This window comes from Lonchura striata, chromosome 3 (genome assembly GCF_050655825.1).
Source record: "Lonchura striata isolate lonStrDom1 chromosome 3, ASM5065582v1, whole genome shotgun sequence".
NCBI classification, from domain to species: Eukaryota; Metazoa; Chordata; class Aves; order Passeriformes; family Estrildidae; genus Lonchura; species Lonchura striata.
In genome coordinates this window covers 97483251-97599392 of record NC_140705.1, presented here as the reverse complement: position 1 = coordinate 97599392, position 116142 = coordinate 97483251, and the positions used below count along the sequence as shown (strand labels likewise).

The 116142-nt window shown below is 41.4% G+C and overlaps 3 protein-coding genes across 17 annotated transcripts; 2 read left to right on the top strand and 1 right to left on the bottom strand.

Moving 5' to 3' along the window:
• Nucleotides 1–33441: 33441 nt before the first annotated feature.
• Nucleotides 33442–39770, top strand: SRP9 (signal recognition particle 9). 4 transcript variants are annotated; one of them, XR_014953979.1, is made up of 4 exons: nucleotides 33442–33544; nucleotides 33934–34299; nucleotides 36141–36209; nucleotides 37460–39770. XR_014953979.1 is itself a non-coding variant. In XM_021543310.4 (3 exons), exons 1-3 carry the CDS (start codon nucleotides 33473–33475, stop codon nucleotides 37577–37579), a joined length of 261 nt encoding a protein of 86 aa, XP_021398985.1. In that variant the 5' UTR covers nucleotides 33442–33472; the 3' UTR covers nucleotides 37580–39770. The 4 variants fall into 4 exon arrangements, 1 of the variants encoding a protein (XP_021398985.1); XR_014953978.1 differs by having other exon boundaries at nucleotides 33934–34381; XR_014953977.1 differs by having other exon boundaries at nucleotides 33934–34405.
• Nucleotides 39771–41117: 1347 nt separating this feature from the next.
• On the top strand, nucleotides 41118–71311 carry EPHX1 (epoxide hydrolase 1). 7 transcript variants are annotated; one of them, XM_085575905.1, is made up of 9 exons: nucleotides 41118–43048; nucleotides 59221–59405; nucleotides 61173–61353; nucleotides 63534–63761; nucleotides 64555–64684; nucleotides 65330–65544; nucleotides 67600–67708; nucleotides 68658–68783; nucleotides 70269–71311. In XM_085575905.1, exons 2-9 carry the CDS (start codon nucleotides 59226–59228, stop codon nucleotides 70492–70494), a joined length of 1395 nt encoding a protein of 464 aa, XP_085432031.1. In that variant the 5' UTR covers nucleotides 41118–43048; nucleotides 59221–59225; the 3' UTR covers nucleotides 70495–71311. The 7 variants fall into 7 exon arrangements, with proteins under 7 accessions (XP_085432031.1, XP_085432030.1, XP_085432028.1 ...); XM_085575904.1 differs by having other exon boundaries at nucleotides 41118–43957; XM_085575902.1 differs by having other exon boundaries at nucleotides 41118–45605.
• A 4267-nt stretch (nucleotides 71312–75578) lies between these two features.
• On the bottom strand, nucleotides 75579–108955 carry TMEM63A (transmembrane protein 63A). 6 transcript variants are annotated; one of them, XR_014953975.1, is made up of 25 exons: nucleotides 108745–108872; nucleotides 107722–107989; nucleotides 106897–107093; nucleotides 104944–105023; nucleotides 103464–103527; nucleotides 102315–102352; nucleotides 101027–101169; nucleotides 98543–98594; nucleotides 97284–97392; nucleotides 96844–96914; nucleotides 96068–96148; nucleotides 95315–95438; nucleotides 94831–94964; nucleotides 92551–92688; nucleotides 91283–91436; nucleotides 90423–90529; nucleotides 88749–88835; nucleotides 88059–88121; nucleotides 87006–87168; nucleotides 86072–86177; nucleotides 84956–85123; nucleotides 81531–81646; nucleotides 80538–80600; nucleotides 77647–79952; nucleotides 75579–77092 (listed from the first exon to the last, which is right to left on the bottom strand). XR_014953975.1 is itself a non-coding variant. In XM_085575898.1 (24 exons), the coding sequence occupies exons 3-24, from the start codon at nucleotides 107080–107082 to the stop codon at nucleotides 79782–79784; spliced, it is 2418 nt and encodes an 805-aa protein (XP_085432024.1). In that variant the 5' UTR covers nucleotides 107083–107093; nucleotides 107722–107989; nucleotides 108806–108955; the 3' UTR covers nucleotides 75579–79781. The 6 variants fall into 6 exon arrangements, 3 of the variants coding, with proteins under 3 accessions (XP_085432024.1, XP_085432025.1, XP_021398986.3); XR_014953976.1 differs by having other exon boundaries at nucleotides 75579–76374; XR_014953974.1 differs by having other exon boundaries at nucleotides 75579–77786; nucleotides 78372–79952.
• Nucleotides 108956–116142: the final 7187 nt, after the last annotated feature.

The following is a 116142-nucleotide window of genomic DNA, read 5'->3' as shown; positions in this document are numbered from 1 at the left end:
GGAGCCAGTGGCCTGAGCCTTTTTCAGGAATACAGGAATGTTATTTCTGCATCTTTCGGTAGCCCCGCGCCTGTCCTAAATGCAGATTTGCGTTCCGCTTTCGGTGCCCGCAGCGGACTGCACAAGTTTCTTTAACCCAGCTCGTGTTCGGCTCTTTTCTGTCAGCTAGCGAGTGAATACTCGTTCTCTCCCGTCTTAGTTAAAAGACGCGATGAGCAAATGTCTTTGCAATTCCCAATGTTGTTAAGCCATCTTGGTGCTTTTGCACCTCCAATTTCATTTCTCCCTAATGAATACCAATGGTTTCTAGGGTCTAGTCGTAAAAATATACAGGAGAAACAAAGGTGTAAACATCTTCTTTATAAGTGTCTAGACTTCTAGATATATTAAAAAAAAATTAAATATATATATGTATTTCTGATGTAGGTTCCACACATGTAAGGGGATATTACCATGAATCTCAGCTATTTGACACCACCTCTTCCTTGATCAGTGAGACACTCTGTCAATTAATGGTGTCAGTAGCACAGTAAGAGATGAACTAATCAATGAAAAAAAATGGCCAGTTGTTAGTAGAAAACACTAACTTGGGAACAAGGACAGGCTCTGAAACTGAAGCTAATGAAGAATAGTTTGGTAAGAAAACATGTTTTTACTGGCATAGGGATGATGTCAATGAAAATGTTGCAGTAAAGGTGAATCACAAAATGCAGATGAGTAATCAGAAGACAAGCGACATCGTGATCTTAAAAAGTGTGTACCTTTGTTAACAATGTAAAGACAGTCTGAAAAAGGGACACAATTGGATCTGGTAAATAAAATTACCGTAATTGCTTTCAGCAAATGCTGAGGACTCTAGTGACTGGCAGTGGACCTCAGTTCTTAAGGCATAATGAATTTTCTAAGATCTGGGCTTCCTATTACCCGAACATCCTCCAAATAAAAGGTTTGGAAAGAAAGCCATTCTGGCAGTGAAAAAGCTCTTGAAGGCAGCCAAGCAGAACTGTTAAAGTCTGTATCTATATAGATGCATCTAAGATGTATGTCTAATGGGCTTCAGCAGGTATATCAGTAGAAGGAATGGCAGAGACAGGAGAAGAAGGATTTTGTTCAAAGATACCAGTTATTCTATAACAGAAAAAATCAGAATCATAATGTGACTGTCCTGATGCAACTGTCTGGTCTTATTAGTCAAACCTAAAAGAATTTTGACTGTGACAGGTATATAAAATCCACTAAAAGTATGCCTGGGCTCCAGGTCTGCCTGAGAGGGAATGAAAATAGCCAGAAGCTTTTACTCCTGCAAAATAACTATTATCGCTATTTGTGTTATATTACAAGGTGTTCTTAGCCAAATCAGATATGGTCATAGCTGGATTTCTCAAGACCTACTCAGTGGTACAATAGAATTTGTAAAAATGCCAGAAGAATCATTTTGCATGCTGGCATCGCAGATGTCACCAAGTGCAAAGTCATTTTGGATGCTAGCTTAGTCAAAAATCCCATTGAATTAATCTGTAACAAAATACTAAATCTGCAATAACTCATATTAGCAGCTACATGAGAAGGAGAGGAGCCAAAATTATATAGGGCAGAAATCAAATTATAAACGTTGAATACCTCTTTCTTTCCAGGTCAATTTAGTGAGGTTATTGTTGAGAAATTAAAGTAGTCTAGCAGAAGAAGGAGTTAGTGTCGTGTACCTGTTTATGGTACTGAATTATGCTTTGAGAAATCTGCCTGCTCTCGTAGCAGACCACATGCTCCCAAGCCGTAATAGCTCAGTGTGTCCTGTGTCCAAGTCACTTGGCATGACTCTGCTGTCACCTTTCTCACTGACAGGATCCTCCAGCAGCACAGCACGGGTGTCAATGCCCTCTGCATCCTCTCCCACTGCTCTCCCTTCTTCTGGCAATGACAAAACCAAAGTGGCAGAAAGCCTTCTTAGCTGATGGTGTCACACTAATAACCTGAGGCCCGTGACAACCTACAAGGCAGAGCCACATAATGGTTCTTCTAATCAGTGTCCAAGGATTGTGTTCATGCCCTTCTTCCTCTGGATCCAAACAGCTCAGAATACCCCAAAACCACTTTGCATTCTTCCCTCCTGCATTTTCTGCTGCTCAGCTGCAAGTGGGGACTGGAATTCAGGTGCTTCCAAAAGCTAAGCCAGCTCTGGCTGAGCAGTACGGTGTGCCTGCTCTCCCAACAACCTGAGTAGTGAAGGCTTTCTGAATGCTACAGAAATGGCTCACCCATGCATAAACCAGAAGAGGATGTGTTCCTGTTTCATATCACCCAAATGCAAGAGTGGGGACAGCTTGGCAGGCTACTCCCAAGCAAACCCAGCAGATCCCATCGCATCTCACCAGTCTGGATAACCCTTAATACAGGCTCATGAGGAAGATGCATGATGTTCTAATGTTCTGGAGACATTCAGGGAATCCAAAAGCTTCAAAAAGCAGAGTAATTATTTCTCTCACAGTGTGATTTCCCCTGTCTTCTCTGAAACAATCTCCCACTTTCCAGTCTTTGTTTCTTTAGAAAGCAAAAAGTAGCTGAGATCTTCATATGTCTTACAAAGGTCAGTGTCCTAGGACAGCAGCTCATATGCAAGATTACTTTGGCCTTCTTCAATGACTGTAAATAACATAATGCAGGATATAGTCAAAGAAGTTTCTGGAACAGGGGAAAGTATTATTTTTTCTGGTGGTTTTGGCTTTTTGAGGGTTATTGTTCTTTTCACTTAATACATCCAAAGTTTGGTTTTTGAATACATAAGAAGAGATACTTTATTTCACTTGTTTGGATTATTTTCTATAGAACTAGTATAGAAAGAAAACACAATTTGTTATATAATAGAAGTGAGAGAGTTGCAACAACAAAGCATGAGCTTTCTCTCCAGAGATAGTGAAAGGCTTTCCAAAAATGGTGGACTAAAAGAAAATAGCTCTTACAGTGTGCTTCTGGTAGCATTGAAGTTTATCAAAACAGAAGTGAATTAAGTAATTGAACATATTATTCTCATCAGTGATTATGTTAATCTAATTTATAAATATATTTTTTGCTTTGGATCACAGAGCTGATGCCTGAACCAATTCTCTGAGGTCATGGTTAGTTGAACAAAATGAAGATCCAGCTATTATATAGATAGTTAAAGTATACTGGCTAGCATAACTCTTCCTGTCCTCTTCTGGCTTTCCCTCAACCCCAAATCATTTTCAATTTCAGGTTACCATGAGTCAGCCAACTGCTGAACTGTTGCATAGCAGACCATGAAAGGAAATGCTTTCAACTAAAAACTCCTTAGTTTTATTTTATTTATGAAATTACACAGTTTTTCCTAACTGCCTTCTGGGGAAGGGGGAGTAAACTATCTCTAAAATTCTCTAGGAATGCTAAAATAAACAAATATTGGCATGACTCAGGAGATAACAACAATAATAGCCAAGAAGGTCTTTTCTTAAAGGAATAATATTTTTATTTTGTTGTAAAAAAGGCAAAACAACATCACCAGCAAAGGAAGCAAATATTTTGCTATCAAACACAGTCCTTTGACTCCCAAAGGTGAAACTTGGTCTTCCTACCAGCATACTCCGCTCCTCGTTGTACAAGTAAACAACTCCTAGATCTTCCATCAGGCACCTCCAAAGAGGAATGAAAACAGCAGCTGTAGCTTTCTGCCATGCTTCTTTCCCCCAAGGTTCCTAAAAGTGCCCCCCACACTGTCAAACAGCATCAGCACATCGAACCACAAGCCTGTGTAGATGTGAGTGGTATGTGTCTTTCAGGCTGTTCCCAGTAGACTCAAATACTTAAGTGAAAATTCCTTGTATAAAAAGGGATTGTTTCTCCCCCCCTAGGTTTACCATGAAAAGAATTTGTATTGTGCTGCAGGCTATTCAGTGAGGGTTGAAGTCTCTTTTTGTGTAAGTACTGTCTATCAAGTGTAAATCGATGTGTTGTGTACTTAGTGTAAAAATGCTTTTCTGACACTAAGATAAATTATGATTGTTGTTTTGACCCTAGTCTTTCATTTGCCTCCACTCAGCTGCTGACTTTTGTGGTTTCTGAGATGAAATGTTGATTTAGGACTAGTGGAATTGACCAATCTCATCTCTTCCTTTCCATCTAATTTTATACTCTTATCCCCTAATAGTCTTGTTTGCCACCACTTCTTATGCATTACCAATCAAATGTATTCATTATGTCCTTCTCTCTCTCTTGCTAATGTCTTAGAACAAATTGTACTCTGCTGCTTTATCTTTTGCTGGAGCAAAGTCAAGGCACAAAGCTGGCCCAGGATTTAGTTAAGATTGTTTTGAGCTATCTTTTCTTACAACTCTAGATGAGTTATTCTCTGAGGTACTCGATCACAGCCAAAGATTCGGAGCGTTATTAATTAGTTATTATTAATAATTGTTAGGTACCTACAGTGCTCTTGTAGCATAAAAAAGGGCAGGCTTCTTGCCCAGAAGAGCTATGTATGGGATGTCTACACTGCAGTCCCCCATGTCTATGGTAGCTTTAAATACTCAGGTATTACTTATTTACAGGTATTACTTACTTACTCTACCTTAAAGTGCACTGAGCTCTGCAAGCAGCTTCTACAACCCCAGCTGAGGTTTGAATTCACCAGAGCACATTTACTGCACTGTACCCCTTTATCCTGTGTGAGATTAGGCAGGCAGATGCCAAAGGAAATGGTGTAGCCTTTCAGTTGGAAGCCTGCACTGAATTTCACCAACTTAGCATTACTTTGCACTACCGTGGGGTTATTTTACTCATACTCCATTGCAGATACATTCTGCATTTTGTCCATCTTTCTCCTTTCTCCTCCCTTCTATTTTAGTTGAATGACAACACACTTACTATTGCTGGTAAGTTTTCATTCACTACAAAGTTGGAATAACTTACAATGGAAATACTGTCCCAGTTATAGATGAATGACAACACTTTTACTATAGCTGGTTAGTTTCCATTGACTGCAAAGTCAGAATAACTTGCAGTAAAAATAATGTCCTGATTATAGATGAATTACAACACTTTTGCTATTGTGAGTGAGCACCTGTGGATTGCAAAGCGGTTAGTAACCTACAATACAAATATTGTTCCAAGAAAGGTTGCAGCTTAGTCAGATGATAACCTTTTTAGTCCTTTTCCAGCACTGCAGATTCTGCTTTCTGGCAATAGCTATAGCCAGTTCCATAATTTGGATTTCAAATTTAGTAAGTGATAAATCATGCATGAGACCCAAAATATACAAAGCAGCAGTTGCAAAAATATTCTTCCTCAGTATTTTAGAAAGAACATCACAAAATTTTTTTGCCAAAAGAATTAATGTTTCTATAAAAAGACATATGAGCTCTTAAGAGATTACAATGCTAACACATGCCATTATTATTACTATAACTAGCTAGAAATTATTTCAGAATGTAGATATACTCTATAAAATAATCAATGAGAAGGAATTCCTTGCAACTGGCCCTAAGTCACGCTTCCAGGACTAGGGATCTGCATTTTAACCATAATCACTCTCTCCGCTGAGTATTTATTTATTCTCCACTTCCTCTGTTAGTTCAGCTCCCATGTGTCACAAATACAACCACATAAACAGTGATGGATTTTCTCCAGCTCCTTCCACCCTCAGACAGCACAGAACCACCTCGTACCCTATTTCCTGTGTCACAGGTTTATTTCTAAACAACTTATCCCAAGTGTTTGACACTGACTGGTGTGCTGCAGTCACGGATTCAGCTACTACGGTCAACTGACTGCTTTCCAAGAATACCACTCATTAAAATGTACTGCTGGAGACTCTACTTTCAAATCCTTGCTGAATGCTGGGCTTTCTTACTGGTTAATAAGAAAGGATTCATTTTCTGGGGCGTGTAAATAAGTAGACGTAGGAAAAGACCAATAAAAATTCCCCACCAGGCTTTTTTCAGAGTTTTCAAAAAACAACCTTCTACTATCTGGAATACATTTTACTGTCAGATCTTCTTTGTAAAACTTGCCTTGTTTCTCTTAGGCTTACTGTGTCTGGATAAATTCTATCTTTCCTGGGTTTTTTCCTCTTCTAAATAGCTGTAAATTTTATCATAGACTTCTTCAGACATCAACTATCCCAAAAATATCAACTGCTCTCTGATACTAACCAAAAATTTTCATTGTTCCCATAGCTCAGTTTCTCAAAAGCTTCCACTTACATTTTTGTGGTTTTGTTCTAAGCTTCCTCCCATGTCTCTAGTCCTGGAAACAAAGCTAATATCTTTATTCAAGGTACAAACAACTGCTCTTTGCTTCTGAACATGGGAAGAGAAATCATATTTCAAGAGACTGTTTCCATTAGAGTTGTTGTCCGTCTTAAAGATTCTGTGGATTTATAATAAAGGACAGGTAGCACCAGCTAGAGAGAGAATGATTTGTAACCCCAAGAGATGCTCAGACAATCATTTTATTTAAATGTCATGACTGGTTGAACATTTCTAACCTTACAATTGTGAATAGAGGTTGCTTTGTGCAGGGAAATGACTCTTCTAACAATGATCCATTCATTCTGCTGTGACTACACCAGTGGATGAAGGGGAAATGCCAGCTTTGCAATGTTTAAAATTATTATTATTAAAACAACTGTACTAGGGTATTGGCATATCTGCAAAGAAATAAAACCTTTCCACTGCTTACCTGTTCATGGTTTAGAATCATCCTAAACTGGTAACAGCCCTAACTATTAGCATCTGGTAGGGTTGGTATATTCATAAAATCATCAGTAAAAGCCTCCAAGAGCTCCTGGACAAAATCAAACAGAAAAAGGAAGCCTACAGTGGGTGGAAGCAGGAACAGGTAGCCTGGAAGGAATATAGACAGAATTGTAGCCAGGAGTCAGATTATGAAAGCCAAACCCTGATGGAAATAAACTTGGCCAGGGACATCAAAGAGAATAAAAAAGGCTTCTATAGGTACATTGATGATTAAAGAAAAACCAAGGAAATTGTGGGCCATCTTCAGAAGGAAATGGAAGACCTGATTACCCAGGTTAGGACATGGAGAAAGGTGAAGTCTCAATGATTTTTTTGCCTCCATTTTCACTAGCAGGGGCTCCAGCCATACCAACCAAGTCACAGAAGGCAAATGGAATGAAGAACCACACAGTGTAAGGGAAGAACAGGTCCAGAGCATCTAAGGATTGTGAAGGTGTACAAATCCATGGAACCTCATGAGATGCATCCATGGGCATGCCTGAGGGCATCAGTGGATGAAGTGGCTAAGCCACTATCCATCGTATTTGAGGAATTGTGGCAGTCTGGTGAAGTTGGCAGTTGGTGTATAAGGAACTGGCTGGATGGTCACTCTGCAGGAGCTGTGGTCAGTAGCTCAATGTCCAAGTGGAAACCAGTGATGAGTGGTGCTCCTCAGGGGTCAGTATGGGGATTGATGCTGTCTAACACCTCTGTCAGAGACAGGAACCGTGGATTCAGTGCACCCTCAGCACGTTTGCTGGGGACACGGGCTGAGTGGTGCTGTCAACGTGTGGAGGGAAGGGATGCCACAAGAACCTTGACAGGATTGGGCTGGCCCACGTGAACTTTATGAAGCTCAACAAGGCCAAGTGTAAGGTCCTGCACCTGGATCTTGGCATCCATCCCTGGAAGTGTCCTAGGCCAATTTAGGCAGACCTTTGAGCAACCTGCTGTAGTGGAAGGTGTCCCTGCCTAAGGCACGGGGTTGGAACTAGATGGTCTTTAAGGTCTCTTCCAACCCAAACCATCCTAGGGTTCTGTGATTCTACAAATAGGAGCCAATGTGTTGGTAAAAACATGTTCAGATAAAAATGCTAGGAAGGTAAGATGCCCATCTCTTTCCACAAGAAGTGATGGATAAGGTGAAAAATGCACAACTGAATGGGAATCTGCAAGATTGCCAGCCCATTCCTAAAACCCAGCAGCAGGGGCAATCCTTGTGTGCTCCTCTGGAGCAATGGCTGAGAACAAGAGCAGGAAATGAAACAGGGCTTCAGCAAGAAGGTGGTGATGTTACAATGCTAAAAAATTGATAAAACCTTGTATGAATTCATCAGTATTTGTCCTGAGAAAAGAACAAGTCATTGATCTAAAAAGGCAGGGAATTAATTTTTTTTTTTAAGGAATTACCATATAATCATGTTTCATAGACATTACTCTAAACATAACAACATTACTCTAAACCAAATCCAGAGAAAATATAATGCCAAAGTCAGTCTGCCATTGTAGAGGTGGGCTTTGCATTTAGCAGTTTAATTTTGGCTTTAAAACCAAAGGAGGCCTGTTACTTACTCTGATAAATCTGCTGTGCATTGCCCTCCATCTCTTAACCTCATCAGAAAAAACTCAAAAGGAGTTTTAAAACAGACACATTATAAGATTCATTTGACAAAAACCATCATCAACTTCACATTATTCTCCATAGCCTGGAACAGTTGGAGTGTCCAGAGGACAGCTGAAAGCAGATATGCTCCTCCTGTCCCACAAAGCACAGGGATTCCTGCCTCATAATGGTCTTTTGGGGCTGACCACACTTGTGGTAACTCAGAGCAGGCTGGAAGGGACCCCTCTCCCTTTTCCAGGCTTTGCTTAGGAAGGGAGAGGAGCTGGTAAAGCTCAGAAGATGAACTAGCCCAGGGAACTACAGGGGGATTTCATGCATGAATCAGATGATGTTAGGCCAAAGCACACCACAAGAAGTGATGCCTTTGAAGCTGAACAAAATGGGACTAAAAGCATCACTTTGGAATCCTGGTCTGTGACTTGTACAGAGATGTAGGAAATTTCACCCTAATAAACAAATTCTGGTTGCATTCATATGTTAACTAAGAAAGAGGTGCTCCTGCCTCCACTTACATTCAGATCACTGAGGAAAGCCCAAAGCTGTTAATTTTTTTGGGAAGATCAGCCTGGTATAGGCTGCAGGAAGGTCTTGGACACAGGAGTCCTTCTTGAGCACAGCTAAATCCATGAGCTTTCTCTACAAAGCTCTTAATTTGTAGCATTTTCAGGCAATTTATTTTTGGAATTAATCTTCTAAGTCACAGAAATAAGCAAGTTACCCTCCTTAGTACTGCATTATAGCCTCACCAGGACAGCAGTGCTGGTTCATCTGCTACACAAGTACCTGAGCATGTTCTCTCTGTGTGAGTTAACCTTTAACATAAATCAGCTGAGACTTCGACCCACATAAACTGTGACCTTACAACAGGGCATTTCTTCTTCCCTTCAGTTTCAAACACAGCAGCTCATCTTTTCATTTACATGAAGATCTTTTACATCAATTACATCTGAATTTTACACTATAATTAGGATCCCTTTGCACCAAAAAAGTGGTTCAAAATGCATTAATTAATAACATTAAATTAGAACACAAGAGACTGCCTTGCATTTTTTGTTTCTCATCTAAGAATTCTGTGAAGCCAACTGCAATTCACAAAATTGCTCAGCTTCACAAGCATTTCTCCCTCAAATTCTTAGACCTTTTGGACAGCTTATTTGTTTCTGTGAGGGCTCTCAAGCAGTCAAAAATGTGTTTCTCTTCCTATATCCTGCTGTGTGTACCTTTGCTTAGTCCTTCACAACAGGTTTTCCTCAAAAGCTGAGAATTTTCTATAGCTGATGTTTTACCTACAAAGTTCTGCAGACAGACTCTCCTGAGATGCTGACCTCACTTGTTTAATTATTTCTCTCCAGCTACTGCATTCTTACAGCAACTGTACCGAGGAGTTCTGGCTGGTTGTAAGAACCAGGAAAAGGCTTGTCCAAGTGTATTCAGGGGACTTAAATGTAACAGCAGAGACAATCCTGTTAATCCACAAAGCAATTAAAAAAATTATTCTTAAGCATCCAAGATTTTATCTTCGTTGTCTCTTCTCCTTTATTCTGTAAAGAAAAATTTTGTTTAATGTTAAATTCATTACTATGGCTGTGACAGATGGGTATAGATACTTTGGAGTAATTGCTGAAAGGGGGGTCATTAGTAGGGAAACACAGAAATGCCTAGTTGGAAACTGTGGTCTTCCATAATCCATCAAAATGCCAAGATTGCTGACAAAAGGCAGATTCTTAGCTGCTATTTCACTTTACAGTGGGTTTGTCCAAATGGGAGTATTGTGCAGAATTCTGTTTTGCTGGTTTCTAGTGGAAATAAATGATGAAGAATCCCCAAGCATTTGCAAAGCTTACTGAGAATCTTTGTGCAAGAAAAGGGAAGGGTTGGAAGCTATGACCACGTGAAACAGAAATCATAGTCCATGTTCAGAATACCCGGCTGGAAGCACCCAAAAGGCTGGAGGGATGGATCTGCTAATGCCATGTAGCATGTTCTCCCTCTGCACTGCCTGCTTAGCTCCTCTGGGATGGAAGGAGAGGTAATGGCAGCCTTTGGCCTCGTGCCTGTCATTGCCATGACATTTCCATACATTCCCTTCAGCACTGTGTATGTCTCCCTTTACCTCTCAGCAGCAGCAGCATCAGTTACTCAACAGGAAACATCTTGAAATAAGCCTTTCATTTGAGGAGTCTGCCAAAATGAAAACACTTTTAGAAAGAGAAAACTGATCTGCTAAACAGAAATAAATCTGAAATTAACTGAAACCAAAATCACATGTTTGCCCCCCTATGCCCCCACCCAGGTCTCTGGATGTTGGGAACCTTAAGCTCCCTTCTGAAACTAGACTCCCAGTCTGAAAACTGACCTCAGACTCAAACTTTGGTGGAGTGGCTTGAGATTATATGTTCTCTACTTAGATATAATGCACAACTTTAGATCCCCTGTACTCACAAATTGTTTCCTAGAAACAAAATCTTATGATTTTCTGTTCAATTAGATTGTGTATTTTAACTAATTCTCTAGTCTTTCTCTGGAAGCAAATCATCAAATAGAAGAGACATCTGCACTGTTCTAATTGACTTAAATAGAAATAATGACTGCACAACCTTTGGGTTGATTTGACACCTGGATTATTTCTCACTGAGAAAAATAATACATCTATCCACAAGCAAATTTTCAGAAGAGAGAGTGTGATAATTTCATCAAAAAAGCGTTAAGGTAAAAAAGTGGGCTAGAATTACACACATTTACTGAGTGGAAGCTCTACTCCATCCATTGTTAGGGCTTCACTTTGAAGACTGAAGTGAAACAGCAACAATTTATTTCTTTCTGAGATTTCCATAATAGAAGAGAAAGGAAGATCTGGTCCATGTATTTAGCTATAGACTATCTAGGAGTTCTTCTGAGTAAAATACACCAGGATTTGCAGTTGCCACCTTTATTCCCTCTGACAGAAATAATTCCATTGAAATATTTTTTCCAGACATATTGGGTTTGCATTTTATTAAAAAGGATAAAGCTGTTGTTATATCTAGAAAGCAAGTAGCCTTTCCAAAAAAAGAGTACCTTGAACAAATTTTTACAGAATAATTTATCTCACAAAATTAAACTCTTGTACTTGGAATTTCATATACAAAACACAAACCTTGGGAACAATTCCCATAAGGATTCATTTAACAGGCTTCATTATGTGGAAAGGGTATAAAGCAACCAAAAACCTAAAATGGCTGCTCGGCATTATATTGTTGTGTGGCTGCAAGCGTGATTTACAACTATGCATTTTCTGCCCTTGTTTCTTTAGCTTAGTGCTGAATTATAAATGAACAATTGTATCCTGGCATTCTTCTAGTTCAAAAATAAAATTCACCTGTTTGAGGGACACTTTTTTAACACATTCAGTCAATGAATTCTTTATAAGGAAATGCTTTATTTGAAGAAAAAAGACCCCAACCTATCTCAGACCTTTCTGTTTTACTTTTAAACAAAGAGTAAAGACAGCTACATGTAAAACCAGGCCAAACAGTTCCATGTCAGCTTGTTTGATGCAGTTCAAGTAACTGTGGATAACCAATTCACAGAAAAGAGAACTGGTTTGCCCTGGCTTGATTTGAATTTAGATGTGCAGTAAATTTGTCCACTCATAGAAGTATTTGACAACACGTGTAGTCTGCAAAATCCCTTTCAGTCTGCCTGACAACATGAATCTTTTTGTCTGTTCAACATTTGTGGTCCATATCTGTTATTAAATAATGTACACAAATGCTGCAACAAACGAATCATAAATAATTACTGAGTGGGTTTTTTAATAGATGATTCAAGTCCCCGCCTTGAGGGCTTGCTGTCTACCTCAAAAATGGGCTAAAAAGATGGAAAATTATGCACAACACCAGAAATTAGCAGGGGTCTGGCACTGCTCAGTACTAAAGGCTTGAGGGAAGACATTGGTGTGAAGGAAGAGGAGACAGAAGTGTGAAGCTCAAAGCCAAGAGCGCAGTAACACCACAAAGCCATCCAAGTTTTACTTTCATACTGGGTGTGATCTCAAGACCTGCTGGAGGGAGGATCACCAGGTAGCCAGTCCTTGCTGTATTTCCAGATCTGTCCCAGCTAGATGTGAAAGTTTGTTATTAAACAGATGCATATCTAGGAAGGTGTGACCAATCTAAGAGATGCAGTTGTGCTTAGTGTTTGCAGGCCCCCAGCTGGGCACAGAGCTTGTCCTTGTGCCTTTCCAAAAGCCCCATCACAGGGCCATGAGTGGCTCTGTGGGGCATTCCCAGGGGTTTCGGCAGACTGGTGGAGACGACTGTCCCAGCACTTTGCATCCTCTGACCACAGCCACTAAAATAGCTCTCGAGCTGTCAACCACAGCCCTGGGGAACAGGGAAGGTTCTTCAGCTCTCTGCTTGTATTACAGGCCTGGATTAGGCTGATTTAGCCCTTTTTTTTTTCTTTTTTTTTTTTTTTGTAAATATGGCATCGGAATCTGCCAACAACATTCCTCCCATTTTATCTGATCTCATAACAATTATTTTTAGTAAGAACTGGTTTGCCCTGAAAGAAAAAAAAGAAAAAATTCTCTAAAAAAAGCTTTGTACACTTAAGACATATGGGACAGAAGGAAGCCTGCATCTAGCATTACTTTTTTCAGCCACCAGAAAAACCCTGAAATTGCCCTTTTTAGCAAAGAGAAAGATAAATGGGTTCATTCTGAATAAAAAAGAATAGATATGTCTTGTGCCATTCTTGACAACCTTTTCTGAAGTCTCATTAGCTCACAGAACATGTGCACAACTCCCACCTCTAAGAAATTTACACAGGTGTGATTCCACCAAAGTAACAGTTGAATAGATGTAGTAGAATGAGAGCTATTTTTGTCCCTTCTCTGACAAAAATTAATTGAAATAGATACATTAGAGAGGTAGCAGCAGCCAGTCCTCCTTTCTGACGAGCTTACACGCACTGGAGACATTACTTGGGGTCATCATACTCTGTATTTTGGTGCACAGACTTAGTGAATGGCATGCATGTTATGCTTACTAAGCTACTTTGGATAAACATGGAAAAAATCTAGTGGTGTAGTTGTCACAGACCAAAATGGTGCTATGTGATTTGAAGGGAGATTCCTTTGCTGTGTGTCATTTACCTTTTATACATTTCTGCTGAGCAGCATTTCATAACCATTCATTCTTTGGATGCCCACACTGACATTGTTATATACATACAGGCAGAAGAAAATGGGAACTGTGCGTTCTTCCTCAACGTCACATTATAGTCCACAAACAGCTTTATTGCTCATTACCATCTTTGGGAACAAAGGCAAAGGGATGACGTGTGTATGTCTCACAGTAGAGCAATTTCCTTCTCACACTTGGAAAACAGAGCTCCTCTCTTTTACATATGGTTTACGTACACATGCATAGCCTTGGGACATCAGGATTAGAGGAGAAAAACCTCTCATGTTACATAGGTAAATCAGTGACAGCCTTGGTCATGTGCTAAATGATAAATAAGCTGGCATGGTAGAGTTAGCAAAAAGCTGTAATGCTTTAAATTTTAACATAATTTCTCAAGCCATGATCCTACAAGTCATAAGGATTTTTGCGTAAGTTTGGCCCTGTCATGAATTAACTGTTAACATAAATGATACAACAGCAAACGGCTTCCTAGATAATTAACTTCTTTGGGAAAAGAACTGCTTGTGTCTCTCTGGCATACAGCACAAGACCACTTCACTGATTCCTGCCTTTCCTGGCACACCTGGAGTGCACTCACTGTGCTTCAGTCACTGTGAATTCCTTGAATCCACTGACACCATGGGGAGAGAATTATTATATTTAGGATACAACAGGAATTGAAGTTAATGTGAAATCTATTTTTCCCCTCCTGTCCCCTGTGGCACTCTGAAACCACCCTGTGATGCCTCTGTTTCTCCATTTCTGCCTTCATGGTGATAATTTCCCCATCTCAGGAAGTCTGAGAGCCTGTAAATGTGTTTAATGTGAACTGAGGCCATCAGTTGCAATTTTCAAAGCAGATGTAGCTATTCTGTAAAGGAGGTTGGGACATTATGGATAATAAAGATAAGGCTTCCCATAGCTGAGGTTTTAACACTCTCAATTTAATTCACTGTTTTCTTGCTGAATTACAGTATTCCAACATTAACAAGTACTAATGATGACAGCTGAAAGTTACACTGTGGGGTATCCAACTCATCTCAACACTTTGGAATAAATCTAGCCCAAGTAACCCAAACAAAAATGAAGGATACTGTGTTGCCTTACAAACATTCACATCCTTTCCTGTAGTAATCCTAGGCCGTCCTTACCCTGAAGGAGGATCAGATCACAAATGCTGATATAAAGGAGGCAACTTTTACTGTTCCTATCAGAAGCCTCTCAGTTAGACCAAACCTCTGCCAATTGCTTTCCAGTCATTCAGTAAAGAATGGGCAGGCTTGGATTAAACTTGCGTGCTGTGACAGAGAGCAGGGTGGAAATGCAGGTGGAGCAGCCCTGTGACAAGATATATGAGGTACCTGGAGTACCACAGAGCTTGGAAGCAAAGGAGACTAGGATGAGGTCTAGAAGAAGGAGCTGGGATGGAGACAAGGAGAAGTAAGGGTAAAAGGGCTAAGTTGGGAGTGTAAGAAGGAAAAACTAGAGTAACTAGGAATTGAACACTTCAGAGATTTTTTAAGAGATGTGTCTAGGTGGGCTACTCCCAGAATGTGGAATAGAACCCAAAATTTCTGACTTGCATATTTTTCTATTTTTCCTACTGAGATCTACTAAATAAAAATGGATGCCTTTTCTCCTTGCAGCCTGCACAGGGATGATACACTACTGCATAGTAAGAGCTGTCCATGAACCTTTGCTTCAATTTGTGGATCTGGAATTCCTTCCAAAGAAACAAATGGAACTGAAAGTAGTAACATGTGCAAGAAAATCAACTTTCCTTCCTTAAAAACCTAAGAAATTCTTCGATATGCGTGTGTTTGTGTATATATATGCACACACACATAGTGTGAAGGGAACTTGTAATGACACTGCTGTCAGAAAGCAGGAAGTGCAGGAATACAACAATTGGAGCTCAACCATTGCTCATGTGCTCTGAGCACTTCCATTTGTATCCAGTCTATTTCTTACACCTTGTGCAGAGGTTCCTCCAAGTCCTGCGGTGCTCCACAGTTACTTCAGCCTTTTATTCTTGGGAAGTGTTCGGGTAGTGGTAGTCCCTAAGTCAGAGATCCAGTCTGTTCATAGACTGCTTCCCAATATAAAGGATCTGGACTGTAATTCCATAGCTGGAACTTTTCACTGCAGTGCTCAAAGAGAATTCAACCAACCCCCAGCTTATCTCGCTGCTCTTCCTACTCTTCTTCCTTTTATTTTTTTCTTTGCTTCTTGGGCTTTTATATTTTTTCACACTTTTTTCAACAAAAAATGAAAGCATTCTATATTTTTTCATCACTCTTTTCCTTTCCACCTCTTCTGTTTCTGTGCTTCTTTTCCACAATTAGCTCTTTTTTTTTTTTCCCCTTCATTTTTATTTCCCTCTCCTGTCAAGGAATGAAGCTTGAGCCTGGATCTTGTATTATCTTAATAATTATTTGAACCTGTATTACATCTTCAGACCACCACTATAGTCACAAGAGTTAAAATATCTATTCTTTAAAATTATTTTTTCCTATAAAAACTAATCCTAGGCAGCCTTCCAATTATGATATCAGTCTTGTAACATTTTCCTGAATTTGCTGACATCCTGAAAGAATGATCTCAAGAGGTGTATTCTCCTGGCTTGAAAGGGCCAGCAATGACACATCAGTCAGTCTCTGGCCTGCCCACAGCTGATTATTTTGGGCGTTGGAATGGTGCAAGTGGAGAGAATGAAGCCCCCCAAGACGCAAGTTCTGGAAACAGCTGGAATAAAGATGTGCAGGAAGGATGAGGGGTTAGGAAAAGAAAATCTAAGAATAAAAGGGAGGAGCTTAAGAGCCCAGAGGCAGAAGCAGCAGTAGCCTAGAGCAGAGATTTTCTGAGTGTGATGGAGAACAGGAAAATAAGAAGTGATTAACTTTTAGTTGTAACGTAATTTTAATCCCTGAAAAAGCCTCCTGGTGGTATCAGTATGAGAGGCAGTGATAACTGAGGAGATTATAATGACACACCATAACCTGCTTTCTTTTCTCCTCAGCTCTACTCTGTCATCTTCCTTATCCTTCCCTATTTTCCCTGCCTAGACCTGTCCAGCTTCTACAGGAGTTAACAAGAGCTTTGCCATCAACTTCAGGAGGAGCACAGTTGTGAATTATTGTAAATTGAGGCCAGCCATGGCAACAGACTCACAGAAGGGCCAGTTCCACATCAGGAAGCAGAGGATGTTTCACTGACAGTGTTAATGCACTGTCAAGCAATAAAACTTCTGGTTTCTGGCATATTTTGGAGCAACATGACAAAAAATTGCAGAATCCACAATATTATCCTACCCTCAGTTTTCTACTGACCCTAATTACAGTTCTGTTGCTCAAGCTATATAATTTGATTTTCAACAGCACACCAAAAAGGCAGGAGCTCAGCAGTTCCCAGAGCAATTGCAGTTTGCTGGACAAATGTGTTTTGCTTCTGGTCAGGACTTAGGTGAATAATTAATTAGGAAGTTAGATGTCCAAACATGTCTGCAGTAGGTCTACAGAGCAAGAACACTTAGTGCTGGCATGCCTGGATGTTGAAAGTTGCTGGTAGCTCTTTTCTCTAATGGCAGGTGGTAGATCCAGTGGAGGCCACAGTGTTCTTGCACTTTCATTCCAAGTGTAATGTTCATGTTTTCAGAGATAACCAAAGGACTAAGAACCACTGGTGTGGTGGCACTTGGCCCTCATGTGTATGACAACAAAAATATGCACTGGAAAAGGAAGGTATCATTTTACTCACCATATGTATCTTGTTTGGACCTTAAAGCATTTTGCCTTTCTCTTATTTCCATACAGGTACATTTTTGTTTATTTTGCCATTGAAATCTCTAATCCTTTTTTGTCTAATTGTTGTTGACATGCAGTTGATGTACACCTGATTCTGCCAGATGAGCATTGCTGTGGTTCAGTCAAGAGCTGCCACCCTCAGCTAACCTGTCCTTCTGAAGAAGGCTTCCACCTGATGCACCAGGAAGCCTTTGCTTCCTCCCCTGCAGAGACATCAGTGCAAACCCAGTCAAAAATCTAGCTAAGGTGACTGTAAGTACACAATCAGGTTTTCCATGAGCAAACTGAGGTGTGAGAGCTCTCTACACCCAGGGTTGCCTGGGTGGCAATGACCTCCAGCCAAGCAGCAGGTGGGAAGCCAAGGCAGCCACTTCTGTAGCTGCTGCGGTAATATTCACCAGAGCTCATCTCTCAACATGGAGTAATGTTCTTGGCGTCAGTGGGAATCAGGTTTCCTCTGACTGAAGTGAAAAGTAGCAAGGGACATGATTTTAGATTGTTACTGATTCTGTTTCGCTTTCAAAGGCAGCAAGATTAAAATTTGAATTCTAATTATGTGTATATTACAGCCAACTAATTCCAATCAGTGCTTTCCCTAAGATCAGAAGCAAAGTTGCCACTAAAATATATTTTTTCAATTCCAAGCCAGTCATATAAGTACAGTGACTAAGATTAATCAGTTCCATGGTGCTCTCATTCTGTGTTTAATAATAAAATAAAATCAAAAATTATTAATGAAATCCCAAATCCTGCAGGATATTGGAAATGGCAGATTATTGTCTGAGCTTGCACTCTGACCCCATCTTATGTTTGTCTGCTGAAGCACAGTAAGCACATATGATATTATAGAGCAAATAAAATACACAATTAAGCCAACACATTCAGGCAGATAAAACTAATGACAGGTTTAGCTCTTCTCAAAAATAATGTGCTCAGTAGAAGACAATTTCTTGAAGCATGTGGAATGTCTTAATACATTTCCATGCTTAGATTTTCAAAACTGCAAAATACAGACATTTATAGATACGTGTCTCAAATGTAAAATAATCTTTTGGGAAGGAATAGACATAGTATTTTTTTCTGACACACTGAAGGGGAATAATGTTCATTGTTTATGCATTTGCTCAAGCAGTGGAATTTTGCATGGCTAAACCTCACTTCATCAGAAGTATATCAGTTTAAATTAGCTCAAAATCCAACTCAACATTCATTTTTGGATCACAGTCTTCAGAGGAACTGATTTATCAGGATGCCTAAATCCAGATGCACTACAAATAAGCCAGAAAAGACAAATAAGCCTCCTGGCATAAGATAAATGAGACAGGGGGAAAAAAAAGTGAAAAAAGGAACAGCTTAGGGAAAGTAAGGAAAAACCTACCAGTGGGAAGAATGCACAGTTTCAGATTCCAAACACTACCCCACTTGGATTTCCTCATGTTCTACCTTCCCTTCAGCTCATCTTTTTTTTTTTTTTTTTAACTCTTTTTCCTTTTTTTACCCTTGCCTTCTGGACCTCCTTCCCTGCTCACATCCATCAGCTCTCCAGTTTTGCGTTTGCATTCATTTTTAAACCACATCTCTTTAACAAACCTTATAAACCATTTGGAGTGCCTGAATGAGAACAGTTTGGAAGGAGCAAAAAGCTTTGGGCATGGTCTGAGCAATGGTAGCTGCCTGGGTATGCTTTGGGCTCCCAACAAATACAAAACAAATCACCCCAATAATAGGATCTTAAAATGAAAGGCAGTTAACAGCAGACCTTTATCATCCTTCTGTCAGGTATAGCTGTTTGCTGATAGTGGAGCTGTGAAGACATTGTAGAAGAGGAAAGTTTATATGAGAGGAAAAAGTGAAGGAAAGTTGAAATGTTTGTATGATACCAGTTCTGTCAAGAAACAGTGGCCAAGTGTAAGAATAACTACTCTTTGAGAAATTGGGGATTAAACTGGCCAGAGACCAGGCCTCCTTAGCTGGGGAGCAGCCCAACAGAGAGAAATCCTTCTTCCTGCATAAACTTTCCGCTGATGGTGGCTAATTAACCTGGTACTTGGTTAAAAATTTAACATATTTGTCAGGTCTGACTCAGTTCTTATTCATCACATTTAAGAACACAAGAGTGTCTCATTTCCATCCACGTTCATGTAATCTGACTTGTACAGAGAGGGAAATGAACTCAGAGAAGTTAGATCTCAGATCATGCAGCAAAAAAGTTTGATCAGGTAGCCCTGAGTGTAAGACAGTCAGTGCCACATATATTACCATTATACACTGTATTTCATTTTGCTCGTTTTGTCTCCTATCAGACTCTCTCGAGGCCTTAGTTTGTATTCATTCACTCTCTCAAACGTCTTCCCAGATGCTTAAATCCCACTTCTGTTATTGCAGTTTCTTTTAAATTTGTCTGGATCCCTTGTGCAGAGTCAGGATTTTACTGTTGCTTAGCTCAGCATTCTCCTGGCTGGACTCCAGCTCAGGTAATTATATCCAGAGCTCTCTCAGACTTCCCTCTCTAGCTGCCTTTGGAGAAGTTATTCTTCCTTTTCTTTTGCAAGCTGCTTTATAACATTGCAGATCCTGGGAACTGATGGCATGTGTATTTTGGAGAGGCTGTGCATTATGCATTAGGGGTGAACCAACACCTTCCGCAGCAGGACTGAAAGTACTGACAGCTTCCTTTCTTTTTCATTTGAATGCTATTTTAAGTGGGCAGTTGTCACACCAAGCAGAAGCTGAAGGACAAAAATTTGGCCCAGATGAATCTGTTGTTGCTATTTGGATGTGGAGACTTCACCCTCTAATTTCCTATTCTGAATCTAGCCTGGATTTGCTCAATAGCTGCTCAGTGGCTTATGTCACTTGAGCTGGTTGTCACAAGATGCTCACAAAAATAGATTCCTCACTTATTGGGAGAAATATCAATACAGAGGCTAAAGAGAGAGCAAGTACTGCTGGAGTTAATGCTGCTACATCAACCAGGAGGCAAATTACAAAGCAAAAGCAGTAGAAAACTTAATCTTGCAATGTCTCTGTTCAACCCAGCAGTTCTCCCTTTCTTATATTTAACCAGTGCTAGGCCAAAGACAGTTCAAGGTATCCTTTCCAATGAAAAGGATTCATATAGAATCACTAGGAGACTAAAACATTGAGAAAAGTTAACTAAGAAGCATGAACCATCAGGTTAGGCAAATTTCAGAAAGGAAAAGTGATACATAGTAAAAAAAACAAAATAAAGAATTGTAATTTATCTCCTTACTAGACACTGCTCATTTCCTGCAGGATATGGGCATGAGAACTGGCTGCAAGTACTAATGCAAGCTCATGTAACTCCTTACTACAGTGCAGTTCTTCCAAGGCAAAGAAAAGGATCTTCACACATCAAACAAGTAAACTGATCAATTTTCACTCCTTCACCTTGGAGGAATTTGAGTTGTTGCTATCAGCAGAATTTTAAGCTGTTCCCTATTCTGGGCAGAACTGCTGCACTCAGAAAAATCTTGGGAAGACAAATGATTCAGGAGAGGTCAATCTGTGCTCCCGAAAAGCTTAAGAAATGCTTTCCTAATCTAAACTTGAAGGTTTTACTTTCACCATGGGCCACCTCTCAGCGGGAGATCATGAGAGCAGCCTCATCTACGTGGCCTCACTTGGAATGGATTGGACCAAATTAGCTCCAGAGGACCTTTCATGCCCGCTGTGCACCCACAGGGAAATCCTTCACACCACAGAAATTCCTACCAAGGAAAAATAATAAAAGAAGCATCCATCAGATGAAAAAATAATATAGACTATATTCAATATATTTTTGTTTTCTTTTCCTTCCAAATCTACAAGTTTTAAAAGCTGCCAGGTCCAGCTCGGCTTTCACGTTAAAAAATACAATTTATACCCAGTGAGGCCATGATTGAACTTAGATCACTTGCTGAATTAGGTTCTCCAGAGAAGTCACAACCATCACAGCCTTCATGTTACAGTGTCCAGCCAGCTGAGATTGTTTCTGCACTTGTCCCAGAAGCAAACAGAGGAGAAGGGAAGGAGCAGGGTCTGTAGAAGAGTACATCTGGAGGTTTAACTGACCCTGCTGCAGAGTTAAGTTAGCACAGCCTCTGTGCAGTTTTGATGGCAGGACTTGGCCAGTGCAAAAACACCTGGCACCAGGTTCACCTTCCTCCCCCTCTGCTAAACAGCCCTTTCATGCAAAAAGAAATTAACCCCATTGTACTCAGTAACATTTTTTTCCTCCCTCCCCTGCAGTTCAGGGGTAAGTGAGCAGTCATAAATCCATATTTAAAGTGCTGTTGACTGCTTTAGAACTTGGGCAGTAAAGGAAATAAAGTAAGCACATAAGCATGTAGCCCTTGCACTGTTAAACATGGCATCTAGTGCTGGCGATAACTAAAAGCATGGTTGACTAAGGAACTAAATAAAACTGGAAGGCACTACTGTATGATTTATATCACATGGGTTTTTCTATAATTTTTGTAAATGGAAACCAGGATTAAGTGCAGGACATGTTTGCACAAGACAACAGGAACAAACATATTTTAGGATTCTTACTGCAATAAAAGCACTGGGGACAAGGAAAGAGTGAAAGTATACAAATATACTTGAGCACTGGAATTTTTATGAAGGAGAAATATTCACTCTATAATGGTATCCATGTAGAATGGATGCTGTTGGCTTATATTATACCAGATGATTGATGATGGCGAAACATAAATAGCTAATGAACAATGTAATCTGTATTACTTCATGCTTATTTATTTTCAAGAGGTGATGCAAGAATAAACCAAATTCTACAGCTTCATAAACTTCAGCATCTGTTTCTTTTTCTGTTTGAAAACTTTAAACATCAAGCAGGTTTTGGGACCTGCAAGCAAGCAAGTAAAAATTGCTTCCTCATGTCCAACCCAGGATTTTCTTATTAGTCATTATGAGTAAAGATGTCTAATGTAAGAATAGCAACAGTTTAATCTTCCACAGAACCCAAATATTTCAAGTACATTGCTAATATTACCAGGTGAATTTGTATTGAACAGTGATACGGATTTTATCAAAGAGAAGCAAAAGCACTGCTTCTCTTTATGAAAGCTATGGATCAAATTTTCAAGAGTGCTGCCTGTTTTATCAGCTGCAGGGTCTTTACACACAGGGCAAGCTCACCATAGTATAATCCTCACCTTATTTTAGTCCTTTAGTAAAAGAGCCTCAGACTGCTCCTGCACATTTCTACAAATGCAGTGTCAATCTCCTGTTCCCAAAATTTGTTAGGACAGCTATGTATTTTCCTGAAAAAAATGTTGTCAGAGAAACTAAAGGAATGCTTGAACTACTACTTTACCAGAAAGCCCTTTCTGGCTGTATGATTGCAAACGTTTGTAGTTGAGTGAAACTGTTTTGAGTCAAATTTTAAAAAAATGTGGAAATAACCATTAGCAAGCCAGAGGTGTCTGTGAAGATCATAGAGGATATATTGAAGGATATTAAGAGCGTGCTGCGATTCAGCTGGGAAAGATCAAAGAGAGCCAGATAACAGCCAGGGGACATCAGAGTACCATGGAAGTTGCTGAGAATGTAGGAAAAGCCTGTGTAGTGCTGTGGGACGTAAGGGAAGCTGAATAAGAATGTTAAGAAACACCCTAGGGTGATACAGAAAACCAGAGGACACATCCTCATGCCAGAGTTGTCTGAGAAGGCCTTGCAATGGTGTGAGATGCAAGCCTCAGGATGATGAGGAAAACCAGAGAAGGTTGAGAACTGCTGGGGACACAAGAGAGTCGGCGAACAGGAAGGAATGTTACTGAATGCAATCACATCTAGAAGGGCTATAGTTGCTGGGTAGAGCTACAAGGACGTTTGAAATAATAAATTCAGAATGTCCTTGTTTTATGGTGAATAACACGTGATGCTGGACATCAGAGACCAATAAAGTCAAATGAAGAACAATTAAAAATATGCCAAGGAAAATACATCATACCACAAAATAGAAAAAAGATCATTGCTAGAGAGCATAAGGGAGAATCTGGAAAATGCTTTCAGCAAAAAGCTCCTCAGCCTTAGGAACCTTCTTGGAGCAGCTGCTAAGCCTGAAGAAGGCTATAGCATGTTAGGGAATGAGAGAGCAACCGTAAGGTGCCAGAAACAGTGAAGCAGATTGTGAGCTGAACGACAAATGTGTAAGTTGCTGGTTGCTATAAGGGGCCGCAGTGTCAGGAAATGTTGGAGCCTGCTGTACTGCTTCTGGAAGCTTACAGGAAGGATGCAAGTTGAAAGAACACTGTATAGGTTAAATAGCATCAAGAAATGCCAGAGAAGACCATGAATTTAAGCCTGTTCAACAGAGGGATCCAGACTAAGACAGTGAATTATTGGAGTGGCCACATAGAAACCTAGGCAATGCTGTGATTTCTCAAGGGCCCAAGATACCAGGAAAAAGCTCGAGAAAGAATGCAGATTGCCAGGGGGACTGAAGAATCCTGCATATAAACTAGGGACAACTGAAAGCTGTGAGATTGTCAGGAAGCACAGGGTAAGGTCACAGACTTAACTCAATGTCTGGTTTCACCGTTTGACTAATAGAAGAAAGATGTAACCCAAGATAATCCTGCATGCTTCTCTTTTGCAGAGCAGAACAGAACCCCTTTCAGTACTGTCTTAAAGCAACGAATGTTTCCTGCTGAACAACCATACAAGGCCATGTATGGAAAATAGCTATCTATCCTATGTCATTGTATGTGTTTAAACAGGGCCTTGGAAACCACACGAGACCAGGAGAGGAAAATAATCTCTTAGGGACAAGGGAAAATCTTAAAGGACTAAATTGTGCTAGGTCTGTGTGCTGGTGCAAGGAGCCCTTCTGCCCTCCTCAGCACAGGTACAAGCAGGTAAATATCCCCAGTTTTTATCAAGAGTTTATAAAATACTGAGAGAGAGAAAAGCAGCACAGAAAATATGTTTTATTCATGTATTCATCTAACTCCAGAGCATTGGTCCTAAAATAGAGTAATGTGGCCAATGTATTTATAATTCACGGTGCCAACTGGCTCTGGAGCAATGCCTTGCTGGAGCCTGGGCAGAGCGAGGCCCTCAGCCCCCATCTGGCAACCCAGTTTTACAGAGGAAACACTCTGTTTGAAACCTGCTCCTTGCTGCACATCTTCCCTAGGGAATGCCAGGCACCAGGACTTGAGCAGCACAGCTCCTCCCTCCTGTAGCACAGCTCAGCCCCAGGAGAGCCACTCTGCAGCCTGAGTTTGGATGGGGAGGTGCAAGAAGACAAAGAGTTATTTTTTGTCAGATCTGCTGTGGAAGGCTGAAAACAACCAGGTTTCCAACCTCTTTCCTTTGTTTGCCTTAGGTCTCAGTTTCTATATCAGGCTCTGGTTCAGCTTCCATTAGCGCTTCCTCATCAACATCGCTAACAATGCTTTCCTCACTGAGGGTATCACTAGGAATATATTTACTGCCAGAATCCTCTGGCACAAAATCATTGTCTGAGTCAGAGCAGAGAAATAATTAACCCTCATGATACTTCTCTGAAGAATGAGTAGAATACCTAATAAGATTTATGGGACATCAAACTGATGCTGCTCCTAGGGAGAAAAGCATCCACTCACAGAAGTTGTCATTGCCACCAAGGAGTGAGGAGGCTCCTGAGTGGACACAGGAGACATCCTCACCTCACCTTAAGGCAACCTGCATTCCCTTAATTGAGTTAGTTACCTTACATGTCCAAACAGCAAACCACTTGTTTACTGCTCTGGCCCTGGATTAGATCATGGTTTCATTTCCTTAAAAAAAAAGTCTATCAGAGTCAATGGATTCTCAGCTTCTGTGAAACTGGCCAGGCTAGAGGAAAGTAGGGCAAGACTATCTTACCTGAAATTACCAGCATTTGATTTGCAAATGGCCTTCAAATACTCCTGATCATATTCTTGTTATGTAAGATTAGATTTACCATTTAACCTACAATTCCAGAACTGAAATAGAACAGTTGAAAAATTTCCCCCACATATGGAGAAGAGTGTTGCTCCACAGAAGAGAAATAAGCACCAAAATATATACAAATTTGCAGGATTTTGCTGTTTTCAACTCTAGAGACAAGAATTTTCCTTCCCTCCAAAAAGAACTCAGTCACTTCAGTGGCAGACATTTGCAAGCAAAACTAATTAACTTTCTAGGTCCAGAAGGATCACCTCCCAAAAGCTGGTAATATGTCTCAGTGGGGTAGAAAAAGGATAGTACAGTCCTAGCTGGCTGGGAGGGATCTCTAGAGAAGTACATATGATACAGATTTCTGTCTGAAAAAAAAACAGTAGTCTGCTAAGATCTGGAAGCCTCAAAATCCTTTCACTTCTGCTGGGAATTAAGTTCAAAGCAGCTGCATGTAAATGTTGCATAGCAAATGCTACACTGGCAAATCTTCCTCTTGATTCTTGTTTTTAAATCAACAAAAATAAACTATAAGGAAGAGGAGCTTGCTTTAGGGCAGACAGTTTTACCCTGTTTTAAACTAAAAGTGAAAACAACCTTAAGGAAAAAAATGAAAATATTTGAAATATGTATGAGCAACTGCACTGCCCTGCCTCATCTCTTTGTGCTGCACAAAGGGGACACAGATTGACAGAATCTTTTACACAGAGAGATCTGGCCAGAGATGCATCAGAAAGCATGCAGCTACCATTCCCAGTTCCTGTCCCTCCCAGCCAGGAGTGGGTAAGAGGCACCGAGACAAAGCAGGAGGATCAGTAGCAGGCTGGGAATTGCCTGAAGGCTCGTCGTCATTCTTCAGACCCTAAAACAGTGAGAGCAGTGAGTGTTTCCTCCTCATTCACATCCCTTGCATAAGTGCTTCTGGTATCTGTGCGACCTCCATACTTCTGCCTCATCTAAAAGAAAGGGGAACTTTGTCAGTAATTCCTGAAGGAGGAAGATCACTTCAACCTTTGACTTACTACTCATTTAAAAAAAATGAGATCAGTAAAAGTGGCTAATGGAGAGAGAAAAACACCTCAGCACGAATGCAACGGTTAGGGCACATTGTAAATCTTGTTAGGAGCTGTCTCTTCAACATGAAATTACAGTCATGGCATGGAATTTATGCAGATATTCTCCTTGCCCCCACACCTAAACACCACCTAGGTCTCCTTTCATATTTTTAATCTAATCCAAATTTTTTGAAAACACTAACCTTAGAGATTTGAGGTTAAAACTCCTCTGCAGACCCAAGCCAACTAAAGTGCCAGGTAAATCCTAGCAACCTCCATGACAAGGGTCTTAATAGCAGCAGTATGTTGGAAGTAAGGAAGCCCTTCCCAGCACTGATCCCAACTCTTGTGTATGCTTTATGTGGGTCCGTGAGCTCAGTACTACACAAGCTCTGGATCAGACACCTCTTAGAAGAAGCTGCCATACTGCAGACATCCAAGGAATGTGTGTGCTTGCAGTTGTTCCAGGAACTGGCCACACAAATGTCAAGCATCCATTTTGATGCTAATTTGACCATAATTTGGACCTCCACCCTCACCAGTTTGACCAAGGACAAAGACTTGAACAAGGGAGCTTGAGGAGTTTGCAGGGTCTTTACTCTGCTGTGCATTCTTGGCCACAGTTGCTCGGCACAAAGTTCTGCTGCTGCTTTAAATCTGGGAAGGGGTATATGGGGAAAGAGCTCTCCTGCTGCTTTAAATCTGGGAAGGGGTATATGGGGAAAGAGCTCGTCTGCTGCAGCTTCCCGAGCTGTGCCAGCCAGGCTGCCCAGCAGGTCCCTGTGCTGGAGTCCCCCTCTGCCTGCAGCCCAAGGGATGGGAGAAGCTGCTGATTCAGATCCACTCCCCCTGCTCAGCCCATCCTACTTCTTGTAGAAATTACCACCTCTTGAGATCCGCCTGCAGAATAGGCTCATATGGACACACCCTCAGCTACTTCGGTCTACCTGGGCCAGACTTAAATGGATTAAGTAGGAGTTTTTTGCTAGCCCAGTTTGATTGAAGTGGGTTGAGGGGTACTTACACATGCATTTCGGCAAACACAGATCCTGAGAGGGTATTAATTCCTGGGAAAAGGCAATGAACAAGGAGCAGGGACTACCAGCTCTTATACTGCCACAGCTAAATCAAGAGTCCACTCAAATGAGGCTGTGCAGATTCAGGGACAGGCATGAATGTTCTTTGCAAACAGGGAAAGCTACTATTCCCCACCAGCTGCAGGTTGCTGCTCTCACTACAGCACAGGGGGAAGGGGAAGCCTGTTACTCTCACTTGAGCAAGAACTTGGCAGGATTCACCTGCCAGGAAAGTTCAGGCCTTAGCATTACAGCTGCTCCCTTTCTGTAGGCTGAACTGAGGAGGAGGCAATTTCCATCTGATCCAGGCTCAGACATGTAGCTCAGAACTAGAAGTCAACTTAAGTTAAAAAATTCTGAAAGCCCTTCCACCCCAGCTGCAGTTACACAGCTCCAGAGGATTGGGGAAGGTATCCCTGTAAGCATCTAATCTCTCTTGCCTCTTCTGGTGCTTTGTACTGAATTACGTCAGCCGTGGCAGCATGAACAGCACAGGTAAACCAGCCTTAAGTCATGCCTATCAAATAAAAAGCTTTGCTGCTTAAAGATAAACGTAAGAAATCAATGAGCTTGCAGCATGTGCCAGCAGATGATCTAAGCCCATTTTAAGCAGGCTCAGAAACTTCACGTAATGGTGATACAAAATCTATGAGCAGTTAATGCTAAGAGTGTCTGTCTGCTTCCAGAGTGCTTCAGATGCTGGTTCATGAGCTGGCTACCAGATGTGCTTCTCTTTTCCCTGAAGGCCATCACGAGGACTGCTATTTCATTCTCAAATCTCAACAGCCAGTGTGGTGACAGCAGAGAGGCTGCTCTCTGACATATGTCTCCTGCATGACAGCACATCCATTTGAATACCTTGTTATGCTGAAGGAACTGAAGTGACCACTTAACAGGAAGGGATGAATCTTTCCAGCTATCAGAAGTGAGCAGCTTAACAAGAACAATGTCCAAAAATGAAAGGGCAGTTTCTGTTCAGGATAGAACATGGCCATAGGCAGGGGTGACTCTCTTCCCAGAGTAATGGCTGTTGCCATCCACACACATACACTCCCTAACAAAGTGATATTAGACCATATTAAATGACATTGTCTTTTCTGATGTTAAAGCAAATTAGGAAACAATGCTGCTTTGGGCAAGGTCATAGCTCAAGTGTCTGGCAAGTGTAGACCATGGTGTGTCCTGATCAGGACCATGTTTGGAGTGTGCTCCTTTCACAGGAACAGGGGCACTGGGGAAAAGGAATGAGCACAGTGACAGGCATCCAGGTTTTACACTGCCCTGAAGCTGTGACTCGGCTGTCACAGGAACCAGGACAGGGCCCTGGAATCCTGCTGCCCACATGCAGCCTCAACTGCCATGAAATGTCTTTTAGCAACAAAGTGACATCAGTATTTAATTATCCTGTTAGGACAATATGAGCCTGAATCACTGTAAGATGCTTGTGTCCAAAAGAATAGAAAACTGGCGTTGATGTTATTAACTGTGTATGGCTCAACCTGGCAAAACCTTCAGCCAAACTGCATAAAACATAAAACCCCTAAAAAGGAGCCGCGTGCTTTGTGCTCCTTCAGGAGCTGTGGAGTGAAACCTGTGGCTCAGACTGGCGTGTTATAACCCATCCAGGAGCACAAAGTGCTTCTCACTGCAGGCTCGGTTCTCATGGGCAGAGAGACTCAGAAGCCAGTGAGAAGTCAAGACTTCGGATCTCAGTGTATTCGAGAATTATCTGCATCCCTATGCACATAAATTCACTTTCAAAGGAAAAAATAGCCCGTGTGATTACAGTCCGCATCAGTACAAATCCCAGGCTGTTTTAGACCATACACACACAAGAATGGAATGTATAATCACAATGCCTGGGATTCTCCTTAACTTTGCTAAGGGCTGGGTTGAAGCTACTTTGAAAGAAACAACTGTATCTCCTTTAAGCATTAAGCATTCTTGGCAGAAATAATTGCCTTGTAACTAACTCCTCATTAGCACTCTCAGACCTGAATTAGTGCGCTGACTTTATGTTGCTCCCGGTCCAAGAACAGGATTAGCATCCTGGCACCAAAGTCTGCTCTTAATTATACTGTTACAGATTAAAAAAAAAAAATCCAATGAAATAAATGGAATGACTCTGAATTTAGTGCAGCATAACTGAAATCAGTTTGTCCCATTGTTTCCCATCTAATCCACAATTTAGCATGATAAAGCACAGTGTTCTATACAAAGCTTTTTTAGCTGGGAAGACCAGCTTGTTTTACACACCAGTAGTATGTCATGGTGACAGATAACTATTTTCATGAATTTAATACTCTTACCTGAATTCCTTATCCAAGAGAGAAAAATAGTTTTTCAAAAAAAAAAAAAAAACAAAAAACAAAAAAAAAACCACCCCAAAAAAACCCCCCAAAAACCCAAAAATGAATATGGCACCTGCTTTAGATAGAATAAAAGCATTAACATGAAGAACAGGAAACCAAATGTCTGACCCTGAGTGATGCTAATCAGCTGCACTTCCATGAACTTTGCAGGAGTTGTAAGATCTCCATGGATGATACTCTAAGATCTAATGCAATGCTTTCTCTACTATTTCATTTCAGTTTGTCATTAGTACAAAGTAAGACACTAGATAAAATACCTAAAGAAATCACCAAGTACAATCCAGGTGCCTGAACAGAACTTTACGAAGCAGAACTTGCAGTGGCAACGCATGTAGGAGCTTGATCAAAGAGAGATAATTAATCATGTACATACAGGCTGGATGAGGGGAAAAGGCCTGAGGAAAACCCACATGAAAAGTCTTCATCACGCAAGGACTTACATTATTGCTTCATAGCTTTTTATGGCCTTAAATCCAAGCAAAAAAAAGACGTTATCTAAGGTGGTCTAGGGAATACAGCAAGGATATACAGACACAGACTGAGGAAAGGGTAAATGAGGTTTAATAGCATTCCAGATTTCATTTGCAAGTGATGGAATGGGCCGTTAAGACCGTTGGAATGATTTCTTGCATGGCAGAAAGCAGAAACTCAAGAAAAGAAAGCAAGATAAGTATTTATGTTTTAGTAGAATTCTTACTAACTACCAAATTATTATTGGCTGCATACCAAGCACTCCACGCAGTGATAAACAACTGTTCATTTTATTTCGCTAAACAAAAAGCCCATTGAAAGATTTCTACTATTACTGCACTCACTGGAACTCACTTGAAAAATACAGTTTTGGACATACATCAAATACAACTTACAGCTGAATAGCTGCAGTGGTCTGACTTACTTTCCAAACATGTCAAGAAAATGTTCTGTTCTCCAGGCAAAAGGAGAACAACAGAGCGCAGCAGTGCACTAACTACAGGTATCAGACATTCCCTGGGGCTCAGAAATAGCTTCTCTTCTTAATTGTGGAGAGTTCAGCAACTGGCCCTGCTTTCAGGGGAACTGGGGGCAGGGGTGGTTTTATATACAGCCCTTCATTTTTGGTGGCAATCCAGCAAAACCAGTAGGAATTCTCATATTCTGTCTTGCCACCAAAGAAGGTACATTTTCAACAGCTGTGGCAGCACAACAGTACATAAGGCCACACATTAAACTAGAAAACCAATTCATCTCGGTAAAAAAAGTGTTACTAAAAACGGTGCTGCTTTTAATTTCAGCATTGGTTTGATCCCCAGTACAGAGTCACAAACAGCTGTGGCAGCACAGCGTGGGGCCATAGGTGGTGGTGGCAGTGATGACAAAATCCTTAAGCTCTGCAGCCAGGAACAGGCTATGCAGAGTTGTGTACCAGGCTGTACAGAACTGTCATTGTGACACATCCCATTTCCCTCAGAGGCAAGGCCAGTTATGAAATCCCTCTCTCTGTTCTTTGCCCTGGCTGCTGCAGTTTCTCACCGCCAAAATTGTGCCTACAGAACAGTTTTAGAAGCTGCATCCTAAAATGGATCATGGAAATCATCTATGTTATGGGGGGGAAAAAATACTACAATGGGTTTGTTTTCTGATCTTGCTCTGTTGCATTAACTCAACTGCAGGGCTAATGACTGGGCTCCTGAACCACTTCTGTGTCAAAGAACACACAAAAGATCCTGAACATTACAGTTAAAACTAAAATCCTCTCTAAAGTGCTTATGACAGGACAGCCCAAAACTGAGGCTCTTTCAGAAGGTGCACCCATGTCCCACTTGAAAACCTGGACTCACATTTGGTGAACAATAGTTCTGCAAAATGTGTGTTACAGGGTTTGTGCTCTCCACACCTTTCCTTTCCACATGTTTACACATCCCCTACATATCTGTTCAACATTACCAAATGCAATTCCTACTCTGCTGTTATAAATAGCTACCCAAACCCAAGGAGAGTAGAGAAGCATTCTGTTTGGGATGATTGCTTTAGGCTATGTCCATATATCTGTCACCTGATAATCTGTTGATTCTCAGCATCTCTGAAAGACAACTGTCACAGGGACATTCCTATCTCTCTCAGGATTTTTCAGAGCTGCACAGAGAGAAAGAAAGAGAAAACAATTTCTACTTCTGCTCCTTGATTTTCTCATGTGGAATGTGTTTGGAGAATTGTTTACCTGGGGTGATTGCTTGATTGGATTCTGGTGAGAATTGTTTGAGCCTGATGGCAAATCCAATCCACCTGTGTCTGGACTCTCAAGAAAAGGGTCAAAAGTTATTAGTTAGATATGGTAGAGAAAGCAGTTATGTAGTTTCAGTATCTGCCTTGATATAGTATATTAATGTATTGTAGCATAGTTATAATAAAGAAATCATTCAGCCTTCTGAACTGAGTCAGACATCATCATTTCTTCCCACCGGGTTTGCCTGCATTTACAATAGACAACTCTTGTAATTCTGAAGCTGGGTTCTGTGACACATCAACACCTAAACCTTGTGAGCAGGTCTGGAAAGAAAGAAAGAAAGAAAGAAAGAAAGAAAGAAAGAAAAAAATCCTTAAATTTTTCCACCTTCCATAGTCTCTACTCATTGGTGCAAAGCCCTTTACCAGAATTATTTAGACCACATAACACCCACAAAGTCATAATTTATGAAGTTTGTCAGTCTAATCACTGCAGACGTTTTCAGAGTAGATCCCCCTAATAACAATTATTTTCTGCTTTACTGACTCAGGGAATTTAATTCTAGTTTTTCTTCCCTTACCACTCATCCACCCTTTAATTTCTATGCCACATTTCTTCATTCTCTCTTGCACATATTGTGCCTTTTGTGGCCAAAAAAAAAGCCTACAGCTATAGTATTTCCCCTTGTTGCTAGTGGAGACTGCAACAGCCTGCATAATTTGTCCCCTCAAATGCAGATCTGCCCTAAACCTTTTAGTTTATTTGTTTGGTCACGCTGGTGAGTTTCAAGTTGTTCAGTAAAACTTGGAGCTGTGAATCATCATCAGGATCTTTCGGGTTTTTCACAGTGAATCCCTGTGAAATAGAGAATAGAGACTGCAAATTAGGTGCTTATTGTCACTGCAGCAGTTGCACAATCCCTGTGACATGAGCAGAGCTCAGTTCTGTGTCTGGCTACAAGCTTTGCTCTATACAGGCACAAAAATCATTGCAGGCAATGGGATTTTAAAACATAACAGCAGAAATCTCAGATCTTTTTTTATCCTTCCTCATTTCCTTTTTGACAGGAATTTTTAAGTCAGCTTTCTGTAAAAGCTTTACACACGCGCGCACGTCTGAAAAGCAGAGTTCCCCAACATTCCATAATTTTATCTATGCCATTCAGCCTCTTCCCCAGAGAGCAGCTTTACTTTAGCAATGCCTCAGCACCCCTCAGCAAGGCAGGCCAGAGGAGGCAGCGGGGCTCGAACCCGGCACCCTCCAGCCCCACCCCGGGCGCCTCTCGCGGCGCGGCGGGCGGGGAGCGCCTGCCGCCATCCCGCCGCGCCTCCAGGGGTCGCTGCGGCGGGAGCGCGGGCCGCCGGGAGCCCGGAGTTACGCGGCCCGCGATTGGGTGCTGCTGTCCCGCGGACCAATGGCAGGCGCCGTCTCAGCCGCACGCCCGCCCGGCCGCCTCCGGCGCCATCTTGCCGCGGCGGCGGGGAGCGAGCGGCCCGGCCATGCCGCACTTCCAGGCCTGGGAGGAGTTCACCCGCGCCGCCGAGAAGCTGTACCTCGCCGACCCCATGAAGGTGGGACAGCCCGGCCGGGAGGGCGGGATGCGCGGCCCGGCTGCGGCAGCGGCGCTCTGGAGGCAGCTGCAGCTGCGCGCGGCTCGGCGGGGGCGGCGGGCGGTGTCGGGCTGGGGGGGTCGCTGGTGACTGCACGGGGGAGGCAAGAATCGCAGAATTACAGAATCGATTAGGATGGAAAATACCTCCGAGATGGTCGAGTTCAGCCTATGACACAATCGGCTATATTAAGTAGACCATTGATAGTCCTAAGTGCCACGTCTGCTTATTTTTTGAACACCTCCAGGGATGCTGATTCCACCACCTCTCTGGGCAGCCCTTTCCAATGTCTAATCACCTTTTCTAGGAAGAAATTTCTTCTAATGTCCAATCTAAATTTCCCCTAGCAGAGCTTAAGCCTGTGTGGGGGTTGCATGGGAGAAGAGCCGACCCCACCCGGCTACCCCCTCCTGTCAGGAGCAGTGGCGAGCCAGAAGGTCACTCCCGAGCCTCCTCTTCTCCAGGCTGAGCACCCCAGCTCCGCTGCCCCGCTCTGGACCCTCTGCAGCGCCTCCGTGCCCTTCGTGGAATGACAGGCCCGGAACTGGCCGCAGCCCCTGAAGTGTGCTCTCACCAGTGCCGAGTACAGGGGAACAGAACCTGCGAGGAAGGGGATTGATTACTCGTTGGTGTTGCAGCTGAGCATCCTCTTCTGTGGAACGGGAGGGAGCTCTCGTTTGTAGCCCCAACAGCATCCCTGGGGAACAGCGTTTCAGGTGGTGTTACTGGCAGCTGGGATGAACCTCAAGAACTGAACTTCAAAGACATTGAGCTCATGTCTGTGTGTTGGAAACCGAGGTTAAGAGTTCTGCCGAAGTATCTGTAATTAGTTTATTTTATGAGTTTATAGCATTTAAGACCTATAGTATTTGAATTTGTCCTTTCATTAGCTCTTACGTTGCATCGTTGCCTGCAGTCACGTTTCAGAGTGGAAGGTGTTTGCATCCTAAAGACCAATTCCTCAAGGACTTGACTTCTCAGTTTATGACTGTTTCTTGTTTCTGGTCACTTTTTTTGGGAATGTGGTTTATGCAAATATTAAAATTAACCTCAGTCTTCAGAAAAAGCATTATAGTTTGCCTAAAAAGCTGCACAAAAATGTGATGTGAAACTTACACCTGAGAAAACTTCAGTAAAAAAGGCCTTGTGTTCTTCACCAAAAGTAGGGGAACTGGAGAAACCTTCAGAAGATTAAATTATCTGATTATTTAAAGCAGATTAGCTCTGCATTTTAATTAGCACAGAGACACCATATGAGATTGATAATAAAATAGCCCAGTTTTGCCTTCCTAGGCTCTGTGATATTCAGTTAAATGAAGGAAGGAATGTCCCTGCAGCAGGGAGTTGCTCTTCCCCTTTCCTTGAAGCGCCTCCAAAAGCAATCTCTTCCCATCTGTGGCAGTAAATTTGTCTAGTTAGAGAGGGGTTTATATAGGCCCTGTTGTCATAACACAGGTACCCTCCTGTTAATTTGGCAGAGAATTAGCCCCAGCAGTTTCATAACTGGGCTTGCTGGGAAGCTGAAGGAAGAACAAGAGCTGTGGGAGATGGGTGTGTGTTCCCCAGCCAGGTCTTGCCTTTGCAGGAGCAGGTTATTGATACATTGAGTGTGAACCCGCTGCCTGTGGCAGCCTCTCTTGTGCTTTTGGGGCTGCTCAGCAGGGAGATGTGCTGTCACACTGCTGCTGTGGGCAGGAGGTGGCAGTTTGTTAAACAAAAAGGGTCAGTCTGTGATGAGAACCGCTGTGGAACAGGAGTTTCAAGATGTGTTTGCATCGAAGGAGGTTATTGACCATTAGCACAAATCACCGTACAATAAAAACTTTGCAGTGTGAGTTCAGAATGCTGTCAAAGGCCACCTTGCTTTGTTTCTAGTTACTGACTTTAGCTGCAGCTGCAAACTGTGCTCAGGAGAAATCATTTAATGCTCAGCCACTGAGGATGTGGATTTTATCAGTGTGGCTTTGAGAACTTTGGTGACTTGAGGGTCCAGAGGGACTTGGATGGGTTAGAGCTCAGGGGAGTAGCTGTGATAACAGTTCAGGTGCCATAGAAGAAAAAGTGGTGATGTTGAGTCTACCCCACTCAGCTGATCCCATTCAAGCCTTCATGTGGAGCTACTCTTTTTTGAAGTGTTTCAAGCCTACAAACACAGGCTTCCAGTTGGTTTTTCTGGGGTGTGATACACAGCGAGGGGGTGTCTCGTCTCGACACGACTCTCTCATGGTTTGTCCTGCCTGTCTCCAAGGTCTCTGCAACTGTTGTTGCTGTATTTGCAGGGTTTTTGAACATGCCCAAATGTTGACCTTGATGATGCTGCTAGAAAACCAGTCTACACTGTAAGGCAGGGAAATGGGGTGGGTCAACTTCACACCACCTTGGCTGTGGGATTACAGCTCCCACAGCACCAGAGCTGAGGACCGCCACAGAGGTGCTGAAAACATGGAGCAGTACATAATTATGATTAAGAGTAGTCTGAATGTGGGCAGATTCCCTTCAATATATTCTGCAATTTGTTAGCTGTAAGTGCTAATTCCTAAAATGTTTGTCATTTCAGGTGCGTGTTGTCCTCAAATACCGACATTGTGATGGGAACCTCTGTATCAAAGTGACAGATGATGTGGCTGTAAGTACGGAGCACATTCCTCCTACAGAGCTTTTGTACCTCTCACAGACTTGTGTTTTGCTGTCAGTAAACTTGGGAGCTCTTGGACACTGCCTTGAAAGTGCCTGACAATTTTCTAAAAAGTTGTACTCAGCCTTCCCTGTTGCTCTATGATTGACAGTGACCAGTTCAGGAGCCTTTTCAAACAGGTGTTTACTAGTGTGAGCCTTTTTATCTGCTCAGAGTGGTGAAAACTTCCAGCCATGGGTGAAGTTCCTTCTTTGTGATTATGAGACTGAGTGACAGTGATGTTACAGCTAAGGAGTTTGTTTTCCTGCAGTCAAGGGTATTCTGGTATTCTGCAGTCCAGACACAGTATTCTGCCCTACTCTTGTCTTCAGACTTGGAAAAGAGTCAAATTTCTTCTTTCCAGGAAAAGTAGCCTGGCATTGGAATTTCAAGTGCCTGGAATGGATGTGAAACTCCAGTAAAGGCACTTCTTGATAGGGCAGTAGGGCTTAACATGAGTGAGGTGTTGATTGTGGGGCAATGATAAAGGGGAATTTAAGGGTAATTTTGTTGAAATCGCCCATAGGGGAAGTTAGAGTCAGGTGATTCACAAACTGAACTTACTGCCGTACCTGCTTTCAGTCACAGAATGATGTTACACCGGGTGGGGGGAAATGGGGACTGGTTTCAGGGTTTTGGTTGGGTTGTTTTAGTGTTTGGGGTTTCTTGTTTTGTTTGTTTAGGTGGATGCTGTGTTCCCTGTTTAGGGCTGTCTTGGAAAAACAGGTTTTGCTTGGGGTAGGGGATCTCCTTCAATGGGAATTGAACTTTAAGAATTTTATGTCCCTGCAAGTGTAACATTAAGGACTGTGAAAGGCAAAATAAACTTGCTTTCAGAATATAAAGAATTGGAAAGTAACTTCAGGTTTAAAATCTGTTTCTGTGTTTAGACAACACAAAAAAAGGACAGCTTTAAAACCCAAGTTTTAACAGCTTTTTGGAGCTGGAAGAAGCTAGGATAAATTAGGAGTTTCCCTGTTTTCAATATGGGAGACATGAGCATTAAGGAGAAGTTTAAAAGCAAACACAGATATGTTTGTGCTTTGAACCAGGGTAGATGTGTTGGTGCTGCCTCCTGGCAACTAATGAACATTTCAGTGCTCTCCTTGTTTTTTGTGTTCCAAGCACACAAATGCATAGCAGCTACAAACAAGATAAAAGCAGTTGAAGTGAAATCTGATATCAGGAACTTTGCCTTGCAGTGTTTGCTGTACAGAACAGACCAGGCACAAGACGTGAAGAAGATTGAGAAATTCCACAGTCAGCTCATGCGGCTCATGGTGGCCAAGGAATCCCGCAGTGCTGCCATGGAAACGGACTGAAGGGCTGCGAATCAAACCAGTGCTCCGGTCATACTTCACTGCAAGCAAATCTTTTGGATTTGAACGAAAAACTGGGGCAGGAGATGCTTTTATGTACTGAAGTGGACTGATGGCAAGTCTGAAGCATTTTCACCCCTCAGACTCCACTTTGGAAATCTAGGAAAATAAGTGCTTTCAATTGAAAGCTTATATTTATTTTTGGGTATTATGCAACTATTCTTACATGTAGGTATGCTAAAAAGACAAGCAAATATTTTAAATCTACAATATATTAATGCAAATTTGATAGGCCACAGGCATACTTCTGGAAAGTTACTGTAAAATTTCATATAGATTCCATTGTGTTCATACCTTATGCTGGTGTATTCTCAAAATGAGAGGGTTTATTAATCTAATACTGTAGCATGGTGACTGGGTCTAATAAATATTGACATACATTATATACATCTATTGGGTTTAGAATAACATGTTTTCTGAATTGAAATGTTGAAATTGCCAATTTGTATTACCACTGTTACTGGCAGCACTCTAGCTTTTGGTATGGCTCTCAGTCATAAGATGAGCATCCATAATGCAGTTTGTAGAACTCTTATATTGGCTTAGTGATTAAACTTCTGTATTTTAAAAATTAAATTAGAACTTCACTTGAATATTCCCAGAGATCTGTAAGAAACTGGGAGGGTTTTTTTTTTCTGCTTGTGCAAATACTATTACTAAAAAACAGTCAGTGGCTTTTTTACATACTTGAACTATTTTGTACTAGCAGGGGTTTGTTTTCCCATCCTTGCTTCAGGCAGAGTTGAAGTATATCAGCAAGACAAATTCTAGAAGCTCTTGCCTATTATGTTAATAGAAAATATCCAGCTGAACACTATCCAGATTCCTTATTCTAGCAGCTTGTTAACTGCATTTTCAAATGTTACATGTGGCAGGTGGATGTCAGCCAAATGAATAAATGGATGAAAACAGCTTAATAAATACTTAAATACCACTGTCGGAAATAGACCAATACTCCTGCAGCTTAGATGTGATTCTCACAGTAACCTCCGGTAGGCTGATGGAAGCTTTAATTGTCTCTTGTAAAAAAGCTTTTTGTTTGAAAACCCAGTAGCTAAAATTGATACTCCTTTGACTAGGTCTTGCATACTTGAACACAGATGAAGATTTTCATGTAATTAGGCTATTGGTATAACTAGGTGCTTTCAGAACTGATTTTTTTAGGTTAAACCAAGCCACAAAAGTAAAGCAGGACCATACTTGTGGTGGCATTTATATATAACAAAAACAATTATTTAAGTAGTTACCTGCTGTGAGTTACATAAAAATAATGGAGCTACTGGGAAGCAGTGGACTTTCCACATTTGCCAAAAGCTTGGAAAAAACCCACCAGGCTTGAATATTGCATTAGAGTACCCTTTCAGTTGAGCTCAGAATGTTGCACGTTGTTGGAAAATACTGCAGCACTAAATTCCTGGTGACTGCTTAAAATTGTAGTCTGCAGCAGTGACTGGTATGTGTGTAACATTTTTGTATTGGATTTTGAAATATAAATAAAGCCAGAGAGAAGGCTGGGCTTGGTTCATTGTTAAACTGTCATGAGATACTGTAACACTGAAATTTTTCTTTGGTGCTCCAAATAACTTACCTAATATTTGCAATATAGTAGTAGAGAAATTGGGTGTACCAAGTGGCTGAAATGATTCAGCTTTATACTCCAGTAGGTTTTAGAGGAGGAGCAATTACAGCACTGTATATTAGAGGAGCAGTTCTTGGGCAAAACAGGCAAGGGAATACATTTCTACTTTTCTAAATTCAGAAATTATTTCCCTATGACCCTGGGGAAAACCTGTTGCTACTTTTGTAAGGGTTATGTGTTGTTAAGCTTGTTCTCCAAATACTTAGAAAAAATAGAGTGGCTCTGTGCAGTCCAAATGCAAAAGAAAATATTACAAAGCAGTTGCTTAAGAAAATGAAATTGTGTGGAAACTTGTTTAGAAAAATATAGGTGCTTCATAACTTTGTCCTGGAATTTTCATCCATTTCCATACCATGTTCATGGGGCCGTAGAGAAGCTCTGAATTCCAAGCTGTTTCTTTCTTGCCTGTATTCTTGCTGAGAGTATGTGTGCTTATGTACACTGATCACTTCCCTAATAAACATCCACGGAGTTGGTCCATCATGTTGCCAGCTACTTGAGTGTGTCCTCTGGTTTGTGATTAAAAAATCAGTTTATTGTGGCTGCTGCAGCAAAGGAGGTGCTCACAGCTTGCCAGAGACTGCTGCTCTCCAGCCAGGAGCTGGTGCCACTTACAGGCTGCAGTCAGGCAGGAGCACATGGGCAGCCCGTGCAGTGACAGACAGGTGACCTTTGCAGAAGTGGAATGATTGAAAAAAATAGGATGCTTTTCCCTGCTACAGCTAATTTTGTTGCTGCTTGTTAGTTATCTTCAGTAATTGTTCTGTTTGGTGAGAGTAGTTTAATAAAATGATAGGGGCCTTCTTATTGTTCCAAGAATTTGGGTTAGTTTACCCATGGAATTTATTCTGTTTCTCTGGGGTTCTCACCTGCTGGGTTTCCTGAGTGTCTTGATTTCAATTCTTTGTGCAAAGCACTTAGGCTGACTTCACATCCGAGCTCTCTCTTATATGTAACTAATATGCAACCACTTCTGTTTCCAATTTTAGAGGTTTGAACCCTGAGCTGCTCCATATGTAATCCATTGTGGAAGTGTATTCTGGAGTGCAGGAAGATTTTTTAAATTATCTGTAGAGGTGAGAAGTGAGAAGTTTGTTCACAAGTCTTTGTTTTAGAGAGCCTTATGAAAGAGGCCTTCCTATTAAAGTCCTGACCTAACTTCTAGGAGTGACAGGTTTATTCTGGAAAACTGGATGCTTTGGTGCTGGAGTCTGTCAAAATCTGAAAAGGAGCCAAAGCCAAGCAGGTACTTTTAAAAATGTTTTAACTTGTCAAAAGAATTAGGTTTAATCTCAGTAAGTTTCTTCACACAGTATAAAAGTGGGTAATACTCAGCATTTTGCTGGAACAAATGTGAGGAGACTTTCCTGTCAGTAGGACTGGGATGATCACTTGTTACTGTAGGCTGATCTTAAAGGATTAAGTCGTTTTAGATGTTCTCAGGTGTCCATCCTGCTATAGGTAGGATAAATCCCCTCACTTTGATCACCTGGAAGAAGGATGCAAAGATAGTTACCTTACCCACCTGTGCTTTCTTGCTTCTGGCTTGGGGGAGCACAAACCTCTCACAGGAATTACACTGTAACCACCTCTTAAATGAACTTTGGATCTGAAGTGGAAGTACATAGAGACTAAGTGGGTTTTTTTTCTGTAAATTTACCTAGGCTGCAGATTATGCACAAGTCCAGATCTTTGAAGATTCTGTGAGTTAGTTTAGTGGTTGTCCTTAAGGCGTAGGAGCTTCGTTGAAAACTGGTATTCTTTGTACAGTGCTGTGTGCTGAGGGACCTTCCAATTGACTGAAGCAAAGCTGTTTTGATCAAATAAATCCAAGGAGTCCTTTTATTAGATAACTGTCTTAAAGGATCTTCACTTATTTTTATTTTTTTTAGGAGAAACTAGTCTATGAAGAACTACATCTAATTCCTTGTTTATGTTAATAGTAATTTGGTTTTCAAGACATGGTGGTGTCTATTCTGAAATGCTGATATTACTTTAAGGGTAGATGCTGTGTGACTCAACACAACTTTTGTCTATAAAGATATTTTCTGTCGAAAAGAGCTTTGAGAGTTCAAAGACTGGTATTTAAATACAAGCAATGGTTAAATTGTCTTTGTTGCTGGGGATGATATAAAAACATGCCTTTTATCTCTTATTACTTTCACATAAGCAGGTCTTTAGTCTAAGTAGACTCTTCAGGGTGGCTTTCAGATAAACCTCTCCACCCTGATGCTGGGCTGAAGTGTTTGAGTCACTACAGACTGGAGACAGATGTGGGCTTTTTAGTCTGTAGAAATGTTATTTTTGAGATGACAATGATTCTAAATGTATTCTAGCAGCAGATTAGTTACTCAGCAGAATGCAAAGCATGGTAGTTTGTTAACCCCTGCTTATTATGCAAGCCTGTGTGTGTGCCCAGTACCGGCTCCACCAGAGTAAATGCTCCTGGGAGAAGGTGGGCCTGAACTGGACCGTGTAACACTGAAGTCTGTGGGAACTGAGCAAATAAAAACATGGTCATGGCATGACAGCAGAGTTAACTGCCTTCCTGCAAGTCCAGGCCCATGTTGTTGAACATAATCTTTGTTTCTGGTGAAGCTAAGTCCTTCTGGTTTTATACTGTGCCAAGGTGGTTGTAGGGGTGTGTTCTTGGAGTCCTGTGATGGGAAAGCAATTACCTTTTGCCGTTCTAAAAGCATCTTAAGCCCTGAGTGCCATCTCTGAGTGCTCTTGTGTGGAAGTGCCTGGTCTTCTAGCAGGAGCCAGTGTGCTCAACCCATTATGACTCCTCAAACAGACAGTTCCTGGGTGTTGTGAATATTTGGATTACAAAACCAAGAGTATAGAGTTTCTCTTAAACTGTAATGCTGGTGTTTATGAAAGTGTTTTTTCCATTTAAATCAAGACCAGCTCTGAGGATATTTTACTTTTTTTAGCAAGTTTTGGTTTTGTGCTCACATTCTTTTGCTGCCTTTTTGGTGGCAATTCTTAGTAAATGTTTTAAAACTTGAAACATCAGTCATACCGAGAGGTCTGGGATAGATTGATTTTTTAAAAATTTCCATTGAAGCTGTGTGTGCATATTGGGTTCTTTTTCTGTCTAGAAGAAGACATGTTCTTCTGTTCATGAAAGGACTGGTCTGCATTGTCCTGCCTTTACTGAGAACCTTCCTGAGCTGCAGGAGGGTGTTTACAGCAAGAGTCCAAAGACTGGTTCCTTGGAGAGGGGCTTGAGTTTTCTGGACACCTCCTGAATGGCTGTGCTGGCTGATAGTGAGCAAATGAGAGTTCGGGCAGCTGAAATATGCATTTTAACTGGGTTGCTCATGCATGTAAATACAGCCACCTCTACAGCAGCTCTGCTATCATTGTGTGGCTGGGAGATGAAAGGCTCGCCTCGGGGCGCTGACAAATGAGCTCTGGCAAACTGAGCGCGGCTCAAAATGTTACTTTGCGAAGGCATCTGCTCCGCTGAGGAGCCAGCAAGGCAGGGGGATGAACTAATGCCTCAGACACGTCCGTGTGAAACTCGGTGTCTTGCTTTAAGTTGCCTGAAAAGATGGCTTTTAAATTTGGGGGCAGGAGGGAAGCTGACCTTTCAGCGATCGACAGTTCGGGGGTGTTTTCTGTTTTTTTAAACACATTTTCTGCGGCAGTGCTCCCATATAGCTGAGGTCAGGAACCAAAGGAATGAACACATTTCATCAGGGATTGTTGGTTTGTGCCCAGAGGCGAACCTTCTGTGCTCGGTCACACAGCAGAGCCGGGTGACGGTGAGTAAAACCCTGCAGACAAGCAGCCGTGGCTTTAGCAGAGCAAAGAGCAGCTCTGGAGCAGCTCCTGACCCTCCGCTGACGCTGATGGTGGCACGAATGTGCAGGCTGGGATCCCGCAGCAGCCTCGGTCCATAGAGCAGCTGGCTGCTGATCCCCCTTGCCTCTAGCACCGCTTCCAGTGGCTCTCTGTTCCCATTCCCCAGTGCGTCAGAAAACCCCTGGGTGTTCCGGAGAGCTGCCGGTGTGCTGTTCCACCTGGTTAGTGTGCCGAGATGGCTTCACAAAAGGTCAGCTGAGTGCTACAGGGAGTGAAATGGAAGGGTTGGGAGCTCCCCAGAGGAGTGAGGAGAACGATGGGAGTGAAAGAACCAGTTTGATTGGCTTGGGTTGCCATGGAACCACAGCCTAAAAATTTATTATATTGGAATTTCCCTGACTTGCTTGTAAAAACCTCCTGTCTATCACTTTATATACCCTGTAATGTGCATACTACACAATATTTACCTAAAAACTAGACATGTCGGAATTTGTTTCTGCATTGTTCTAGCTCCTATGGACAATACAGAAAGGGTGGAACCAAAACCTGTAAATTATATTCTTCCTAGAAGCCTGTACCACTCTGGTAGTCTCTTAGAGTAGCCAGACCTGAACATATGGTACAAGGTGTAAATTATACCATGGACTTATAAAACTGTGTTGTAATTCCTGACATTCTTGAAGTGCCAATGTTGGGGCAGGGATTTAAGCAGGGATCACAATGTTAAGGGCTTATTCCAGCAGAAATGGTTCAGTGAGCTGTAGCTGCTCCAAACCAATAAATTCTTAAGATGCCTCTAGAATGTATCCAGGTGGCCAATCCTTGAAACACAAATATTGAAATACCTCCTGGACATGATTTTGCTGGTGGTGAGAATGGACTATTTTGATTTTGCAGAAAAGAGTTTTCTCTTCTCATTTTTTTGATTCCTGTATTAAGCTTCCTTCTTTTCTGACTCTTCAGTCCCTTCTTCTTTTTCATTTGTTTTAAACTTATTCTTTCTCTTCAGATCTTTCATGCTTCCCTTATTTTCTTCTTTACAGGTGATCATGGTGATGTTATAGTTGGCTGAGGGGAAGAGGATTGTTATACAGTTACCTTCTACTTGTGGGTGTTGATAAAGGATTTTGTTTGCAAAGTTGAGCTTCACTAGGGGGACATTCTGTATTGTCACACTTGGGAATAACACACGTATAGGTGTCACTGAAACATTAATATTAAACTGCATGGCCACCTTCCTCAGACAATAATAGTATAAGAAAATGGTTTTACTGGATATGAACAAATTACACTAGGACGTCAGCAAATAAAAAGATCCTTCAGCTCATACTCTGTATTGGAATATCTACATAGATTGTAGCAATTAATTTGCTTTCCTATAGTGCAAATTGCAATCTTCTTGGCATTATTTTATTTGGCTGATGACAGCCAGTCTACAAGATGTAAAAGATGAGATATCAGCAATTCTCCATAATAATATTGATCAATACCTGTCTTACAATATAAAGAGTTATTTTTAAAGATAAAAACCATTATTTTATCTGTTGTCAGTTTCTCTGTCCTTATGTGAATCTTTGTTTGAATTCTCTGCAGTTGCCCTCCCACCAGTAGTCCCATAAGTTTCTATCATGGCCACATCCTCTCCTTAATTTCTGTAACAAACTCCAGCTGCTTTGAAGGTGGATATTGTGTGTATTGTTCCTCTACCTCAGCCCAATGCTAAAGCAAAAATTACTTAGAGGAATGCCAGACCATGGAGTTGCTAATGTTTTCCATTTGTCTTACTTAGAATCACAGAATATCTCAAGCTGGAAGGAATCCCCAAGGATCATCAATTCCAGCTCCTTACTCCTCACAGGACTACCTAAAGCTAAACCATATGATGAAGAGCATTGTGCAGATGCTCCTTGAAATCTGACAGTCTGGATGCTATGACTGTCCCTGTAGCCTGGTCCAGTGACTGACCACTCTGTGCAGAACCTTTTCTTAATGTATAATCTGAATTTCCTCTGATGCAGCTTCATTCCATTTTCTTGTGTCCTGCTGCTGACCACCAGAGAAAGGAGATCAGCACCTCCTCTGTCAGGAAACTGTTGGGCTGTGATGAGCTCACCCCTCAGACTTATCCAAGTTCAACAAAGCAAGTGTCCTCAGCTGTTCCTACTGAGACTTCCTCCTGAGACCTTTCACCAGGCTGATCACCCTCCTCTGAGCACAATTTAATTGTTTATTGTCCTTTTTATGTTGTGGTACTTAAAACTGCAAACAGGACTCGAGGTGAGGCTGCACCAGCACAGAGCAGAGTAGGACAATCACCTCCCTGGTGATGCTGTGCCTGATGCACCTCAGGACATGGCTGGCTTCTGCCTTTTGTGGTATTTGCATCTGGGTTGTCCTCTGCTAGGCTGTGGGAGTTGTATGATTTCACAAGAAACAGCCAAACCAGTTCCAGTTAGGAGGGGACCACGTGAAGCACTAAACCTGGTGTAATCTTCCTCTGCCCGGTGTCTGTTTGAGGTACCACTTTGCTCATTGCTCTTTGCTGCTGCTACTGCTGTAAGGAATCATGGAATTGCTTAGGTTGGAAAGAGCCTCTGAGGTCATCAAATCCAACCATTAACCCAGCACTGCCAACCCCACCTCTAAATTGTGTCTCCTAAGGGTTCAGTGCTGCTAGAGCACAGAGGAAAACTACTGTTAAGTGAATTGTAAATTTAAGGAGGTGAACACCCCCAGGAAAACGTCTATGCCACAGGGATACCTCCACAACAGGGACTTTGAACTACCCTGTCCACATCAAAAAAGGAAGGACAGGAGGCCCTCAGTGGTAACAGGGCTTTTCTGCATGCCGGAGCACACGTTTTCAGAACGTGGGACAGCCTGGATGAAGTATGGTACTGCCACTTCAGCAAGTTAGAGAGGCTGGAGTTACTGACTAGAGATTGGAATTGGCATCCTTTTAACAAATAGGGGACAGAAAAAAAAGCAAATTTTCATTAGTTAAAATAGTGAAATAGAGTATTTTGCTGGCTTTAGCTGGGGTAATTTTCTTTACAGTGGCTAGTATGGGCTGTAGTTTGGATTTGTGCTGAAACCAGTGCTGATAACAGAGAGATGTTTTTGTTACAGTTTGGCAGTGCCTGCACACATCAAGGCCTTTTCTGCTCCTCACCCCACCCAGCAGTGAGCGGGCTGGGGGTGCACAAGGAGCTGGGAGGGGACAGAGCCAGGACAGCTGATCCCCACTGGCCAAAGGGACATCCCACACCCCAGGGCATCCTGTTCAGCAGATACAGCTGGGGGAGGAAGGAGGAAAGGGGGTGTTTGGAGTTACTGATTTCCCCAGTGACTGCTCTGTGTGATGGAGCCTCTCTTCCCAGGAGATGGCTGAACACCTGCTTGTCCATGGGAAGCAGGGAATTAATTCCTTGTTTTGCTTTTCTTTCATGTGCATCTTTTTCTTTTCCGCCTAAAGTGTCTTTATTTCTACCCATGAGTTTTCTGACTTCTCTGATTCTCACCCCAATCCTGCTGCTGGGGGAGTGAGTGAGTGACTGTGTGGTACTTTGTTGTCAGCTGGGGTTAAACAGTGCCAAGTGTCTGTGTGGTAGCTGTAATAAAGGGTTATGACCCTGGCACAAAACACAGTTGCATTTTTAACTTTCATCCTGTAGAAGTTCTGTTTACTATGAAATTCAGCATAGTCTTATTTGTATGTAAGTGAAATCCATGTAGTCCTACAGAAGAAAGATGAACTGCTATTAATGCTTTTGGTGTCTTAAGAAAAACAGTACAGAGCAGGTTTTGAACATAGATGCCCCCAAAAGGGGTAGAACTCAGCCAGCACATTTGGTGTGGAAGAAGAAAATAGCAACGAAAAGGCAAAACTTACTTACAGAGACGTTTAGGAACATGTTGCTTTAAACAAGACAAGTTTTTAATTTAGCTACTATTGCTGCTGATAACAAAAGAGAGTGAGAGCTGCACCAAAGGCTCTGGGCAACTGATTGCTTGAGCAGAATGTGATGATTGGGCTGAAAGGGTTGAAAGATGTGAAAGGAATCTTTATCTGTGATCACAAGTCTGTCTGTCGAGACCCCAACAATCCAAGCAGGAGCTGAGATGGTGTGGAGGTGATGAAAAAAAGAAGATTGTATTTTAGGAGTGAAGTAATAGGTGAAAACTGAGACTGAATGGAAAAACCTCAGAGATTAAGAGTTTAATGTTTGCTTGTTACGTTTTTCCTGGTGGTTTGAGTTGCTACAGTTTGACCTTCTGGGGCATGTTTAGATCTCCCTGCCCTGGTTTGGAGAACACGGTTTCAGGGAACGAGCAGCCCTGTCAGGTGCATTTTCGGCCCTTCTGTTGGGCACAGTCTGTCTCTCGAGTTCCGCCGCCGCGCAGCGAGCCGGGCTGGAGCCGCTCGGCCGCTCGCAGGGGTAGCGCAGGGCGGCTGCCCGGCCGTGCCCAGCCCTGCCGGGCACAAACCTGTCCCCGAGCCTCTGTCCCCGGGCAGAACTGCATCTCCCGGCGGGCTGCGGAGCGGGGGCAGGGCTGGGGAGGCCCGGGGGGCTCCGGCCCGGCAGGTGAGAGCGGGCGGCGGGCGCGGCGCCGGGATGGGATGCGGCGGGACGGGCTCGGCTTGGGAAGTCTCCCGGCGGGATGCGAGCGGTGCCCCGGCGGGGAGAGGAGCTTCGGCTCCCCGTGCGGTGAAGGAAAGCGCTTTTCCGAGCCATCCCGTGCGTCCAAGCCCGCGGTCCGTAAATGCCAGGGATTCAAAGAGAGCGCGGTGCTCCGCAGCTGCTGCTCCGCGGATTCCGAACAATGGGAATTGTTCGAGTGTGAATAACGCGCTGGGTCCGCTGGGGAGTTTTTGTTGATTTGGGGAACAGGAAGGCCCTAATCTGCATCCCTGCCAGGGGAGCGTATATGGCATTCCCAGCAGCTGGAGCCAGGGGTGCTTTTCCAGGGTAAGGTCCCTGATAAACGGGACTTAGCAGTGCTTATGGAAACAACAGTTTTATTTAGCGTTCCTCGGGAATGTGGCCAGGTTTCCCTGTTTAGTTAAAGTATGTGGCTTTAACTATTGGCATGCAAATGGTTTCAGTTTGGTTTATTTGCACATTTCTAAATGGGGATATGAAATCGAAGTTTTATTTATTTATGGATAATTTTGCCATTTATTTATGGGTGATTTTTCCAGTTTTAAAGATGGTTTGACTGAGTACTTTATGCATAATTCCCTTTGCTGAACAAGCGTTTTAGGCATGAAAAGAAAACCTTTTAAGTTTAATGCTTATATTTTGTTGCACAACTTTGCCAATCTGCAAAGACTAAGCAAGTTACGTACTCTGCTCAACCTGGGTTTAGTTTGTCAGAATTCAGTTGGGATTTTGATTGCTCAGGAGTTAAAACATACCATTTTCAAATGCATAGCTTAATTTTCCAACACTATTGAATTAGGCTGCTTTCTCTTCCCTTCTTTTCCTAGCCTTGCTTTATCTAAAGTAAGAGAAATTGCCTTGTAATTTTAGGTGAACATACAAGATAGAATCAGCCTTAGAAGCCAATGTCTCAGAGTTACTCAGAGAGCCACAAAAGCAGAGTTCCTATTTTGATTGGCAGTACTCTTTGGAGATGCTGTGCTTCTCCCCTGAAGCGGATATTACTCCTGTTTGAAGTAAGCTAAAGCTGAGCCTTGATTGCTAATGCTTACTGAAAATCGATGGAAGATAGTCCCCAAAAGCAATTAAGCAGCTTTGAAAATCAATCCACTGTTGAAGTTGTCCAAGGACAGGGATTAGATCTTTGTCAGAGCTGAAGTCTTTGTAGGGAAGGTCCTGGCACAGTGGCAAGTTCATGGCTCTTTGTTCTACATCTTTTCCAGTCTGAATTCATTTCCAGCCAAAAAATTAAAAAAAAAAAAAAAAATTGTTCAAACTTGTGTGTGATTTGCTAAACTCCACTGGCTTGTTAATTCCCCAGTGTTCGTTATTTTATTGTGTGTGATCATAGCATTGAAGTCAATAATTTGAAATAGAGCATGGTTGGTAATAACCAGTGCAGCCAGAATCCACATGCTATTTGTCTGTATGAATTACCCAAAATAGGCTTTGGATTACTGGGTGTTTTAAAAGGCTTTTTTGCCCTCTGTTATTTACTGTATTTTAAGTATTTGAGCATTCTGTAGAGCAATACCATTTCTTTCAGCCTGCTTGTTTATCCAGGGTTTCAAAAAAGCTTTCAGGATTTTTAAGTATCAAATGGCAATGTTTTAATCTTGTAAGCACTGTGAAACAAGCTCAGGCTCCTTAGTGGAAGGACCAATTTGTTCTGAGTAATTACAACGGGTAAATTAAACTTAGGGGTTAGGGGTAATAATTCTGGAATGGTAATACTCCCAGAAATTCTTGTTGCTTCAGTAATAGTTTGTCAAGTAATTTGTCAGTGGAGAAGTGGCAAAGCAGAGCTGGGGGTGGTAGATGAAGTACAGCTTGTAGCTCTAGGCAAAGTAAATCGATTATCTTACATGTTCCTATGCACATTTCTTGCATTATATTTGGAGTATTCAAATTCTGTGGCCAGATGAGCAGAGGTAAAGCCTTACCTTTGTGGTAGAGTGTGCACTATTTCATTGAGCCTGAAAGAGTATTTTCTTCATGCCATGCATAATCCCAGAACCAGGGCAGTCTTTTTTAAAGTGCAAGTTCCAAATGTGGCAAATAGATCTCTAATTACTGTGTAAGTCCCTGAAGAAAAGTCACTTGGAAAGTAGAGCATCTTGCTTCTCTCTGAAGAGCTTTGGTCTGCTTGTAATTAATGTTGAAAATACTTTTTTCCCTCCTGAATACTTCTGTTGAAAAAGTCCTGGATTCTTCCTCTGCACACATTATTTTTAATTAAAAACATCATTGTGTGTGTAAATGGGTATTTACATAAATAGTAAAGCACAAAACATCTTCTTCTAAAGTGGCATTTGCTTTAATATCTTGGTCATGCTAGACATGGCAGGATGGCTGACAGTGATTTGAATATACCCTGGGGTTTATGGTTGGTTCTTTTAAGCAGCATTATGAGTTTTTATATCCATTTAAGAACTTGTTATTGATTAAACACTTTCTGATTGGCAGGGCTGGGAATATTTTTGGGAATATTGAATTGTGGTAGTCATGCTCTGTTAGTTGTTTTCTCTGATAGTGCATTTGCCAGAATGAAGAAAATGACCTGTGATCATTTTTATGGAGGGATCCTGCTGGATTAAAGAACAGGAGCCGTTTGCTAGGTTTCATCTCTGAAAAGTGAGCTGTCACCTAACATTCCTCCAGCTTTTATTTTGAAACATCTCTGCAGGAGATTATTAGGTGTAATCCATGGGACAAGAAAGGGCTCAGCAAACTTTTGGAGTTTATTGTTCTTTTTGTCTCAAGCAATTCTCCTCACATTTATTGCACCCAGCAGTCGAATTTTGTTCATCTTGTGAATTCTGTAGTTAGGGCACACAACTCTTGCTCTCCCTGTTTGTTCTGTATCTGCAGCCTGGGTGGGCTTTGCTGTCTGATAGAAGACAAGTCTTTCTCCCAGGCAAAACACCCATGTATGATGAATCAAAACCCAAGCTCTGTTGGAGGACCAAGCCCTCTTGGGTGCTTCATCATGAGTGTTAATTGCTCTCATCTGGTGGGTACAGGTAGTGCACTTTCCTAGGTGAAGGCCATGAATCCAAACAGAACTTAAATATTGTTATTAAGGGAGAGATAAAGTAGCAAGAATTGTTCTTGTTACATGTTTACTCTGGCACATCCTTTTGGTGTTGCAGTTATTTGACAGAAAATGATGGCTACCATCTGTTCCCTTCCTCTGGCATCATTCAAAGTTCCTTTCCTTGTTGGGAATGAAGTTTTCAAAGGGAGACAACAAGTTTTGACCTCTTCCTGTTTCCATAGCCACATTTAATATTCTTTTCTTCTTTTACACTTACAGCTCTAGGCAAAATGAGTTGATTCTCTTATATATTATTTTGTACAGTTCTTGCATTATACTTGGAGTATTCAGGTTTTGTGGCCAGGGAGTCTGGTGTCCTAGGAAAAGAAGGAAATCTGAAATAATATATGAAGTAATGAGTCTCTCATAGAGGTCAGAGGGAGTCAGACATCATCGAAGAAGGAGGAGTGGCATAATGGGAAAAGGAAGAATTGTGGAAAAAATTTGACATCACAGTGGATTGAGGTCATCTCACACTGAGGAAGGAGAAAGTCTCACACACAGGGAAGAGTGAGTCTGGCATCATGAAGGAAGAACAGAGTCTGGCATCAATGAGGAAGGAAGAGAGGGGTCTGACATCACAGAGTTGGACATCATAGAGGTAAGAGGGAATGTGGCGTCCTGTAGGAAGGAGGGAGTCTGGTATCAAAGATTAAGGAGGGAGTCTGATATCACAGAGGAAAGAAATAATCTGATGTCATAGAAAAAAGCAGGAAATCTTCACTAATGGAGAATGGAGTCTCATCCCAAAGGTAAGAGGGAGACTGATGTGACAGAGGTAAGAGGAAGTCTGGCATCACAGAAGATGGAGGTCATCTTGCATCACAGAGGAAGGAGGGAGTTTGGCATCACTGACATTAGAGGGAGTCTCACATCATGGGGGGAAGGAGCACATTCTTGTTCATGCTGCCCTTACTACTTAGAGTCATGATCCTAATTTAAATTCACAATGTGCACCTCATCTGTCTTGCAGTTTGCCAGATAATTCCTCTGGCAGTCTTTACATTCATCATTTCTATCTCCACACCTTCTTTTAACTGAAGGATTGTCATGTACTTTGTTCTTACCTCAAACTGCTTGCACTCTTTTTTTTTTTCCTCTAAAGCACCACATATACATCAATTCTGCATGTTTTAATAATTAAAGGTTTCAGTAACATAGTTTTCTAACAGTGCTAATACAAAAAGCTTGTAAATCTGCTAGCTGAAAAGATCTTTCCTTCCCTGATTCTGTGGAAGAATCTTAAGAGACTCAGACTAATGGAAGATCCTGCAGTAAATAGAAGGGGACATACTGTGATGTACCACCAAGCATTTTGAGATAAAAACAAGTCTTATCTGGAGATCAGGGCAGGCAAAATATTGGCAATAACAACATGGCAGGGAAGGAGGGTAACCTTTCACTCTTTACTGCTGGAGGATTTGGTGAAGCTAAAATTAGAGCCCACATTTGCCTTAAGGCCTGAGCAACAATTACCTCGATCTCATTTCCTTATCTGTAATATCTCACTCTTTTGGTTCATTTCCACCTCCTCAGAAAATGCAGATGCTGGCACAGGATGAAGAGGTGAACCTCATTATTGCTAGAAACTCTAGTTGAAGGCAAAACAGAACCATGTGCTGTTCATAATTTCTTTTCAGGCAGTAGGAATGAAATGTTGAAGTAAAGCTCAAGATGTTACTTGGACTCTCTTGGACTGTGTCACTTAGTTGGCTGGATAGTGGCTAAGAATTGTTAAAAAAACTTGTTACTGGCATGGTATCCTTCCCTCTTTTAACCAGAAGAAGGGATTTGAGAGAGCTTTCAGCTGTGTTCATCCTCCATCGTATGCCAGGCTGTTGTCACTTCTCTGCACCTGTGCAAAAAACCTGTTCTTGGGATTTGAGGGTCATTAAATAGAGTAAAGCTGGATAGGATAAATAGGATAAAATCTTTGCATGCTCTCACCTTAATGCATTATTATGGTAGTTTGAACAGTTCTTTCACCCTTAATTATCATGACTGAACAGTGCTGATTTAAGAGTCCTTTCTTGCCATTTGTCTGCAGAGTCTTAAACAGAAATTATTGCAGATGAAGAGTGCATCTCCTTTCTTCTGAATCATGCACTCAGTCATTAGATCACATTAATGGGCATCACACAGATCCCAAGCTGGATTCTGTCAGGTTGTGTTTATGTAGCCCAACGGCTTTTTTTAGACTCTTGAAAGAGAGTGGGTTTGTTTAATAGAAGCAAAATAAGGAAAATTGAGGTAAACAAATCATTTTTAAGCAGCACAGAATAATGTGTAGGGCATGGCTTTGAAAGAACAAGTAATGTTGCATAGATATGTGTTCTTGTAAATTGAGTTTCTTCTTCTTAAGAAAGTGGTATGAAGTATTTTAAATAATGATTGGGAGATGAGCTTTAACTGGCCAGTTGTTACATACATTCTGCCCCTGGATGAGGCAAAATGGGTAACAGTGAACTTAATCTCATACTACTTTTCTTTTATGCTTAGTTAGACTTGGGTCTCAGTGCCTGTGGACTTTCAGAGTTAACAACAGATTGTAATTGTAGGAAAAATGAGGTGGGAATGTGTTGTGTAAGGTGGTCAAACAGTCCTCTGGAGTAATGTGCCTCAAAGGACAGGTGCTGTAAGTGCAAGCTCTGGGTGTGCAGAGGGGCACCCCCAGAGCTTAAACTGGCCCTGTTGCTTGTTCCTGTTGTCCAAGGGACTAAGAAGATGAAGAGCTGCATGGCAGCAGTGCCTGTGCCATAGGTGTGGGGTGTTCCTCAGCAGGGAACACCCAACCCTGACTGGGAGCAGCGTGCCCCACTCCTGGGGGAGGCCTGAGCGAGTGTGGTTTCACTGCTTTGGGGACACAACCTCACTCCTTGCTTGCAGCCTTCTAATTAAGTTCCTTCTGTACTGGTTAATTTCCGATTGTGAACAGTCTAGGGGAAAAAAAGTAAAATAGGATGATATAATCTCTTCCTGCTGTTTTGGAGATAGCATTGTGTGCCACCTCCCTGTGGCAATAAAAAATGTAAATGCTAAATTTCTTATCGAGACAAGCCAGAAACTCTGTTGGATTTGTATTTCCTGTCTTTGATTTGCCTTCCTGCACAGGACGCTTTATTTCATCTGATGCCTGCTTCTCCTCCTCCCCTACAATGTTAATGCATCATTTCATGTTCACCTGGGAGATGTTATCACTTGTAGGCAAAGCAATTTCTGCGTTGCTAAGCTATTTTCTAGCTTGTCATAATGCTCCATAAACTACAGAAATAGGAAGATTTTCTTCTACGAGTGACTCGGTGGTTTTCTGTCTGTTGCTGGAGCTACATGATGGCAAAAATGTGATGCCTGGAGATGGCAGGACACAGACTGAGGGTGAAGCTGTGAGGGCTGTGCCATGTCTTAGTCCTTTTTAGGCTGTGGCAGTGTTCAGGGGCTTTGTTACAGGTGCCATGAGTTTTTGAAGTGCTTCAGTGGGGTTGTTTTTCCTTCAGGTCTCTTGGGAAGAGTAACCTGCAATTGCTGCTCTTTGGGCAAACCAGCGTGTAAACAAAGTGCAGCAGCAGAGAGCTGCCTTTTTGGTAAAGCCTGATATGGGACTTTATGTAAGGGAACAAAAAGAAACAGAAAAATCACTTAAATTGAGCTGTTATTTCTCCTGCAGGGTAATTATTAATCAATAAACCTTGTATCTCACAGTGTGCCAAGTGCTCTGAGCTCCCTCACAGTGTTCTGGTAAACCATTTTCAGAGAGAAACGTGTTATTAACCCTAAACCATGATTAGCTCTGAAAACAGCAAAGTCTCACAACTCTTGCTTCAGCCATGCAGCAGCAGTTTTGCACTGGCAAGGTTTGGTAGCACCCTCAAGCTGTGGGTGCTGTGCATCATTTGTTGCAGCTGGGTTGTGTTTGGGCCAGAAGGCACTTCCAGCATTAAGTTGAAGGTCTGCACAGTTGTTTATTTCTCCAAAAACATGTTTCAGAAGGATTCTAATGCTGCAAGGCTAAGATGGATGGTTGCTCATAGAAGGAGAGGGGGATTTTACCATGATGTTGTTTCATAGATGACCTCTCTGAAAATGAAGAGCAGGGTTCTCCGGGGCATCTCTTCCTGTGTATTGATGAAGACAAAGCAAGAGACAGGACATAGCTTTGATGTAAATAATAATTGCTCTGTTCCTGTGGACCCCTTAGCTCTGATGTTAATGCACAGATAGGGGACAAATCAAAATGCAGAAAGGTGCTGAAAACCAGGAGTGTTTCCAATAGGGGGCTGTAAGACACTGTAAGGAAGTTTTGGGGTTTTCTTGCAAACATATTTCATGAGATGTGCTTGGCCTTCAAGAGGAACTTGGTTTTGGGCTATTTACTGGGCCATTGCATTTCAACATTTTTCTTTGAAAACATGTTTTTAAAGCAGCAAACCAAAAGCATTCCTCCTTGAAGTCTTTAGGATAAAAGTACTTTCTGAGATATTTAAGTGTTGTCCGTAAACAATATCCACTCTCTGGTACAGCAAAGTCTCGGAATAAATGGAAATATTTCCTTCTCAGGTCTTGCCTTTGGTCACATAAAAAGAGGAAAAAGCCAAACCAAAACATGAACTCCCTTTGAAGCACTCGTTTATAAAGGCAACAGGCCAGCGTGGTTGCATCAATAGACTTTAGACAATAAAACCACCAGCACTTTGTTGTTGACATCTCTGAAAACTGAGGGTAGAAAAGTGTTACTGTACCTGTTTGTCCTTCCACATTCATGGTGCTGTATTGCTGCATCGTGGAACAAGTGCTAAGGAGCTGATAACTTTCATTTCACCACAGATCCCAGCAGTGATTAGTGGAGGAAATTCATGTGCAGATGCCTCACAGCTGAGGCTGCTTTGTGCTGCTCAAACAACACAAGAGAGTTCCAGAGAAGCATCCTGAATAGTGAACTTGGGAAATCAGGGCTCTGAGTGGCTCCTCTGGGCCCGGGCTGGAGCTGCTGGTAGGAACATGCTGCATCCCAGCAGCTCATCCCTCACAAAAATCCCCTTGGGTGAGCTGGTGGGAGTTACAGTATTGCTGATGCACTTGGTCCTTCCCTTCCTGGGCACCCACAGCAAAATGTGACACCCTTGGGGCTCTGGGGCCCGTGTCCATTATCATCAGGAATTTTACAGGCACTTTCAAGGGAACTGGGAGAGATTGCATACAGACAGTCTCTCTGTTAGCAAAAAATAACCCAACAAATATCAGAGGTGGCTTCTTCCAAGTCAGGATGACATCTCATGGAAAACAATTTGTCACCAGCCCCAACTATCTGCAGTGGAAATCAGGATTCCTGTGGGACCTGAAGCTAGTTCTGGCACTTACTGGATTGTAAACAAGCTCATCCTCAAATCTGTTTGGAATTCTCTGCAAAAATGGGTGTCTGTTCACACAGCGAGTTCTTTCCACATATGGTCCCGGGTGAAGGCAAAATATACACATGTGCACTCAATCCCTCCCCAGGTTTTCTGCTGCAAAAATTCTTCTTTCTCAAGTGTTCTTGAGAGGAGATGGGAGTGTTATAAATGAAAATTAGTCCAGCCAAATTAAAAATGAAATAATAAAAAATTGTATTTAGGATCGAATTCTCTCTGAGCCAGCCACAAGGAAAAGGACAGTGCCGAGCCCGGGTTCAGCGCTGGGTGCGGGACAGGAAGGAGCCTCTGGCACACACATTGCCCTCCTGGACCCTGCAGTTCTTATAGGAATTTTTCTGCCCGAGGCCAGGATTTCAGCAATCCACCTTTTCTTTCTAGTCAGAGTCCCACATATTCATAAAGTTATTTTCTCTGGGGGTTGAACAATCCAGGTCCAGGTGTGGACGATTTTTCCTGATGAGATTACAGGAACCGTGGCATTCAGATATATCAGCCCGGAGGACTCCAGAGATCCCAGTCTGGGTCATTACCAGGATGATCAACTCCCAGGTGTTCCAGTATGGCCCTTTGGGACAGCCCCTCTCCGGACTAGCCACATGTATTAGATTGTAAATGAGGCATTGGCCAAGAAAACCCAGCTCTGGGGTAGCCGAATATGTGAGGGGGCAGCTCACACAGGTGGTGTGTGTATTTTGTAATAACTAAATATTATACATGCCAAATCATATTTCCCTTGATTCAATACAACAATATTTCATTGGCGCAAATTATAATCATACATACCAGGAGGGAGCAGAAATGGTTCTGCAGCTCTGGGTGTGGACATGAGGGTTTGTGGCCGAGGTTCAGCTCTGTGCTGGGTGCTGTGCCCGTGTCTGAGCTGGCAGGGGCCGTGGTGCTGTTGCAGCAGAGCCTGGGCACAGAGAGCTCTGCTTTGGGAGGTGGCCCAGCCTGAGCCGCGGGGCTGGCGCTGACCCAAGCTCTTCTCTTTGCTGGGGGGGCTCTGTAAACACGTCGGACTTGGCCAAGAGTTGGGATTTCTCTGTGTGATGTTCACACAGTTATGGTGGTGGTCCTTTCTAGTCCAGACATGGCCCAAGTTGTGGTGTGATTTAGGGGAAGCTGCTGTTTTTCTCCATGAAGGCTTAAGAGTAGAAGTGTTATAAAATGCTGTAGTAGGTATCATTTCTGTGTAAAGTGCTCTGAGGTTTCTAGAAGCCCCTCCAGTTGTGCTTTGCAGTAAAATTTAATTGTGCTCAGGATGCTCCTAAACTGCATTGGTTTGTGTGCTGAGGCAAACTGAAATTGGATAAACTTTTTAATTCTGGGGTGAGTTATGGCCTGGGTGTTGTAAAGGTGGGGAAAGAGCGTTGTCTTGTGCTCCAGATAACATTGTGAAGAAAAACAAGTGGCAGAAATTATGGAAGCACCAGTGAAACAAATAAACAAATCAAGTTTTTTCAGTGCCTATCATTCCCAATGGTTCCAACCTCTGGGGATGCAGGCACTTGCAAGGCTGTAGCACTTGCATGTGTAAAAAATAGATTTTTTTTAATTTTAATTTTTTTTTTCTTTTAGCTTGTTCAATCTGCACAGTGCCCGGACAAATGTTCAATCTGCACATATGTTTCATGGGTGCTTGTCTTGACTTATGTGTTTATTTATTTATGGTCAGCCATTAGAAAATCAAACTCATGAAGTTGACTAAAACCTGTCCTGTCACATAAAGGCACTTAAACAATTCCATTCAGTTTCATTCCTGCTCTAATCCTGTGAACTCCTGTTAACTTGTGCTAAAATTCCTGTTTTGATCCAGGAGTAAATTTGGTGCATTCTGATGACTATTTGAGCCATTCCAGAGCATCAAATTACTCTGCAGCAGCAAAACCAACAAAACCTTCTGGCTCTAGAGGGAATGAAGACGTTCTGGGTCATAAACAATCCTTGCCCTACAGAAGTTTTGAATACTTGATGTCTTAGTAATTCCCCTGCAAATGAGTGTTTGAAGCATGACATTCTTTAAAACAATGCATTAAAATGATGACAGTACTGTTCCCCAAACCACCTTACAAACGTTTCTTACACTTAAAGGCATGCTTGAAAACATTAATTATTAAAGACTAGTCTAAGTGTTTTTTTTACTTGCAGTATGAAACCCCCAAATATATTCAAATTGGGTGTTTTTTTTTTTTTTTTTTTTTTTTTTTTTTTTTTTTTTTTTGTTGAGGTGTTCTGTTTGACTGAAGCACAGCAGCCCTGCAGCTGGGCTATGCAGATGTGTTGTGAAATCAGGTTGCTCAGAACCTTGACAGAATTTTGTCACTTGGCAATGTGATCACATTTTAGAGCATGGGCTTTTCTCTTTAGAAACAGTTTCTCTTTAGAACAGTTCACAGGGAGAAGGAAAGGGAAGGTCTGACTGCCCTTTATACTGCTGTTCAAGGGTTGTGCAAATATATCCCTGCTCCACTTCCTGGATGACTGGGAGGTACAAGGTGGCTGCCCATATGCTGTTCACTTTTTATTCTGTATATATATATTCTGTCTTGCTTTTCTTTTTCTCTGAATCTACAGCAGTAGACTTGTAAGCCTTGCTGAAGAGATGCTCTGCCCTGGCATTTGTGGGGAATCTAGAACTTCAGAGGAAGAGAAAGCATTAAATGTGAATTGTATAATTGTAATTATTATGTTATATTTACATTATAATGACTATTTAATTGCCGCATTATCTCCTTAACTTACTTTGAGCTCTGTTTTTATTATGTCTTTTATTTAAAACAATTCTTCCTCATTTGGGTAGGTTGAAACATTCTATTTCAGAAATTTCACAAAAGTATTGCTATCATGTGAGTGCCAGAACATCCCATAGCTGGAATCCTGTCTGAAAAGGGAAAAGTCTTCACCAAGAATTTATGTCTCTCTGAGCTGACTGGGCTCACCACAGTTCTGTTCTTCTCTTGCAGACATTATGCTGCTCGAGGTGTTCCTGGTCCTGGGGACACTCCTCATCTACTTCTTGTTTTTCAAGAAGAATGAAGAGACACTGCCCTTCAAAGATGGGTGGTGGGGCAGAGGACAAAAGCCTGTGACTAAAGAAGACTCAAATATTCGGCCATTTAAGGTGGAGACTCCAGAGGAAGAGCTGAGTGTAAGCAAATCTCTGGGCTGGGGGGAGGGAAGGAAGAAATGGCCAAACAGATGCAGAAAATGTTTGGAAGTAATTTTTAAATTGAACCAACAGAGTGCCAGTGATGTCCAGGTGTTGGGGGAAGGGATTTTTCAGTCCTTCAGAAAATAGGTATGAATAGACAGATCTCACTATATAATTTTGTTCTCAGCTAGCTCTTGCATGATTGCTGATAAATAAACCTACTCTGCAAAGCCTAACATAAAAATCATATTACAGATTACTTAACTCTGTTTTTCTGTTTATGCATTTTCCTCAGTTTGTGTAGACCAGAATAAGAACAATGTCTTTTTTTTCCCCCTTTCTTTCAGAAGCAATTACAAATACCTCATTTTCTTGACTGCTTTATGTTTGCAGCTGTGTTGGATGCTGATTCTTCTGTAATTAATAGTCTACTTTGGTCAACACTAAATTACTGTGGTAATTACAGTAAACACATACGTTGCAGAATTTGTTGGATAGAAAGATTTTGATTGTGTGTGTTTAAGCCAGGGATTCAACAATTTCATAGATCTTTGTGGAGTCATGGTTCAAACAATACTCATGGGATTGCTCATATTATTAATTTATAATAGATTCCTAATTTCTCAGCAAAGCTTGGGTTTTTTAACACTTTGCTTACCCTTCTTAGTAATATCAAGGGACCTTGGTCTCCATTTTGTTTTCCTCTTACACTGCAGACACTAAGATGGATAATTTCTAATTTAAAAATGAGTGAGCAGGATTAGATTTCCAGACCTACCTTTCAGCTACTCTGTGGTTCTGTTTGCAGTAGGAAGGGGCTCTTGGCTCAGTCCTTCCCTGCAGAGGGACTTTGGAGTGATCTTGCATTGTCACCAGCATCCGCTGCAGCCCTGAAGTGCAGTGGGAACGTGACTGTCACTGTATTCCAGATGGACAAACTTCAATTTCAGTCTGTTCTGTCTATGCAAAATCCTTCTGAATGTTTCCTGGTGAAGACCTCCCACCTCTGGGTTTGGGAAGGGAAGGAAAAGGTTTGGGCCAGATCCATGCCTTGACTGTGAGGGAATCACAGAATCACAGAATAATGAGTTTGGAAGAGACCTCTAAGATAATCAAGTCCAACCTTTGCCCTAACACCACAACTCGAATTTATCACCAGGTGCCAAGTCCAGTCTTTTTATAAACATATCCAGAGATGGTGATTCCACCACCTCCCTAGGAAGACAATTCCAGTATTTTATTACTCTTTCAGTGAATTATTTTTTTCGTAATTTCCAACCTAAACCTTCCCTGACATAGCTTGAGACTGTGTCCTCTTGTTCTGCCAGTTGCTGCCCGGTGGAAGAGATTGACCCCACCTGTCTACAACCTCCCTTCAGGAAGCTGTAGAGAGCAATAAGGTCACCTCTAAGCCTCCTCTTCTCCAGGCTAAACAACCCCAAGAAAGGCAGCAAGACTTACCCCTTGAAGCCACAGGAGTGCCAGCAGAGCATCTTGCCCTTTGTGGTTCCCAGCCTGGCAGCCAGGTTTGGCAGCCCTGCAGAACAAAGGCTGGGAACAGCTGTGAGTGGAAGAGGAAGGAGGACACCTGCAGGAGGAAAAGAACAGGAACAGCTGACGGAGCATCAGCAAAAGGCACAGGGGTCTCATTAGAGATGTTATTTCCATTGTTCTCGTTCCCCGTGGGAATAACTAGAAACCACACGCAGCCCAAGAGAGCAGACACAAGTGCTTTTAATGTCTCTTCTCTCTCCTTCCCTGTAGGATTTATTCAGGAGACTTGACCAGGCTCGATTCACTGAGCCACTGGAGAACAGTTGCTTCCATTATGGGACTAATTCGGTGTATCTCAGGAAGGTTGTGTCCTACTGGAAAAACCAGTTCAATTGGAAAAAACAAGTTGAAGTCCTCAACAAGTACCCACAATTCAAAACAAAGATTCAAGGTGTGTTGCTTTCCCCCTTAAAATATAACCAGCAATAGATAAATATATCTGCAAAGGAACCTGGTAGGAAGAAGGCTCTGGTTGTGTCACAGAGCCTTCCCTCCTGGCTGGATCGTTGGCATCACTGCTGAAGGAGCAGGGAACTCCCTGGTTGTAGCTGAAGGCTTTAGGACAAGGAATGACAAATGGAATTCCCTGTGCATGAGCAGACTGTCAGCTGGTGTTAACAGGAGCCAAGCATGAATGTTTGGAAGCAGAAGTGGATCTTAAGATGTACACATGTTCCCTGCCTTGCATGCAGTCGTGCAAAAAATTCCCACAGATGTCTCCTCATGCTCTGTGGAGCTGCCCAGCTGCTGCTGTCACAGTGAAGCCATCAACCTGGCAGCCCTCCTCAGCTGGCCAGGCTGGCCCTGCCTGGCAGGGCAGATGTGCTCTGCTGCACCTCTTCAGCCATTCCCAGGCCTGGGAGTGCACAGTGCCTCTCCCCTGGGGTTGATGTGCTGCCAGGTGTGAGGGAATGGTTTTTCTTCATTCAGAGCACACTGCACCCTTCCAAAGAGTTCATTCAGCCAAGGTCTGCTGGTGCTGGAGCTTGGTCAGACTGGGTTTTTTAAAATACCTGATTTAGGGTGGTGCTCAAATCAGTTGTAGGTCTAGAGCACAGCAGGCAATTGTCTCACATGATGGCAAAATTTAAGCTTAACAGAGTATTTTGTTCTGTTTTTATTTGCACTCATGATTGTGTCTTATTTCAAAAGGTGCACTTTGCCATAATATTTTAAATGGATTTGGGACAAATCAAATAAATGGTGCTATATAGTGGTTAGTGCTTAAAGCACTTATTTAAATGATGGTTAGTGCTGAAAAGATAAAACCAGAAAGTCTTCCCTTAAAAAAGAAGAAAAAAGCACCATCTGAGACAAGAAAGGGAAAGCAGCTAAGGATGATGCACTATGTATAGCAATGGGAAAGGAAATTTTCGAGTTGGGAAAGATTACAGAGAGGAGATATGAAAAGACAAGGTCAAACATGCTGTGTATCAGATTCCTCCTTTCTGTCATCACTTGAAAGCTTTTCAGAGAATGTAGAGATTCACAGAAGTGTCAAGGATGGGGAAATCTCAAGTCAGTGAAAGATGATGGGATTGCTGGCGAACTGGAGTGGATGTGAGCAAAACATGCTTAAATACATCAAGAACTGAGGCATTCAGGCTCTGCTGGGAACAAATTCCTGTTTCCTGGAAAATATAAAGCCCTGAGTTAGTTTGAGGAAGAGCAACTCACCTGAAGCAGGCAGTGCAATGCAGTGAGAAGCTTTCCTGCTGGAAAGAGTCAAAATGGAAACCACATTGCAGATTTTACCTTTCACTGAACAAGCAGGAGACTGGTACTAGAACACAGGCTTCTGTTTTGGTTTACTCACTTAAAGAGATACTGAAAGCTTTGGGCAAAGGGTAGGAAAGCACTACAAAAATGAACACTAACTCTCTCTCAGCAAGGCATAAAATCATCAATTTAGCATGATTGGTTTATCAGCAGTTAAGATGTGTGACCTGATTACAGGAGGCTTCCACAAACAGAGAATAGTTAGTGAAAGCTTTTAAAATTCCTTTTGTGCAGCATTTAGAGTCAGTGGCTGGGGACAGAAACCAGACATGTTCAAATGGAAAGTAAGGCATGCACAAAATGAGGAAAGTGATTCATGCCCCCAAACAAATAGCTGCACATCGTGATGGATTCCCTATCTCTTGGTGCCTTCAAGCTGCAGTTGTAGGCCTTTCAGGAAGAAAAATCTCTGGCTATCTAAAGCCTATCCAGTGCCATGTAGCAACATTTGGGTAAAATTTAAGGGTAGTTGGACTAAATGATGTAACTGTCTCCTCTGCCTGTAAGCTGTGTGAGTCACTGTGTTACCATTGGTAGATTGCTTCACTTCTATGTCTTAATTTGCCAATTTATTTTAAAACAGAAATAGTCAACCTCATTTGGCTGCTGTGATGCTTAATTGTACATTATCAAGTACTTTAAGGTCCTTGGATAAATGTATCCAGAGAGGTGCAGTGTTTGTATGCTCACCAAAAGAAGACTAGAAAAAAGCTTTATTCATAATCTGTTCTGTGATTAGTTTCAGTGTCATGGTAAATTTGTGTGTGCTAATTAATGATTTTATTTTTACAGGCATTGATATCCATTTTGTTCACGTAAAGCCTCCTTGTTTGCCTGAAGGCCAGGCTGCAAAGCCACTATTAATGGTTCATGGTTGGCCTGGCTCATTCTACGAGTTTTACAAAATTATCCCTCTCCTGACGGATCCTGCAAGCCATGGCCTCAGTGATGAGCACATTTTTGAAGTAATTTGCCCATCTATCCCTGGCTATGGCTTCTCAGAAGCACCCCACAAAAAAGGTATGACACAGAAGAAACTGAACCCCCATAAGCCCAGTCTCACAGTGAGGGAGCCTGTGTTAGCAGAACAGCAACTCCTGTTACACACTTTTTATTTTTCCAGTGAGGAAACAGACCCTGTGTGTCAAGTGGGAGGAGGGAGATAAGGGGGTGACTTCAGGTGACATCACTGGCTAGTTTCTGGAGCAGTGTGTAGATCATTTAAAAGGACCATAAAAAGCTATGAAGTGACAACTCAAGAGTTGTAATTTTGTCCATGAATTGTCTGTGAGTGAGCAGGCAGGGCAAATTTAGTGTTCCTTTTTGGTGTTTTGCATCCATATTCAACAGCATTGTACAGGTAGGTGATAAGGAAGAGTTGAAACAAAGCAGTTCATGTATTCACATGGCAGGTTGCAGCCAAATACCTGCTTGCTCAGCTTGTGCTCTGAGTTATACAATCACAAACTGCAGCAAATTGAGGCAAGGTAGTGTTTAAAGTGATACTTAGTTTAGTATTTAATTGCATGTGCAGGTGTGGAGAAGGTTGGGTTTGCTTTTCTCTGCTTCCCTGGCTATGATTCCTGTGGTTCATTCAGAGAGAGATCTGCAATAAAGGCAGATCCTCCTCATGGTTTCTGCTTGCTCTCTGTGCTTGGATGTGAGCAAGAGTTTGCATACACTCAGGCAAGGAGAAAGGGATTTGTAGCTTTTGAGGAACTTGAACATTGTCTTGATGTAGAGAAACAGTGCTGCAGAGTCAGAAGTGTGGGTGGAATTAATGCAACAAAAGTGTTCTTTTCTTTTAATGCAGGCTTCAACTCCGTGAGTGCTGCGTCTGTGTTTTATGAATTGATGCTCAGACTGGGATTCAGTGAGTTCTACACCCAGGGTGGTGACTCTGGCTGGCTCATCTGCACCAACCTGGCCCAGATAGCTCCCAGGTGAGTACCCCCTCGGTGTAGCTGTTTTACTCTGTGAATAGTTATTTCCTGTGCACTCGGGAGTTCCTGCCCAAGTTCTCACTGTGTAGGTCCTCTCTTTGGTGCTCAGTGTTAAGCAAAGTCCTAAAATTACATACCTTAGTTTTTATTAATTGTTTTTCATTTCAAACAGTTGTGCAGTAGTTTTGTAGTGGCCTCGCTGAGGCCTGGAGTAGGACAAGTAGAGAAAAAAAAGGAGGATTTGTGGCTTAGTGCCCTGGAATGTGTGCTGATTACTGACAGTTGTCCCTTTGACTTGTCATTTTTGTGTGAAAAGCCACACTACAAAGGGCAGCTGAGGTCCTGGTGTAATTAACAGCCTGGAATTCAAGTATGTCCATTTCTGTTAATAACATTTTAAATGTTACAGGCCACAGCACCACGCCTGGCAGAGTTCAAGAAGTGTTTGGGCAACGCTCTCAGGCACATGGTGTGATTTTTGGGGCTGTCTTGTGAAGGGCCAGGAGCTGAACTTTGATGATCTCTGCATGTTTCTTTCACCTCAGGATATTCTGCGATTCTAAATACAACAACTTTGATTTTTTGTTAAGTACTTGTTAAGTTGTGGGTTTTTTTGGCTTTTTTTTTTTTTTTTTTTGTCTGTAGCCATGTGAAAGGTCTCCATTTAAACATGGTCTTAGTTTCGAAGCTGGGACTCTCTCACCTGCTCTCCATCCTGCTGGGCCGGTACTTCCCAGGGCTCTTCGGATTCCAGGATGAAGATGTCAGGAGGATGTTCCCCTTCTTGAAGAAATGGCTCCACAAGATCTTGTCTGAGTTTGGCTATGCTCACATACAGACTACAAAGCCGGACACTGTTGGTAAAACAAACAAAAACAACCCCTCAAAAATAACCTTTTTTGAGCTTGGAATACTTAAGTCTTTTCACTTTAGTTGTACCTTCATAGAAACAAAATGTACTGTATGCAGAAAATAGGGTTGTTTTTTTTTTTTTGCAGTCTATCTGCACATCCAAACTGAGCATGCTCCAAGTGCCACTGACCTCATTTTCCAGTTTTCATAAATAAAATAGATTATTTAATATTTTTCCACTTATGCTATCACTGGGGACTGTAATTCCATTTCAAATGCAGCTCTGCTCAGAGCAAAAGATAATTTCTTCTCCAAGAATGGATCATATTCAAGTAATGTAAACTACAAGAAGCTTTTAGCTGTCTCAGCACACAATGTAGTTTATTAATTATAGCAATAAGTAATACCTGAGAAGTAAAATCAAATTTCACTTTCACTCATGGTTCTGAATCACTTGCAGACTTTCAAGGAAAAAATTGTAGCTATGATTGTTCTTTCTACATGAACTAGTCACTCAGGTGGTTTAACTGCTTTAAGTATCTGAATATTTAAGTGTTTCTATTTTAAAAACATCTTTTGTGACTGAATTGGACAACTGAGTCAAGAATACTGACTACATTTTAGTTTGGTGCAGCAGCAATTCACTGATGGATTTTATTATAAATACAGCTAAGGGAAATGTTTCTTAATGGTGTCCCATAAGCTTACCTACAGAGGCAGGTATGTTCTTAAAATGTGTAGGCAAAAGGATAACTGTATGGATTTAAAATAGTTTTGCTCCTGTCAGGTTTTGGTTTCTAAAAATTGCCAGTCTTTTGTGCTTTATGAAAGAGAGGGAGGCTGATATCTGAAAGATGCCTAAGCCGTGCTCCTTCTCAGTCAGAATTTGGGCTGATTCGTGTCCTTATCAGTCACGTGTGGTCTGTCAGAGCAGACTGTGCAGATTGGGAAACAGCAGCCAGTTCATGCTTTGGGAACTGGAGCATTTCTGCAGTTCTCCAAAGGACAAAGAAGAGAGGAGCAGGGTAGTGGCAAGTTCCTGAAAGGAGAAAAACACTCTGAAGAAATTTCTGACAGAAATGGCTGCATTCCAAGTGCTCTGAGGACCAGTGTCAGTTTTTCTCTAAGTAAACAGATTGCACTCTACTCACAGTGAGTAGATGAGAACAGACTATTGCTTGTTGTGTCCAATACCTCTGGAAAGTGCTCAACAGAACTTTCTCAAACGCTTGCAATTTCAGTTACCAATACTAGTTGCTTAATAATTGAAATCCCACTGTCTTGTTTAAATAGCAACTACTGATGAAATTGTGCCAGCTGCAGCATTAGGCACCTTCCTGGAAGGCTGGGTTGCATGGGTGAAACTTTAAATATGTTTCTGTTCCTTGGGAACAGCTTTTTTACTGTTTTACTGAGAAGCTGTGACAGCTTACAGTCCCTGTATTTCACAGCACTAGGATATGTGATCAAAGTTCCAAGTGCAGGTGTGTTCTTTCTGTCCAAGAAAAGCAAACTATAAAATCTATATGAAGGCTTGTTCTACATGAAGGCAGTTTGCTATTGCTAATTCAGAAGATGGACCATTTAGCAGAGCCTTGCTGTTCCTTAATGACTTTCTAATAATCCTTAAAATGTTTTTGCTGTTAGATAATGCTGCAAATCCTCCTGGTCATGTGTAGGCATGTGGGGTTTGGCTCTGTAATGCTGTTTAATACATGACAACTTCCAGATTAATGGAAGCAAACCCTCCTTGGCACATAGAACTTAATCTTATTAGCTTACCAGAAAAAAAGAAAAGCCAGCAGAAATCCAATACTGTTACATCAGTTCAAAAAATGTTCAGTGTGAGCTAATAGGGAGCCTGCTTGTTTGCAGCTACTTCCAGTTTATGATTTGGCATTAAATGGCTCCAACTCGATGTACTATTTTATTTATTAAAGAAAGCAGCTGATGGAACAGCTTTGTAAATTTACATCCCCTATATTATAACAGGCAGCTTCTCTAACACTCTGAGTTCTGTAGCTGGATATCAGTTATAGTTAAATTTTCCTCCTCCTTTACAGGCTGTGGTTTGAATGACTCTCCTGTGGGACTGGCTGCATACATCTTGGAGAAGTTTTCTTCATGGACTGATATGGAATTCCAGAATCTAGAGGACGGAGGACTAGAGAGGTAAGGCCTTTCTCTCCTGCCATTTTGGATGAGGTGACTGAGCCCAGAGTCACAGCTGAAGAGGTTTGTCTGAAGGGAGCCTCTCGTGACCACAGCTGGTGCAGGGCTGCACTCCAGTACACAGAGAGGCAAACAGGCCATGGAGGCTGATGGACTCCCTTCCCACTTCCATCTCCTAGAACAGAAATACACCTTGCAACTCCTGGATATTAAAAACTGACTTATGGGGAAGAAGCTCATTAGGACACAAAATCCAAAATTTTAACCCACATTAAGATGCTGGCAACTCATGACTTATTGTAATACTAACAATTAACTCTCTGTGAATTTGTTTTGGATTGATTGTTAGAGCTTAATCTACCTGTCATTTGCTAATAAAGGATTATGTTTAGTGTGCGCCAGAAATCAGAGCTGAAATCCCCCTTGAGAACTACCTGGCAGGAATGGAGAGAAGGGGCATGCTAGGGAAAGGCCCAGCTGCAGCAGATTTGCATGGAATGTTTGCCCTGCATACAACTAATAATTTAATATTAAACATGCCCTGTTTACAGCACACATTGGTGTGTGAGGGCTCTGCTGAGGGCTCACAGTAGCATTTCAGATTATCATTAATAAATGGCACAAGCTGTTGCATGTGCTGTTCTGCTCCCACCCTCCCAGTCTGTGGACAGGAGAGAGCCATGCTGGAGCATAAGGTGCTTGTTGGAATCTGCCTTCTGTGTAGGAGTTAAAATGTGACTTCCCAGTTTGTGTCTGAAAGCCTTTAGCATCCTTAATTGGTCACTGGCAGCCAGGGGGGGGAGTAATAACTTCACCTCTCCACTCTTAACCACTATTTATTTCCTATAATTTTTTTCCCCTGAAACCAAACCAAAGTCAAGTCCCTGCTAAAGTGATGCAAGTCAGTTTTCCGTTCTAATGAAATAATCTCTTGGGCTTGCCTCTTCAGAAAGTTCAGCCTGGATGATCTGCTCACCAATATCATGATCTACTGGGTGTCAGGCTGCATTGGCTCCTCCATGCGTTTCTATAAAGAAAACCTGCAGAAGGGGATAGGCACACAGAAACATGATAAGTAAGTGTGGCTTCTTCTCTTGAAATATTTTACTTTGATCTTAATTTTATAGTTACATGCCTTATAGATTCCTGAATGCTGAGGAAAAACACTGCCCTCTCACAGTATTCTTCTGCAAGACAGACCAGGTAGTTGATGTACTGTGCTGTGCTTTTAAAACACGGTGCTTAGGTAGGAACCCTGAGCCATGAGTGAGGAGATCTGACTGGAGGCACTGCTTGAGGGCCTCCCATTCATGGTGTATCCATGTACTTCCTGGTTTTATTTCAGTTACTGTATCAGTCTGTGACTGAGCCACCCAGTCAGTTTTAGCGGTAGTGTCACCCCATCAGTGGTTGTAGTTTTAGTACTTTTCTGGACACACTTTCCCTGTTTCTGCAAAAGGTTCAAGTCCTTCCTTTGGAAGCAACTGCAGCCTGCTGACAAACTGCATCACTGAGGAGTCAGTGAGACTGATGTGCCTGCTGCTGCTCAGACCCTTCAGACAGCAGCTTGGTTGCATGTACTTGTGTCAGCCTCAGTGAAGGCTTAAACCTGCCCCGAGGTATTTGCAGCCACAGCTTAGTGCCATGCTATTTATTTAGCTGTAAAATGATGCTCCCAGGAAGCTGACTCAGTTCCTGAAGCCGTTGTGGCTATGCTGTGGGCAGTATCTTGCTCTGGTTCTGCCTGCATGAGATGAGCTGTATGAGCTTCTAGTGCCTAGAGGACAGAATCTCAGAGTCCTGTGTAAAGTTCTGACCTCAGCCTTCCAGTGGCTACATGCCCAACACTTTTTGCATCTATATTTTAAACTTATGACAATGCAGCTTATGTGTATGGGATATTCAAACCTAGAAAATGTGGCTTTTAAAACAAGCACAGATCATTCAGACCCCTCAAATCCAGTTGCTTCCTTACACTTCCTAATGTGAAGAATGTTTTGTAGTGTGAATTTGTGCCAGTTAAAAGCAAGAGCTATTTTACAAGGTATAGTCTCACATATAGAAATGTTGATTCTAAACAAGTCTAGATTATTAGTATTCCTCTCTCCACTCCCCCTATGAAGTAATTATTTTCCTGCCTATCCTCCAGTTGTCCTGCCAGGCTTAGCATATTTGAGTGGTTATGTTCTCTGTAAATCTTTCTCCAGCTCTTATCAAATTGTGTGCTTGCCCATCAATTTGAGCCCTGTGTGCAGCAAGAGGAAATTTGCTGCCCACCATCTCCTAGGGCTGTCCTCTCCTCTCCCTTTCCATGCTTCTGAGCTTCATGCCCTGGATCCTCTGCAAAATTGCCTTCATGTCACTGTGTACAAAAACAAAAAAAAAAGAGTTTTTTTTCCTCAGGAATTAGAGTGTTGTCTTCAGTTTTAGGATCTGGAAGTCAAATTTTTAATGCCTAACAAAACTGTGCCCAACTGCTCAGGAACATTTCCTTGGGACTTTTGATTTGTTGCAGATTTAAGTGTTTGGAAGATTACAGTGATTCTCTCTCCTCTCTCAGGCTCACAGTACAGGTACCCACTGGTATTGCTGCCTTCCCTAATGAAATCCTGCACATACCCCAGGCTTGGGCCAAGAAGAAATACACCAACATCGTCTCCTTCCACTTCATGCCTCAAGGTGGCCACTTCGCAGCTTTTGAGGAACCTGAACTTCTTGCTAAAGATATTCTGCAATTTGTGAACAAAGTAGAGAAAGAGCAACTCTGGAAAAAGAAAGGGGAATAACTTCCCTAAGAAACAGCAGAGTAATTACTTTTAGCTTAGCACATGTACAGGGCTTACTAAGTCTGCCGTAATCCATGTAATTAGATCTTATTGTTGATCAGATGTGAGCAAGGACAGAAAGAAAAATGCAGTGTATATGCATGAGATACTGCCATGGGGACCAACAGATTTTGGGCTGGGTTATTTTTTGTTCAGCTAGGCTCAGAAAGCATGAAGAATACTTGGGTATCTTCAGAAACATGTTCTGTGGTATTCTTGACTCTTGCTTTGAAATTGAAAAATAGACCTCAGAACTACTAACATACCTAGTAACAGTTAAATTGTTATGAAAGGCTTTTTCTTTCATGGCAGCAGTAAAATTTGAGTTGCTGTGAGTAAGAAGTTCCTCACACAAAAGAATAAGGAGCAGCCTGGCAGACCTAACTTGCATGAGTGCATCAATCAATCAGCACTGATGATCTACAGTATCTTTAAACTGCCTTCTGCTGGCTGCCTTTCTCTTCCAGCCTGGGCTCCAAAGCAGCTCCTGGCTGTGAAGAAGCTGGACTGCCCTGTGCCAGGCTCCTGGGATATGTGAGGAGCAGATGAAAGACACAGGTGCCTGTAGCTCAGTCCAGGAGGTGGGGCTGGGTAGAGTAACTACAGCCCCAGCTACCTCTGCACTGAATTTGTACTCTCAAATCCTAGCCCTAGTAGGCTCAACACACTGTGGCATTGTACTGCTTTGGCAGGGTACTGTAAATACCTCTTACCAAAGAATAAAAATATTATTAATTCAAAATTAAAAGAAAAGTGCATTAAATTTTTTAATAACTCCTGTGTGATTATTTTAATTTTTTAACAACTGAGATTTTGCTTGGTACCAGCTAGGAAAATCATCAGTTCAGAACTTATCAATTCTGTACTTCATCTGTCACAGAGGTCAGATTGAAGGTAAACTGCTCAAAGAAAATTGAAGGTCTGTATGGCTTTACCAGCTCCTGTCCCTAGTGTGTGCAGCTGAGCTTCAAACAGGTCTTAAACCATCTCCAGATGACCGATTTCAGTGTGGTTTTGTTCTCCAGTCACTTCTGATGTCCTTCTCTACTTCTGAAAGCACAGGGAAATACAATCTATCAGTAACACTTGCATGGATTAGTATTATTTCACAATATTAATTGAAATGAAAGCCAAGATCAGAAGCTCAGCAGATGCAAGCTCCATCCCACAAGGTTTTAGACTCAAGCAAACTGCACAGTTTGTTTCACAGGAGGTAAATGTACTCTCCTCCTGGGCACATCCAAATCCCCATGCTGAAAGCCACCACCAGCCCTGACAGAAAATCATTAGGGCAGATGGGCTGCAGAGAAGCCTGGGTCAGTTTTCTGAGCAGAGGTGAGACCTCTTGCTCCCTTTCCTCTGCCTGCTGCACCTGGGTGCCAGTAGAGTAACACAGAGGAGCTTTTAGGTCTCCCTACTAGATTTGATCCTCAAGCTGTTCTTCAGTTAAGACAGCTACTTGCTTCCAGAATAGTAGTGAGCACTAATTCCATGCTCACTTGTAAATGCTTTAATTCAGTCAAAATTTGTCTTCACATTTGCAAAATGTTGTGTGATGCAGGCCAATCTGTTTTGCACACTCAGGAAGAAAACCCAGAGTCATTCCCTTTTAAATGGGCTCTCCATGGAGAAGACCCTCCCCAAACTTGTTTCAGGAGCAGTATGGTGAAAGAGGGTTCCTTATTCAGGAAGACTTGGCTCACCTCTGACAAGAACAGCTGCTACACCCAGCACTGCACACCCTCCTGCACAAGCCTGTCCTGCTCTGCACACCAGGTGAGTGCTCTTCAGGGTTTGATAAGCTGCTGTCTGAGAGAGAGACAAATCAGGACCTAAAAGGTCTGGATTTTAGGAGCTTAAAAACTATAATTAAATGCATGATTTTTAGCAGAATTTTTTCTGAATTTTGATGTCACACTTCTCAAACCTTAACCCCACAGCTATCAGCAGCAGTTACTCATTATCTACTTACCTAGAGTTAGATAAAAATGCAGTGAAATACTATGACAAAGTGAAAAAGTATGATATTAGCTATACAGCAGCTGTAAAACCTGCTCTCAGTTCCTCTTCCCTTTTCAAAATAACCCTCTGGTTTTAGCAAAACACAGCCAATCCCACAACTTCTAGTGCAAGGTTAACACTAATGAACTGTCTGTGAGCCAGTGGTAGCATCTCCATCTCATCCTGAAGTGAACAACTCTTCCAGCAGCCTGAAATCTGGATTTGACAAGTACCTTGAGAGAATTCAGATTCACTTCTGATACCCTCTGGTACTAGCTACAGGCAATTATTTGGTACAGATAACCAGAAATAGTTTGAACATTTCTGTTAGCAAGTAACTGCATATCAAACTATTGCAATAATAATAAGCAGTACAAAAGGAGTCCCTGCTCTGTTACAATTGTTCTTATTGGCCAGGTTCTTATTGCCATTCAGCCAGGGAATTCTCTCTAAAAAGGCTAAGTGTGATGCGCCTGGGCTGGCTGAGCTGTTTTTTGGGAATAAGTCTCTAAAACAGCAGCTACATCCTACAGCATAACACAGATTATAGTGACACTCTGATGCTCAAAACATTGTGTTTTGCTCCAGGGCCATTTCTTAGTGAAGCTCCAATTTCTGGCCCAAAGTTGCCCCAAAGTCACTGCTCAAATAAATTGCTGTCCTAAAAGCCCTGCCACATTAAGTTGCTCCAAAACATGCATTTATCCCACGCTGAAACCAGAAGTAGCTGACCTAAACCCTGCTTTTTAATTATCCAGTTATAGCTCATTAAGAGTCTCGATAAGGGGTTTGGAACCATGGAGATGCCACTGAAAATAAACAACTTGTACTCTTCCTACCCAGCTGAAGTGCTTTGGAAAGTGTCTGCTTCTGGTATGGAAAAATACAAGTAAGGTCATATTCTTCTCATACAGCTCCAGATAAACTCCCACTACAACCAAATTTGACTTCTGATTTTTAAACTGCAAACTGAAAAATCCAAGTCACCATATGCAGCCTTTGGACATCTTACACAACAAGACAGGACTTCATATACATTAAACAAAAATGTCAGGCATTACTCAGATTGTGAATGGAAAAAATATGAATAGAAATCACACTTTCATAAGAGAAAGGAAGTTAAACAATCATTTAATGGAAAATAGGATTTGTTAAGCCTAACATCAGAGTTAGCTCTAAATCCATGAAGGGTACCAGTCATCACCACTGAGTCAGCTGCAATTGCTCAGGGGCAGGACTGAAGTTCAAGGCAGTCAATCAAATGCACAGTTCTGTTTTACAGCAAGTGCAATACATAATATGCACTAAATGAAGATACATTTTTGTCTGAAAAGGGAGTGGAAAGCTCCTCCTGGGTGCTGTGCAAAAAGACAAGGAATAAATCCATATTGAATTCAGTGTAGCATATTTTAAAACACTGAGAAATGATGCTGCTTGTTTTACTTGCTGTAATAGCACTTCAAGGAACATAAGTCACACTAAAACTGTCTTGCTCAGGATTAGTTTTCTTTCATGGAAGAAATACCCTGTGCAGTGCCAGACAGCCCTGATGGTGTTTGCCAGTGCTGCTAGAAGAATTAGCCCCATTACAATTGTCAGCTGTCTTCTGGGGAGCAGATATTTATAAACAGGTCTGTGCTGAGTGGTGACAGCTCCTTCCCCTGGCTAGGTGTAGTCCAAACCTCAGGCTTCCAAATACCTTCCTGACTGGGTTTGAAGATGCTGAGGATGATCATGCTCTCCCTGTGTTCAATAACTGAATGTCTGTGGTTTTGAGGATATGATTAACAATAAAAGATTGAAATTATGAGTTTCATCACCTTCTTAAATGAAAGATAATCCTTGCAGCAGTTGTTCAAACCACTGCAGGTGATCAGAGGGAGTGCAGCACAGGGAAGAGGTGAGCAGAAACACCAAGGGACAAACTCCAGTCAAGCACCAAGTCAAAGAACCAACAATTCTGAGCTCTTTTTTAGCCAAGCCTGCTTTGCTGGGTGGTTTTCTGTGCAAACACAATTGTACCTCGTGAGTTCCAGGAATTCTTGCAAAGGTTTCAGGAAACTAAGGTCCAGCCCTGCATTTTTGCCTCAGTGGAAGTTTTTTTATCACCCCAAGTCTTTTGTATGGCTCAAAGATTTTTGCAGTGATCAGAAGGCAATTCTTAATATTTCAGAGAAACCAGAGGCAGAGATTTTAAGTAATATCTCACACAAACTGAGCAGAAGAATCCACTGCAGAACACAGATGATGTCATTCTCCTATTTTCTCCACTCTTTTTTCTTTTTGAAAATAAGTAATTTAAATTATTCCTCTGAAAGGTACTAGATTTATTTCTTTATTTTTGCCCTTTTCTTCCCAGCAGATTCTGATTCCTCATCTCAAAAGGGAATTAATTCTTCCTATTTTAGGGACATTTTTGAAGTTACAGATTTAAAATAAAAAAGAACAAGAAAACCCTACTTCAATCTCTAAATCTAGAATCCTAACATAAAGAATTTCAATGTCTGAAACCAAATCATGGTACCTAGCAATTCTTTAAATCACTTGTTTTTTCAATTTTCACCTGTGGGGAGAGCTGCTGGTTTTATTTCTCTGTCTATGTAGATGGAGGGGAAAAAAATACTGATAATTTGCCTTAGGGAAAAAAACCTATTTAGAATTCCAAATAATTTTTGACATGGAACATCTTCACTTGAAAGAAGCAACTTAGTGCTTTACATTTCAGGAGAGCAGGCTATAAAAAAGCCAGTCAATCTGAAAATCCAAGCATAAACCAGCACGAAATGCATGAAGGATTTTCATACATAAGGAAGGAAGGCCAGCTGTGTACAAGAATACATCTCTTACATTTCCTCAGCTCTCAGTCTTCCTCCTGTACTGCAACTTGTTTGGTTGTTTTTTTTTTTTTTTTTTTATTTCAATGAACATCTAATAAGCACAACAGATAGGTAACTTTCAAAACCAGCCCCTAACTTCTGTCACAAACTTTCACCCTTTTGGGAGGTTCACAACCACACAGCAGCAATGATGAGACAGCAACAAAATCTGGCTCCTGTTTTATTTAGAAGCATCTTATGACATACCATACATTGGACTTCTAGAATTCTATCTTCAACATCACTTTCGAGAAGAGTGCTTTCATTAATTATTAACCAGCACTTAGTTAACCACTGAGTCTGGGAGCAGATACAAAAATTTCCCTCTCTCCTTCTTGGCTATTTACAGTCCCACCCATTTCCACTCGAAGTTGTATTGGCTGCAGCTGAGATGCTCCATTCTAACCAACAGGATGTGGGATACAGAGCAAATGCCAGGACTTCACCCAAGAACCAAAAAATATAAGGAAGAATGTTCCATTATAATGACCCAATCTTCAGTCTCTCCACTTTTAGTTGTTTCCTTTCTGTTTTTATCCTTCAGACAGCTGTCCTCAGAAAGAAAAAAACAACTTCTGTACTTCTGAAATATCTGAAACAGGCACTTGCAGCTGTTACAGACAGGTGACAAGCAGAATCCTTCAAGAAGTCTTGTCCAGATATGACAGAGGAGGAATTTGCAAGACCACTTTCAGATAAGACACATGACCATGGCCATAATTAGAAATTAAAAGTGTGCATTTCCTTATATTGTTGCAGGTTTGAGACAATAAAGGGTGACTTTTCTTTGTAGTCAATAGACTTGGGATAAAGCTCCCTTCTCCCCAAATCTTCTGCCTCTCACCTCACTTTTGCTAGAAGCCAGGTGAAAACTCTGGCATCTGTTGCTTCTGGGACAAGCCCACCTTCTTGAAGAGAAAGCTTCCAAAAGCAGAAGGCTTCCAAACACTCATAACCCGATTATCTGTAGAACAGACACAAGAAAGCTTCAGTTGTGCTGCCAGCATGTGTGGGCAAGCAGAGCTGGGAACTGGACCTCTGTAAAAAGACAGAAAGAACATGGCCTACTGCTACACTGGAGCACTTGGAAACTTAGCCAGCACAAAGATCTGCTTTTGGCACAGGATATGGGAAAAGCCCAGAGGAAAACAAAGCATGAACATGTGCACCTCATGCAAATGAGAAGTTGCAAAAATTTGGGTGTTGAGGATGTGTTGTAAGAGGGCTGGAGGTGAGCCAGATGGGCCTGGCACACAGAATCCTGGCACAGAGCTCTGTGTATGCAAGCAAGCCAAGGTTGCTGAGCCTCAGCAAACCATGTAGCATTTTCCTCACTCTGGAAGAAATTCATCTGCCCTGAAGTCTTTGCAGAAGTGTACCCTGATGTACAGTATCAAATGAGCTCCATTCTTCAAAGTGTCAGAGGCTGCCCCCTCAGCTGTGTCACAGAGAATCCCATCACACACCACACTCTGGGGCTTCCTCCTGTGGAGGGAGAGTGTCAGCTTGTCCGGGATTCCTGCCCCCAGGAGCTGCTGCAGTGTCGGGAAGGACTCAGTGTGGGGGAGGCGCTGCTCCAACTGAGCAATGCAAGGCAAGCAGCAGGCACTGGATCCCAACAAATATGGGAGCTTCTGGGAGCCACAGTCAGCAACTCCAGCTGGGCCATTTGCTTAGGCTGCCTGCCAAAAGGTTTATAAAAAGAACAGTAAAGAATGTGCCATGGCTTTAAATATGAATTTCAAATACAGTGCAGCCAATATCCGCATTTGTTGAGGCTTCCAACCCTCAGCTTTTCTCTAAGGCTCAGTCAGGAATGCAAGGAGTTTCTCCTGCTGATCTAATTTTATCCCCTTGCAGATATCCACCAGCATGAAGGAATGAAGTAGAGCCAGGGCAGTTTCCTAATTACTTCCAGCTCTCAGAGAGGGACCCAAAAGATAATAATGAAGCAAACAACACAGCAAAGATGCTAAACCAGCCTATAATTTGTGTGTTGCTGTACACAGCTCTTGTGATAATTTACTAATAGGTGACCCCAGCCTTTTCTCCAACTGGTGCCTGTCCTAATACCATAGACATTTCTACGAGTTTAACTGCAACAGAGCACAGTGGCAAACAGGAATAGCTGCTACACAGTAAGTGAAACAAGTATGGGTGATTTCCCCATTAGACACATGAACTGGTTCCTCAAATGCCAATAAAGACTTTTTAGCAAGATGTAACTTTCCATTACCTCAGAGGTTTTCCATATTCTATATCTGAAGCACCTTAGCATGACTGGAGGTGGGTTTATTCAAGTCCACAGGAGAGATGGCCCTGCCTGTGCTGAACTTGTGCCAGCCAAAAGGAGTGTCAACAGCAAGATTCAGCAACCTTCCAGGCACAAAAAGGAAATCAAATCATTAAAGCAGTTTTTGTCCTCAATGACACATAGAACCTCACAGTGAGTATCAAAAGTCATCTGTTCAAAAAAGTGAGGTATATCACAGAGCATAGAACCCCCTCGGCACTAGCATAGTAAACAGGTCAAGTGTGATAGCTGAATGAATAATTTGATTCTTCAATAAGCTCACTCAAAAGCATCCACTGCTGCTGCAGACACCTGGATGAGATGGGGTAGTGCAGCTAGAAAGGAGTAAGAACAATCACAGGCTTCTGATCTAGTTAACACAACAAGCTGCCTCCTCCTTGTGACCTCGTGTCTGTATGAGAGATTCACAGATGAGTAAAAATTGGGAGTCTGTTGGGGGTTTTTCCTTCTTGGTTTGAGCACCAACCTGGAATGGCAGTGTGTGCACAAGGTACACCCCACCTCATAATGCCATGATTGCTAAAAATCAAAATGCACACACACGAACCCCTGACTAAATTGCAGCACTGAAGTGAGAACTGTCCTGGGTTGTGAACATAAAATAGACTGACAAATTCATGCCCCCCTCACTAGCCAAGGTACCTCACCTGCCTTTTAAGAACCAGGAGGTGAATCTTCAGCTAGGATGGGTTTGTAATCAAAGGGCTCAGAGCTCCACACAGTCCTTCCTGCAGCAGGCAGGTCTCATGCTCAGCACTTGTCCGAGTGCTGTTCTTGGGAAGCTGGAGGCAACTCTGCAAGACACTGAACATCTGCACACATTTATAGCACAAAATCTCCTTCAATCTCAAGATGCTGCTTTACAGACATGCTAGAAAAGGTCAAATTCAGGAAATCACAGTTTAACAACAAGCAAGGAAACAGAAGGCCAGAAGTTTCTTCTACCCACAGGTCACCCCTAGAGAAATCCAAAAGTATTCAAATTCCTCATGGGACATACTGTCATTCTAAGGCTTGTGGCAGTGCTCTTATGAAGAGTTCATGACCACGCTGTGAGGCCACAGCCTCACAACAAGGACTGTTACAACATACCGAGGAAAGAATAAATAAATCAAGACAGCTTGAAACTTTTCTAAACTCAGTGTTTTATTGCTCGTGATTATTAGTTACACTTTGACACATTGCACTTTGGAATAGATTAGCACCTACTACATAATTTAAAAACTTAGTATCTTACAACTCATATAATTTGCACTATAGAGAAAACCCTGTCATCTTAACCCAAGACTAAAAGAGATAAAATGTTTACATCCTTTATTGTTAGCAGGTGAGCTTTCATTGTGGAAGGCCCTTAAAAATAGTGAACAGAAACTAACAACCTAAATGCCCTCCAAAAATACATAAAAACAGTATCAGATAAGTCACTCCCTTCTTTACACCAGTCTTTTTGCTTTGGTACTTTTAGTACCCAAGTGCACAGTAATTCCCTCATCTCTTTTAAGGAAAAAAAAAGTAGCATGATCAAAACTATGCTGACTACTTTGGGTGAAAAGAGGAGAGACTCCCACACACCATTCTCAGCACCCACACAAACAGCATTTTCATCAAAAGTGGCATTGTCTCAGGATTTAACACATCCCAAGAGGTTTATAAATAACAAATGTTGGGTTTTTTTAAAAAGGGAAGAATTATTTTGAATAAATAAATGACAGCTCTAATAGCTGCATTGGCTTTGGTGACCACTTATCTATATGCAGCATAAGTTATCTTCATAAGGCAAGTGATGAGCTAGCAGAAGTGAAGTCCCTGAGGATCAGCATCTCCGCCTTCAACTTATTTCACAATGTGTGTAGACAGCCTGGAAAACAATCAGTCCCAAGGCATCTGCTTTTTAATCTCCCAGCACAGCTGCAGACCACACAATGAATTATTTCTGTACCTTTTCTGCAGGCAGGAATACATAAATAACGCCGAATACTTAGGAGGAGGAGACAGGGAATTAGTTCTGCTAAACCTGGGCCAAGTGCTCCACCTTGTGTTCGTGCTCCCAACACAAGTCAGAGCGAAGCTCCCGAGGCCTGCCCCACACCCGCAGGTCCTGTGGCATGGCTTCCGATTCCTTCTGCCTGGGAACAAGTGTTGTCCATGGTGCCGTATGACTGCTGCTCCGTGGGGGCCAGCACCGTCCTTTCGGTAGGATGAGGACGCAAAACCTGGGGGACGTACATCTGAAATCACAAGTGAAGGCTTTTAGTGGTCTCTCAAAGAACAGTGCTGGGGTAACTCACCCAGGAGAAATTTTCCCCTTGTCTCTTCTCGTCATCCTTTTCCCATTCTTCACCTTACCACCTTTTGCACCCTGCTGGAGGCTTCCTGGTGCAACACTTGTCTGCATCTCTTGCTTGTGGCACCAAGGCCTTTCCTTCTACCTCAGTCCTACGTCCTTCTCAGTGACATGGCAAGCAAGACCTGCTACATGTCACAACATTCAGAATCAAAGCAGTGGCAACTGACTGCATTTGGCAGCTGTCCAGATGTGAGGCTCTGTCTAGAGCAGGGCACAGAACACAGCACACAGAGCTGCTGGAAGCAGTGTGTCTCAGCTACTCTTAAAATGGCAGCCAAAGGTACTTCCGGAACACCACTTGGGAGCATCAGGGAGCCAGCTGCAGAACTTTCTGGTCCCACATGCACATGGGAAATCCCAGTCCATGCAAACTAATATGTGCTACACAAGCTCTTTGGTAAGCAGGGCGAGAAATTAGGTTTTTCTAGGAAACATAAGGGAATATTAGTAACTCTTAGCTTCTTACAGAAGATGTTGGGACTGTTGGTACATCTGTGTCTTTTCCTCTTTCACCTTGTGTGTCTTCAATCTGTAACCAGCAATAGGTGGGGAAAGAAAGAGACACAACATCAAACTGATGAGTGAAACAATACTCACAGATCACGAGCACCCAAAACCTGCACAGACAGATCTCTGTGCAGATCTAGCACTCTCTCCACCAGTCTTTCTACACAGAATCACAGAAATGTTTGGTTTAGAAGGGACCTTAGAGATCATCTAGCTTCAAGCCCCTACCATGGCCAGGGACACTTTCCACTAGACCAGGTTGCTCCAAGTTCCATCCACCCTGGCCTTGAACACTTTCAGGGATGGGCATCCACAACATCACTGAGCTGTGCTAAGTGCCTCAGCAACCTCACAGCAAAGAATTTCTCACTATTACCTAATCTAAACCTACTGTCAGTTTAAAGCAATTCCCCCTTGTCCTCTCACTACATGCTCTTGTAAAAAGTCTACCTCTACCTTTTTTTGTAGGCTCCTTTCAGGTACTGGAAGGCTGCAATTAGGTCAGCCCAAAGCCTTCTCTTTGGCTGAACACCCCCAATACTCTCAGCCTGGCCTCAGAGCAGCAGTGCTCCATCATCTTGGTTGTATTCTCTGGAGTCACTCCAAGAGGTCCATGTCCTTCCTTGTGCTGGGACCCCAGAGCTGGATGCAGCACTGCAGGGGGGTCTCTCTAGAGCAGAGACACAGAATCCCCTCCCTCAACCTGCTGGCCACACTGATGGGGATGCAGTCCAGGATACTTTTCCCATACTATTCTTTTCCCTCAAATTCAGTTCCTGCAGACACTGACTTTCCTCTCTGCCAAGCAGCCTACCTGTACTACAGGCCCTCTTCAGCCATCTTGCCATGAACAGACACTGACAGCAGGAAGGCAGGGACAGCACAGCAGCAATAGCTGGTGCTCCATTAAGCACACAGGTAGGTGCTGAAAGGTCAGGTATCCATCACTTACCCTATAATTCAGTGGGCTCAGGTACTTGAAACAGCCAAAACAAGTGTAAGCCAAGCAAATAACAATAGTGATGTTGACAACCAGCAAGGTAAACATTGTTGTAGGTGCTTTAAAACCTAGAAAAATATCCAGAAAATACAATATTAAAATGCATAGAAAGAATGCAGAAAAACCCAACAAAACCAAAAGAAACCTTTATTTATCCTTCTCATTTTCAGAAGCCTCATGGATTTTTTTTTTTTCTTTAGAGGAGTGGACAACCTACTTCCAGCCACAAACAGCAGAATGTCATTATACACTAAGTTCTCCCTAGAGAACTTTTCCTAGAGGCCAAGAAATGTTGCTGTAATGCTTAAATGATAGACAAGACTCAGAATGATTCTACTCCTCCATCATTCATCCATTCTGGACCCACTTCTTAAACACTTTCAATAATGATCTATGAAATATAATATTAATTACATTGATTAATTATGATGATGGCACCAAATTGGATGGTTTGCCATCAGCTTAAAGGGATGGAGGTAGGTGTAGAGGAGAATCAAAATGGTCTTGGTAGATAAAACCACCCCAACTGCTTTAAAGGATCAAAACGAAAAAACACCAAAAATAACAAAAAAAAAACCCACCAAAACAAACCAACAGCAAGATAAAACAGTATGTAGAAAACAGCAAGTAAGTACAATTTTGAAGGAAAAATAAAATGTAGATATGAGGGATAACAATAACACTTCAGCATACAACTGCTGGAAAGCAGTAAATAGTGGGATGGTATCAAAGGACATGGTGAAAAAAAGTCAAGTCTCTGGCACCTACACAAAATAATTCAGTGCTACCAAGCCTTCAGCCTTGTCTACAATAAAATATAGACAGAGCTGGGAAGAATCCAAGAAAAAAGATCAAGAGAAGAAACAATAACTATGAACTAGGCTGACAGGTAAGTTTGAGTTCAGAGAGTGCAATAAACCATAGGAAAGGACGTGGTTGCCTAGTATGGAAACAGTATTAAAGATTACAGTGACTTCTTTTTTTCCAGATTCACTAGGGAAATATTCTGAAGAAATTAATCTCATTTTGCAGTAGAGATGACTTGAATAGAATATTAGGAAAATGTAAACATCACTGCAAGCCCTAGCTGTTTCCAGGCTTCTTCAGACAAAAGCGGCAACACCAACTCTCAGACATTTCTGTGGTAACCCCAGCATATGCAGTGGCACAGAATAGACAAGTTTTACACTTTGACAAGTTATAGAAACCCTGCACAGGCCTGGTCACAAGGGGAAAACCACCACACACATGCAAAAAACAAAACCAAAAAATATCTACAAACACATTATTATTCAAACCAAAAAAGGAAGTGAAAAAATGTTCCTAGGGGTATTCTGGAATGTCCTTCAGAGGCGGTTGTTTTTATAAGCACAGGTTGCATGAATATTTACCAGATGGTAAGGAGTGCCTACACCAAAGCCAATGTATGGTGCAAACCACAAGGTAAACAGCAGAAATTAAGGAAGGAAAAGTCTCCTATATCAGTTTTCCCTGCATGGCATCCTCAGAACTCCTGCCTGCCAACAGCTCTGGAGAACAGGGGATTCAAGTGACTGTCCCAGGAGATGGGGCCTGAACTGCAGATAGGACCTCACCTCCTCTGTGGTGAGAGGCCCAGTGTTGATGGATGGGTGGGTGAATGAGTGGGTGGATGGATGGATGGCAGGCATAAGAGCTAAGAAAGAATACAGGCACTGAGAAGGAAAAAATGAGTACAGCCTCTAACCTTCTGTATACAGTCAGGTGGTTTTTGATCCTGACTGAGACTTGGGGGAGAGGTCTTTCCAGGCCTTACATTAATATATGAGGAGTGAGAAACCAGAGTATTGTCACTGGACTCTGCAACCAGACTGAAACACCCATATCAAGCCAACAACACAAGTCAATGATGAAGCAATCAAGCTTTACACCATAAATTGATCTATTTTGCAGATAAGGAAACAGAGTTCTCTTATCCATCCTTCCTTCCTTCTTTTTAGCACAAGAAGCAGCAATGAAATCAATGGCAATGAAATAAAAGTATCAAATTCCTACCTCTCAGACTGCCCTGTGCATTGACAAACCACTGAAAAACATCCTGTAAACAGGATACTCTACACTGACCAAGTCAAACATGGCAATCCAGCCTGTGTTTTCCATTATTAAGGTCCCTGACAAATGATGGTTTTACCATGCAGAACTAGAAAACATTATAATAAAGATTTATTTTTTACTTCACCAGGATTTCCTTACTAACAATTAAAGAGGTGCATCAGATGCTGAGTGCTTGAGTTGATTTATCTAAAGCATGCTCTAGAAATTCTCCTGTTAATTTAGAGGACCCAGACTTGTTGGTCTTCGTGGTTGCAAAAGCAGGTCTCAAAACATGGGAAAAAACAAGCTCTTAAAAACACAAGTAATGCAGGAACATCTATTCACATCCAAGGACAGCCTGAAGGAATAGTTCCAAGTGCCTCTTGCATCCACAGGGAGCTTTCTCGATAGCTTTACCTCTCCCTAAAGTGAGATGACAGCCTGCCAACAATACCTTTCTGACTGCTGGTATGCTAAAAAACACAATACAGATGTGATCATTTGTCATGAGGGCACAATACAGTTAGCTATCAGGAGCTTCCTTCCAAAGAAGGGGAACTCAACCCTTCCAGCAACACTGACATCCCCATTCCATGACAAATGCTTTCTCCTATATCATGAATAAAATCACATAAGCTGTTGCCTACCTTTTTCTGACATCAAAACTGTTGGTACAGCACAGCCAATACTATGAATGCCAGGTATTTGCAATATACAGAAGATTTCATTTTAAAGATAAATTACATACAAAACATGAGGTTTTAAACTACAATGTGAGGAAGAGGGTCACTGCAGTTTTCCATGTAAAATTTGATGGATGAAGTGGAACACATGGGCACCAGCATTAGCCAACATTTTAGCATTTTTTCCTAAGTGATGGCTGTATAACCAAGGCAGCAGCCAACTCACCTAGGTAAATTAAACTAATGCCCAGGGCACAAATGCAGGTAGTGAAGCCAGTCATCATCTTACTATAAAGAGCTAATTCTGATAGATTTTTGTTCAATGTAATGATTTTTACTGTCTATCACTTCACAGCCCAACTGGCCAATTCCAGGTATACTGATTTAAGGAATAATGATCTCCTGTGAAATGAAGGAACATGGATCCATGCTAACAGTTTAATACATCAGCCATCTCCTTCAAAGGCTCTTGTGCAAATCTTGTGCAGTTCAGGGCCAAAGGCAACCACCATGGGAAGGAAAAAGAAAAGTCCACAAAAGCTTATGAAACTTCACATCTAATTCAGGGATGCTGGCAAGAGAGCTGGGAGCAGCTTCCAGGTGGAGACAGGTAACACTTACCCAGCCTCACAAATGAGTAAAAATAGAGCCAGAAAAGGCAGAGGATGGGAGCTGCCAGGGCCTGATTGACAGCTGCAAAGTGCATTTTCTTCTCCAGCTTGGCAGGGAGATAGGCGTAGTAGAGGTTGTGACGGTCAACCATGTGCTTCAGGAGGATGTAGATCAAACCTGGCAGGGAAAACACGAGAGCCAAGCAGAGGTTATCAGAGGTTTGATAAAAAGCAACACCTCTGAGGAGATCTGCACTAACCAAATGAGTGGATGCAGCCCAGGCACGAGGGGGGTACAGCTGCAGGACAGCACCTGCTCCTAAAGCTTAGGAGCTTAGCTTGTTGCATCTCCATCCCTCCCCTCACCACACACTTCTCTGTGGTGCCTCTTGTGCTCCCAGGGAGAGACCAGAGCTCCTTCTAGGTGCTGGCATATGAGGTCAAGCCAGTAGGGAAAACTTCCCAACTCCCCTTCCACTGTTGCTGTTAAGGAAGGCATGACAGTGGCTTATCATCTCCCTCTCAGTCTTCACCAGATTCACGACTGGATTCAAGTCTGCTATTCCATATCCAAACAAACAGCCATCAACTGCTGTGGCAACTATGAATTGCAACAGCTCTGGGATTCAGTGGCACATTCAGATATTTACAACCGCATACAAAATGGAATGTAAGTAAATATCAATTACATTGTTATATAAAAATTGGCTACATTCTCCCAATAATAAGGTTGTTGATTAAACCAGTTCCGAACAATATCTAATTTAGATAATTATCTCGTATCTAGCTCTGTAAAGTTTTGGATCAGAAAATGAAAATAATAACTATATAAAATTATTTAGTACTAATTATGTCTGATCTAAACCCCTCACCATAAAAGTCAGTACACTCAAATTTGAGAAATAAACATATAATAGACATTAAATGTACTTTCAACATTTAAAGGTAGTACAAGAGCTAAGTAATTAATCATCTCTTTCACTGTTCTTCCACAAGAAGGGAAGTAAACTTGAATCCAAGTCCTAAGGATTGTCAGCATTTGAATGGGAATAAGAATGCAGAGCTGAGCCTTCCAAGCTTCCCACATGCCCCATCACACTCCCACAGTGCTCCCTGGAAAACTTACCAAAAGGGACAATGATGGGACATGTGATGCTGTAGGCCATGATGACAGTGAACACACACAGCATCCAGGCATACATTGCTCCAAATTCATATTCAAATGCCTGTTGCTAGGAACAAAAACAAAACACCCAAAACTCTCAAGTCATCCATCAATGTGTCAGGAGTTAAGAATAGAATCCCTAAAGCAACAATTCACCTTATCTTACTCGCTCCCCCTGACAGATCAGTTATTTCCCTAAGAGGCAGAAATGATGTAAATAGATGAAGTATTTTGTGTTTTTATTACCTGGACATACAGAAAAGATGCTGTTTCTTTCCTAGCCTTAAAGTAATTTCTCAGGCAATCTCCATATAGAAAAAGCAGCTCCTTAAAATCACAAGGCAGAAAATAATTGTGCCAGACTCAGAACCTTCACCTCACTGTGGTAGCTACATACAGGCTTAAGTTCCCATTGTGACACCTGGAATTTCTAGCTATAGGATGAAACTTCACCTGGAAGTGGAAGTCCACCTCATAAAATGGAATATAGGCAAAAACATATATTTTGCTAGGTGTATGTTCTTTAAAGCAAGTTGTACACACCTGATGGCTGACAGAAGAAACTAACTCTAGACAGATTTGAATTAAAAAATGCCTGAATTTCAGACTATAAGATAAAATCAGAACTATTATATAAAATTCAAATCATAAAACTCTGACTTAGAGCTATGAAGAGATTGATACCTGAAGCTCAGAGCTTGGCTTTTGATTTTTGACCATCTCTGACTGGAATAAATCCCTCCCTGTTATCTGTGCTGTGAATGAAGGGAATATGAACCTGTCGTGGACAAGCGAAACAAACAGGGAGATGATAGTTAATGGTATGAAGGATGGGTGCTCCCACTGTTTCTGACAAGGATCAGTCACTGAAATGCCTGACTGATGTTTCCAATACCTGTTTGATGTTTTTCCTCTCTGCTGTGGACTTGGCCATGATCATGCGTATGGTGTACAGGATGAGGCCCGGCAGGCGCAGCAGCTCCATCCCATTGCCCACAAAAGCTGAGGCGATCACATAGTTCACAAAAAAGGCTCCCTGGTCAGGCAGGAAGACACATCTGCCCGAAAAGACACCAGATACTGATTAGGAGGAAGGCAAGCAAACACTGGAGGTATACAATGTATCCCTCTTACCATAAAAACAAGCACTATATATGTTAGGAAGTGGCCAGTAGAACTTCTGATAACCTTGTTGTAAAAGAATACTTCACAGCTACAAATGCAGCCAGGGTAGTATGTAAGAGCCTGGCTGAGTTGCAGTTCAGGTAAGGAATAAACTGTTCACAAAAAGGTGCAGCAGCCTGATGGGTGGCTGACAGCAGCAGACAAGAGCATCATCTGATGTCTGCAACAGCAACCTGACACAAGATGAGATAAGACTCCAATAGAATAATCACCTCTCCTAACTTAGTAACTCCTAATTGTCTTCCTGTTACTGATTTTGAAACTGCATTTGGAAATTATGTCCTAATAATTGCATTCTATTCTTTCCTCCAGGAACAGGAGCTTAAAATAACCAATATATACAAATTTGCAATGTAATGTGTGTAAAAACATACATTTTTCTTAAAATCAAGATTCACTGGATTACAGAAAGAACTGCTGCAGCTCTTTGATCTCACTGTAATCCTTGAGGAGATCCCCTGTCAATGATATGCAACAATCCTCATCCAACTCCAACATCTTATAATCCTTTCTGTGAAGAAGTTCTTTCTAATGTCCAATCTTATTGTCTCCTCCACTTATTCAGAAGCTCAGCATTATCCCGAAGTAGCAACCCTGAGCAAATTTTAATAAACACTAACCAAGGACAGCAAACAAAAACAAACAAACAAAAAAGCAAAACCAAACAAAAAAAACACAAACCCCAAAAAAACCCAAGAACTTAAATCCTAAGTATTTCTTTACAAAGGAATAGCAAAGAGAATATTATTTAGCTAATACTTACTCCAGCCTAACTGCAGAATCAGATGATTCTCTGTCAAACAGCCAGCGGAAAAAAAAATCAAGACTGAAAGAAAGATGGTGAATGTAATTCAGTCTCCCACACCTTACTGTCTAAAAATGCTTCTTTTTAAGCAGCTTAAGTCAAAATACTGCATAGAAGGAATTTAATCACAAATCTAAACATTATTTCAGCTTTATCATAGTTACTGATATCTAGAAATTAGAAAAAAGGTACAAGATTAAACAGAACAAAAACATCTACTTCATATTAAAGTTTTATTACTCATTTTTAGCTATTGTTATACAGATAGGACAAATATATGCCATCCAGAGAAACAGTCAAAAACTGTAAAGGTGGGAAAAAAAGGACAATTCCAACTGAAGTATAAGACACAAGTCAGGAAACTTGGTTCTCAGCTATAATGGTGATTATGGGCAACTTTTAATTAGCCATTGATCTTATAAGGTCTTAAATATCTTTGTTAAAAGAAAAGCCAGGCTTTGGAAATTTTAAGGGCTCTAAAGATCCCAGATGTAAGATGAATATTGAAACCTAAGGTGTAATGATAACATAACCACACACTGAAGGGACTGGGGGTACATTGACTATACCTCACAATTAGAAAACACAAGTAATATGTCTCATTATAAAAATACTCAGCCATTATCTCATTAAACTATGATTCTTTACCTGGTTAGACCAAGGGAAGGCAGAATCAATACCATGAAGATCAAAAATATGTAGACTTTATGCATCATTATTCTGTTCTCTGCAGATCTATCAAAATTAAAAGGCAGAGTGAGAAACTCATACAAAAAGCTGCCACATATGAAGGATCTTCCTTGGACAATGCCAGCACTTGTCAGACTCCCAGTTTCCCCTACCATATCACATTGCTACCAAATGAAAACCAAACATCTTTGACATATTCACCAATGTGGACCAAACAGACTTTCAGTATCTTCGTGGGCAACAAAAATATTGCTGAATGCTAATCCAGACTCTGGATGAGCACCACTACAGGTCTGCACCACATACACAGGGATGTGCCACAAGCACAGCTGGTCTCTCACCCAAAGACACTCAACCTTGCAACAGCTTGTAAACAAACAGCTCTTCAAGTGCCATGCCGGGAGGGATTAAGCAGTTCAGAAAAGGGCACTACTGCCAAGAAACCAGAGACTTCGACAACCTCCCTGTCAGGTGTCAAGTCTTGGGGAACATGACACTACTAATGCTATACCCCCACTACAGCAGCAGGAACATGGATCCAGTGACACCCTGTTTCCAGAAAAGGGCAGCACTATGAACACTTCAGACTCCCAGAGCTGGTATCTGGTAAGGGCTGTAAAACCACAAGGGTTTTATTACAGGAACACTTGGGCACCATGAGACCTATCAGTGTACCTACACTAAGGCTTGAAATCAGACCTGTGGTCTCTAGTGACTTCAGAAAAATATTTTAACTGATTGAGAGGGGCCCAAAGCTCATGTGTGTAGCACAGCTACCAAAACAAAGTCAATAAAAAGCATACAGCTGTGACAAAGAAACAATAGACTCTAGACATGGTGTCTCAGAAAGGAATTGTATAAAAATTCAAAAGGAAATCCACCAAATTTACCTTAGAATATAAAAACTACATGTTTTATATAAATGACTACAAGCTTTATGGATAGACTTAGTGATGTTAAGTGAAGATGGGATTGAAGCACCATGCTTTTATCTTTGTGTAAGTAAACAGGGCATCAAATCTGGTACCCCATACCAAGCTGTGCTGTGCTCCAAGTCAGCAGCTCATTAGTGGGCTTGACATCTCTGGGGTGCACCAGCTTAATGTGAAAACCTTGCATCAACACATCTGTTGGGCCTTTGGCCCCATAAATCTTCTCAGATCACCATGATATCCAACAGATCTGAGCTGTGCACCAGGAGTTACACCCAGACCATTTTGTCATGTCAAGCTACAAAAAGATGGATGCCCTTTTTACAAGCCTGGAGGGGATCCAAGCCACATGGCCTATCCTAGAGAGCAAGTTAATCATGGGATTAGAGGCACTTCCCCTGCTCCTGTTGAAGCTACACCTCCTGAGCCTGCTCATACAATTTTTTCTTGATTAAACTCAATGAGAAGTGAGGTGGGGAGCAGGGGAAAGCATAAACAAATCATGTGGTCATATTACACTTGCTGTGGGGGTTACAAATTACCCAAACCCTAAAGTGTGGTTTAAACACTAGAAAGACAAGAACAGGAAATTCCCTACTATAAGAGGTGTGCAGATTTGAGAGCTCTGTCAAAGATCAGCACTTTCATTTATCTTAGGAGCTCAGCTGATAAGGTGAAAACAGAGGAAAAGATTGCTTACTTTGTCCAGTGGGACTCCAGCAAAGTTGAGTAATAGACAATTGTTGGTAACAAAGCTGAGAAGGACCAGAGCAAGAGCGTTGGGAAAAACTGACTGATGACAGGATTCTAGTAGGGGAGAAAATAAGGATAAGTATTAAAACCACTTTAATGCAGTTGTGGTGGAACAGAGATGCTAATATTCTACTTTTTGTAAATTATAGCAGGATGAACTGAAGAAATTATATTCAGATAGATTTAAACTGAGTAATGAATGCTCAGCACTGGCATGCAAGGCAAAGTGAGATCGGGAATTAAATTCCATGAGAGTGCAGTCTCATAAGTAGTTTTTATGTAGCTTACACTAGCTTGGGAAAATATTTAAAAATAACAGCTTGCAAGTTGCTTTAGCTGCAGTCAAACTAGGATCAGATATATATGCTTTGAACCCTATAAGCAAAATTTAAAAAAACCATTTTAACTCAGAGTTAAAAATCTGACTTTCCCCCTTTTTATCATAAAAATCAAAATACAAGTTGGATTTGAAATTCTATTTTTTGCAAAGATTTTTTTATTACAACATTTATTTAAGAGTTATTTAAGTTTGAACTGAAAATTTTTATCACAAATACATAAACATGTTATAATAATAAAAAGCCTCAGATAAAAATTACTTCAGACTATTATCTAGGAACAAAAGAGAGCTAAAGACCTGATTCTGGACATATGCTTTTAAACAGCAGCTACATAAAACTGTCCTGAGAATTTCAACTGAAGCCATAAGGTAGGAGCTTTAACTGAAGGTGAGACAATGAAACCCTATCACTTAACCAAAATTTTGGCCTGATCCACAGCTATATCCAAACATATGGCAATACTCACATTAAGGTAGTGAATAGGTTTAGTGACATTGAACTTGTCCATGGTTGAGATGATTATGGAAGGAGTAGTAAGAAAAAACAGCACAATAAAAAGAAGCAAATTAATGCAAGCCCATCTAAACCACCATTTCAATCCATGCACTGAAAGATTTTTCCTGGAGAAAGAAGTAAAAAAAAAAAAGACATTAAAACAAGCAACAAGAATTTGTTGTTAGAAAAAGATATATACACTATCTGTCAAGTAACAGGTGGCAATGCTTTTTCTAAACTGAGCTTTCAAAGTTACATAACAAAGCACTACTCAAGTTCCAGTTGCTACTAGAAATAAAGAGAACTGTGCAACCTCTCTTGAATGATACCATAAGTTGTGTTTGCAGAAGAACATATCTAATCTTTCATTACACAAACATAATGTCCAATCTAGTTAAGGTCTGGGATGAAACACTTCCATTGTTCAATAATACAGAAATGAAACAAGAAGAGATAGAGCTGAAAGACAGAATTTCTGCAAGGAGAATACCTATCAGAGGCAGAATCTACCCAAAAAAAAAGTGATTTGAAATAAAATTTCAAATTTGGAAACACTGCAACCCTTTCTGCCATATTAAAACAGCAAGTATAGATTTTATCAAGTTCTTAAATGTTATTTGAGATGGTTGCCAAAAGGACTGGAATGATTTAAATGCCAGGTGAAGACAAATATTCAGAACAAACAAAACAGGGATCAGAGGCCCAGCAACATCCCTGATCATGACAAAGCTTTTTGTGAACTTGGCATATCCCTGTGGTCCCTCTTCTTCAAGTTGGGGGGTGAGAAAAGAAAAAGAACAAGAAGAAGACAGACCAGAGTTTACAGAGTGGACTCTGTAAAGCTACTCTCATCACATGGCAACTCATAAAAATATATACGTATTTTGAAGATAGTTAGCACTAAAACCAAATTGCTTCCCTGAGATCTCAACAGTAGATATGCACTAGCCTCAAAAAACTGAAAGATTGTGGGATAGATATAAACAGGACTAAATTTTTTTTAAATTTTGGGGTGTAAAAACTCTAGTCCATTACCCCAGGTAATGTCCACAGACCCCAAGGTCAATGAAGAACAATGAAAATAAAAGTAATGAAAATTAAGAAGCAGAACAGCCACATTCCAACACTACAAAAAGTTTTAGTTCAGGGGTAAAGAAAAACACACTCATCCCAGTCTGTCCTGTGCCCATTCCAAATCTACACTATCACCAACAAATGGATGTAAGACAGGAATCTTACCAACAAATATTCTCAGGATAAGGAGCATATGTAACCTTCCAGTTGGATACACCCAGCTCCCTGCTGTAGGGTGATGGCTGGGGTTCTCCTTTACACTTAATGCTCTGACATTTGCAAGCATTGAAGTCCTTAAGGATGCTGTAAGGAAGAAGAGGAAGATTTTTCCAATTTTTTGCACCTGAAAATGCTAAATAAGTAATGAGAAAGTCTGGGAATACTGATAAAGGTTTTTGGTTTTTTAAAATTTTGAATAACCTGTGATCAAGATAGAGCTTAAACAACAATGTAACATATTATGCATTAATAAACATTATTTAAACAGTGGCTACCACAGGCCTGAGATCTGTTTTTTTGGAAATAAAAAGCAGTCTTGGTTTAAACTATTTACTGCTTCTACCAACATGAGCAACTCCAATGAGTCATTAAAAAAAATAAAAATCAAAGCCTGAGAGTATTGAAAAAAAAAAGTTTACTAAACACATCTTTACATAATACTGCTGTATTCAAATCAAAGTAAACTAATGAAGTGAGACTGCAGACTAATCCTTTACACTAGTATCAAAACCAGCCAATTTTGTCTTGAGTACCAATTTTCCGAAGAGTTTTTAGCATGCTGGTATTCTCACAATTCAAAATACTAGCCTCTTTCACCTACCCCTAAAATAATTACAGTGCTCAATTCCATCTTCCAATATTATGAGTTGACTGACACTAAAAATATTTAAGGAAAATTTAAACATGCCCAGAATAAATGCTTTCAAAGATCTCTCAAAGGACAGCAGTAGAAGGGCAAGGCACACATTCAGAAATTATTTTATTACAGTAGCACAGAAACAATATATATTATATTTAAATGGAGAGATTCCAAAATGCTTTTTTCTCAGCTGTGGTCTTAACATAAAGAAGACAAAGAACCACACACACAATCACCAAACTAACAAACATAACCCTCAACCCCCCCAGGCCTTTTCCTTACCAGAATTCAAGCAGTGATGTCAGATTGCCAGCATGTTGCAGCAGCAAGTATTTAAAACAGTTGATTATTTTTTGATAGTTTATTTTTCAAAATACATACAGAGCAAGTTTTAGCCATTATTAAAAAGCTTCTACAACCACCTGAGCCTCCAGAACCTCACTTCTGGCATCCTGTTTCTCTCATCCTATTTGAGGGCCCTGAAGAGCAGAGCATCCTAAGGGCACCAAGTAACTTTCTACTTTAATGGGAGCCTCAGCTTCACACATAATTGAATCTAATTTCCCAGGGAATGGAGTCCACCACATTAATTTCAAGCTAAACAAACTAAAATATTTTCAGTTCTTGATCAGAACACTTGCTCAGGGAGGGACTATCCCATCAAAACCGTACACAACACATCAATAGCTAGCAGTGCTTATTTCTTCTTTCATTTTTACATCTCAAAATGTTATTTCATTGCACAATTAGTGATTCAAACAATCACTACTCAGTGAAAGAATAGCAAGCAAAACTCTCTCCAATATACCAAATTCCTGCAAGAAATTCTACATCCTTGAAAAAGGACTTCCTTGAAAAATGGCCTCAAAAACTGTCTCTCTAACATGACTTGAAGGCCAAAAAAATGCAGACAATTTAAACTACAGAGGCTAATAACAGAAAAAAGCATGATGTGTTATGTTGCAATACAAATATTATTCTGCTTCCTTTTACCCACTTTGTGTTAGCAAAAGATGTTTACAGAGTGCCAACAGAACATGAGAGGCTACAGACATTTTTCTCTGCGAGTGCATAAAAGCACAAATTCTGCTATTAGGTCTAAACATATATCTATAACAACAGGTAAGAGATATACAGAATATGTCTATCTATCACCTGTGGCCAGATCCTGACCCTACCCTGCTGAGATGACTTAACTGGCAGTGTAATTTGTACCCACTCTGATAGTTTGGTAATTTGACCATTTGCACAGCAGGAAGTGGAGCTGTCAGTAACTCATATTCAAGAACCAATTAGTCTGGCCTCCTATAAACCTACCCTAATGGACTGATCCCACACAGAAGAGAAAGGCTCTTTAGCCCATTAAATGTCCCAAGCCTTTTAGTTCCTGAGATAATTTCTTCATTCAAAGCACAGAGGCTAAAACACACTTATGGAAAAACTTACCAGAAAGCAAAGCAGAGCAAATCCACAGAATGGTGAAAAAGAAGAAAGGAAGAACCAACATAAGCAAACAAGGGACACAAACAAGAGATCAGTTGTACTAGTTTAGTAAAAAGAGAACAAACACAATGGACAAAACTTACTAGGTTGCCATGGATTTATCTTGAAATGTTACAAAGGCCATTCCCAGTGGGTTATTATGAACAGCTTGTTCCTCTTTTGAATATTCTTCCTCAAGTTCATTTCTAGCTTTGGTATAATAATCTACAGCATCCTCCTGTGGGGAAATTGATGGCTGTTACATGCAAGTACCAGATAGCCAATATCCTCAATACCACACATCTTACACAAACTATAATCACCCTTCCTCATGCCACTCCCACAAATTATAAATCACGTCACAATGCAAAGACAAACAGGAAGATTTTCTTGTACTTCACTTTGTGTGCTAAGATTACATTCCAAAAGTTTCAGGGAATTTCTTTTCTATAGGAATACAAGAACATGGCAGATAAGCTATGAATGAATAAAGAATTTTCTGAAGGTCATGAAACATAATACAAACACTATTTTCTACTCCTGTAATAAGCAACTTAGCTATAACTACAAAAGAACAGAATCTCTTACCCTTTCACATCCTCTAATTTCACAGCAGCAGAACTGACCACATGGCTTAGGGTTGATTTGGACCCTCTTGCCATACTTCTGATGCAGGTGTTCATAGTAAATCAGGCTTTTTTCTGCCTGTTTTCTGCATAGAAAAATACATCCACAATATTTTGCAAGAAAACAGTATCAACATCAAGCTTAAAAATATTATAATCCCTGAGAGAAAAAAAATATGCCAAGGACTGATAGCAAATTATTCAGTCATCAAAGATATTTACATGCAGTTAATTTTCGTTATTTATATAATTTGTTTGAAAGTCTGTGATATCATTATATAGCCTACACTTGTAGTGAGGTTCCAGGAAAAAGAACAAGCCAATGTTATTCTTGAGAGCCCAGAAGAGAATACTTGCCTCTCCTGTGATCAGCACCTCTGGCCAAAGAAGCAAGGTTAGCAGAGTTATTAATTCAATAGTTCACTTTTTTACTTTGCACTGCCTGTCTATAAATAAGTACATCCATACATAAATAATCAGCAAGTCAAAACTTAACTTACACAACAGACAACATATCACACCAACAAGAGATGGGCTGAATCCCATAAAGCTCTTTAAAACACAGCTGAATCTAACTGAAGTCCAGACCAGAACTTGAAGAGCAGAATCCATCTTTAGGATGCATCAGGTTAGTAGTGCTGGTACATGTTGATTAAGGACTAGCAAAACATTCATAGAATTATGCTAAACTCATGTAGGTTACAGAAACAAGTACCTTTTTTTGAAAAGGTTCATAAGCTTGGCTACATCGTAACACAGCTGGACCTCCAGCACAGTGCAAGTTGGGTAGGCATCCCTGAAAGGAAGCAGCAGGTGAGAACAGCAAGAACAAAGTACAATGAGGAAACTGGTTCAAAGAGCAGTACTGGTATCTAACTGACAGCTCATCACTCATTTAACTTTTGAATGAGCTATCAGAGTTCCACAGACAGTTGTTGGAAGTTACTTAACATGAAATGCATAGCTTTATTCCAAGTAAAAGTTGTGTGGGGGCATGAGTGGAAAGTGTGGATACACAGACACTTTCCTAAATTCTAAGATCAGCTAACTTGATTGAAATATAATATTTTCTGAATTTTAAACAGTGTAAAATTAAAAAAAAACTTATCTGCTTGGGCAGGGGAAACTACCATGTCAATTTTACATCTTCTACTCCTAAACAAAGATGGAAAGAAATTTTTTACAAGGGCATATAGTGACAGGATAAGGGAGAATTACTTCAAACAAAAAGAGAATAGGTTTAGATTAGATATTAGGAGGAACTTCTTTACTGTGAGGGTAGTGAGGCCCTGAAACAGGTTGCCCAGAGAAGCTGTGGATGCCCCACACCTGGAAGTGTTCAGGGTCATATTGAATGGGGCTCTGAGCACCTTGGTCTAGTGGGAGATGTCCCTGTCCATGGAAGGGAATTGGAACTTGATGATCTTTAAGGTTCCTTCCAACCCAAACCATTCTAGGACTGTAATGTTATTCCTCAAGGATGGAACTTACGTGAAATGGTTTTGCACTATCTCTTCACTCGCATTTTTTGGAAGACCAGTTACGAACAATGTGCACTTAACCTAGGAAAGAAAATGCGAGTTACCTTTTGTTAAATACATTACACAAGAGAAAATAAGAATATAAAGAAGGCCAAGACACAGTACAATTAGCTGTTTAGTAAAGTGGGAATAAAGGTAGGTAATTCTGATTTTGGTAGGAGATCATCTATTAAGACAGCACCTTCTACATTGGCAATAGGTTACAGCAAAATTTCACAAATCCCTCCCCAGTTCCCTTCTCTCCATCCATCTTCAAAATTCACTCAGTAGAGCATTGCTTTCAGTCAATTCCTTCACATTTATTAGCATGCAGGAGGCACCTTAGCAATTTGCTTTTTTAGCATTATCCATTGGAAAATACACTTTTTTCACTCCAATACAGAAACTTACAATGTTTTCTTCTTTATATGTGACATACTTCATGTGATGTCTCATGAAGACAACAGTCAGAATCAGGTAAACAACAGCAAAAACTGTGTGCAGCCAAAGAAGATTATTGCTGTCAGATAAAACATTAGGAATATGAGAAACAGGAAGAACCAATTGCCCAGCTGATACAAGCAGCTATCAAAATGATAATCAGATCAAAATCTCTCACTGAACACAAAACAAGAAACAAAGCAGCTACTGGTAGTCAGTCACATCTATGCAGATGCCTTAGACAGCCAACAGGATTATTTGCTTCTCATAAAATTCTATGGGTTATGGAGCTAAAAAGAAAACAGATATTCTATGTCATGGACATACTTAGGCAGTGTTTGGCTTTCACTTTCTCATTCAGATGACCTATAGCACATATTATGCTATTTGCCAAAAGGTTTGTTATATACTTTTTAATTTTGCACTCAGCACAGTAAATAATATTCTCCTTGAACATAATCCTTACTTAAATTGAAAACAGCCTCATAAAAGGAGTAAATTCTGCTTTTCTGATAGCTCCTTCTTCAAAGCTTACAGAAGTTTTGTTCTCCAAACAGCTCTTCAGTATTGTGAAGAGCATTAATAATTGCAATTAAACTAAAATACAGGAACCTATTTTACAGAGAAAGTCCAACAAAGCAAAAAAAACCAAAAAAACCCCATTAGTTACTTTGTTTCATAACATGGTTAAACAAAATAGAGATTCTACTAGACATAGCGTCAGGGATGGATGTGGTTTGATCAAGAATAAATCAGATTTGTGCAGTTTTGTACTTCAACTATTTTACAGACTTTTAAAATCACATAGAAGTAATTTTAATTGTAATCTCAGATGGGAGACATATGCACATATATCAATCTAATGTAAGGGAATTTAAATCATCCCAGTTGCACATTCCAGTAAAACTATCAGCTTTACATTCCTTCTGAAGCATTGTTCCCTTTAATGGGAAATTTCTGAAAATAATATCATTGGGTGTGCAGTCATTAGCCAAGGGAAACATGTGGTGTAAGAAGTGGGAGCTGAGAGACCGGAAGCCAAGCCTCAGAATTTCTTATCAGCACTCTAAGTGCACAGCCTGAAGCAGAACATATCCCAGTTTCAGTTGACAGACAGGGATTAAGTTATTCCAACCCCATGAGCCATGCTGCAAGTATCAATTCTTGTGTTTAGAGACCATGGTAGAAAATAGACATCAGTGTAAAGAGTCTGTGCAAGACTTACTCACCTGGTTTGTAAATTTACTATAGTTGTTCTTCCAAAACTATAGGGATCTTTATCTAAGAAGGACAAGAACAAATAGGAAAGTTAACTGGTGCAATGCTTACTGTCAGAAAGTAATATTTTATTCTATTTTTTAAAGAAGTTGATATATTTATTTTTAATGCTGAGCAAGTTATTGATAAAAAGACTTAGAATCATAATCAATGCTGGTTTACTCTGTCCTGTGTTTTAAAGTTGGAAAAAGACACCCCTAGATTACACCACATTCAAGTCATCAAGAAAAACAGTAGAGTGTTTTGAAAATCTAGATCTGGATCTTTGAAGCAGTTCTCTTTCTCCCTTCCATTTCCCTTCATGTCCATTAACAATATTGCTTAGGGATTGAACATATTTCCTTCACATTTTTCTTTCATCTTAACTGAGTTCTTATCTCAGGCTTTTAAGCTGCATTAATTCAGTGCTGATAAAACAGTGCTGACAACCTTGGCAAGGTCAAAAATGGATTTACATGACATTATTTCTCTAGACTGTCAAGTATTTTAAAAAAATTATAATGCAAGTGAGGGAAAATTGAGCAAATGATCACAGAGGAAAAGGAGTTTAATGTATCTAGAAAGTTAAACAATCCTTTTAGCCCAGACTGTTAAACCACATTGCAAGTTAAGTCATCACAACTGAAAGAACTACAAATGCGCAAATCAGCTTACAGTGGAAGAGAAGGAAGAAGGGGAGAGATACTAAAGCTTTGTATTTCCTAGTCTCATAAAGGTTAATCCAGAAAAACAGAAGCTATATTGTCCTGCTTTAATAAAAAACTGATATTGATATAAACAGAATTGCCAAGAAAGAGCTCATAAAAGGGAGGTCAGAGATGGAAGTTCCAAAGGTAAACAATACAAAAAGGAAAAGGTTCAATGTGACAAGAGCTATGTCACAAGAATCTTAAAAACCATGTACAACACTTTAAACATGACCTTGATGAGAGTGATACAAAGCCAGTTAGGAAATGGGATTGTAAGGGCTCATAATCAAAAATGGAAGAATGTATAACCAGGGTTTAACAGACATCTCACTCAAAGAACTCAGGTTTCCCACCAGCAAACTGAATGGCAGACTAGAGGACATGATTATTGTAGTTGTAGGTGCCACACTGGTAGAAATAATCAGGACTGGACTGCAAATTATCTAGTCAGTATTGACAAAGTCTCTGCAAGATTTGTCCAATTTTGAGACACAAACCAAGACATAAAGGAACAATGGGAGAGAGTGTAGCTAGATTAAAACAAAAATTCAAGGCATGGCTGACAATTTTATAATCAGCCAAATGGAAAACATTTCTCATTAAAGACCAAATTAACTGGTTTGTTTATGAGAAAGAGGAAAAGGCAGATAAAAATGTTTATAATTCTCAAGCAGCTACAAGGACTTTGTAAAGAGGAAAAGAATAATCTATTATCTCCAGTGACAGATAAAAAAATTATTTTAAACTAATTGAAGCAAAAGAGGTTCAGACTGGGTACTAGAAAAATATTTATCAGCTGTGAAGATGTTTTCCATTGATAATCACCACCAATAAAAACCATAATGATCAACACCACTTAAGAAGGCATGGATAAAGTTAATCCTGCCTTGAGCCTTTTTAAGCCTTGTCATCTAAGTCTGCAGGAGGTCTGCAATTTTGTTTCTGACAACTGTTTAAAGAGCCCCCTACAATCACAAATTTCATGGCAGACTGAGGGGGTGTGTTGGGTTTGTATGGCCAGGTATAGGTAACAGGGCTACAGGGGTGGATTCTGTGAGAAGCTGCCAGAAGCTTTCCCTACATCCAGAAAAGCCAATTCCAGCCAGCTCCAGGACAGACCCACTGCTGGCCAAGGCCAAGCCAAATAGGAATGATAGTAACACCTCCACAATAACATAATTCAGAAGGAGAAAAAAGTAATTGTGCATATCTAACTGCAGGAAGAGAAGAGCAGAGTGAGAATGTGTGAGAAGAACTCTGCAGACACCAAGGTCAGTGCAGAAGCAAGGGCAGGAGGTGCTTCAGGCACCAGAGCTGAGGTTCCCCTGGAGCCCATGGTGGAGAACCATGGGGGTGCAGAGATCCACCCTGCAGCCCTTGGAGAAGACTCATGCTGGAGAAGGTGGATGCCTGAGAGGAGGCTGTAATCCTTTTGGAGGCCTGTGCTGGAAGAAGGTCCTGAAAGAGACCTGTGAACCCATGGAGAGAGAAGCCCATGCTGAAGTAGGTTTTCTGGTGGGACTTGTGACCCTGTGGGGGACCCATGCTGTGCATGAAGGACTGCACCCTGTAGAAGAGTGACCTATGGTGCAGTAGTTTGTGAAGATGGCATCCAGCCAGAGCAACCCACTAGAATGGTTAAACCACCACCTTATAAACTTTACAAAAAAAAAAAAAAAAAAATCTAAAAAGTTTTTACTATTATATAAAGATGTGTTCTAAGAATACAAAAAAATAAATTCTTACCAAGCAGATCACCTGACAGATTGACAGGCAATATCACACACACAGACAAAATGCTGATAGCAATCAGCAAGCAGATGATGTGACGCTGGAAGGCAAGGTAATGGATGGCATCTTCACCACACCTCTCATGAATCTCATCATCACTGCATCAGACAGAAAAGCACACGGTCAGATTACTTAGTCTTCTTAGGAGGGGTTTATAAACACACATTAAATCCTCAGTCTACTCAAGGACATCCCCATGCCCACCAATCCTCATTGGCTCTCAAAGTGGCTGTGTTCTGTCACAAGTAAATTCAGGTTACAAAAGTGTATTTTTCTTGTGCAATACCACTATACAAACCTTAACACTAGGAAATTTAAGATTGAAATAATAATATGAAAAGCAAATATGAATCCAAATTCTTTTGGACTAGAAGAAGACAAGGTCTTTTGCTGTGACCTCCTGCATTATGCCAGTCACAAGCCTAGCTCTCCAAATTTAAGATCAGTGACAGTATTCACTCATCTCCATAAAGGCTCCCTGTGAGGCAAATTACAACAGAACCGTCTCACTCTTATGACACCCAGCTAACAGGAAATATAAAAGGCTTTGGAGTGAACTCTTACTATCACTGTCAGCAGTTTAGATAATTAGAATAGGAGAACTTGGAAAGGAAGGAACTGAACTAGCAAAAATGGAGAAGGACAGGCTTAACCCCCATCTCTTTCATATTTCAGTGTATCCAAGATAGAAATTGATTTTTAAAGTCCTGATCTACTAAGCCCCAAGAGACATAAAAAACACACATCACATGTCTAACATTCAGTTTCTGGGAAACCCTGGGATGTACTTCCCCTAGTTGGAATTGACTAACCCCAACTAAACCACCAGTTGCCCACAAAAACCCTTGCAGGGAAATCCCACTGCCTGCCTGGGGCCCTACTGGCTTCAAACAGGGGAACACCCATGGGGTACTCTTTGAAGAGTAAAATCCTAGAGTATAATTATTAGCTCTGAATCCATATAAATGCTATAGAGTCACTCAGATTCATACACTGTCCCAAGATTAGGCAGTCCCTGGGCTGCTAGCAGGACAACTGTATCCTGAAAAAGTATTCCCAAAAGGTGACCTTGTTTTTACTTCCTTTTTTTCAACCAACCAGAGGCACCTGTATCAGTGCTTGTATTAAAATTATCTACTCAAATGAGAAAATAACCCCCAAAATTTTGGAATGAAAACCACCTTTCTAAATTAAAAAATATCAAAGCAAACCATAGTTCACTATTTCTGTTTCATATACTTACTGCATCCGAAAAGCAGCAGTAATCCAAGAACAAAATCCCTATAAATTAAAAAAAAAAAAAAAAAAAAAGAGAAGTTTCTAGGAGCTGACATACAAAAAACAGATCCATCCAATTAAGACAAGTCTTTATATTAAGACAACCTCTTAGCTAAAAACCTGTTAGCTTGTTGCTCTGACATATAAGGGTCTAACACAAGTTAATCAGTTAAATGCTTGTTAAAAACACTGCTGTGATTACATTAAAAGAAAGGTTTCTTATACTGGTTTACAAATCCCTCAATGAAACTAGATAGTAGAATTCACATGTCACTGAGCATCCCACTACGGTTCAAAAAAAACCCTTCTCTCTCAAAAGGGCTCTTCTTTCAAGTGAACATTATCCACCTAGATAGACACGTGTTATTCAACAGCTAAATACACAAATAACAATCCTGATCAAACACTAGTATGCTTTTGATGCTCACACAAATAATTAATTGCAAGGCTAGATGTTAAGTTGATGCATTTATATATAAAATGTTGAAAACTTAGGATGCCACCACTGGACAACTCTTGCATGGCTCATTCTGAAGTTGCAACACAAAATTATAGAGGTGTACCAATTCCACAAATTCAGAAAGACCATGGAGGGATCCAGTTAAAAGTTGGGCCAAAATATTACCCTCCACTCCAAACCAATTTGATTATTAAGAGTGCATAACACTATTATTAGCCTCACACTTGCATCCAGTTTGCTCAACACTGTGAGGAAAACAATGTACTGTAAAGAGCAACTAGGTATAATTAGCAATGTGAACACAATGTAGCTTTTTGAACTGTTATCCCAGTACAAATTATCTACTAGTCTTTTTTTCAGTCTCCTCTCCCCTTTTGACACACAAACATATAGTCCCTCTCTAAATTAAAAAAAAAAAACAAATCACCAAACCAGACTTAGAAACAATGACACAAGATACTGGTTTTATGACATGGCAATAGCTTGTCAGGAAACAGAGATTATACATGGTTCTATAAAACCAGTTAACAATGCATTAATAATTTTTGCATGGAAATGAACTTCCAGTTTAATGATGGTTCATTGAACTACATGGAATGGCAAATTACAGCAGATTCCATTCAGAAAGTATTATCAGAACTCTAGAATACTTACCTTATCATATTCAAGATCTTCAGGTATTGATGATGATGTTGACAACCGGTTATATCTTGATTCACTAAAACAGATTAAATTATGCTTTTAAGTATCGTTAACAACAGATGATGGAGCTCTATGGAATTATTTCAACTTTAACAATTCTGACTAAGGGATGTAGAACAAGCACACTTTTTCACTTTTGAAAGCTGTGGTTTTCACCCTGTAGCACATGCCTGACTATAGTAACTTGTGTGTGTCTCATGTTGAACAGAGAGGACATGAGAGCTCCCAACTTGAGAGCACATAACTGAACTTCAAAGAAAATAGCATTTTATCAGGATATTAAATCCACAGTGATGTAATAGAATGCAGTACAGGTTTGGAAGCCTAGCCAGGATCAGATTTGCAAGCTGTCTTCCTGTTTGGATATTCCTCACTACAAGACATCTCTTCTTTTTCCTCCATTGTACAGCCACTGCTCACAATTTCTCTTCACAACTAAATCCCTGCAAAGCCACCCCCTTACACAAAAAATCCTTTAGCAAGGCTAGAAACATTTAGAAACTCTGTAGCACTTAAGAGTAGCAGAGTGCCTGTTTTCATTTTGTTGCTAAAAAGATATGTTGCAATGGTAATTACTGGAGGACACCTGTTAGAATCGGAGTGTGTTCCTCAGTGTCTCTGTAATTTTGGCCAGCAGGCTCAGCTCACAGTCCAGCAGGACAAAAATACAGGCTCCTGGGTGTCTGACTGCTCCAGCCTGTTGGTTTCATGCCTCCACAGAATCTTCATGACTGTTGCCTCAGCCAGATGGATCAAAGCCTTCTTAGTTATTGCCCATTTTATTTTACATCTATCTTTCACAACTGTCCATAGATTACACCTAAAAACAGGGTTTGAATTCTTTCCTGTTGCTCAGTTGTGAATTTACCACAACTTGATTGCACCAGGAAGAGGCTCACTGTTAAAGCTTCCCCACTTTACACATAGACAGCATAGGTTTTAAACGTCCCAACATATCATCCTACATTAAAAAAAAAAATTAAAAAGCTCATTTGAAATATTACTCAAAATTAGTGAAGAATTTCAGAAACATGCAACAGTAAGTTTTTATTTTTGAACCCTTGGGAGATTTTATGGCATAGGCTATGCAGGGAGCTCTGGGAATACACTGGGCTTGAGCCAAGATAAACAAAATGGTTAATATCCCTCTATACAGAAGCACACTGCAAACATCAGTGTGCAGCATGTCAGCAGACAAGCAGCCTACTTCCTTAACCACAACTGGAGGATGAAATTCATGGCAATAGAAACATAGGACTTATGGCTAAAACTACAGACAGTAACTCTCTGAGGGGGGGTGTATTTCACAAAAAACAGTTTGCAAGTGATCTAATTATATAAATGCACCTAATATAAGCCACATTTACTGTACTTTCCTCCCCTCTCCCCAAATGGTTTCAACAAATCAATCTGATTACATTATCTTTTTTACCTTTCAACTTCTGACACCAGTGCAACGCGACCATAGTCCCAGAATCTCTTTCTTATAATGGAAAACAGTAATATTAAAATCTAGAAAATAAAAGAGAAGATATTAAAGTATTTATTTTTCCCATTTCAAAATAATCATTCTTAGGTGTGTAAGAACTGACAAAAAATGCTGTCCTAGTTCCTAAATCAATTATCATATGCCAGCCAACTTATTGGTGGTGATGCTACAGACCAACCTGTCTGAGACCAAAGCTACCTCTCTCTGATCTCTGCAATGTACTGTTAATCTGCCCCCTGTATTTTCCCTTTTTGAAAGAAACAAAGAAAACAAGCAAAAAGCTCAATCACTGGGTATTTAATTTTTTTTTTTTAACAAGTTGCTCTACAGAAAGCAATGAAGTGACAAGGCCTGTTTTGCCATGCATATGTAGCATACACCCTCACCCCTTTGGTTCCTCCTCCATCCCATACCTGTTTGGCTGGAAAGTGGTGTTAGTGATGCAACTTACTGGGATCAAACACTGACTGGCCAGCCAGGATACATGTCCAGATTATCTCTGTGTCAAGACTACACAGCTCATTTCCACATTTCACAATTAATATAACCTTCTTATGCGCACCTTCCTCCTAACAGGGAGGATTAATTTAGATCTTCCTCCTTCATCTGGCCATTAAACTGCTGCAAGCAGGAAAGTTCTCTAGATTCTTTACAACTTTGGTTGAAATTGGCTATAGTATTCTCCAGTTATTAAGCAGGACTGCCAGATAAAAATGGGAAGACAATGAAATACATAAACCTCACTTCCTCTGGAAACCAGCCTAGGAATAGCATATCACAAACCCATCAACTGTCAGTTACTAAAAGGATATGCTGTAAAAATATAATGAAAATAAGAATACAGGAGTTGATAGATAATCCTCAGTACTTGGTACTTGAAGAAGAGAGGAACCTTCTGCACTGCACCCATCTCTTTACTTAACCCTGCTTGAGTGCAGAGTTCAACAGCAAGGAAATCAAAAGTGGACTCAGTGCCTTAAAATTGAACCACAGCTTAAAAAAAAAAAGGCAAACACTTCAACTAAAACTTATTCAATGCTGTGCCATTGGTCACACAGAGCTGTAAATACTGTACATCCTCAGAAAATGGATTTATGGTAACATACACCAAATCAACAGCAAAGAATGCTATTATACAACTTTGAGGAATATCCTCTACATTCCTACAGAATGACCAGCTCAGACCACGGGTACTTCAGGTTTCTTTACAGTAGATTTCTAGAACTCAGAAACTGTTACCCCTTTAATCTATTTTACTACCACAGACCCTCTTCTCAGGCCAATGTGCAGGTCTGCAGCCCTGTTTCTGGTGGCTGAAGGCCACCTAGGTCAAGCTTACAAAAATAACCACAAGCTTAAGTGCAGTTTCAGGCCTGTCCTGGAGCCCCCAGATAGCAACTAATCATAGTCCACCTTTTCTCAGGACTGAGCTGGTCAGTACATTATTTCATCTTCATCTACAGCTTCAGGAAATCTAATTTTTACAAGCTGGTTTTTCAAAAGACAATACAATATGCAAAATGTGTAATTTCACAACTGAGTTAGTAATGGTGTCCCCTTCCTGAAAACCTACCCAGTACTTAAACCCAGATGTTCTTGCAGTTAAGATAAAACATGAAAATTTGAGCTACAACCACAAAATTCACTGGCCCCACAAACAGAGCCTGTAAAACTGCACTCTCCCTAAATCTATACATCTAACCCACAATCCCATCTGTATGCAAACATTCATCAAGACTTGAAAAGCACTATGATGTTCCCAGAATGGCCTCATTTCTTATTCTGAACATTCTCAGAAACCAAATTCCAACCCGACAAATACGAGAATTCGGAACAATCGCACTTTTGAGAAGGCCAGAAGTATTTTAAATACAAGAAATAGAAAACTGGGCTTACAAAAAAGAAGGTTACGTCAAGCAGCAGGACAGTTGGGATTCCACCAAAAGTTACTCCTTGGAGCACGGTGCTGCCCTGGGCAGTGCTGTAGCAGTAAGTCTCATTTGTTCTGTTGAAAGGTGCACTCCTGTTCCCAAAGAAGCCTAGATGAGACTGTCCAAAACCCAGAAAATAGAAAGGGTTCATTTTGTCTATCCCTTTAAGAGAAAAAAAAAAAAAAATTAAAAAAAGGTGAAACCAACTTGTGAAAAGTCTGGCTGTTATTTGTGAGATCTTCACATGTGAAATGTTTTGCAATAACTGGCAGGTTCAGCTACCAGCAGCCCAGACAACAATTCCAGACCTCTAGTGAACCACATTCTCTACAGAGATCTGAAGATAACTGCATAAGATCCTCCCATACATTTAATCTATAACATCTAAATACATGTAACAGTCTGGTCTGTGATTCTAGGAATCAGGGCATTACAATTTTGTTCCTAATTGATGAGCACATGTGAACACACCAGCTTGTGAACTTTGTATTTAAATATCAAAACCTTGAGATCATTAACAAATTCACCACTAATTCCACAGAAAAGAACAACTACACAAATACATATGTTCATTTCTTCTCTTGGAATATTGGGTGACTTTCCTTTTTAAAATAATTCAACTGAAAGGCCAGCACAGCAGTTATTGTATGTCACAAACAAGAAAGAACAAAGAGTATTGCTCAGAGAAGAGATATCTACCTCATTTTAGTCAACTGACTGACCTGATCAGATAATGTAATAGCATATAAGAATGAACGAGATTTGGCTATTGATACAAAGTTCTTTTTACCAGTGCAGGCAATTGCTCGTTTAGTTTGGGGCTTTCCACTTCAAACATTTCCTTTCTTGGATCTTATTTACTTGCTGATTCCCAAGTACTGCTTCATGCGGAACACACTTCAGCTGATAAATTCACAAAGAAACCACTCCCCGAAAAAAACTCAATCCTTCAAAAGCAAATATTCTAGGTCCTCATCACACAGGTCCAGGGACACTTTCAGTATGCTGTGCCTCTAAGAGGAATGCACATGTCTCTGACGACAGCACTATTCTGGATGCTGAAAACGAAACAAACAAAAAAATGACAAATAACTAAAAGCAAGAAAACAGCTGGAGTATACTCCTCCCAAAACAGCATCTGCTAAGTGTTGGGCAGCGTGACACGGTGAGGAAACAGCTGATGTGTTTCATCACAGGGAAAAAAAAAAAAAAAAAAAGAAAAAAGAAAAAACCCCAACAACGCCCACAAAAGTTGTGCCGTGATTCTCTATCCTTGCTTTCTACAGACTGAAATTCAGTGCCGACGCAAAAGAAAGCATTTTGGAAGAGCCTTCGGGAATCTTTAGCACAAGCCTGCACGCTAAACTCTAAGGAACAGCCTGGAGTTTATCAGACACCGCTTCCAATTCTCGAAAGCTGCTCTTTCTAAACAAGCCAGCTGCCGGGCAGATAAAGGGCAGGGGAAGACCTCCCACGGCTGGGGCTGCGCCGCAGGAGCCCGGGGAGCGCGGACGGGCTGCAGGAGCGGGAGCGGCTCCCGTGCGGCGCGGGGACCCCGCTGCGCTCCGGCTCCGGCAGGACCTGGAGCCGCGGCGGGCGGGACCGGCTGCCCAGGAGCACATCGGAAAGCGCAGGGCTCACGCCCGGCGCAGGGAGCGGGTCTCTCCGCTCCAGAGCAGGGCGGGCTGGCTGAGCTGCCCGCGGGGTGGGGACGCTGCTCCCGGAGCTGCGGGGTCCCGCTGAGGGGGTCCCGCTGACCTCGCCCACTCCCCTCCCCGCGGCCCCGCACGCCGCCGCTCCCGCCCTCCCTTACCTGCGCCGGGGCGGCCTCTCCTACCCCCGCCCTTCCCTTCCCTGCCCGCCTGCCCCGTCACCTCACGGGCGGTCCCGGCGGCAACAAGTCGCGGGCTCTGCGCAGGCGCGCGCGGCCCGCTGTCAGCGCTGCCCCGCCCCGGGGCGCGCCCCCCACACGGGCCGGGAAAGTGCCGCCCCACAGGGAAAAGGCCGGAGCCGCCGGGAAAGTGCCGCCCCCTCACTTCCCTCAGGGAACGGCCCCTCAAATAAGCTGAGGGAAAGCCGCGTCTGTCCAGCCTGGAGAAGAGAAGGCTCCGGGCACACCTTATAGCGCCCACCAGTGTCTCAAAGCAGAACAGAGCGTTTTATAGCGCAGGAAAAAAAGCCGATCCCCAAGAAACGTGAGATGTGATTTCCATAGAGACTTGGCGATTTCAGGTCTGGTGAAATGGGCAAGCATGCAGGCCGTACACTGAGATCACAGTGGTTTGGAAGGGACCTGAAATATCATCTATTTCCAGCCCCCCACCATGGGCAGAGACACCTTCCACAAGAGCACATTGTTCAGAGCTCCATCCAACCTGGTCTTGAACACTTCCGGAAATGGGACATCCACAGCTTCTCTGGGAAACCTCTGCCAGTGCCTCACCACCCTCACTCAGAGTGAAGAAGTTTTTCATGTTATCTAATCTAAACCTAGTCTCTTTCATTTGAATCCATTCCCCCTTGTTCTATCGCTGGATGCCCTTGCAAAAGTCCCTCTATGCCCATGTAGAAAGTCCCCCCCCAGCCCTTGTGTAGGTACAGGTACAGGTACTGGAAGGTGCTCTAAGGTCTCCCAGGAGTTTTCTCTCCTCCAGGCTGAACAATCCCATCTCTCTCAGCCTGTCTTAGTTGCAGAGGTGCTCCAGCCCTTTGAGCATCTTCATGGTCTCCTCTGGACTTATTCCAACAGGGCCATGTCTTGTGCTGGGGGCCCCGAGCCAGACTCAGCACTCCAGGTGGGGTCTCACAAGGGCAGAGTAGAGGGGGAGAACCATCTTCGTTGACCTGCTGGCTAAACCTCTTTTGACAGGTAACTCTGAAATAAATTAACAGATTAATGGTAGTAGCATGAACCTTCCATGAAATATGCACAGCGCCTTGTCTCCACACACAACTCGTATGTTGTGAATTGGAAAAAACCCCAAGACCTAAGGAGTTTAGGTTAATGAGTCTATGATAGAGCTGGGATGAGACCAATTCCCAGATATCCACAAGGACATCCTATCCTTTAAGGGGTTCATTACTTCCAGACAACAGGCCAGAAACACTGTACAGCAGGTCCCTGCTGTCCACTCTTCTCTACCCTTTATTTTAGTGTTCCTTCCACAGCCATTTGATACCCAGCATTGCCAACCATCCTCATCCTCCTGTGCCTTCATCCTTTGCCTCTGAATGTCAGGACTGACCTCAATGAGCAGCAGGCATATGAGGAAGAAGAAGATGAAATGATAATGAAATTGTAATGATGAAAATGTGCCTGTTCAGAGGGAACCAGGGACCACTTGCCTTCAAAGGTTTGCACCCCTACCTGAAGCAGCAGTGATGTCTTAGAACAGCAACCCACTCTAAAACCAAACAAAAATAATTAAAGCATTGCAAGGTTCAGTCTGATGTTACATTGACCAAAACCTTGGCTATCTGCTGACTTTTATGTTTAAAAGGAATTCATGTCCCAGCTGCCAAGAAGCTGCTTTCTGCTCCATCTGACAGTCCTGATCCTGCCTCTCCATCTTTAACTCCTTGCATTCCCATGTATTCAGACTGCATGGATTACTTAAGGTCCTGCATGCATAGCTACTGTCCTGCTCCCTGCCACTTTATTCATCCACAATTGTTTTACTTGGCCAAATCCTTGTTTCACTTTCTAGGAGTGCCTGCTCAGTGGGGAGCAGCATCTGGCTGTACGTGTTCTATCTGCCTTCTCCCACTTCATCCCACAAAAAGGGCAAAGTCCTGGTTATCTGCAGTCACTGAGAGACATTTCAAGACAGAATTTCATCACTTACCTAGAAGATGCATTGTAGATAATCTGAGATTTTAAATTGGCTGTAACAATTATGCTAGTTAGAAAATGACATAAAAGTTCTCAGCTCAGATTCATGATGCTGGAATAAAGAAATCCCACTATTGTTGAAGGATGTTAGTTTTACCTTTAAACACTCTCCTCTCTAGGAGATTGGTGGGAAAGTTGTTTGGCATGAGTGTTGTAAAGTTATTGTTCCATCCTGTCTTTTCTGGAACAACTCTTCCTGTGGACAACTTATTTCAAAACAGGATTTCACAGTGGAATAATTATTAATTTCTTTTAAATGAAATACATCAACCATGTACGTGAAGCCTCAGTGTGTTCTTGCAGCTCTTGCATTCTAGGACCAAAATCTGCTTGGGTGATTTCCTAACCTGTTCATACTCTTGATTCTTGTCAGGTTTTTCAAGATTAGGAAGGCTTTGCTTTGGTTAGATTATCTTACTCTGTAGTGTAAAATAGGTAATATTGTAATATTCAGTGATCTCAACATTTTAGTTTTGGCTTTCTTCAGTGTGATGACTTTTGCCTAGCTACAAAATAATTTTCCCTTTCTTTCTGCCACAAGAATAACATCGAGCTTTTGTAATTTGTTTTTGTTCTTCCTCTGTCTAGACAGGCTCTTTAGCTAAGTGGTGTGATTTTGTTTATCTCTAATTTCAACAGCAGAGTCACATTTCCCTCCTCCCTACCTCTTGTAAATAGGGTTTTGTTTACCACTGTCTGTTCTTTTGGTGACAAAAGCCACATACTGTCATTAGTTCACAAACGTTTAATTATGTTGCTCGAGCAGATGGAAAACCACCCTCAGGTCCTAGGGAGCAGGCCAAGAGACTCTGAAATCCTTCCATCTTTCTTTTATTTTGCATCCTCCATATCCACTTCAACAGCTCTTTAGCACCAGGTTGAACAAGTGTGCAGGGTATTTACACTTCCACATGTCACTCTTCCCTTACTTTATTAAATGACCTTATGGCTGGAGAGCTCCCTTGTCACTTTAGTTTGATTTATCACAGCAGGATGTCCCTTGATGGGTGAAATCCCAACAGGACTTCAATAGTCTCTGGAGGTGAGTAGCAGGTGTCTTGAGCTTTGCCATGCGTGGCAACTCTCGCCGTGGTTTCTTCTCTCTGAAGAAACCCATCAGCCCAGCTTGCAGTTCCCTACTTATCTGCCTATTCAAATATACCTTAATGGATTTAATTCAGGCTTCCAGCCTGGCAGCTCTTTGCTATCTTTTAATCTTTGCCTTCATCTGGCAACCTGTTTATGAGCCTCAATACACCACAGGACACAGTGTGGGCATTATGGGATTTTCCTTTGAAAGGTCTGAGCATTAAAATGTTTCTAATATAAACAAACAAGTAGAAAAATCTAGACAGATACATGGATTTAAATGTCATTATACAAATCAACAAGCAGCAAGTCTTGACTTTGACAATTTACCCTTCTTTTCTCTCTATTCTTTTAAATTTTGGCATGCTGCTTCTCATTCATAGGTAATATGTTGACTTTGAAATTGCCTTGCATTAAAATTTGAATGTATTTTTTATTAATCAATACAACATATTATTATACAATGTATTTAACCAAATATATCTAGCGATACATTATAGAAATTTGCTTTTCTTTTCATTTTATGTCAGATAGGAAATGCTGAATGTAGCATTGGTATTGATGCTTGAGCATGATTCATTTTTCTTGTCATCTTCATCAAGTTATACTTGGATGAAAACTGGAATTTTATTAAAACACACAGGAAACTGCAATCTAAAATAGCAATGCTGAAAAACAGGAGGGAAAAGTAGGCTTATTGCAACATACTTTGCATAAACAATTTATGAAGTGGTGAATCCGTGAGCTTCGTCATCATCACCTCTGGGCAGGGTGAGGTTTTAAACCTTGGTTTTTTTGGAGTAGTTAGAGGTGTGGAGAATCCCTTGCTGATATATAGGATTGTTAGGCTTATTGTTAGCCTGTAACAATGCAACCACTGTTGGTGTGACACACTTCGGTACAAAACTAGGGCAAGGTGGCCTGCAGTGTGGGTGACTTCATTGTTTCCTGAATGTACACATTATCTTAATGCTTATCCATGCATTAACCCCATGGGTATGGAACCTGAAGGGACTTAATGCATATGTGGCACAGCACTGACTATAATTAAGGCAGGTCCCTGAGAGAGAGAGGGAGATGGAGAAACCATCTGGCACAATCTGGTTTGTCCCACTGAAGAGGAGAGCACCTGGCCACGTGAGCTTTGGATTTATCAGACACCAGGTGTGCTTGTTACCAGTATGAAATATCAAACCACTCTGAGCTTGTAAAGTTTTCCCATTCCCAGGTACAGCACACATTAGTTTTCCTGAACAACTCCAGTGTCCTCAAGAGCCTCTGTGCTCCACAGTGTCCTCACTGTACACAGTGACTCCTGTTGCAGCACTGCTGAGGTGAGCCCTGGACAGAATTTAGCATCCTTGCCTTAGGTTCTGCTTTCCCTGGATCACAAAGATGAGTAGCTGGTTGTGCAGGAGCCACAAAATGCACTAGGAGATCTTGCAGTCTAAACCACTGGTGGGTCAGTCCAGCTGGGTTTGCTGCAGCCTTGAATTGAGAGTAAATTTTTATGAATCAAGATCTGAAATCCATGTTTTTAACCAAATAGGTCAGAACTACTCAGGATTGATCTGCTGTATCCATGCTCTAGCTGCAGAGAGTCCAGTGAGATTCCCAGCTTTTAGATATAAGAATCCTTTACCAAGGCCTTGGCACAACACTTCCTAGTTTACCGGCTTAATTTCCCTTAAAATGTCAGCATCAAACATGCTGCTTGATCATTCATAAATTTATAGATTAAATATTTTTTAAAGGACTTCTATAATGAGCAGTCTTTTTTTTTTTTTGTCTTCTTTTTTTTTTTTTTTTTTTTGGTTAGGCAAGAATTCCCCCTTCCCACTTCCAGATTTACAGATGAAAAGAATTCAGTGTCCAAACTGTGAGGATTTCAAAGAGCTAGCAAGGTCTGAGTTACAATTTCCACAGCAGCAGTGACTTGGCTCCTTTGCAGACAGAGCAGGAGAGCACGGGGTGTCACTAATGCCAGCAGGATGATCCTGGTGAGCCCAAGCAGGGGGTCAGGTGCCAGGGATGCAAGGGGCAAGTGGCTGGGGTGATTTGGTGTCAGGATGCAAAGTGGCTTAAGCAGGAAGATGTGAAGAGCTGTGGCCATGGCAAACAGGCACAACCAAAGGCAGTGAGGCATTTTCCAGCAAGGAACCCCCTGAAACCAGAGGAGCATGGCATTAGTAGAGCATGACTGGAAATGATGGGGAGCAGCAGCACCCAGCCAGTTCCAAGTGCATGACTGCTGCCTGAGGCACACCACAGGCACATGGATCCTTGCTGTGTGCTTTCTGGCACCTCCACTTTAGGGAAGCAGAGTTGCCTAAATCTGCCCATATCTTAGTGAGTGATTACCTGTTGGACATGTTATCACCATACTTTCTGATTTTCCCATTCTTGTCCCTCCCTGTCCACTCTTTCCTTCCTCTTTTTGTAGTACTTTATTTCCTCACCCCATTCATCCTTTCTCATATTTCCTTTCCTGTGATTCATTCTTTTACTCTCTCCAAATCGCTTTCTTTTTTTTCTGCTTCATCTTTCTCCTTTCAAATGTATGCAAAGGATATAAAGGTATTTCCTGACATCTCTTCCAGCTGGACTGGGCATGTTTGACATTGCCTCATGAGTGGGAGTGTGGCCTAATCTGTGTAAGAATGGAAAGTAATGTAGTCACTGCAAGCTGAGCACATTGGACACACAGGTGATCTATGTATCAATGGAGAACTTTCTTCCCTGTAACAGATGGCAAGAGGGACATGTTTCCCTGAGATACTTTAAGTACAGTAATCATTAGACTCTATTGCTGATTAGAGTTTTGTTGGTAGAAGCTGTGGTGCCTTTGAAAATCAGCTTATTTATTTTGGTGTCTAAATACAGACTTGAAAATTTTGGCCAAGGCAATTTGCTCAAGGTCATAATCCTGACTCAGGGACAGAACTGGGAAGAAAGCCCAGATGTTTTCAGCTCTCCTTTCCTACTGATATTATGTGCAGTTTTAGTAAAGCAGATGTTTATATTTAGATTCACTGAAGTAGATGTTTATATATTCAGGTTATATATCAGATAATGATAGAGTGAGTGGTCAGAATTAATGCGGGAGAAGTTAAGAGCAGGTCCTGTAAAGTGGCACAGTTTCTGGAACTGATAAACTCCAGGATGGAAGAAAGGATCAGTGTAATATGGGAACACCTAGCCAAACTATTGCTGCCTTCACAAAGTGGTGTACCTTTTCTTTTACACCCTGTCTGGGTCAGTTCCTGGGGCTCTACAGGTACAGCTAAGAGAGCAAGTGCTGCATGCAGAGCCCTGCCATGAGCAGACCTGAGATTTAAGGCCCCAAATTGCCAACTGCCCTGGGCAACAGTGAGCCAGGGTGACTGTCATTCCTTTGCACCATAATTCCTGTGAAGATTAGAAGAGTTTCATACATCAATGTAAGAACTTGAACTCATTATTCAAATTATGATAGTGAGAGCATTTCTCAGTGGACATGAATTGTGTTAAGGAACCAATTCCCATCCACTTAGGAAACAAGACAACTGAGTTCTGTTATTGCTGTGCTTTCTAGATCAGTTTCAATGCAACCCAAGCAATAGTATATTTTCATGTCCTTTTATGAATCACAGCGTTTTCTCATTTAGGACAGCAAGTGTTCAACAGTTTACCAGCCTGGGAACACAGTGAAGGCCAGAGGTAAACTTTCCTACCACAAGGGACTGAAAACAAATCGAGCAGTGAAGCTTTGCAAGAGTTTTAAGAGACAATTTTCCAAGTCTGCTTCACATAATGATTTTAAGATTCCTCCCACTGGATTTGCAGAAACTGAACTTCCTTGAGAACATTGTTTTCATGTAGTCTGCCTTAGAAGTTTTCCAACAGATCTGGTCAAAATGATCAAGCATTTTAAATTAATTCTCAGGTCATCTACGTCTTTGCTCATATTACAGTAATTATTTCTAGTTTTGCTGTCACAGGGTAAAATATTCCTTGCTCTATTTTAGAATCAAAGCAGAGAAAGGGGACTAAGAACCCAAGTTTTGCTCAATGAAAAATAGACTCTAAATTCCTTCTTGTACCTTTGAAAAATCTTCTCCACGTGTATGATTTGTCAAAAGATGCTGAGTTCTGCACTGGCAACTTAAATAAAGCCATGGTGCATAGATAAAATAAATTTTAGTCACCATATCTTTAGTTATTCAGCCTGGAAAGCTGACAGATGCCAGC

Coding starts and splice junctions, on each gene's coding strand:
- EPHX1 (XM_085575905.1), top strand. CDS start 59,226: ATGCTGCTCGAGGTGTTCCTGGTCCTGGGGACACTCCTCATCTACTTC. Junction 59,406..61,172: donor CTCCAGAGGAAGAGCTGAGT/GTAAGCAAATCT, acceptor CCTTCCCTGTAG/GATTTATTCAGGAGACTTGA. Junction 68,784..70,268: donor GGCACACAGAAACATGATAA/GTAAGTGTGGCT, acceptor CTCCTCTCTCAG/GCTCACAGTACAGGTACCCA.
- SRP9 (XM_021543310.4), top strand. CDS start 33,473: ATGCCGCACTTCCAGGCCTGGGAGGAGTTCACCCGCGCCGCCGAGAAG. Junction 33,545..36,140: donor ACCTCGCCGACCCCATGAAG/GTGGGACAGCCC, acceptor TTGTCATTTCAG/GTGCGTGTTGTCCTCAAATA. Junction 36,210..37,459: donor AAGTGACAGATGATGTGGCT/GTAAGTACGGAG, acceptor TTTGCCTTGCAG/TGTTTGCTGTACAGAACAGA.
- TMEM63A (XM_085575898.1), bottom strand. CDS start 107,082: ATGAACCCTTTCTATTTTCTGGGTTTTGGACAGTCTCATCTAGGCTTC. Junction 97,393..98,542: donor ATAGTAAATTTACAAACCAG/GTGAGTAAGTCT, acceptor TTTATCTGACAG/CAATAATCTTCTTTGGCTGC. Junction 91,437..92,550: donor TATCCTGAGAATATTTGTTG/GTAAGATTCCTG, acceptor TTCTTTCTCCAG/GAAAAATCTTTCAGTGCATG.